The sequence below is a fragment of the Daktulosphaira vitifoliae genome, unplaced genomic scaffold, assembly GCF_025091365.1.
Source record: "Daktulosphaira vitifoliae isolate Bord-2020 unplaced genomic scaffold, ASM2509136v1 Scaffold_1, whole genome shotgun sequence".
Classification (NCBI taxonomy): Eukaryota; Metazoa; Arthropoda; class Insecta; order Hemiptera; family Phylloxeridae; genus Daktulosphaira; species Daktulosphaira vitifoliae.
In genome coordinates this window covers 23,947,186-24,091,364 of record NW_026099572.1, presented here as the reverse complement: position 1 = coordinate 24,091,364, position 144,179 = coordinate 23,947,186, and the positions used below count along the sequence as shown (strand labels likewise).

The window sequence follows — 144,179 nt, the reverse complement described above, 5'->3', positions numbered from 1 at the left end:
GTTAAGAGTTATTGAGCTTTACAAAAATAAGTTCAAAAAAAAGGTCCTGCTGTTTATCTATATATTTCATAAATAATATTGTAAGATATTGTAGAAAATAATTAGAAGATATTTTACAATACCAAAAATATCATATATTCGTTACTGGAACTTAACTAACCAACATAAACACCGTGTTTAAATAAAATAAAATCTCTATTAAGGAGTTCATACAAGTAAATTTTTGATAAAATTCATAGTAGATCTAAATTTAAAATCAAAATAATTACTATAGGCAGAAATAAAGCAAATTTTTTTAAAGAGCTAATATTTTTCTACATGAATGTAGCGTGAAGAAGGATTTGTTCTATATCCTCCTCGTGTGTATTCCTTGCTAATTTAATATGATTAATAAAAATGTTTTATATTATATTAATATCATATTGAATTTATAAAATTACAAAGAAATAAATAACTTCATTTAGTTATTTTTTAATAAATTCAATTGACATTATTATACCTAGGTGGGGAGACGTTTGCGGTTGAGAAATGATTAGTGATAAAAATAACAACACCCACGTCACACCTCCAGCCAATACTATGAAATGTTAATAATTTCCAAAATACTAGTCTAAAAGCTGTTATAGACCAGCGCATTATCTTAATTAAATATTTATATTTATTAAATACATTAAATAATTATGTACATTGACTTTTGAAAGAATAAAATTGAAATCCTTACAAGTAGGGTTTCGGACTTGATAAAGTTTATTTAAGTCATCCCGAGTACATCAATGATAAATAGATAAAGGAGATGGTCACCAGTTACACAAGTGATAACATTCAGAACAAACCAAAATATTAATATATTTTTGTCTGATTCCGGTATCATTTAATGATACAGCATCAGTGAAAAAACATCCTGAACTACTATTAATATTACCAAAATAATAAAAAATGCATTTGTCATTAATAGTAATTTTTCATATTATGTATAATTGTATACATCGTAAATGTATAGAGCGATCGGTTTAAAGTTAACCGACCAGCAATATTTAATTAATATATTTTTTTTATGAATAAATCTTGCATTTTAAAGTTATGAAGTTTTTCTATCAAAATTATAAATAATATTGATCTGACACATTGTTTAAATAAACAGATTCATTTTTCATTTGTTTAAAGTAAATTTATATTATTTTCTGGTTTGACGTCAGAAATTAAATTGATTTTTTTTTTATTTTTAAAATCCTTTGTGGCTATAAAAATGAAAGGGTTTCTTAACCATGATTACTCTGTGATGGGTAGTAATTCCTTCACCGGAAATAAGGAAAGCAAGATTGATTTACATGTCATTTCTTTCTACCTGAAACAAAAAAAAAAACAATTACTAAAACCTTAAGATTTATGTATTTCTATAAAATTGAAAAATGTCTCGATTTTCAATAATTTGTTATATTTTATTTATATCATTTTAATCAACACATCTGACAAAGTGAAATTTGGCCTATATACTGTCACTGTATGTGTACTCACACATCAACATTTTTTGCCGGGTTGTAATTTAAGAGTATTTGTTGGTGCCCGACGGATGATGTGTATCTAACGAAAAATCCCTTTTTCATCCCTTCGCTGTTTCAACAAAACCAAACGTAGATCTAATAACGCACCACGATGGAGAAAATAATTAGAGAGCCGAAATAATATCGTAAAGCTTTTTCTTCCATCTCGTCCTCTTTTTTCTACCTCACCCGCTGTTTCCCCTTCGCCTTGTTTTTATATACGTATATGGAATATATTTTCTCACTCGGTTTTACCCCTCCCCCTCCCCCGTGGAGCATTTCGTCCGGGTCGCTCGGGCGCGCGCGTTCTTTTATTATAATGAACGAACGTATAAAAGATGTTTTTCGATTAAAACGAGAATGAAGAGCCCTCTTTTTCTTCGCCTTCCACTTCACCATCCTTACCACACCCCAAGCACATGTCTACAACCCTTCGCAAATTGCTGCACCCTTAATGTATATTCCTTGTCCCTTTTCTGTGTTTTTCTGCGCTCGCCTTCCTTTTTCTCATCCTCCGCCTCTCGTTTTTCTTCTTGTCACATTACCACACCGCTCTCCTCAGCTCGGGTTCTTCATTTAATTTTATATCCCCTAAACTTTTCTACACGGGAAAGTTTTCTAAAAGGGTTTTTTCTTATACTTATTTCCACCAATACTCCTCGTCTCTATCTAAAATATCCCTTAGTCATTAACACGTTTAAATATACTAGTGGTACTATGATGCTTTTTACAACCGCACTCATGGGAAAATTACATCTAATGCTCAATTTTTTTTCTTTTTATGTTACATTTATTTTTGACAACACATTTTAAGACTAAAAAAAAAAAATTTGGCATTTATTTACTTTTACTGCAATGAGTATTATGAATATAAATTAGATATCAAAAAAGGTTTTAAGTAAAAGGGTGATATATGTAATTTGCAATCAGGTAAAGCATCCCATTTATTCATTAAAACTTTAGTTTTTATAATAAAAATAAAAATTAGATCAAATTTTAAGATTTTAACAAAATGATATTTTTAATTTCTATGGAGTCCATTAAATCGTACAAAGTGCGTAGTGTAACCATACAAAACTGGTTTTCGACAAGTCAAAATTTTATATAAAACATTCTAAATTTAATAAAGCAAACAATAATAGCCAGTTCCCATTTAAATTTTTATAGTAATTCCTAAAGACTCCCTTTAAGTATATATTTTTTTAAATAAACTTAAAATGGTATATAAACAATAGTATATTGAAATAAATTAAATTTTAATCTAAACATTTTTATGAAAAAACAATTTATTTAACGAAAATATTCGGAATAATGTACTTAATAAATCACACAGTATATAGTTGAAATTCATATTTTACTCCGTTGAAATTTCTTGATATATTTATTTGTATCTTGTACCAAGAGAAAGAACAAACATTATTTTTACAGAAGTTAAAATAATCATACTCTATTAAAAGATAAGATAGAGTTTACCTTCTGCTTAATTATATGAACTTAAACATTAAAATGGAATTTGTTTTAATGGTGTACGGTGTCTTATTTATGGCCAATGAGGTTATAAACAAGAAGACAAGTGTAATCCAAAGTTTTCAGTAGAATTAAGAAGAAAATTATTTGATGATTTAAAGTTGAGGCTAAAAAGTTTGCGCGTGAATGTTTAAAATCACGTCACTCTCTTACTAAGTTCACGATATTACACTTGTTATTGTATAATAGCCAACAAAATATCTCATGCTGTTTTAAAAATGGTCATCTATTTTAAATATTTATCTTTATATAAGAGTTAAATTTCTTAAAAAAAAAAAAAAAAAAATGGGAAATATTTTGTTTGTAAATCGGCAGTTTTTTTAGAACTTTTATTACTCTATCTAAAAATAAATTAGCTAAATCGGAAGTACATTGTGGTAAGTATTTTATTCATTAGAGAGAGAAAAATAGAAGAGAAAAAATTACTGTATAAATACAGTAAATTAACTAAGTGTAAGATAATATTCTAATGCATGTGAAAAAGTGTCTTGCAATCTTAATAAAATGTACTATTACTCTAAATAAATAATTATTTATAAAAAATCAACAAACATTTTAAAAACTATAAATGCTTATAAAAAAAAAATTATATTTTGTTAATTTTTAAATCATATTCTTAACAAAAACAATATGAAACAAATTTTGGCATAATTTAACATTTTAAACTAATGAATTCGAAAAGAGAAAACAGTTATTAAGTATCGTCGTTGTTAGATTCTTAATGGAAATTCATAAATCATTTAATTCATCCTTTCATTTCGTCTTTTCTAATTATCGATGATGTTAATATACTAAAAGATTTTTAACATTATTGAAAACAAATGATATTTAATTAAATTTTTCTTTTAATACTTTTGGATTTCCAATAGATTTAATTAATTGAAAATCTATATATATTACTATGTAATGAGATCAAGAATTTTCGGGAATATCTAAATCTATAAAAGAACATTTTTCAAAAGAAAAATAATGAATGTAAATCGTATTAAAATTATTTTTAGATAAGTAATATTGCTGTAATGGTGATTGTTATAATAAAATTTAATAGTTTGATATGCAGCCTTAATTTGTTCACATTATTATTAAAATAACGACTGTTTGTAGATTAATTGGCATAAGAAACACTTCTATTGAATTTATTTTTGCTAAAAACACAAAAATGATGTATGAATACTTCATGTCAAATAAATTTGAACATCTTTGGATATCTTCCACTGATGCCAATTAGCCTGCACTCAGCGGATATCATTAGATTTGAAATTCAGATTAAATAAACATTTTTGTCGTCCCTAATAATATCGCAACTATTATGATAACTTTTTTAGAAGCTTCATTTTCATATAGTTTTGTATGTATTGCACTGCATACTTACGAGTATCAAATAAAAATACCGTATTGATGGTATTGATTTGTCACAAATTTAGTTTGTTAAAAAAGTTTTTTATAATTTCGTTAGTATAGTTATGATAATGATAAAAAAGCGTTCCACGCAAATATTGCAACAAACAAAAAAAGCAATAAAACTTGAATTTGATTGGTCGCCCGAAAGCGTAACGAATGGCACCCAAACGTTCCACCCTCGGCAGAGGGTGGAAAAAAAAGTACCGCCGTCCTCCATTATCGTATCGGTAATAATTGATCGCTGGCCATATTCGATTTCCGGTAGTCACTGAATAGTCCTGCACGTTTTTTTAATTCGTTTTTACTTTCAAAAGCATTTAATGAATAGTTGTTGTATAAAAAACTGTGTACACTTTTACAACACCGAATAGTTGCTCATTATATGTATACACTGTTCAGGGGGAAACGCTAAGAGACGCGTGAGCCCCCAGAAACAATAGGCGACCCTCACTTGAATCACAGGTCATTAATGGAAAACAATACAACCTGAGCACACTCATGTTAATAAACAACGGACTCACCTGATTGTTTTCCATATATTTGCGTACAAGTGTAAATCCACTACTATATGACAATTTATTTTTTGATCGTTTCAAAAAAACTACTTAAAATTGAAAATTATTATTCCTGAAAATTAATTAAATTAATTCTAACTGTGTTCAATGATAATTCTATTGAAATTACTAAAATAAATTTGGATGCGTTGAAAATTAAAAATCTTTTTTCATTTGATACAACATCGATTAATTTAATGGATACTGTTGTTTATTTTAAATTGGTTTTATTATTAAATTCAAATGTTGGTCATTTTTTTTTTAACTAAATAAATTGTTTGATTTTAATTAAATACTAATGAGTTAAAATAATAATTTTATAATCGCCTAAAAGTAATTAACAACTCAGCAGTAAGAGTTCAATTATTAATTGAAATTAATAATCAGTTTTTCTATAGTAGCTAATTACTAAAACACTATTTATAATTCTGTAAGTATCATTGAATTTTAGTACCTAAGATATTTATAAATCTAAAAAAATTGTGAAAAAATGTTAAGTTAGCATCGATACAATGTAAAATTTAACCTATTATTTTTAAAATGTAATTATATCATTCTAATTTATACAATTATTTACTCAAAATAAATTATTTATTTTAGGTAGACTGAAAGAATTTAATTTTATATATTTCGGTTAGTTTAACTTGGTATTTTTAATTGAAACAAAATAGTAGTTTCAAAAATGTACTTTAGAAAATGCTTTCAAAAAATTAACCATTTTAATAACATGCATAGCAATATGTATTAGCCTTACTTTGTGCAGAGAATCCTCGAGTCTTGCAAGTGTTACGTTAACAATATCATATTCTACTGCAATCGTTGAGATGTCAGTTACACTAGCCCAAGCTGATTCTCAGGTCCCCACTTAGTAGCCGCGTCGTTACGCACAACATGAATTATTTCACCAACCGATGCAGTGGGACAAAACGANCAAATGTTGAGATCGTTGATTCTCAGGTCCCCACTTAGTAGCCGCGTCGTTACGCACAACATGAATTATTTCACCAACCGATGCAGTGGGACAAAACGATAATGATAGTGGCAAAGGTGGCATCGCCGTCAACAGAGAGGTAACGGCGGTACTCATCCCTGAATGAAACACGCCACTTGGTGTACCTACACACAACCGGTTTGCTGGGAAGACGATCGGACGCGCACCGGTCAAGCGCAAAGGGTTGCACAACAACGGTCGGCGACGGCCGCAGACAACCGGTTTCTCGGGCCGGTCCCATTGTCCACTCCTCGGGGTCGCGAAAACTGGTCTTACGAACAAACGCGGGGACAGCAACTGTTTATTGTAGTCCATTGCAGGACACGTATCGTCATTGCCGATGAATACCGGAAGCGCAATAGCCGACGTTATGACCCTTTGCTTTCTCACGGTATTCAAACGACTGTCCCTCTTCGAATTATTTTTAAATGCTTTTAACGTTTTTCAACACTACAATATGATAACCCAAACCATATGCAAAATTACAACTCCCCATAGAGTACCGGGACAACTATATTCTGATTTGGAGCTCGTCCAAAAGTTTTCTGAGCAACTGAAATTTTAATTTTATTACTCGCTAGTGACAACGCCGTTAACATGTTATTTTCATAACCAACCTTTTTTCCCTTTTGTTTATACTTTTTTTTTTTAATAATTTGAATAATTTTTCAACGAACTCGACATACTTTCAGGAGTTGCTCGAATAATGGATATTGTGCTATTTATGCTGTAAGTGCGAGTTAACTGGTTTTGTATGTACATAAGCCGTGAATGATGTTCAACGTACGATCTATACAAAATAAATATTATATAATTTATTCATCGCTAAGAAAAGCTCGAGGCGTCGGTTCCGCGTTTTGATGAACGCAATTCTTCTTTGCCATCCGACACACAGATGGTTATCCGTTATATTGTAAAAACCCCTGACGGCTTGATAGACAGTGAAATATGAGTCTCCGGGATTTTGTCTGCCGTTCTTTTTGTACGTGCCGCCGACACTTCTCTCGCGCCGTCCAACCCTACCGTCCCGACAGCTTCAAAAAGGAAAGGAAAACGCACGGGGCACCCCACAATCGTTTATTTTCTATCCAAAAATCCTTCTTCTTCTTCTTCTTCTTCTTCGAACTCAAACCGTCTTCGCCCATCACCCTGTCTTTACCGTGTCCATTATTTATCCCTCGTGCCATTCGTCTGCGAGCGCGTCGAGAACGGTGTACGACTAGTGATGTGGCGGCCCATTTGTTTGGCCGGGACGGGCGGAGGTTATGGCTGACGCGTTCGCACAATGCCGGAGCTTTTCTTATTACGCGGGTCTAAACAAACGGATGCTATTAATATTGTGTGTTTTTGAAACGTTTCGTTTAACCGAAAAACTGACGTTACAGAGGCGAATCTTTGTGCTTCCGTAGCCACAGTGATTGATGGACAACGCGCCACCAGTACAATCGTGTCGTCGCCGCCGCCGCCACACAGCAATGGTTTTGTTGAATGTCAAACAACCCACAAATGTGCCACGTCTACCACTTGCACGCTGTCGAATTCCCAATGGATTATCGATACTCTTTTAATTTTTTTTATCTAAGGCGTTTACTCGGTTGATAATTTTTCCCTTCGTGTCATTCGCGTGTTCCACAGAATCGAAAAAAATCAATCAAATTACGTTTTAATTGGTTTCCGCGTATTCAGTACATTTGGTCTTCACGCGACGTTTTCAACAACGTGTACATTGTATCGCGTGTTTTTTCGTTGGCATTAAATTTAATCAGACAACAAAAACATTCTTTTCTCAAATCTCTAGTTCACCTTCCATCGTTATAATATGATAATAATAAAGTACCACACTTTCAAATTTTATAGAGATTAAAACGAGCGTTACGGTTGCCATGTATACTTATGTGTGTGTTATTTCTCCGTACACAACATACGTGATGTACCTGAGAACATATGGAACACTTCCCATTAAATGACTTGATTACTTGTCACACTAAACAATGTTGTGACATTCATTAAGTGAAGTTTTTTTTCTAATTACGAACATAAAACAACCTTTAACGACTTATATATTGTTTATATTGTTGTTTATTAGGAAAATTCAAACGAATTATTGTTTAGGTAAATGAATGCATTTCCATACACTTCTGGTATTATGTTCATTTTCTATAAAAATACAACTAGTTACTCCACTAAAATTAATTTAACATTAAGTATTTGTTGATTTACACGACAACACGTCATTGTATTTATATGAAACATGATAGTTACTTTTAACATAACACAACGCAAAATTATATATTTCATCTTTGTATAAATAAATATAAATTCAGTTTTGAATAAAACAAAAGTCAATGTAAATTATATCTAGAAATTTCATTACAAAGGTTAGTGGTCTTTACACAGCTGTTTAATGGGTCGCCACTATGTTTGTCTGAACGTACGTTTTATAATGATAAAGTAGTTTGTTTTAGTAACCGAAACGATGGCAAAAAAAACTCGGCCAAGACGAATTGACCATATGCTCACCGAAGATGATACCATTAACAACACGGTTTTCACCTGGCATTTCACACTAATCAATATACATCTACATAATTACGGTGGATTTTTAGTGGACAAAAACATTATAATTTTTTATATAAAAAAAAAAGATTGTATACATAATATAAAAAAGTCATCTAGATCAACACAAGCGTCAACAATATCAAACTGGATCATCTAATTTAAATTACTTCACACGTGTGAATAGAACTAATATTATGTAAAACAAGATCACCATCATGAAGTTTTTTTCAGTCTGCGCTCAGCACCTGTTTGGTAGACTATTTTTTTAATAATTAAACAATTAAAGTGAAAAATAAAAAAAATCAAGAAAACTTTTTATGGTAAAATGTAGTTATATTTAACTGGTGTGATATTTTTGTATGGATAAAATACCGTTATGTAGATATTAGAGGGAAAAAAATGATTTGTTTTAAAATTCGACACAGTATTTCACAACAAGCAGAAATGTCATAAAAATCGAGGGAAGTATAATATCACGTTTAACATTAAATTGCTTACTTAATATAAAACAAATAAATAATAACTGTAGTACGAGTCGGTTTATTTGTTTTAAATTAGTTTTCTTATAGAATGTATCTGTGTAAGCAGGTAAGTATGGGGGAGGACAGACAGGGGAAAACCACTTTAATTTTCTTGAAACGCGCGCGTTACTATCGCTACTTTATGATAATATACTTATATAAAACACCACTGGTAGTTTTATGAAGGTTTCATTATATACTTTGGAAAGGGTTTGAAAAATTGTTGCACTCCTCTATTTGTTCAACGACCACCTTATCTGCATGTGGAAATTGCAAGTAATACCGGATGGTCGTCACAAACGTACCTCAATGCTATTTCACGAATGATAACCATAATTACTGTACTTCCTTGGACTTTACGTTGTTGAATAACGCACTAAGATATCATACATCTGACTTGTGGAGATCAAACGGTGACATTCTTTATGTCAGTGCAAGTGTTGACCCGTAGATAGTGATGTGACGAAGAACATTATCGAGAGAATCTTTTTCATAACGGGAATAAATTTTGAAAATATACTTTTGCAAAAAAATATAATTTCTTAAAGAACATTTAATCAATTTTGAAAACTGTCAGAAGTAATGAATATATAATGGAAATTTATGATGAAAAAATAATCGTTTTCTATAGTCGCATAATTAAAATACGAAAAATTCTTGAGAACCATTTAAGTCAAAGAAAGACTATGATGGTTTCTCACAATGCTTTTACAATTCTATGGCTTTTCAATATATTTGCATTTATTATTCAAAGACTAAAATTAGTAAATCTCCCCAAAAAAAGTCTTTACTGTAAATGCAATAGAAAAATTCTCAGTCAAAATCTTATTCGCATAATTATTCAAAAACGGGTTCAATTTGGCCGTCAAGTATAAATTTGGTTACTTTTAAATATTTTTCTTAAGCGTTTTTAAACTCAAAAACATCAAATTGGAGACCTTTCATTCAAAGTAGACTGTATATTACTTTGCTTAATGTTTGCGTAAAGTAAAATAAAAATTGAAAGTGACCATTTTTTTCTAGTTAAACATTTCAGGGCTATTTTACAGTGATGTAAAATTATAATGAAAACATGAACATTCCAGGAGAATATTCACGAAAAGATTATTATGGTTATTTTACATCACTACTCATAGACATATTTCAGACGTGTTGTAAATTATTGCTTTCTTAACATTCTAAAAGACAAATATAACAAATTTTGTTAAATTTGTTTATGAATAAAATTTCCTTAATATTTCAATCTATCCAATTACTCTTAAACTAATTATAGTTATACAATTTTTTATTCTTTATTTTTTTTTAATGAAATGTGTTATATGAACATATATTTAAAAAAATATATTTATATAATTCGTATATAAAATTATCGCTTAAAGAGAGCTCTCGGAAATATTTATTTTTATAAGCCATTTAATAGTGCATTTTAAAAAGTTTAAATTGCAAAAGAAAAAAAGAATTTTATTTTAAGCTTTTAGACATAAACTGTATACTTATAAAGTTTGACCATTGCATCATTCTCTATCAACCCTTTTTAAATGATTAAAAAACTATGCAAAGTATTTTATAATGAAGTTTTTACTGAAACTTTGGATGTGTCTATACATAAGAAATTAATAATAATATACAGTTAAAAGAATATCATTATTGATAAGTAACTATTTAAATAACTATTTTATAAACTTATTTAACTAATAATGTTTAATGAAATTAAACTTTATATAAAATTGTTTATTAAGGAATTATTAAAATACTCTAAAAATTGTTTTGTAAATCTTTCTTACATTTCGAAATGAATAGTTAAACCATAAGAAAAATATATTAGATATTACTTATTATAAGTAGTATTGTACATTTTTCAAAACATTTAAATTTTAATAAAATTTTTGAGAAATTTCTAAAATGTTGGACTTTTCTATTTTATTACATCCTTTGATAATAATCACTTAGTTAAATTTTAAATAACTTAGAGTTCTACTATATAACGTATTAAGAATAGTACCCTCGCCTTTTTAGGTTAAATAATGATTTTTTCATAAAAAAAATGTTAATATTTAAAATTGAATATATTTTATAGTCCATAGTAAATAATAAGATTATTGCAAGAAAAAACTGTAGATTCTAACTGTAGATTTTAAGGCACGTTTTGAAATTAATTGGGCTTCTATTAAATCAAGAATTATCTACAAATAAACCAAAGTAATAGACGAATTACTTGAAATTTTATTTTTATAGCATCCAAATTGAGTAGTTTTATTAATTACTCACAATTTTATTCGTAATGAAAAATCTATTAATTAATTTTGAGATTCGATAAATCCTTAACTATACAATAAACTAAATAGTTACCGTGGCTGTAATATCTATTTCATTAAAGTGTAAAATGAGAAGATATGACAAAATACGACATTCTTACTTAATAAGGTGATTCGCATAAATATAAACTTGAATAAAATATTGGGGATTGTACAAAATAATGGGGGTAATTCTTAACAAGGAAATATATTTTCATCGATGGATTGAAATCAATCTATTTAAAATATGTTGTTTTTAATCATATCCATAAAAGTACATTTAAGACAAATGAAAGATAATTGCATGTTTTATTAATTTGAATGCAAATATTCAGATTTATATGCATAAATGCATATTACTTGATAGTATTTAAAAATTTCATATAAATCTGGATTCTTATTGCGAATGAAAATAAATATTGTCATCCAAAAACTAATATCAAATTATCAACGTTTTACATTGATTTGATTAAATTTATAAAATGTTTTATACAGATTTACTATAATCAAAGAAATCTTTAACTTACAACACTAGTTATAGGTAACAATTTTCTTTAATGTATTCATTATTATCTAGTTTTTGTAGCAAAATAGTTTGTTTGAATGATAATTATTCTATACAACACATTGTAGTTATAAATAAATTACTACAAATCTATTATTGATGTGTCCCATTAAATGTGATAGTCAACAAATGTGTACATGATACACGATAAATAATCATAATTTGATACGAGTGGAGTCAATTATTCCGTTATCAGTAATTTTTGTACTCTTATTGAACTTTAAACTCATTTAACTGTTAAGTTAAGCTTTTTATGTGGCCGCCCGAACTCGGAGGAGTAATTAAGGCAGCTAATACTAATGTTGACGCCACGCCGACTATAATACACACGCTATTCACACAAATGATGTGTGTAAAGTCATATACGTACTGTGGAAAACGGCGTGCGGTGTATGTTAATTGAGGTCCGGAATCTCCAACTCCGACACTTTCCCCACCCCTACGGTTCATCCACTAACCAAACAAACTCAACGGTTCTCATATGATTTTGTGGTTTAGATATGGTTTTTTATAATGCTGAATAATTTACGAAGACTGATCATATTGAATTGTAATGTCTAATTAACATCTACTGGTCGCACTTGGACAGTTACAAGCAGTACAGACAATAATCTTGATTTAATTGAGCGCGTTAAATTTTATCGTATATTTGTAATTAATTATTACGATTATTGTCTTTTACTCGCTAATCATAAGAATTATGTACGACTTAATTTCACACTGCGAAGATTCGACAGAGTAAAAGTCGTATAAAAAGTTTTCGGTGTGGTGTATTCGGCTATATATTCCGCCATATTGAACTCGGTCTGGATAAGAAGAAAAGAGGCGAGGACGATAAAAAAGAGAGACGCACTGTATTTTAATCTCGTATAACTCATCTCCCTCCTTCTCTCGCGTGTGCCATAAAAAGCAGTCCAAGTAAACTGCACGGAAACAAAAGGCTTCGCCGTTGGCGGCAGCGGTGGCGGACCAGGAAGAAGTGTAGTGGCTGCACAGAGGACGGAGAAGATTTTACGACGTAGCCTTCTTAATTATATATGCGCGCAACGATTTTTCTTGACTCCCGGCCGCTTCTTTACCCTCATTCTTTTACTCGCCAGCAACTTTATATGTAAATTCATAGCCCCGACACTCGCCCCCGCGCCACTATCCATCGCATAAAAAGGTGGAGGTCGCATAACCTTCTCGATCCCATTTGAAGCTTTAGTTCCATTTAAGTTATAAGTGAGTGAACTCTTAGCTCACTTTTTCGCTCGCCATAACATATTCAACAAATAAAAAACAATATCTGCGAAACGATGGCATATAAAACTTTAATGTTATCGCTAATAATTTCTCCTAATAATAGTTCATAACTTTAAAACTACCTCATTCGTTCGTATAATTTTAATTACTCGTTTCATTTGCACGTTTACAATGTGTAGACAAAATTAAAATATTGCGCATCCACATATTTATCTTACTAAAGAATTCATATAAAAATTCTAAACTCATAACTAAAATTTACACGTGTACTAACACACTGACTGTGAAATCAGTTGTCGGACCGTATTTTTCTTATTAATTATTATTATTTACTATTTTATAAGTAATATTGACTGTTCCTTTTGAATTTAGCCATGTCTTACAAATTGTTTCTATTAGTGAGTATAGATGCTTATCATTAAAAATATATCACTTGAAAAAATTAGTAGCATATAAAAATATATATATTTACTTCTTAAATGTACTGATTAATATACTTATTATAGTAAAAACCTCGTGGGAATTTGTTGTTTGAAACTTATTTGTGTTATATTCTGACTGTTTAAAGTTATATTTTCATTGAATAAACTAATAATTTAAAATTCGATTTTGATATACTGTTTCAACACAATTTTTCTACATTAAAAATTGCACCCAATAATTCTAAAAAATAGCATAATTATCAGATCGAAATAAATTAATTAGAAATAATAAAATAAATTATTTTGAAGTACTTTTCAAAAGAAACAAATATGTTATATATATATATATTAACATATAATTAATTTGAATTCTGATTGAATATACGAATAATTTTTTTTTTTTTACTCGAGAATTATTTAAAACGAAACGTAAATAATCACGAACTTAGTAGAAATTTTTTCATTGAGATATTAGTTATATATTTGAATTCTGACACTAAATTTCCCTCGATAATATGAAAGAAATAAATACTTTATGTTTATTGTTAATTGCTTCCAAATAGTTTTTTAAGGACATCGAAGTGTTACTTTGGTAGACCCTAACATTTTTTTAACAATTATTTAATACCTTACGCGAGATAATGCCATACGTCTACGAATAATTTTCAAAATAATTATAACAAAATTATATAGAAGCTAAAAATGAGAAACGTTAGCTCACTATAATTACATTACATCTAGTTAATTACAATTTTATCCAGTTTCCATCAATATTAAAGTCTCTCTTAATTGATTTTCAGTTAACATTTAGATTATTTAAGTGCAGTTAAAAATCAAAGAGAGTCATTACTTCCAAAGCTTGAAACCGGTCAAACTTGGTGCGTGAATTATTTAATAGCATTATGAACGGTGTACATTAAATATTATAAAGATTCTAAAAATACAATAATTGTAATTATTACAACTGTATTATGACCCGTGTGCATAGATTTTTTATAAAACGTTGGTCAACTGAATTAGCTTTCAATTTTGTCTTGAAATGTGAACGACAAAAGTAATGTAATTTCTGAGAATTATTTCAGACGTAGCTGCGTCATGATGGACATTGTTTGAGTTCATTTCCGAGCTAAAAAAAGATAAAAGAAAAAGACGACGGTGGTGGTAACAGCTAAAAGGGACGGTAAAAGACGATGGTCGTCGTAGCCCGGCGGCAGTACACAAATATATTGATCGGAGGGCGGTCTCTTTTAGCTCTCTTTTTGACCATCTTTCGCCTTCTTTTTCCCTTACCACCCTCACCGGGCACCCCGTGCAAAGTTTTTGTGTGTGCGCATCATCTTGATAATAATTATATAAAATTTTCCTTTTCACGTCCGCCTTTTTCGCCCCTTCTGAAAAACTGAATAATTAGAGACTATTTCTACGGCACCGCCGCTCTCCCAAATCAAATACGTTAAATTATGCCTGAGCCCGTATAACTTTTTAGCTCCTTTAATAACGTCAATATTTTAAAACGCGTTCGTACAAGACTTGCATAAACGGAAAATATATCATACATACGCCTCCCCAAACAAAGCTGTATATTAATTGTGATTTAAAACGACATCGAAAATAATACGTTTTTCGCAGATTATAGCGAAGTGAAATTTATTATTATATTGTAAATAACATATAAAACGTCGTATGGTGCAGAAATAAAAATACTTCACAGCTCTTTACAGGATACAATATTTCTCGTGTGCCCAATAAAAGTTACACAATGTTATTTTAATATTTTAGAATTAATTTGAATGCTATGATTTTCTCGGTAGACAAATATTTTTAATGAAACCAACTCAGAAATTCCTAAAAAAAAAAAAAAGAACCTCTCGGTAATATTTTAATACTAATAACAGCTTATTTTTATCAATGAAGCTGTAAACTTATGTTATTCAAAAAACACTTTACGACTATTATTAATAAGGTATTAATAAGAATTCATATGTTAAAAAAATGTAAGTGAATTCTATTAAATTATTAAATTTCAAGATTTATTAAATATTCTACCACAATATAAGTTTGAACCTGTACCAAAAGTTGAAATTTAACGAAATTCTAACATTTCACATACAGCAAAATTTCAAAAATATCCACTTGTATCACGTAGTGATATAATAGTACATTATACATTAAAATATACAATTCTTTTATTGTTCAAAGCTTAAAAAAATTATGAGGACTCATATCGATAATTCTCAATAAATAAATCTTCCTCTTTTAATATTCTTTTGCCTATATATTTTTTAATTAGGTAACTTTTTTCCATTTTTTGAAACTATTTTACAAAATTTTACACTGATAATATTTCATTCATACAATTATTGAAATCTCTATCTAAATGCCGTTGTTATCAGAAGTGATTTACTATAAGCTTTCGCTTGGAAAATTATGAAAATGAAACGGCGTTTTCATTAGTTTCATTATTAAACGACTTGGCGTTTAATGCCTTAATTCACTCGAACCTAGAATTATTAAATAAAAATTAAGAATATAATTTCATTGGACAGTTTAAAAAACTAACATTTAACAGTATAATTTATCAAATAAAATTTTTCCTATAAATTTCAGAACGAAAAAAAATACACTCGACTGTGGCCGAACAAGTATTAAAAAAATGTTCGTATTGAAACACATCAACCGATCAAAAATAAAAGGGTATCGGACGATGGGCAACGTGTATTAATTTCTGGGGTCCGTTCTTTCATGATTGAACTCCCCTAACATATTCTATCGGCCGTTTCTATTGTATTGTTAAATATTTTTTAAGTAACGACATAGTCCGACTAACACGAACCAATATGTAAAATAATAACACTGTAATATATTATTCAAACAGTACCAAAGGGCAACTGACTAGATTGCGTTTGCTAAATCAAACGTAAATCCAAGAACTCGAGACGAAATAGGAATAAATTTCATAAGACAAATGATTTCAAATTATTCATTAGTTACTCATAAAGTTTAATTGTGTCTATAATTTTATTGATTTTTTTCAATGAAAAACAGAGCATATTCAAATAAATTAAGATATAATTAATCTAACCTAATATCAACAAATATTACCGTAATTCAAAATATATTTTACTGCTTCGTTGATTTTAATTTTCAAAAGTAATTTTATTTTGTTCACCAAAATATATCATTAATTAGTTTTTGATGATTAAATTATAACGAACCAAACGCTTAAAAATGTATTATCCTTTCTCGTTCATTTGTACATTTAAAAACACTGAAAACAAAACAAAAACGATAACACATGACACTTGACCACAATGCGCTGGAAAATAATATAACAAATAGTAATTGTTATTCGCAGTGAAAATAATAATCGAAAAACTGTCATACGCCGTTTGCGATCATTGGAATAATATAATTAATTGGACCGCACAAAATGACATGTCACAAAGACGCGCAAGTGATTATACCGAAAAACAAAATTTAGATAGCATTAAATTATTATTGTTTCAGTAATAATAATATTTTTAATATCTTAAAAAAATTATCGTTACTGCTGCGAAAAGGTAAAAAAATGACGGTTCAGTCAAACTATTCGCGTATACTCTTTGGTGTGTTAGGATAACAATGTTTTCCTCGAACTAAAAACAATATTACGCTATTATTATCATTATATTAATGTAGAGTGGTAATACGTGTTTAATTCCCAAAAGAACGAAAAATGAACGTGCCTTGACAGTTGTTTAAATAACATTTTATTCGGACACGGTGCAAATTGAACTCGTTCTAAAATTAAACGAAAATTCGCCGTGGAAAATAAAAATCTGGATGAACACTGAATTAATTTAATAAATTGATAATTTTCCGAACGCTCTGAGTAACAAAAACAAACATTGGGCAGATTAAAATCACACACGTTACACAGTTAGTATTTTATTTGTCGAACGTTGACTATAAAAATGTTTACTGGCAAAATATAAATATGCGACATCCGTGATGGTATTATATACTTATGGTTGCAATTATTTCAATAGGTCTGTAAAGTATAATTGGTTTTAGATGAATGTAAAAACTCAATACCATTTAATGTAAAATCACAGGTTTGTAGCCAATGGTCTTTACTACTGATGCTTTTTTGGGTCAATTAAATTAATATACATAGTGTGGTACAGATCTATCAAATAAATTCTCTTTTATTACAAAAAAAAAATGTAATTATAAATTTAAAAATGAAATTGATTTAATAAAAGAATTAAACTGTGATTAACTTATTTAATTTTTTCTTATTTTTAAATACACTTCATATATCCATCAATATCACTAATTATTTACATAGTAATAAAATGATTCATTACATTTCATAACTTTTGTTAAATAACCACGTTTTAGTTTGTTAAATTTATCGAACTTTTTGAATACTTTGCGACCGCATTTACCACGTAAGTGTTATTAGTAAATTGGCTGTAGTTTTTGTCATTCTTTAACCAATACTCATCCGACCACCACATTCGATTGCGACAAATTCACCCTATCAGTAAAATGGTCGTTCGGTGGTTGAGGGAGAACAAAACAATAATCATTGAATATACTTCGTATGGTATCAATTCAATCAATAATCACTCCATCACTAAAAAAGGGGTTGCGGCCATTTTTTATACTATTGTGACTATTTTTCTTGTTGGTTATGAAAAATGTTTACAAATCTGAATTTTTTTTTAGAAAAAATAAATATGTTAACTGGTTGCTTAACACTGACTCAATTGAAAAATAAAAATAAAACATATCTTAATTTAGTAAGTATCAAATGATACATATTGTCCTACTTCATGTGATAGAAATATTATGACAATTCTAAACTAGACAGTCATTGAGACATATTTTCAGCTATAATTTTCAAAATCTAACTAATATAGAAGTTTCGAAAAAAATATTTAAACGCAGTTCAAACAAATCTACGTATAAACTATTTAAACAAATATTGATGCATTAATAAATGGTTTAAAACCCTTAATTTAGTATCATAACTAGAAAATTCCTTATGCTATAGTTTTATAAACTATAAATATTTATGACTAAAGAATAAAAAATTTGAAAATTTCTTGCCCAAATTTGAAGAATTTTTCAGTTAAAAATCAACTTTATGCATATTTTTTCGCAAAAAAATAATGAATATTTATAAAATTTTTTTATTTAAATTGATTTATTTATTTTTTTTTATATATTTACTTATTTAATACTACAAGCAGCTAAAATACAATAGTTATAAACATAAAATATATTAACCCCTACACACAAGTCAGAAGTGCTGCTATCTAGTGATAAAAAATAGGCGTTAAAATAAAGAATAAATAGTCCTTACAAAACACTCTTAGCACTCCTAGTGGTTAAAATAATAGTCTTCAGTTTAGTTTATGCATACCATTAGTTTAATTTGAACTCCTAAGCAGCGCTAGCTATTATAGTTACATGTAAATACGATCAATCCAGTTAGTCTAAAAATTAGTCATAAAACAATAATTTTGTATTAAGTGATACTTCAAAGGTACTTTTATGTAAGGGACTGAAGCAACGTTTTTTATTTTTTATTTACATTTTGACAGTTTAAAAGATAACAATATTACTGCGATTTAAATTTTATATAATTAAAACATATGGATTTATAATATTTTCCTATTTGTTGTAATTAAACAACATAATTTTTTTATGTATTAAATTTTTATATATTTAAACGTTATTACTATATACAACTTTTTTACTTTATTAACAGTTATTAATAAGTAAGCATTTCCTTCGAATTGTTTTTTGTTTAATTTTTTTTTCGTTTGAAGTTATGTGTTAATTGCTATTATTAATATAATTTGTTAATGGCTTCACTTCTTATATACGTTTTACGATTCTAATCGCTTTTTGTTAGTTATAACGTTATGAAAATGGTTTTAAGACCTGATCTAATACATCTATAAATCTATCTGTATTTTAAAATTCATATAACCCGCATTTATTTAGACTCTTTTTTTTCAAATAATATTAAGTTTTATACAGCCAACCGAGGTAAAACCAATAACCACTATACATAAAAATAATATATTTTAATTTGATTAATAATTAATTTTTAATTTTATCTATAAAAAACTTAATTACAAAGCTAAGTTCTATCTAAAATTATACTGTTCTTTCTTTAAAGTGTATAGAGATCAATATAGCGCCTTATATTTCGCCTATATTGTTCTACTTATACATATATGTAAAATTGTGGCCTATTCTGTCCACAATAAAATTGTATAGCATATATAATAATAAATAATATTATAATATTATAATATAAACAAATAATACTAATAATATCATTAAAACATTTTATTACTCTTAAATACAGAATTTTATTTTACTTAGTAAAAATTAAAGTAGTTTTAGTTTGAGGCCATCTTTAAAATGTTTAAATTTTAGAAATGTTTCTGATTTTATTTAAAATTATATTTTAAATCAAAGATTAATAACTATAAACTATTAGCGTGAACATTGTCCCTTAAGTTGGATAGCAACGTATAAAATACTTTTAATTGATTATTATATTTTATTTACACAAATTCATAAGTTTATTTCTCATTTTTTTAATGTATTTAACTGTATAAAGTAACTTTGTAGTCGTCATTTCTTATATAAAAAATTATAGGGTTTAACAATTGATCTTCGAACACCAGATTTCAACTATTTAACTGAAATAATAAAATATATATTCTTTTGTTCTGATAATGATATTTTAGTTTTTAAATATATAAATAATAATATCTGATAATTTTTCGAACATTGTTAAAATATAAATCTGTTTAATATGAATTTTTTTTTTTCAAGTAGTTTTAATCGCAATCTTGAAAGTTATTGAATAAAAAATTGCTCTTAGAAAATTCTCGAAAGAGAAGATTGAGACTCTAAATTTTACTAAAAAATCATGTTAAAAGTTATATATACTTTGGTACAAAATTAATAAATTTAGTTGTAAATAAGTTATACTATGAGTTTTTTGTACGATTGTCCACTTAAATACTGAACTCCCAAATAGCATATATTTTGTGGATTAATGTGTATTATTTCACAATTTTACCTTATTTAAGATTAAGGTATTATCTGTGAATTTAAAATAAATGTCTTTATTACCTATTAAACATGAATAAATATTTTTATTGATTATGTTCTCTACCATAAATGTAAACAAATCTGTATTCTAACAGAATGATTTAGTTTATGAAATAAATGTTATCTCATATAAAAAATTAAAAACACTATATTTACAATTTTTGAAAATGTTTTGATGATCGAAGTTATGCGCTTTTTGATTAATGCTCATTGATAAACTAAAAATTATATTGATAATTTTATTTTTTGGTTTTTTTAGATAATTTTTTTCTTAATTAATTATGAAGTATTTTTTATGTATATTTAAATTTTTTTTTATCCCTTTACCTTATAAGGGTGTAAATTAGATTTTTTCAAAAGGCCACATACATAATTAATTAACTTATTTATTAAATAATAAGAACGACTGGTCGGTAACGAATTTCAATATTTCAGAAGTTATTAACATTTTTACACTTAGGTGATAGAATGAGTGAGTTTAAGAAATTTTTAACGATAAAAATAGTTAGACCCGCGCCTCACTTCCTGTCATCACGTTTAATTGTTAATATTTTTTAAAATACTGTTCCTAAAGTTATTATTGATCAGTTATTAACTTAATTAGATCATTATTTAATTAATATTCTATTTATTATATATATTGTTATTTTAAAAAATAAAGTTGACACTCTTATAAGATATAAAAATTTTGATGAACATAAAAATACTTCATGATTAATAGATTGAAAAAACATGTATCTGAAAGAGAACAAAAAAAATTATCATATATTATTTTTATTTTGTCAAAAAATCTGGTGGTTAATTATATTCTGATGACACTGTATATGTAACTATCAGTAGTGTATAATGACAGTTGTCAAAGCAGAAATCTACATGAATATGAAGAGAAGTAATGTTTTATTATAGCACAATCATAGCTTAAAATATTTGGAGAGGCTAGATTTTTTGTTTTTTTTTTCTTTCAGTTTAAAAATAATTCTGTAAAACAGTACAAATAATTTTTTTTAATTATCACAATCTTACTTTGCCTATGAAAGGACTTCACATAAAAATATTTTAAAGTCATTGTCATGTTAAGTGGTGCATGATAACAAAATTGTCATGTTTCTATATTTTTTCAAAATATATACTTTTAAACTTACTGTAAAATAATCTTAGGCGAACTTTTATCTAAAAATTTAATTTAGTGGAAGATAGGATAATATTTTACTGTGTTCATTTATATGCGTGAGATATTAATAATTACTGAAAAGAATAAAATTCCTATTCACATATATTTCTGTATTGCTAACTATTAGTATGTTCAGAATAATATTAGTTCAATATACAATTAAAGTATAGCTTAAAAACTATAAACTGCATGCAGCAAATGACGGCCTGTTTAAAGTAAAACTTAATGGAAATATTTGCACAAATCACAACTTAAGTTTACCGAATATTGGTGCTGGAGATTTTTTAGAATTATTAATTACACAGGACAACAAAAAATGAAACAATTTTTGTTAAGAACAGTATTTTGGCGAATTTTGACGATGATTCTGCATCTGGCTACAATTTTTTTCCTCATATATAATGTTTGTTATAATTTCAAGTAATTAATGTAGCGATAGATAACAATTAAACCATCATCATTATATAAACTGAAAAGTAGTTTTTTTTAACTTTCCTAATATAATTTTATCATAAAACATTTGTGCAATTTACATAAGGATGTTTAGTTTATTTTTTAAACTCGCACTATAATAATTTTTGTTTTTATTGACGCTTAATACAATGGTGAAATTATATTTGGCGTATGAAACTTAATTATTCAGTTCAACTAATTATAATGAAAAAATCATAAAAATTTCGCATATTACGATTCGAATGTACGAACGAGCTGTTTTTTTTTCCAAACCGATTGACTGTTTGAAAAAAAAACAGTTAAATTATGAAATAATTGAAATACGAAAAATTTAAATACACTATTGTCCTCAGCGTCAAAAAATACATGCGGTCGTTAAATTTGCTTTTACAAACTCACCAAAACAATTTACAAAAAAAAAGACATAAAAATAGAACTGCAATTTTTCCAAATTTTTTAGCAATACGTATATTTTTTCATTATAACTGCGAATTTGTCAGTTGTTTGCCAAAGTAAAAAACAATAAACTGGTATTTTTAAAATTCTCATAAAATTATCTATTTTATGATAATAATTTCATATTTATGAGATTATCCCAAAAATAGTTAAAGTAGAAATTTTAGTTATTTTTACTTAAAAATAACCACCTAACTTAAATTTAAAGGTATATAAAAACAGTGAAAGTAAATCGTTAAGGTCCAAATTTTTCACAACTCTTTTTTAACATTAGATAGTAAGTAAAAAATAAAATTATTTTTCACTTTTATATAATGATTTAAATGTTTAAATATCGTTGAATTACTAATTACTAGTAGTTATCTTAAAAATTAGACGTGATATTAAAAATCTGAAGCCAAATTCGGAATTAGCGTCAAAATTTCGTACTTTATTCACCATGTTTTTTTTTTTTGTAATATTGGATACTCATCTCATATAAAAAATTAACTTTAATTATAACACAAAATCTTGTTTTTTTTTTTATTGAATATAACTAAGAAAATTTGTTAATTTATGAACAAAAATACATATATTCAAAACAAATTTAAAAAAAACACACGCTTTCGTAGTTGTTTTAAATTTTTATTTGAAAAGGATTCATAATTCAAAAAAAACTCAAATAACCTTTTTTATAAAAGATATCAGGGTGATTAATATTACTTCTGTACAATTTCTGCGTAAAATTAAAATTTAAGACACTGGAAAAGTATAACTGAAAACTGTCATTTTTTTAAAAAATTAAATGAAACTGATTTTTCTTATTTTTACGAAAAAATAATAATTTTACAAAAAAATAATAAATTACCTTATTTTTTGTTCACATTGAGTTCTATAAAAATTGTTATTTGTGTTTTTGGCGAAACTTAAAAAATAAACAGCGTACACTTAAAAAAGGAAAATCCACCCCATTTTTGAAGAACTTCAACCCCTTTGAGGCACGTGAAGGGGTTGACTTATTGTACTCAAATTTTATCAGTTTCACTTTTTCAGTGAACCTAACGAAATTTTGAGCCCATGACTCTGAATTTATGAAGTTGAAAAATAAGGACCACCCTAATATACATATATATATATATATTTTTTTTTTTTTTTAAATAATGTGCAGTAAATAGTTCTAAAGTATGCATTTTAAAGTTCAGTAATAAGCATTTATGTCTTCTAAAAGTCTTTAATTTAAGCAATAGTAAAGATCAAGTAAATTTTTGAACAACAAGAAGAAATATGTTGTTATTTTTTATTATTAAAACCTAACTGTTCGTCGTTTAGTGTATGTAGTTAAGTATCCTCTCCAGATACGTAGGCCACGTATAGCCCTCCCTGGGTCGTTAAAAAGCAACGAAAAATGTATGTACATTTATCACAAATATGGTATAACTGATTATTTTAAAATGGAAGCGCATACGACCAAATATGTATATGAAAAATATACTATATTCACCCAGAGGCCGGATTCGATATCATGTGTGGGATCATAGGGTATGCTGGAAAAATAAAAAGTAAAATGGCTGCCGCCACCACCCACAAACGGCTCCCCCGTGGATGCCCACATAACATCGCAATCACCCTTTGGCAGCCTTTGTGTGAACAAATTTATCATATACATACATGTTTTATAGTACACGTCCAATTCAAACTTAGTGGGTAATATAAATTTATATTAATCATAATATACGAGCCTCGGGGTATATCGAAATGTCCTCATCGCTCATCCAGGAAAATAATATACGAACCCTGTAATTATATAGTTTTAACTTATCACCCGTGATTTCTACGCAGTTTTATTGGCATACTTACACATACATAGCGATTGTCACATAAATTCAGCTGGTACAAATACATATCCATAAATTATATACACATTAAACAATAAAATATGTAACACTGATACCTCGTAGTTGTATGCGCACCGATAAACATGATGCACTCGAAAACAAAAAGGAAATACATAAAAATAAATTATAGTGTGTTCGATATGAAACTCTAGAACGGCGTTATCTGTAAAACAAACAAATGTTCGAAATAAATTTCCATAATAACTAACTATAGGAAGTAATATTATGAAAACAAAGTCTAAATTTGATTTATCGTTCTGCTTAAATAAAGTCGGGACAAAAAAAACCGCAATCAAAACTAAATTAGCGCAATAAAAAATTATGGAATTTTTTCAAATACCCATTTTTATTTTATTTTCTATTATTATAGTTTTTTTTTTTAAGAAATTACTCAACGATAAAAAATATAAGTATCATAAAATTTTGATTTTAATAAAATATAGATCAGATTTAAACCTTATTCTATTTTTTTTCTAAAAAACGCATCATTTAGTATCAATATGTTTTCTTATGAGAAAAATAGTATGCATTTGCATAAATTCTGTGTAATTTATCTGATGAGATATGTTTAGAACATAAATCTTGGAAAGACATATTATTTCGTACGTGGGCTACGCTTGTTTTAAGAGATATGATTGAATTTTGTTTATAATACAAAACGTATTAGAAAATATACATCAAATCATCGTGGGTGTTCTTTAAGTATTATAATGAATAATTTTTTTTTTTTATAGAAGAAATTGTATTTTTTTTCTTATGAAATGCCGGCTATTGAAATTCGTTATGATTGTTTATCAACTAATGTCAACATTTCTCCATAGTTCGACAATTTTGAATTAAAACAGTTAAGAGGTTCTAGTATTTAAATAAACCACTTGAAATACACATTGATCGATATAATGACGAGAAAACTAATCAGACTAATTTAAATTTTAATTATTACAATTTAAAAATATCATGCTGAATAGCAAGACTAACATAAGATAAGCAAAGTGCAGGTGGTACCACAAATAACAACACATTATTCTGAAAAGACTAAATACGGAAGTTATATTGTCTGAGAGAATGTTAGTGCATTTTATTATATAACAACTTTTGGCGACATTATTTAGCAGTTAAGATGAGTATATTAATCATAGTAACCTTTAACATACAATAATAATATGATATTATGTCATTATAACGTTAGTCATGTGTTTTCAAATTGCGAATTATCTTGGTTTAGATAATGCTGTTATTATCACCTACATTTAATTACTAGAGACTCATGAACTTTAATTAATGTAACATGACTTCTTAGGCTAATTATAAAAGAAAAAACGTTAACCTATTTCAGTAAAAAAATTCTGTAAATAGTATGTGTTTTAAAATATTTTTGAAATAAAACGTTATTCTTTTTAAATATCAGGAGACGCTTTTCATGAAAATTGAAATGTAATGATTTTACAAATTAAAATTAAGCAAATTTACTTAAAATAACTATATTTAAATGTATCAACAAATTTATGTGTATACTCAAGACATTTATAATGAATTTCATATCATATCGTTATAAAAAAACAAACTTTCTTTCAAATACATCACTATTTTGTCGTTTGAAAATGAACAGGTTTTAAATCAAAATAGATGATTTTTCAGTTAAAAAATTATACAATCATATACGATTGTTAGTGCTATTATCATCACCATGAAGTGGCAGTCTGCTCCCGAACAGTTTTATAGTTATATACAGATATGTGTAACTTTTAATTATCTTTACAAGTTAATTTCCTATATAAATAGTATAACGACTTTAAGGCTTAAAAATGTGTATTTTTGTTAATGTAACTATCGAAATAAAATATTTTCAAAAAAATTGAGTTAGAACCTTTTCACTCTGCAATGATGATTTCCTGAAAAAATCGAAGTTTGATATTTTTTATCATATAATTTGATATAAAATGTCGTAATAAATTTCTATGACATGTTTTATTCCATTTAAAGGGTTTAAAAACGATTAAATAGATGAATATTTTCATCTCTATATTACTTTTTATGCAAAACATTACATTTAAATGTTTTAAAAAAGTTTTTATACATATCTTAATATTTTAACTTACTACCAGTTATTTTACACAAGAATAACAGATGTTTTATTTTCGTTACGTTTATTAATTATAATATTTTAATACAGTTGAAAGACAGAAAAAAATCTTATAATAAAAGTTTGTTTATCATTCTCGGTAAATTAAAATATTAGTTATTTTAGATTTTATCTTATATTAATTATATTTAACAATTATTATTATACTAATTATATAAAACTTTTGATTTATTTTGCCTGACAAATATTATAAATGTAATTTTTCTGAATACATTACAATTAATAGCATAATTTAAAAACTCAATGATTATATTATTCAGTTATTATTTTTCAATCCTAATAAATTATTAACAATGATAAGTGTATTATTATTTTAGTTTTACTGACGTATTTCTGGGAAATATAATCAGCTAATAAGGATAGTATTTCAAATCCATATAAAGAAATACATATTGATAAGGTTTTCATTTTGTTTACTCGTGGAAAGATCGTGTTAAAAAATCCTAATGGGAGGTCTCGGCCGTATAAAAAAATGTTAGTTGAGCGTTTTTTTTTATAGGCATGTATTAATGCAGTTGAAAAAAACTAAAAGTTGCATTTTTAAGATATTTTTTCTACATATTAAACTATTTTAAGGGTATTACTTTATTAAGTCGTTTAATAAATGAAAAAAAGTATATTATAAATGTATTTTTTACAATACAGTAACTATAATATAAGAAATTTACATCATATTGAAAGCTAAAAATGTATGTTTCAATAATAGAAACATAAATCGTAGGTAATTAAATAATTTAATTACCTACGATTTAATAATGGATAATTTATTTTTTATGACTTGGAAACGTAAAAAACCACCACATTGTGAGAAAAAGGGTGCATGGCGAAACTAAGGCATTTAACCTAGAGATAACTAGTACAAGTTAATTCATTGTGAACCAGTTTTAAAAAAAAAATTGTTGAGAATTCAAATCGTAGTGAGGGGGAATTATTTTCCAAGATTTCTTTTTTTTTTGAAAGAATGTCACATTTGAATGCTTATACATACCAGTTTCAATGGATTTTGGAAAAAATTGCACTAGCTGTGTGAACAAGGGTGACCGATCACTCCCCCACACAATGGAAAACCGGTTTATCTAAAGTGTAAGGTTCTCAACGCCGTTTGTCATGTTTAGTAGGGTGAACTTTAAAAAAATGTATACTTTTATTTTATTTGGGTCAATTTAAAAAAAATACCCTACCGTATGGGGAGCATCTTAAATATTTCCCAAGTTTCTCAGGGATTAATAAAAAAACTTTCAACAACCGGTTAGCTACCCCCACCAAGGACGTGCGCACCCTCGTAGCTTATTATAACTATTTCGCTATTAAAATGTGGATAATACAATCCGGTGATATGAAACGAAGCATTTGGTTCATCCCCTCCTTGCTGAAACTCATTGCCGTAAGAATAGCAGTGTTTAATAGAAACATTGTGGTAGCGTTTGTATTCAAATTGGTTTTGCTATAATAAGTACAGTGGAGAAACTTACATACGGCGTTCTCCTCTTTCTGCTTTTTTAGACCCAGTCTTTGTCTCACTCTCCTACTAAACCTCACCGACCCCCACTGTCTTAAAGACACACCAGGCAGCCGGCAATAACTGCATACATGCAAAACTCGCTTTACGGCCGTCCCGTCTATGCACAAACACTGCAGTGCGTCGTGTATGCATCGTCACCGATGCTGTCGTATCCGTCGCAAAAAGTCAAGTGACGGTTCGCGCGTTTCAAACTATCTTGTCTGCCGTGTATTTTTTGGTGTTGATATCTTTAAGTTTTAAATAAATTTAAAAGTGAATTTTCACGTCACATTTTTATCATAAATCGATTAATCAATGCAACTATACGGACCATGGACTTACACTATTTTCCCGCCATTGGTAATTTGACGTCAATTATTTCAAAAAAGGTAATGATTTAAATTAATTTTTTTGATATAAGCCCAAACTCAGACAAAGATTCAACTATCATTAAAGCGCCATTGTTCAACTACGACAGTTTTCTATCATTTATTAAATACAGTAAATTTTGAATGGAATTTATAAATTGAACCATTATTTTTGATTATAAAATATATCATTCATTATCTAAATTATAACTTGAAAATTTTATACTTTATTTGACATTAAATAGTTCATTAATATAAAATGTACAACTCAGAAATTTTTGAAAAGCTATATTTATATTTTGATGAACATTTTTTTTGTAATAAAACTAAAAATATATATCAATATTTTATACTTTAAACAAATTACACATCCATTTGAATTAATATTTTCCAAGTTCAATTCAATTGATTTAATCAGTTTTGATTGTTGCATAGGTTTCTTTTTTCCATAACATGCATTTGGAATCCTAAAAATGAATAAATTCAGTTTTAAATGTATACAATACCACTTCCAATCGTTAAAATAATAAAAAGGAGGGTGTTCGGCCATTTTGAACTGAACCAGAAGGTATCAGTAGTAGCATATAAATAATATCGAAATACATTTTCCCCTATTCATTAAATTTGGTGTGTATTTATTATGTTGGTAGGTCTCTGTGGATATTGATTAAAACTCAGAGGGAGGATTTTCACAGTCTCATAAAATGTTGTTATTATTTAAAAAACGAGCGCATTCTCTTAAACGCATACTGCTAGATAATATTTCTGTACTATGTTTTCATTCCTTTTTTTTTATTTGAAATTTATCCTTTCAATAATGTTGACATTCAATATCAAATAATAAATAAAGAAAAATTATTCTTTATCCATAATTAAATTTATCAATAATGGGAATTAATATTATATATATATTATATTTAGTAGAATATTGTAATATAAATAATTTTCCTAAAAGATATGATAGACAATACTTTGACATTGTTATACATCAATTCAATACTCTCGTGGCAAATTCTAGTATGCTAAGCTGATTAAAAAACAAGTCTAAAAAATATACTTAATGATATTTACTTATTTAATTTTTGTATATTTTATATTACCCATATATAAAATAATAAATAAATAATGATCACAATTTTAAAGCAATATCATAGACGCTGAAGCACCTCAAGCTCCAAAATTATGTGAAAATACCATTTTCATTATTTATGAATAATTTTGTTATCAGTAGAGGACATTAAGCATAAACAACAATCACTTTTCTGTTTAATGTTTGTAATGTCTTTGTGGTTATTTTAATTATATTTATTTATTTAAGAAATGTCATTTGGGGGTGTTGGGGTGAAGCTCCCACGAATTTATGGGCCTAACGTAATTTTGGCACTACCAGCGTTTTAGCTATAGTTGTGTCTATGAGTAATAGTAATTTTTAAAAAAGTGGTTTTGGTTAAAGTTTTAAAAAAGTTAAGTAATAAATTTTCCAAACTTTTTTATTTCGGGAACTATTGTAAATAATTATTAGTTTACTAAATGAAATAAAAATAATTATATTTAATACATTCATAAATAATGTATTTTAATATTTAACTATAGAGAACATAAAATATATTTCTAAAATAAAATATTTTATTAGAATACTAAACATTACTCTAACTTGAATTTCTAGATGAGCTATTGTTGTTTTAAATAATTTATGTCACACTATGATTGCAAAATTGTATTACATCAAACTTATGATATTTGAAAGTATAATTCAATGTAGTTTATTATTCTTCAATTAAATATTCAAAATACTCATAAAAACATTGATTTAAATTAAGTTAATAAAAAACCTTCTTCTTGAGATTTAAGTGTAATGAAAGTACACTAAAATACACTATAAATAACACACTCACAATAAGATACAAGATGATATTATTAAAAATTAAATTAATATCATACATCTGAAAACAATTTATTATAATGAAAAATAAAGCTTTCATAGTAATTACTATTTTAATCGCATTAGTTTACTTGTTATCATTTATCATTTAGTCACGAATAGCTATTTTAATTAGAAAAAGTAATTATTTTAGCGAACTACAATAGTTTGTAATTCATGGCTATTTATTCAAATAATTAATAAGTAAAATTTCTATTGAAAATGTGTTTTCATGTAAAACTAGTAAAAAGTAGCGAATATTCAGGTGTCAAAGTGTAATTTTTTTTTTTTTTTTTGAGTAAAAACCTGAAATTCCTGTAAAATATCATAAGGTAAAGACATCAACAATCATTAAAGTTAAAGTCATTTTCCACAGTTTTTAAGTTTGACATGTTGGAACAATTTTTAAGGTTTTGTTTAAGGTTCCTTAAAAAGTCATAGAATTAAATGAAAAATAAAAATTGTTTCAATTAAAATAAATAATTTTTGATGAATCTACTGCCAAAAACTGTTTAATACTTCAAGGACTGGAACTATTAATATACATAGAAATTTGTAAATAAAAAAAATATTTAAATTATTTTTTTCTCTAAATATGTACAAATTTTAATAATATTCAAAAAAAAAAAGTCCAAATTGGTTTTTTATATACTTTATGATTTTTTATTCCTGAAAAAAATCTCTATACATATTTTTTAAATGCTTCAAATCAAAATTGGAGCATTGATGTAATTGAAAATTCTATATATTTCAATTATATATATAAAAATAATGTTTGGTTTTATAAACATCTTTTACTTAATGTTAGTATAAATTCATTTTTATGTAAATCCAAATTATGGATAACTTTAAGAAACACGATAAAAACTTTAGTTAATATTTTTATTTCAAATTAAATTATTTTTCAGTAAAGTCATTTTCTATTTGTTGTTAATTTAAATGAGAAATTAAATTTTGTGCACTGAACTTATCACAGGGATATTTATTTGAACATTACAAGTAATATACTACCAAATATATATTATGCACTTTTTTCTCCATTCAACTTTTTATAAAGTTACATCGTTTTTGTTAACACATTAAACAATTTGCATAATAATTTTACATTTAATTTTAATATGTTTATTGTGTGTAATAATTGAACGTGGAATATAAATTATAAGACAACTGTTTTGCTATTTTTGCCAACTGCAAAATTTTAATATATGCCGCGGATCGTCTGGCGATGAGTACACCCTTCACCCCGTCCATCTTAGATACCGCCACCACGATTGTCTTCTTGGTCATCGGAGGCGAATGGTTTTATTTTAGAGTGTGGCTCGACGTCTGTTGTAAAAATAATAATAATAATAAAATGAAAATAAAAATACTAAAGAAGACGAACTGCTATTGAAGGTCGACTGTCTGCCGCATCTACATTTGTTCTTAACCTAACCCAACGCAGCATATTTATCTCAGGGAGAAAACGGTACCTTACTGTTCAATAAATTATACCACATGAAGGATTACGGTAGTAATTTTAGAATTAAAATAATGGACAGTTGCATAGTTGAAATACATTTTATCATCATAGATGTATTTTGTACATTTTACTTTAGTGATAAATGTCTACTACCTCAAACTGTTTTACTCACAACTCTAAGTAGATGTTTTATAAAGTTTTTACTAATTTTTTAAACATATATACTGTACAAATAAATATCAGAAGTAGAGTTTAGATTTCGTTTATCTTTTTACTGATATCTGATGACTTTGATGGGCAATGCAAAAGCACATGTTTCCAACAATTATTACCCATTTCGTCAAATCGTAAATTAGTTAATGTTTTCCCATGTTTTATATTAAATCAAATATTAGAAACGGATCAGTGGGTAAGGGTGTCCTCAATGTATCATGAATGTGTGATGATTCAGTCAATTGAGTGTAAAACTTCTATATTTTGTTATACTACGCAATATCAACAACTGCATTATTTGGTTTAAATATAATTATTGACGCAATTTGAACAAAATGGTAAAGTGGTCTAAATTATTATCTACCCATCTAAACAGAAACATGTATGAAATATTTTTTATTTTTTATTTTTATGTGATAGAATTTAGGAGTTAAACCACTTTAAGTGCCTATGAATTTACATTTATTATTTAATTGATATATATAAATAAGGAAAATATTTTTATAAAACTTAAGCGATTAAATACGAGTATTGTAATAATTCTGCTATTCCCAGGTAAAATTTTAAAGTATTTATATATTCAAAAAAAAATATTTAATTTTTTTTTCTAACATAAGATTTATTACATCGTTATTACAACAGAGTTTAGTATATAAAATTATGTGACTTAAAATTATAGATATAAAATTATTGTTTAGAATTACGGAAATCTATTTAATTATTAATTTACGACTTTAAATTAGAAATATTTGTGTTTTAAATTTAAATTGAAGTTGCTTTAATAACGAGTCTGTCAATGTACATAAAATTTAAATAATTACCTATTCACGTATGGGAATATAGAAAAGAGTTTATATTTTAATAAATTTTAATAAACGGAAACTTTTACTGGTGATCATATGATTTTGCCATGGAAGGGGATGCTTATGATTTAAATTATCATAAAAATTATCACAATCACAGAATTTTTTTACTTGTATTACTATATCAAGATGTTATTATGGACTATTCGATATTCATGATTAGTTCTCTTCATTTTAAGCCTATTCCAAACATTTTATAATAGTATCTCGTTGAAATTATCTACGTATAAATAATAAGATTTAAGATTTAATGTACCAAATATGTGGGATTGATAATTTTTTCAAATAAAATTTTTTTAAGGCTCAATTACCTTTAAATTAAATTAGCATATTTAAAATTTCTAAAATACACAATATATATATATATTTAAATTTTTTTTTACAAAATTATCAAAAATGATACATCAATGGGGATCTAACCCCCAAATCTTCTTATATTAGAGCACCATAGAGAGCATTGGTATAGTATACTTCAAAATGGTTGATAAATTGACAAATAGTAAAATTATAATTTTATTTTCAAAGTTTTTAAAATTGTAACATAAGTTATTGTTTTACAATTCTTCACGAACAAATTATTTAAATATACTATTTTACTATTTTTATGTTTCAATATTGAAACAGTTTTAATTAATTCTAATTAACATGTTTAATCGAGATTAAAATTAATAAAATAAATAATTTGGAATTTTTTTTCTACTAAAGTATGATACAAAAAAAATAAACTTTTGAAATTATTTAGGGTTTTGTTAAAAGCTATATAAGTTATAATAAAAAAAAAAAGTAGAAACAATATATATTTACATGTCGAAAAATGAAGTAGCAACGACACCATTTTGATTAGATGTTCATTAAAATAATTTGTATGATTCTGAATGATTTTACTTTTTTTTTTATTTGAATAATTATTTTTTATTAAACAAATATGTCTTTTGGAATGAAACGAGCTTTATTTACTCTACATTGATAACACATATTCCCTATCCTACTATTAGCAACAATATCATATATTGATAGTCCACCGGAAAAAACGTAACAATACATTTTTTCTCTTTTTTTACCTACCCTTCATTTTTAGCGTAAAGTTTTTTATAAGCTAACTTGTGTTGATTTCCGAGCAGGCAGCTATTTTATAATTCTGTAAAGCCATTTTGATCTCTCTCCCCCTCTTTTTCTGTAAACACACACATCCGTTAAAATCCAATACTTGCTGGTCGTGACGATTATATCTCGGTTACTACGCATAGTGATGCGAGTGAAAATGACATGGGGTGGCTCGTTCAGATTAGGGACGACTTTTTTAGTTTTGAACGCACCCCTTGTTATATTGTCCGTGTGTGTATGCACATAGGCTGTAGAGACTGCGCATACACCTTTGCTCCGCCTACACGGTACAAACATCCCCAGTGGTGGTTGTAGAGACGGCGGCGCAATTCTAATGACTTGTCGACATACTCCTATTAATAGATGAATAGGGAGGAAAATCAAGGAAAACTTTTTCCCATATAAATATTTTATAGAGAAAATAGAAAAGATTTATTTATAATATTCTATAACTATTTCAATGAAATAATGAAAAAATACAAGTTTAAAGTCAAACTTTTAGATTATTTTTAAAACATAAATAATTCAAATTATTTTAACAGAAAAATATTAACGTTGTGTGTATGTTTAATAATATTGTTCCCAATTTAATTTTCAGATTCATTTTACTAATAATACATTTTTAAATATACATCAATATAATATATTATATTGATTATTTACTAGTAGTGAGGTTATAATTAATGTATCACATATAATTTCTAAAATTCGCATAATAAATCAAATTTCTATTGATAAATAATTTGGTTAAAAAAAATTGTTATACAATTTTTATTTATTAAAAATTAACGCATAAAAAATGTTTAAACTAAATCGTTTAGACATATTACAATTTTAAAATTATTTGGTAAAATACAAACTTTAGTTGTATTTTAACTTAAATTATAAGTCGGTTGGATATACTAGTGCTTAATCACTTTTTAGTTGACGTTTATATTAAAATATAAAAATATGATTATATAATAATATATTAATATATTAAAAACGCACTTAATTAGTGTTTTATTGAAAAAATAAATATATAAGAGCCTAATATAAGGCTCTTAATTTAAGACTATAATTTATTGAAAATAATTGTGCTAATTTTTAATGAAAAAATTCATATTCAAAAGCTGATATGTGACAAAAATTGGTATTTGTGATTTTTTATACGACAAAAACTTACGAGTCAATTTTATAGGGAATGTTTGTGTTTTACACTAGTAGCTACAAGATATAAATATAAAAATATTTTATCCAATCAAAAAAAAAAAAAAACAAATAATTAAAAATTGAATAAGAACCTGTTAAATGTTCCGGGGTAATTATTATTGTGTAGAATAATTTTGGTATTGTAAAGGTAAAATGTCGTTTTTACAGCTGTGTACCAGACAACTATAGAAGTTTAACTTATTCGCTAGGAATTTGATAAAAATGCCTTCTTTAATTTTTCAAATTACCGATTCAAAAATTAATAATGAAATAGAAAACAGATTTTTTAAAAATCATAAAGTTTGAATTTTATAAATATTAATTCTTCTTAAAAAATTATATTCATATGAAAAATTTAGTAAAAATTTTTTTTATAAAAGTTCTGAAATTTTCGTTCATTAAAAATATAAAATGTTTATGTGTAGACCTTGATATAATTTTAGATAGTATAAAATTATAATTTCTTCATATGTAGAAAATATAATTATTATTAAGTTTACATGTCCATAAAATTATTCAGAATTATGATTTTATCGTCTCAAGGAATACATTTTTTTTAAAGTCAATGTCGTTTTAGTACAACGTAAAAAGAATGTTTCCATAAAAAAATTAAATTTTGTTTCTTTATCTATTATTTATTATAAATTCATTTTAAATAAAAATTTTAATATATTTATTGAACATTAAAATAATGATACTTAATTAAAGTTTAATTTTAATATATAAACAAAGTTGCAAATTAACTATCGATAGCACTACATCAAACGCATCCCTAGACGAAAATTAAGCACAACTAAAATTAATCGCAGTGCTTCCAATAATCTCATTTGAAGCAATATTGGCCTTTGGGTAAAATAAACAGGTACAAAATACAAACATAAAATAACAATGATAATAACCATAGTAAATATTTCCAATCTAAATGATATCCATTGTGTATGACATAAAAAATAAAATAATTTAAAATGTATTGAAACTTCAATCAAAGTTATAAATATAGTTTTTAAACTATTTAAATTTTACTGTTTTATTATTAATTAAATGGATTTCTTTTTTTGTTATTAAAGTAAACAAAAAAAATCATTATATATCCCAGTTACTAATTGCCATCAATTTATTTATTACATAGCAATAGTGTTCTCATATATTATAACACATGTATATCATTTCATAATATATATAATATCAACTATGTATATCTATTATAGCTGAATTATTTTGCAAATCATAATTTTAACAACATAGTTGTCCAGAAATTGTATAATATAGATATCAACATTCTAAGTAATAATAAATATTATTCTTTCTAATTCTCAATAAATAACTGTTAAACAACTTAAAACTATAATGAAACTATAAAATTAAATACTAAGTAAGATTTTTTAATTTGTTAATAATCTTATCAAAAGAAATATCCCCCTATGAAAAAATAGAGGAATAATTAATTCATCCTCAATTTAAAAAATAGGACATACAAATGTCAATATTAAAGAAAATAGCAACATTTTAGGTAATTATTTTTAAAATTAAAAAAAAATGTAACGAAAATCGTATTTTATAAACGTAAAGTAATTTTTATTTTGAAATATGTTGAAAAACTCAGTAAATTTTATCATTTGTATTATATTAGTCATTATATCAATTTTAAATTAGACTTTACTATTTTTTATGATATCTTAAGAAACTATAATACCACCAATTTTTTAATTACTGTTTAGCTTTCGAATTTTTGTGGGTTTATATTTTTGTTATTAGTATTATTTTTAAATCGATCAGTCAAAAGAAAAAAAAACACATGTAACATTTTGTATGCAAATATTTTTTCTATGTTAGTTATTAAACGAAATACTCCTGAAATTTCAATCCTTTAAATATAAATAATCATTTTATATAAAAAATATTAAAAATAAATCTTGAACATAATTCCATAATTACTCGACAAAAAGAAAAAGTGTTTTAATTAAAAGTAAATATTTTCATTTAATTATACTTGGTTATTATCTATTTAAAATCAGTATACACATTGTTCATTTACAGCAATAATATTGTAGTGGTATCGTGTACTAAAAACAACATGTATAGGCAAAATGAAAAGTTGTTCGTGGGAGTTATTCAGAAACGGCTTACAATGAATATTTTTCAACAACTATTGTTTCATATAATATAAACAAAATATTTTTTATATATGTGTCTTCTTATAAACACGATTACAAAATATGTGCCACACACATAGGACCAAATACAATATTAAAACAAATTTTGAATTTACAAATTATTTCAAAATGTTCATTAATCTTAGACTTTCAAAAAAAAAATAATAAAAAATATTGCATATAATATACATGATACATTACAATCAAGATATTAATTGTGTTAGTAGATATTATAATAGTAGACTAAATCACATTGTTTATTCAATATTTTTTATAATTAATATTTATATATTTTCTAATTTGCATGCATTATTATCAATATTAATTGATGATAATTATAAATACATGCCAAAATTATCTGAAAGCTGTACGTAAGTCATATTATTATTATTTTTCAGAAAGGCTTGAAGATCATGACTTAAATTCTCAATTACTTTTCTTTTCCTATCTTAAACTAACAATATCAAATTATACCCAATCATTAAATATTTACAACTATAAAGCATATTTTAGATTTTGTACTTATTATTATGTATTATAATAATAAATAATACAAAACTTTAAATTGCTATTTTAACTTTATAGATTTAGTGATAACTTATATTAAAACTGTAATTTTTTTTTTTTAGGTTAGTACTACTATTCATTCTTGTTACGATTAATATAACATATCATATGTTATTAGGAAGTTAAGTGAGTGATTTATTTATTTCTAAAATTTAATTTAAAGATTTATTTATATAAAAATAGGATTTAGGATAATTTTTTTTAATATTTATATTATGAATGTTTTCATTGACTAAATGAAATGCGATATTCTGAAAAAAGTTTACATAAACTCACCAAAAAATTGAACTCTTTTTCTTTGCTTTCTCACTTTTTTATTATATATTTTGAGATATTAAATGTTTAAGTTAAAATTAATGTTAAAAAATCCCTTGAATTCTGTTTAGTTAAACATTTTTCTATTGAAGCTAATTTATAGAAAACTAAAGCAGATGGAAATACATAGATATTAAATGCAAAATAAGGACCTTATAGTTCTTTTCAGTGACTAGTTGACTATATTTTTTTACTAAAATTAATAAAAACTAATAATGAACAAGAGAGCAAGAATACTAATGAGTACGGTACTGTGTGTATATTTGAAATAATGTAAGCATTAGTGTTACTTAAATAAATAAAATGACTGTCTTACTAAATTTTTGAAAAAGCTATAATTGATTATGTCACATAAATTTTACAAATAAATGTAATGTATTTAAAAATTTTAATCCACAATTGTTATTATAAATTAATTATAAATATTTTATGCATTCAAATAATTATTAGTCATAGCTTTAATGTAAAGCTATGACTAATAATAATGTATTTACGTGATACTATTTTCGATCAGCAACTTTCCTATTTCGATATGAATATAATAGTTGTTTAACTAATAGCGAAATGTAAATCAAGTAAATATATAGAATTCATTAGCATATATAACTTTTCTATGTTAATCTATGTACAAAATGACAAAATAGGCAATTTAAATTGCCTATTTTGTAATAGTAGCAATTACTACTATTTTGTTATGCCTATTGGATTTAGAATTGTAGGCTTAGTAAGCTTATCATCTACTATAGGAATTTTAAATCATTTAATTACTAATGAACATCATACTATATCAATTTGGCATAGAAACATAGCTCTTGCTAACGTCTAACAAGCCATTAGTAATATTATGTTACGTTTTTTTGAATTAAAAATTTAATCTATTATTAAAATATAAATTGCTTATTTTTTTATTTAATAAAACCTTTTACTTAAACTATGGCTACTAATCAAGTTATTGAATGGTATTGTATTGTATACTCTTATATTAATTTTTAAATAATACTCTCGGTAGGCTTAGTTTTAATTGCCTCCATCTGAACTCTAACGAACAAAAAATTTTGATATTTTTTGAAAACTTTTATTACGTATATATATGCTAATACATTAAATTAATCAATTTATAAAGAACACGAGAAAAATAAAAATCAATAGTAATTGAAGATAATCAAAAGTGTAGGAACAAACTCTGCTCCATAAATTAAAATATAAACGCACAGTTTTGTCACATCTTTCCACGCAAAATATAAAAAATCACAAATTCTTATTTCTATTGTCTATTAGCTTAGCAAAAAGTGTTACAGAAGTTTATTCTTAATGAGTCAATGTTTGATAAATTAATTATTTATTTGCCTCCGTTAAATTTTATTTTTTGGATTATTATGACAATATTTAAAGAATATTTCTCATTAATATATTTATGTCAATAACTAAAATACTTTCATATAATACTTCAACTGAAAAACAAGTTTTATGTTTTTTGTCCTATTAATATAATATTGTTATTCGATTTGTATAGTTAACTTTTTAGTTAAATAATTTATTATAAGTGAATTCAAATATAACTTTATAAGTTTTTTTTGAATTTTATATATTTTATATACTTTTTAAAAATCAATATATAACAGAATAAAAAATAAATAAAACCATATTCTCAATCTTTAAAGAAATTTAATTTTAGGTAATTGATGTTATTAAAAAATTTATTATATTAATTTTTTTTTATTATATTACAGTACTAATAAATATTCATTTTACGTTTAATATTACATTAAAATGTTTTAAAATTACATATTTATGATGTTTAATATTTAATAATGACTTTTACGTTTAAAAATTTTTCAAAGGTTTTATACAATTAAAAATTCCTAACTCACTAAGGTTTCTCTATTGACTTCTAGATTACTAGCCTAAAGAATTAACAGCTTACAAAACTATTACTTAACTAAATAAATTTAAATATATCTTACATTAATTAAAAATTGTAAATTAAAAAAAAAAAGAAATTGATTCTATATTTTCTCAAATAAATGTATCAAATTTATCTAAACATATTTCGGTGCAGGGTTTCGATATTTATTTAATACTTGAAAATAAAGTGAAGATATAATAATTCAAAACTAGTAAATGAATTATTCAGTCTCACAGTCTTGGAGTTTTTATTGATTTACCGATTACACGAACGTATATCCAAGTATGCGTAAATGAAAAATAGTCTCTCTTTAAAAAAGAAAAAAAAATAATAAATATGTTTTCCAACTTAACAACTTCGTGTTATCATATCTAGTTGTATTTGACGGTACAATGTACGTGTTTTTCACGAGCATACAGCTAAACATATAAGTAGGCATAATGTTAACGTCAAAAAATATTTATGAGCGCGTACAAGTATATTGTAAAATAATACTTATGAACAAATAAAAGTTCTATATGTTTACGAATATGCTTTGAAAGGATAAGATAAACTGGTTTCATTTGCTCAGGCCGTTGAATGTTTAATATTCGTAATAAAGGGTGGGATGTGGGTAGACTATACTGGATGGGTGACCATGAAGTTGTTCTTGATAGCGGAATGCGTTTACACCAACGTCTGCTTTAAGTTGAAATCATTAATTGTAAAATTGTAATACAGATAAACGAATTATTATACAGAGATAATGATTGATACTCATATCCAGCAATAATTATCGTTATTTTTGACGTATTTTGCGAAATAATGTTTTAATTTGTAACTTCTTTAGTTAAGTACATATTATGTTATAAAGTACATGTTTGATGACATGACACCAGCAATAATTTCTATTAAAGTAGACACATTGATGAATAGACCGTAATAAACTTCAACAAAAATAATAGATGTACTCATTAAAACATAGAGAAAAAAAAATAAAAGCAAGTATTTCTATTTTTGCAAGAAGTATGAAACATCGTAACTCAAACTAGCTGCGATTAATATTATAATAGTTACCATTATAATTGATACTGACGTTTTTACAGACTTGTATTACTGTCTAACGTGCACATTTTGCGTATGAGATTGTATCGAGGTGTCATAGAACAACAGAAACACTGACCGTTGTCAACATTATAACTCTTATGTGTGACAGTGAAGAGATAAAAAGAATCTACACCGTCTGACTTATTTTAAAAATAAAATTGTTAGAAAACGAGCCAAATAAAAGTTAGAAAAATAAAGCTCTATAAAAAACTAAATATATAGCCACAATATCCGACCGTCAAGTTTTTATGCATGTTTAATAATACTTACACAGTTTATATTATGAAGAATTTTATTAATACATTGATAAATATAAAATATATATACAATTAAACTACAACACTTTACTAAAAGCAACCTTAGGAATTTTTGCTTAAAAACCAAAGAATTATTCTTTAGAATGGTAACAAAAAATGGATCAGTCAGTGCAATTAGTATAGGGATGTGCTCTCGTGTGGTACTTCATTTAAAAGAGTCTTTAATTAAGATTTTGAGCTAAAAAAATATATTTTTTTTATTATATAAAGAACAATATGAGTTCGACAAAATATTTAATTAAAGAACCCTACGGTTTTAGGGCCATTTCTGTAAAGTAAATTGTATTATAATTTATGATATCAAAACTTACATTTTTTTAAAATTATTTTAATAATTGTTTTACAATTTTGTATAATATATTACATTGAAATATTAAATATAGAAAAAAAAAAATTAATTATCATATTTTTATTAAAATATATGGAGTAAGTCTGCATAGTTAATATTTTACGAGATTTTTAAAAGTAATAAATTTTAAGTGTACTTTAAAACTAACACACAATAAGATATGTTGGGAAAGGTTATGGCGATAGTGACAAATGATGTATGGAACTCTTATCCTCTCTACAAATATAACCTACATCATAAGCATTATAAATAAATGCTCGACTAATTTTTTTACCATATTATGCCAACAAAATGTATACGGCAATATTTTAATTTATTATGAAACTCATATTTCTGAGTAATGATACATAAATCCACAATTAAAATTTAAATAAATAAATTTATCAAATTATGAGTGTTTTAATGTTTTATTAGATCATTTCAAAACATAAATATTGTTTTTTGGTGGTATAATCACCTCACAAAGTATAATTTGTTTTAGTTTTACATTAATGCTATTAAGTTTTCTCTAAATAGTCTTAAAAGTACTTAAAATATGTATTTTAAGAGATAAATATTGCTCTATAATAGATATCTCTTCTTAAGTATTTATTAACTCAGAAAATTCTGAAATATATATTTATATAAGCCAATAATTAAATAATTCAATTTTGTTTTTGAATGTCAAACTCTTCTCTGTCTTTATGCAACAAATTTTGACAATGAATTTTATATAATTATGTTTATATATTGTTGTATTGCTAAAATATTTACAGATTTTTCCATGTCTCCAGTTTTGGGCTGGCATTTCGAACTCTTTGCAAAGTTCATCTTCAGGCCTTTAACTATCGTTCTGAGGATGAACTCTGCAATGACTCCGAAACGCCAGCACAAAACTGGAGACATGGAAAAATCTGTAAATATTCTAAACAACATATGATGCATAGATTGCAATTAACTAATTCTAAAACATTATACATTGTATGTACAGTGTTTTAGAAATTAGTTAGTTAAGCGCACAAATTTCTCTCTAATGGTTTTGATCCAAATTAGCTAATACAATCGGTAATGGAATTTCCTATATAAATGCATTTACTATTTTCGATTACGTATTATAAAGTGTTGCCATGGTAGAATTATCTACTTATATCCGGACGTTGGTCAATATGGCCTAGATAATATATTCTACAAAATTACATTTACAGCTCTAGCTTAAAACAATTATACTTACATCATTTTCGTATTACTAAATTCATGTTTTTTTTTTAAACGAAGCAGTGAACTTTCGGTAAAATATATGCAAACTAAATAAATATAATTTTCATCACATCAAAATACTACTTTTCTGTGACTCTAACATTGTAAAAACATGAATGCAATTTGACTACCTAGATAATGAGAGACAATTTGAAATATCAGAATTTTAAAATATTAAATAAATTATGTCTACATTGATATCAACAAACTATCGAAAAAATGTTTATAAAATGTATCTTTTTTTAAGACAAGAACAACAAATACCCTAAAATGCTATTTTATAAATGATACTAAATGATATTTATTCATGATTTTACTCCTAAAAGTAAATATATTTTTTACATTTAAACTACAATGAAAAATTAACTTTAATATGACTAAAGGTATATCTAAATATTGAATCTGTAATATATTTTAATATATTTGTTTTATATAATAATAATTAATATTATTGTTACATATTTAATATATTATGAATTTTTTGAAGTTTTGAACAATTAAAAAATGTTTTCATTCATAATTTAAAATAATAAAAAATATACATGTAACGTATACTGAAAATACAAAAATTATTAAAAAATATTATGAAATGATTATTACATTATTGGAGGTTATAAGAGTTGTCACTTAGGTATGTTCAACTGTGTGTACCATAAATTTGAGGTATACACAAACCTTTCAATCTTAATATAAAAATTCAAGATTTAATTTAATATTTTATAAAAAATATCGAGTGGAGTAAAAAAACGTACTTAAATATTAAAGCGAAACAGAATTTTTGTTTAAATCATCGGAATATTCATAAATAAAACTTTTAATGACTTGAGTGAACTATGCTTGTTGATTTATATTGTCGAGAAAAATAAAGAAAAGCTATTTAAATGAAAAAAAGTTTTTCTTTATAATTTATCAATTTAATTCTCACAAAAATGATAACATTAAAAATAGGTTTCTATATAATAAACATTCTAAGATATAATTTTCCATTAGTTCGAAGTTTAAAAAAGTTTAAAGAACTGAGTAAGAAAGAAAAATATTTTAAAAGTGGAAACACTTTATTACGAGTTTGTGAAAAATAAAAACTTTGGAAAATAACTTTATAGAAGTTTTCAACTACAAAGTCACCAGTAAATATTAATGTTTAAACAGTTAGGTAATTTGTATATTTTATATAAGTATCTTCAAAAAAATCATTTTTATAACAAGGTGGGAAAAAATGTGCCTAATGATAAAAATGGCAGCACCCGTTCTTCACCTTCTATTTATATTTAAAAATTCTAATAACTTTTGAAAAATTGATCTAAAAGATGTTATCAACCAGTCATTTTGTAATTAGATCATTTTATATTTTATAAGCTAGTTATATATGAGTGGTGTTACTTAAACAAATAAAGTTTATACCTCTGTAAAACATGAAGGATGGATCGAAAAAATAATTGACATTGATAAATCAAAAAGCATGTGTAACTTAAAAATGTCAAAAAAAATATTTCCGAAATTATTTTTATTTTGTAAGTAATTTAGAAACTTATTAAAAACGGATCGTCTTGTATTTGTCTTCATTTAAAAATCAAGTTGAAAAAAATTTAAGAGGGGATAAAGGAGAAAATACAAAAAAATGTTTTTAAAACGTAGCATATTATTAGTTTCTAAAAATACAAAATAATATTATGTTGTTTATTTTTATAGATATTCCGTTGATAATAGTTGATCCCTGAATATGGTCGTGTTCCTTAAATCTATAGTTTAAAAAAAACCAGAGTTCGCTTTTTAAGCATAATCAGCGTATACGAACGATTTTTCGATTATTAAATAAAGTATAAATTATATTCATTTTTTTTCGTACCCCAATCTATCCCACTTTTACAAACACATCTGTCACTAGACTTTAGTAAAGCAAGCTTGGCGGCATCATCGTTCTAAATTAAAAATATAATTAAAAATCTTTTATTTAGACATGCTGTATTTATCTGACCTCGTTTTCTTTCTTTAACGTAGTATCCGTCCGAAAAATTAATGGATTTAATTATACCATATCTCATTAATGGCTGGCATCGGTTAGGCGTTGAAGAATAGGGGATTAAACGATCAGCTCTCTTATTGCTGTCTTTAAAAATAAGTAAAATGTCGTTTGCACAAAATTGTGGGGTTTAATTGGTTTTGTAGACTTACTAAACTGTATACTGATGTCGAAAAAAAAAGACTTTTGTTGAAATATTTTTATTTTAATTAATAATTACAATGAAATATTACAAATAATATGTACAAATATATATGGGAAATCTTTATTAATATTAATAGTGTATTAATTAAAATATTAATAATAGTAATTTATATAATCATGTTTTTTTCATTTTAATGCGAAACAATTGCGATAAACATAATATTAATGAAACATTATTTAATCATTTCTTAGTTAATGATAAATATTGGCATGCAAATAGATATTAGTACTTTCAGCAAAAAATTAAATATGCATAAATTAATATTTTTATAATTAAAATAGAAATATTTCATATTTTACAGCATAAACAAGTTATTAAACATCAATAATTTCCCTTTGTGTATTTAAATTAGTGCTTGTTTACATAACACATAAATGTATACATAATTCATTAAAAAAAAGAACTATCGATATTTTTATGAAGTGTTTATTTTCATTATATAATTAAAGATTATTAATACAACGTTATGTTTACTGTAAACTGTAATGATTAAAACGTAGAAAAAAGGCTTTTAAATTATTATTATAATGATTATATAACTACACCAGAGTATCTGCCCGAGAGGTTTCAATATAGGCAACACAACGCACTCTCTGTCAAAGGCAGCCTTTGCTTTAAATTTCCAATTGCTTTTTCAGTTTGAACCAGATAATAATAATATTATTATAAATGAAAAAACCAAGACCATTGGTAATGAATAAAAACAGATACATAACGAACAATAGTTTTTCTTAACGTCGTATCTTAGTAAACGCAAATTTTGTGAATAATTCGTCGGATTAATTTTATACTGGAGCCTGGGATTATTAACATTTCTATGAAACTAACTTTCAAAAAGATTTTATTTATAACGATTTTGTTTTTTCGCCTTATTATTTGGACCATTAAATAGCCGGCGACATCGGAAATACGTCTTATTTTCTTATCTGTATTTAACCGCGGACGGCTTCGGAAACATCAGAAAACTTTCTTCGGTGATATTATGATGAGATGGTAATTGAAAAAAGGTTTGTGACAAAGAAAGAAGAAAAATTAAATCGCGTAATTGAAAACGCTGCCGGGATGTTTGCCAGCAGAAATCGCGGTCACCCCGTTATTATTTTTTTTTCTCAAGAAATCGTGCCAGCTGCCGGTAAAAAAACCCTCGTCAAAAACGCATTACTGCACTTACGCCAGATTATGAAATAAGAATGCAGACAAAACAATTGTAGATTCATTATATATATTTTTACGGTGTAGTTTTCGTCAAGACGTTTGTTGATTTAATTCACAACTTACAACAGCCCAACGTTACTTAAGAATAAACGTGCAAATTAACGGAGGGTTGAAAGTGTTAGGTAAACCATATCTTAGAATATTCAATTACAATATTTTATATACTCTGCCAGTTATTATTTATTTGGATAGATTTAAAATAATATCCTTATAATGAAATTAATTTGAACATATTATATATTTTAGTTTTTTAATAATGACAAATATAAGTGGTTCGTTTATCATAATCCACTAAATTGCATACACAATACATATAATTTCGAAACATTTTTCTATATTTTAGTAACATATATTTCTTGATTCGTCAATTAATAGTTACTTTTTTGGTTCATGTCTTATAACAAATAATGGTTTTGACTTATTTTTTTTAAATGGCTACATACAAATTTAACTAGCTTACATAATAGCAAATGATCTAATAATGATTCAATAATAACTTTTGGACCAGTACTTTGGATGTTCATAATATCTTTTTTATTTAAGCGGAAGAAGTTTTTCAAATCAAATTTTTATTGATTAAAATAACAAAACCGGTACCTCACCTACAGCCATTTCTTTAAATTTTCAAAAATAATATTTCTGAAATTGTATAAATTTTGTTTGTAATTGAGCGAGTATGACAAACGGGTCATCCTATGTATTTAACTTACTTGAAAATAATACAATTATCTAACTACTTTGGAAATAGTATTTTAAATGGTTATGATAAACGGCTCACTGTGTGTAATACAAAAAGCGGAATAATGTAATTAAGCAGTGAATTAACACAACTATGTGACTTGTTAAAAAAATAAAATAGTATCTTAATAGACTTCTTATCTTAGGTTATCAAATAATTATTAAATATTTATACAATACCATCAGTGACTACAAAAGATATTTTTAAAAATGTTGACTTTCCAATAAAAAGCTTTTTAAAGGCTTGTAAAATACGATATAATATTGTTTTTCGTTGCGAAAAATTGAAAGAATTTTATTTAATTTACAAAACGTGAAATTTTGGTTGTATTTCCTTTGAAAATTATTAAAACATTTAAATGATGGAATGTGATATTTTTATGTGAATTGTAATAACTCTAAATAATCCCAATTCCGTTATTATATTACCCATCCGACTCAATAAGTCCTTATTTTATTAAACAAATTGGATAATTTACAAAGAGACCTTTTGAATTTTTATCCAAACCATTTTTTTTTTAAATTTCAAAATAAAATACTCTTATGATTGATTTTGAATTTTTCATTAATAATTATTTTACTAAACATCTTCAACCTAATTTATTAGTGTAATTACTATAATAAATTTTAAAAATTTCACATGATTAGCGTTCAACTTGTATTCGAATAAAAAATGTGTATATTTTTATTCTTAATTATAAATGTAAACCAGAAAGGTTGGAAATTATTTGATTGTTTTTTAATATTTTATCTTTTAAATTGTTTTTTTTCTAAACCATTTGATATTATTGAATATTTAAAAACATATTGAAAATTGTGTTACACCGTTTTCAAATAAGATTACAAATAGTAATATTTTTCCAGTTGAAAAGAGAAGACAAAATAAAAACATTACTGTTGAAATATATCGATCATAATTATTATTTTTTAATTACACCTATAATAATAGTGATATTAATTTGTTAGTTCGTATTATGTTTTGGATAAACGCACGCGGATTCGACTGATACGATTATGAATATTAAAAATCCGTAGTGATATTATTTCACGTGAAAAAACAACTTTTGCGTTCGCCGAACAAACAAAACTAAAAGTCATAAAACGAAACAATGGTAATTACATCTGTAAAAGTTCATTTGATATTATCAGACGTGATTATTTCGTCGGGTCTGCATCAGCTCTTGCGCAGTTATGCGTCGTAACTCATAGACTTTGGCGGCGGTTGCGGTTTTTTTGAAACGTAATGTGACGTTAAGAAATAAAAATAAATAACTCGGACGAGATACAACACACGCAGCGGATAATGGATACTTTGTGTTGGGTGTATGGCGCGCGGGCCAGACGTGTATATATCAGGCCGGATGCGCAATTAATCCTTCGGTATCCGATAATCTTCCTCTCCTTAAGGTCTTTTTTTATATTTTCCCTCGGTGCAAAACGTACGACACACGCCGCAATATATGAGTGTACATGCAACAGAATGAAAACACCATAAATACCCATACGTGCATATTGTACGCGGACAGGACGAATGGCATGCGCATAAATCACTGCCGCCGATCGGTTGTAGTAATAACTCTGAAATATATGTAATAAATCCAATAATAATAGTAAAAGGTATTTTTATCGATTTAAGTTAAAGACGCAGCGCGTAAAAAAAATGTCACGGTTACTCTTTAAACATTTTTATCCGACACCGTTTTCACTTCAACCGTTGAACCGCTTTTCCCGTGAGATCCAAAGAGAAGAGTTCGCGTACGGCTTTCTTCCTTTTCTTTTTTCGCCCGTTTCACACTCGATCGTTCGTAATGCTTTTCTTTGTCAATGGCTAGTTTTTTGTTGGTTTAACACTAAATTGACTACTAAAGGCACTACGACAACCCAAATAGTCATTACTCGATGACTGAATTCTATCTGGTGATCGTCCAGGTGTCGGCGGTTCCCTCTGCACGACCCCTCCTCGCAATCGAAAAATAAAAATGGTGTGAACAATGGCCATTGGCCCTTCTATCGGTTTCGGGTCAAAACGGACGCGGACGGTTTTTTTATTCGGGACCCCTTAGTAGCATTGTAATAGTTTCCAGACAAATGTGTACGCAAACGGCATACAACATTGTTTTACTTCACGGCAGACTGTTTTTACACGTGCCCCGGAGACGACAATAGCAGTGGCGAAAGGCCACCGAAAAAAGGTCAAATAACAACAGTTTCAATCAGTAAAAAGTGCAAACCAGAAATGTAAATGTTTTTCTTTAATCCAAAATATCATTTGTAAACGCTAAATTTAATAGTCTACTCTTATTTTATTTCAAATTAAAGGAATTAATTATTTTTTTATAATTTAAAACTCACAGTTGACCACAAACATTTTAAAATACAATATTACAAACCAAAATATTCCGAAAAAATAACTATCATCATTCTAAGAAATACCAGGTAAAAAATAGTGATGTTTTCTGATAATTTTTTTTTTTCATTTATAAACAAATAAAACGCATAATTGACATAACAGTAACAATACTATTCACAGCTAATTTTTTTTTTATTGCAAATATTAAATAAATTTATGTTTTTACGTATCGTTTTTCAATTTTTCTTTTGATTAATAAAACTAACAATTAACTTCAATTGTTTCTTCACGCACTTTTTAATTTTTTTTTTTTAACAATTCGTTTTACTTTATCTCAATGGTGGGGGGGGGGTAAATATTTTTATTAGGTGTGATAATATAAAATAAAAAATTATATCACCGAAAAAGTAAAAAATAAAGTTTAATTTATGTTGGAGTTTTGTGGTAAATAAACAATCTACAGTATTTTATGTCGTCATGTTAACACAGCCAAAGGAAAAGAGAAAAACAAACTTTTTTGTTCTCATCGTGTAATAAAAAGTTTTTTTTAAAGGTTACGATGTAAACTCGGTGAATTATTTCTTTATAAAAAAATAATAATAATAATAGTAAATAATAATAATAATGAAATAACAGACCAACAACAACGAGAGACTGAAAATTTATAGTGGTTGCATAGACGGCAAGTGAAGGAACACGAAGCGACTGGCGCGAAAAAAGACACTAGGAAGAAAAACGACCGGAAAAGTTCTGTAGTGGAAAGTTTTTATTTAAAACAAAGTTATAAACAAGAGAAAAAAGAAAAAAGATTAACTGAAATTTATTACAGTTTCTAAGAAAGGGTTGCCTTTTTCTTGCTCCTCGTGAAATACATTTTATTTGATTTTTTTCATCTTTCGTCTTTTACCTTCCCGTCAAGTTTGTACAAATTAGTGTCATCTTTTTGCCAAGTGTGAAACAAAATCAAAATTGACGCAGAAAAAAAAATTTTAATTTTAAAACAACAAATAATTATTAATAAGGCAAAAATATTGCACAACGTTTTATAATATAATTATTGTTTGATATTTTTTTTACATTTACGCTGTCTTAAAATTAGTTTTTAGTTTGAATTCACATTTTTTTTTTGTTGATATTTATTTTACAGCAATATATTATTGTTAGGATATCGTTTAATGTTTCTATGGTCGTCGTCGTCGTCTACTAAAATAATTGTTGTTTTTTAATCGCGGTACAAAAAAAAAGGATAAGAGGAATTACTTAATAAATAAGGTGCAGAGTTCCTATCCGCTGATCATCTCACTACACGTTTACATTCTTCTACCCTTTCTGTGGTAATTAACGAAATTAATCTTTTACACAATAATGTATGCGTGTTCTCCATAGCGAGCCCTATATTTAAATTAACAAAATTAATGCTGGAGAGTCCACAACTGGGCCGTTTTCAGGCTATACATCAATTTTATTATTTAAATAACCGAACGAAAACATAAAACAGACGACTTTTTGGAGGTTATAAATGGGCGCGGGCGGAAACCAAATGAATAATCGTTGCCGCAAAAGACAACCGCGACATTATCCAGGTGACCTCCGTCTCACCACACGGCAATCTCCCGGCCGCCGCACATGCCGCTCGCAAGTCACCCCCTTATGCTTATGGCACTTAAAAGCTACAACGAGCTGTAATAATTTATACCGCTAAGATGTTGTACACTGACCGTGCGGGTGCAAATGAATGTTAACAAAGGCAATCCACCCCCGCGTGTAAAATACCAACGTCGAGCGGGGGTGTTGGACGCACAAATACCGGAAATCCGGTTTTTATCCTTGACCGTTTTTTTCCCGCTGCAGTTATCGTGAGAACTTCTTGACGTTATTCGTGCGCCCGTCGTTTTTTACACCTTTTGATTACACATTTGATTTTATTGTTATGCTTTTGCTCGTGCGGTTCTTTTGCAACGCGCGTTGCTCGTGTATTTAAGATCATAATGCTCAGGTCGACTGGTGTCAGTGGTCAAAGGTCTTTTCAGCGTTGTCCCGTGTCGTGACCACTGCACTCCATTAATTGTACCTACCCAAAATGGGGGATGTAAGGAAATGCACTTGTCCGTTTAAACAACACATGCAGCCGACACGACACATTTCGGAGTAATTGCTATTTTTTGAATTTAAACAGGTTTTAGGACTCGTGTGTTAATTCGACATTTTGCAATTATATAAAATATTTTACTTATTCACATAAATATTTATGTTTACACACTTTCATTAAGAACCACAGCGGCCTCACCTGACAGATAGTTTCTTAATCATGAATACTCCGAGATGGTCGGTGAGACTGTCATCGAGGAAAAGGACGGTAACTCCAATTAGTGAACCTGTTTTAAAAATATTACACGATAAAAATATACGAATTTCAATACTAGGTAAATTTTAAAAGGTAATTTTTTGGTCGTGTATTTGTAAGTTTCAAAGAAAAAACAATTTTATTAAAACGTCGTTTCGGATTATATGTCAATTTAATTATTATAAACAATAAATCTCTCTTGACGATTATTCAATAGTTTAATTATAACCATAGTTTCAAGTTATTAGCCAAGTAATTATTATATCATTGGTAACTCAAATGAAATGCGTACAAATTCATAGAGTATACAATTTTTTTTTATATTCACGCTACGCGAAGTAAATAGTTTTAGTATAAAATGCAGTAACAGTGTAAACCGTTAGGTAAGTACGCTAACGACTTTAAAATTCTGAAATCGCGGACGTAACCCTTTCGTGCGATCACACAAGAGAAGTATCACGCGCTTCCGGATAATACGAAGTGAGACGACCATCAAAGGGCAGTTTTATAATATTATTTGTATTTCTTTATTTTTTTCGTTGCGTGTACTACGTTGTAATGACAATAATAATAAAAACGACCGATCGTAACGGCTGCGGCGGCACTTGCAACGTCCGCATACCGGTTTTCTGCTGCAGCTACGACGACGGTGGCCAAGAGGAGCGTGGGAAGTATGCGCGCCTTTTGTTTCGCCAGTGTACGTTCAAGATTTATGCTAATGTTCTTTTCCGCCCACGCAGTCCAAACCCTTTCTCTTTACTTGTTTTTCAAAGTTGCGCGGGCAATGAGTAAAAATTTGCGTTTAGGTGATATTATTTTTTTTTGCGCGTCTGCGACGTGTACGACTACCCGGGAGAGATGGTACGCCGCCGTTAGCATGGCCGACAGCTACAGTAATGGCTGTTGTCGGACGCCACATAGTGGCAGCGCCGACGGGGGTGGAAAAAAAATGATTTTTGTCGGGGTGTCACCCCAACTTTGGAAGCGAACGCGTGACCCCGCGCCACGCCGTCTTTTCCTTGCCCGCGTCCATAATCGATTAGTTCTACGCCACTATGTACCGGTCTATTCGCATATGCACACATTGCCGTCGGATTGACGTGGCCGCGTAAAGCTCTACCGCTCGGCACACCCAACGCGTAATGGGCTTTTGTCTAGGATAAATCCCATCGGAATTAAACTATGTTTACAGCGAAACATTACATTTTACCCCTATTAATGCCAACAATTGCGGTGTTAGTGTCTGTCTAAAACGGAAGTCAACCAGTCTGGCGTACTCTATCTGGTTATCTAGCCGTGTGCAGCATATTACAAAAACGGCTAAATCATTTCAGCATAAACTTCGCCTGCTGCCGCCGCTTTTTGGTTCTATTCCTATTGCACTTCTGTTACGCCCGTCCACTTCACGAGCCGCACGTTCATAGAACAATAGCGGCGAGTACAAGAATGTGGTTAATCAGTCCCAAACGTTTCTGAAACAGACGTCCGAATCGAGATGGGGTAAATCCTGTACAGCACCCTTAGTCAGTCATCAACCCTTTTCGTACGTGCTACGACGACGACGACGACGACGACTGCAACGGTGACTAGGACAGTGGGTCATCGGTTACGCGTGTGTTTGTGTATCACAATGCTGTACATGTATACAGTTCAAGGGTCACCGGTCCCGGGACCATTCATCCGGCGGGCACGGGTCACCCCTACTTACTACGGGCCCTTACTTTACAACGGTGATCATAACAATAAAGCGAGACTAAATCGATGAGTAACTTGGCCAGGTAAGGCGACCGCGTGAGCAATATTCACTGAAGGGGTTTCCCATTTAAACACACCACTTATGACTTGTTGTACCACAAACACGGCCGCCGTCAGTTGCTTTTGGCCAACAAAATAATTTTAAACATTTCAACAAAAGTTCAAAGAGCACCAATATTAAAAGATGTAATAATAATTTCATATAAAGTGCGGCTAGTCATCTTAGAGACGACATCAAAGTTCACAAATTACCTATCGTAACTGTCCACAATTGTTTTTTCTCGTCGGCGTTAGATTAAGAGATTACTTCTTTGCAAGCTGTCGGTACGACATTTGCCAGCGAGTGTAACTAGAAAGTTAAAACTTTTTGCGTTTCTTCAATCGTTCAAAGTGGGCAATTCTTTTTTACAAGACGCCTTGTACGAATGACATTTCTAAACATGTCAACGGAGGGAACAGTGTATTCTAACAATATACCTGCACATTACGTTCTCTTCGGCATAATATAATGTACGAGCAGATCCAGTTTAATGAAGTCGTATAGGCGATTACCATCACCGAGCCGATCGTCACGAATATAGATAGTTAAGGTTTTGCAATGTATAAAGTCACGAATTTACATTTTCTACAGCGTCCGCGTATAAAAAATGAAAAAATTAACGCATTACGATGAGTCAAGTTGTACAATTTAGCTTAGATTAGACTCCTTTCAGTTACCCACCGATAATGATAAATATTGCTTTGATTCAACGACCTGTAGCGTTCAGATGGGCGGCAACGTTTCCGTTGAAAAAATAAGATACAAATAAAAAGGTACCCATTTTTAAACATCGTTGTGTGTTCTCTAAGAGTTTTGTTTTCATTTATGCCAAGATTCGTGATGATTTTTTTTTTCAGCAATTTTATTTCTACGGTTTTTTTTTGCGCACGCACCCTTTTTTAATTTTTATTACCCGCACCCACGCTCTCTATATTCTACGTCTATACCACTACGCTTGACTGTGTATATATTTATATGCATACGCCAAAATTACACAGGCGCTCGATCGGGAACTACAATACAACTATACGTATGTGTACGAATTTAGCGCTGTGGGAATGGAATGGAAGGGCCGGGGGACAACCGATGGGAATGTATCTGCTGTGAGGGGGTGCTGAGGGATGAGGTGGCGTGGGTGGCAGTATAGTTTTGCAAAATGTTTTGCAACCTACGGCCGGGGGTGACAGTGCGGGGGAGTGAAATGCTGCGGGAAAGGAAAGGTGTGGGAGGGTGTTCTAGAACGAAGGGGTGATTTTGGACATCGCGGATGGGGGTGTAGGTTGGTGGAAGGGGCCGGTGTCGGCGGTGGTGGCGATTCGCTCTAGGTGTAATAGCCGACGAGTCATCATCACGGCCTATATGTCTCGACCGTTCGCCGATTTAAACTTCATTCGGGACGCGACTAGACCAGGTCGACCGATGTGGAGCTTTTAGTTTGTTGTGTTTTATTGTTATCGTATTCAAATCTAACGAAAAATTTATTTTTATTTATTTTTATTTTACACATAGAAAAAATATCGACTGATAGTCAAGCAAACGTCATGGTTTAATTTAATTTCACGCTATTTTTAGTAATGTTATTTTATCTTTTTGTTTAATATTTGGTATTTTGTTATATTTATCATCACAAAGTGTGACTGACAAAAATATCTAAAGCGGATCGCCCGGATATACACACACAGTTGAAAAGTTAGTAAATACATAAAATTTGTTTACAGTTTTGTTTTAATTTTTTCAATACATTACGGTAATCTTACCGACATAATTGAACACATTGAGTTGATTCAAAACGTATTATTAAAATTTGTAATGAATTACTACATTATACTGTAGTTGAACAAGTTTATTCCATTCAATTTTTTCCAAGTTACATTTTACGCCAAATAGTTCGTACGTTATGTATTCAATCAAAATTTATTAATGATAAATAACTAATTTTATGGAATTCGAAATTTATTTCCATTTTGATATTTAATAAATATATCAATAAAATTTTTACGCAATTTTTATTTAAAAAAACTATTATATTTTATATTAAATTGTTCATATTTTTATTAAATAATAAGAAAATAATAGAATAATAATAAATTACAATAACAAAATTAAAAATAGAGACTTTAAGCAAAATTTTCTATTAAGAAAAGTTAAGTATTTTAATATACATTAATTATATAATTGATAGTCCCAAATTTATGCAACATATTATTTTAATGATATAGTTTTTTAGTTAAAAAATTAGTATACAAATTTAAATTTAAGCTCAAACTTAAATTATAAACTTGTATTCCAAAAAGTTATGAAATTCGTGAATTGTAATTAAATTAAATTATGTTAAATATAATCTAATTTAATTATATTTTGATTCTTAAATTTTAAAATATAAAAAAATAATCATTATACAATAATGATATACAGAACTTAATGGATTCAAATAAAACTTATAAATGTTTTAAGATTAGTCGAATACGGAGTTATTCATCAAATTTGTCTGAATTATATTGGATTTAATTTTTCAGGTTCTTTTTGTTTTAAAATATTTAAGATATTCACAAAAGATGAAATTTATTAAATCATTATCTTATATATTAAATAATTAAAAATTAAATATTGTAAGTTTGAAACATAATTTTTTTTTATGTTAATTAATTAAAATTTGAATATAATATATTGTTTTGAAACTTTGCTTCATTATGTATATGATGATGTTATTATAACATCAGATGATAAAACATATCTTATACGTTTTGTTATATTACAATAATATACTTATTCGAATTAATTTTAAAACAATAAATTAAAGATCGATAGTGATAATCCTGTTATTCAATAAATAAATTTTGTATTTTTTGAACTTTTAGTTAGGTTTTTCATTTGATAAGAATAATAGAACGCTTTTATTTATACTGATCATTAATGCGATTATTAATATCAATTTAAACTTAATGATTGTTTTTAATTGTTTGTTCAAAAAATATTTTTAAAATATAATATATAGTTTGGTATTATCAAATCCTAAATATAAACTATACTTTGTAAACAACTAATCGGAAATGAATGAAATCCCTTCTATTTATTTACTGATTAAATAAATTTATAAATATTTAATCAATTTATAAATATATTCTAATAATATAAAAAAATTCAAATATTCAACTAATATTTAAAATACAATTAAATATTTCAATGTCAAATGGTAAAACGTCAAATTATAATTTCATTAACTGAAGTATATTTTACATTTTATTCACACGGCGATGAGAATCTACCAATATGTGGTGTAATAATACACTATCTGAAAATAAATTCTATAAAAACTATTTAAATTGTTAACATCACAAATATATTGGTAAAAATTAATAATAGTATAAATAAATTTGATATTTTTTTTATAAATATGAAAAATCCTTTTTTAGTTTTCATGTATTTAGCTTGTTTGTAATTACCTCGAAGTTTAGTGCTTTGTAATAAAATCGAATAGTTCAATGGTTTAGTTAACTTTTAAACACTTAAAGAAAATTTGTTTTGATTATGTTTACAAGATCACATGCAAAATTGATAAACCATTTGAAACATTAGGACCCAGTTAAAAAATGTACCGCCAAAGCGACACATCATTTTGATTATCTTTTCCTCTCTCCATTTTTTTTCTAAATGTTGATTGCCACCCCAACCAACTGAAGGCAGCAGTAGATACCCCTGGGATATAATGTTTAATCAATACTATAACGCAAATGGACGTGCTATATAAATAATATTTATATATAGTTTTTTTTTTTTTTACGATTTGCCAGAATTCCATTATGAATAAAACAAGCGTGCATCCGCTATAGGGAATTTCGGTGGCAGCAGGCCGAATCAAAACATGTAGATCGAAAAAGACTACCAACGTCACTACCGCTGCCGGACCACGCATAAGGGGAGGAACCATTTTTTAATTTTTTGTTTTATGGCGACACGTGATTAATGGGAACTTTTTCCATTCCGTCGTGCCATTGAATGTGTACGCAAACAAAAATTATACGCTCAGCGTCGAAATCCTTCTACAAAAATAATTGTTGTATAAAAACCATTGTATTTTGGGGCCACTGAAATGTGCTGGTTGAAAAATCATTACCTTTTTCACCGTTTTTTAGTTCATTAAAATTATTTAATCAATTTTTCCGTGTAGCCCGTATCGTGTTACCGTATGTGCATAATATATTTATACATATTAATCTATTGGTAGTTTGTACGGTCTAGTAGGTAATCACATTCGATAGTATATAGTCAACAGTTAATGTTAAAGCCAATCAATAAACACTTTCGGGTATTAATACTTTCGATTGCTAATAAAAATAAAAAATAAAAATCCAACCCTAATAGCTATTTCATTTACCAAAAATGACTATACGGTTCAAATATACGTGCACGGGTTTAATGTTAGTGAAATACGTGTCCGCGTTTGTATTTTTAATGATATCTCTCAGTATGATATTTGTACGCCAATTATTCAAATAAAAAATATTTCATAGAACCATATTTATAAATTATTTAATTTTAACAACAGAATTAATTGCCATGTAATTATTAACGTACTGGAAATTTGAAATATTTTAGTTTTTCTGTTACGATATTCGTAAAAGTTAATAAATACATGTTTTTCCACTGTAACGTTCCTGTTTTTTTGTTGAAATAGTAAAAAAGTATTTATTTTGATCATCAGAAATTTTACTGTATAAGTGAACTCGCCAACCCTTTGGCATTCCATGGTAATACTGTGTATCAAAACTTCACAGTTAAACAAGGGGAGAGGAAAATAATAACGGGAAGAAGTTTTTTCTCCTGTGATGCGCGTACACATCAAATTACCGTTTATTTCATTTAAACACAATAGCGAAATTGAGGGTTAATTTAATTTCGTTAAATTTTCGTAGTGGAGCTCATGTACAATTCAAAATTGGTGTATCGCGCATGTTCATTAGTGTTAAGTTTCAGTTTTTAGTCAACATTTTTATTTATTAAATACAATGGTCATTTACAGAATCGAGTACTAGTGGTTTTCGACCAATGACGTGGCTTATCATTCCACGAACAACTACTAACAAAATCAACTCCGTCGTGACTTTTCGCATCGGAGCCTTTGTTACTGTGTAAAAAAGTGTCTTTGGTACGAGTTTAGCGGAATGACTGGACCTGGACAGTATCAAAAAGAAAACTGATGGTCTTCTAGCAAATGGTTTAAAAATCGCAGCACTTCGTACAACATTTCGTTCCTTAACAGTTCTACTTAAATACTTACACCTAAATTAACATAAAATATACTAGACATCCAACAAGCATAAATTGATTAAAATTCTCGGGAAAAATATAACATCATATTCTATGAATTAATTTTAGGTAATAAAACAAAATTTAACACAACAAATTAATTTTCGACATTTAAAATTTGAATTCTAAATTAGGTAACTAAAATGAAAATACTATAAACTAAATAAAGTAAATAATATTTTATGATTAAATATTTCTTCTTAACGTTTTTGTAAAATTTATTATTTATATAATAAATAGAAAATCAATATTTTGTATCCCTTCGAGGTTCCTTACAATTGTGTGATAAAAAGCAAAATTATATTATTAATATTAAATTATTGTGATATTAATTTCTACAATATTTCTGGTGTTCTTAAAGTTGATATTAATTTAAATTAGCAATAAAGCCCTTTTTATGCCAAGTAGAACGATTTTGAACGAACTATTCGATCATTTCAATACGAGTAAGTTAAAGCTTAATCAATCAAACAATTGAAATAGTTTTTTTTTAACCTATATATTAATACGTATTTTAACACATTTAATTGATTCTTTAAACCATAATAAGATTATTATATAACACTGATGTATTAATTTGGTGATTACAATTTATACTTTGCAAATTGTTTGATAGTGCTAATTTAATTTAAGTGTATATAGCTCAACTACCACTAGTGGTAGAAAAATATCACATAATATTACAATAATAATTGTTTAGTTTACAGAAAACCATTTAACTCAACACATAGTTTAACTATGTAATAACTGTATAATGAGTGGAATATATATTATAATTGATACGTTAAAATAATGGATAATAAAAATAAAACTAGTACTATAAAAATCCCGATTTTTGACTAGATTCGAAAACCATTTGAATTTACTATTAATTTAAGATAAACAGGTCTTCCTGATAATTTACATAATAATTCTGTCACACAACCCTAATAGCATACCAAATATTTGACGGGTTAAACGGCAATTTGCAGAAGGTAGTAGTGCATTACAGTTGGTAATTTTGGTATACTGCGCACGTTTATTGTTCCGTAGCCATCAGCTCCAAATACTATTTACACACTTCTATAAAAAACGTATACAACCATAACTGTAGAAGTTAAAAATGTTCTCATGACTTCTCTTAGAAATATATTTGATTGTTTTTTTAAGTGTTCACGTGAAAAATAAAAAGAGACTTCAACGATGATTTAGGTGATTTTTTTTTATTCTTTACGGTACTCTTCTCGAAGTTTTAATTAAGTGGGATTTTGGCAATTTTTAAGCACTAGTCTTAAAAATACAAATAGATAATGAATGACGTTCTTAAAAAATTTTCTCCTGGTATATTCTCATTATTTTAACGTCATTCAGCTTAAAAAATATCCATAATGGATTCGAAGGGTATATTAGATTAATGCGATCAAGGGTCATATGGAGGCGTCAAAGGTGACAGATGGAACAAGGGCGGCGCCCCATAGCCGACCATCCCCCGCATTTATTCAACTCCGCCCTTTATGCGTCCACACAATAGACAAATAGAAACACATGACTATTTGTCTATGTAAGTTTGTGTGCGTGCATGTGAAAATAGCTGCACACATTCCTAACGAGGAAAAACGTAGCGCGCGTTCATTACAATGTACCATCTTCATTATCACTTGCATTGCAAATAGCACTGAAAATATAACGGGAGGCGTTTTTCAGTTGTGTACTCGGAATAGCTCCGACGCCGGACCTTAAATTGCAGAATCCACTCGATGGCTTTAACGGTTAATACCGTAGAGGGGTACCCCTGTGGCGGAAGTCACAGGGGTACATTGTCACGGGCAGTGGTTGGAATCCGTTTTGCTGGAAATTTAAATAAATTGCGATTGTCCTCGGAGAGCGAAATAAATAAAAATATACTTGCGCATATTATTATAATACATTTTCAGTATAATATTATGTATGCGTATGACGGGTTCGTGTAATCCCTTTTGAAAATATAATACCGTTAAACACATCGCGCAACCGTATAATGGTTTTAGGAATTCCGACATATAAATCAGCAAGAAAAACATCGGCACAGCGTTTGTATTTTGGGAGGGGAAATTGTGATATTTTGTTTGAAAGTGCCACTAGTTGTACCGGGGCGTAACTCGAAATAGAAAATAATACATGAATACATTGATATCGGGTAGATAAAACATTGACAGTGGACACAGCATTTGTTGTTTGTCTGTTGTGTCGTTCGGTTGCGAGTTCATCTCGGATAGACGTAAAAGTAAGTTTACAAATAAAAAAAAAAAAACACACTTATTGTTATTTGCAATTAAAATTCGGATTTTATTTTTGCACATGAGCTTCGTTGTAAATCAACCGACCGTTGTAATTTCTCCGGTTTAACGTTTCATTATAATTTTTTTTCATTGTCGTCTGTCAGTGCGCTCGTGACTTAAAAAAAGTTGCGCAACATTCATTGTATGTTTTTAATTTGAATAGAAGCAACTAGCGAGTATCCAGGAAATCATAAATATCACTGACGCTCGTACACACACCCAGCAGCTGCGACTTACACGGTGTGTGACACACAGACACCTAGTCTCTGACATTGTGCAATTTTTATTTTGCCTTTTCACTCCACTCTTCGTCTGCTCTCTCATTTTTCGAGTAGGCATACATTTTTCTGTTCTGTTGGAATATTTCACTTGTTTGTCGTCACAAACCGTTTATCAGATCCATACGATCACACCGTAGTCGCTGTGACGGTGTTAACAGCCCTGACGCTTGTGACTTGTGCCAAAGAACTTTTCAACGCGACTGCCAAAGACTAACAAAGTACCGCTGGCAATAATTTCAATTCATTTTCCCTGCGCCAACCGATTTATTACTATTATTGCTAGAAAGGCGTGGGAATGGAAACAATACGGTGACAACGAGCTCGAGTTACTTCGTGTAGTCGTCTCATCGCGCACAGCGGGCAGATTTGTACATAATATTACCAAGCGTTTTATTATTTTCATATGTTTTACACGAAATCGACGTAAAGCATACACGTGCTGTAATGTTCTTGTCGATAAATCCATGTGCACGTTGTTACTTGCATTTTAATCTGCCAGCTGTAAGCTGTAAAAAACAAATGACAATATATATATATATATATATCTGATTACCCAGTAAAATAAAAAAAAATTACTATCCCTGTCCTAACTATCCAAATCACGTAAACGAATGGCGCTTTTTATAGGATATCAATAGAAAGAAATCGACTCTCAGTAAAAAAAATGTTTTCTATTATTTATGCCTTGGACGACACGTAAGGAAAAGTTGCCGATCTAGTTGCATAACGTGAAAAAACTTAAAAATAACTAGCTGACAAAACTAGAGTCTGACGTCGCGTTCTACCCTTCGTTTTGCTTGTTCGCACTCTGCCCGTTGGCGATCAGAGCTAATCGTGTAAGCATGTGGACACGCCAATGCAACGGTGTGTCGTGACATTGCATAATGAAATGCACGAGCACTCTTCATACAGAAGTGGCCAGGGAAGGGAATCAAACACGGGCGCAGCTGGACTCGGTGATCGCGTGAGTCCGACGCTTGTTTGACACCTGCCTAGCAGCTTTTTAGGTCAATTTTTAATTTTCCCTTTATAAAAAATAAGGGGACCTTAGACTCTTACATAACGGTACGCGAAAGGGTACGCTGCCCCAAGGTCATCGTCGAACGAAACGAACAACAATACGAGGGCTTGGCCGTTTTTTTTTTTTAATTTCTCTCTGCGTCGCGGTACTTTGTTTAATTTATAATGTTATTATTTTGACAGAACAAAAGAACGGGTCATCGCCGCGGCTGCTGTCGTCGTCGTCGGCACAGATGCCCGCGAATTTATTCATAAATGCCGCGATCCAGCTGCCTTTGATAGCCGTTGTCCTGCGCGTGTCGAGGGGGGATCTTTCATACCGTTCTCCGATGACCCCCTCGTCGACCCGTAAAGGACACGTGCTAGCTCCCTTATGTTCTGTATATCAATACTGCAGCCCGACTATAATACAACGGTTGATTATGATTTTATAAATCCGCATTAGCAACCACCTGGCATTTGAGACGTGGCGTAATGAAGTTTTCAAAATCAAAAATTACTTCATTTTTATCATCTAATTACTTGAATTTTAATATTACATGGTACGTGTTTTAAGAAAACCAACGAGTCATTCAATTCCACATTCGTCATTTTTACAACTTATGACATAGGACTTTCTTCGATCAATTAAGTGATAATTACTTAAAGTTAAAATACTTAAAATTATTATTTTTGGTTCAAACTGTATTTTTCAAATATTTCCAATAAAGTTTAGAAATATTTTATAAGTGTTGTTTGAGATTGCTTAGAGTTTAGAGATTTTTAGATGAAATCTAAAAATACATCAATTTAAACAACTTACCCAGTGTATTATTTTAATATCTGTTATTAAAATTCCATTAATTATAAATTTCAATGAAAATTTGGTTCAATAAAAATTAAAAAGTAATCTATTTCAGTATTTATTTGTAGAAAATATTATTTCCACACGATTTTCAAATCTTATCTATGTTGCGTTTCGCCCTAATTGAAATGAAATGTAACTAATATATACACAAAAACAAATGTTCTACACGCATCATAAACCACGCTTTTAATTCTATAGTATGGAAAAAGATTTTTTAGACTATTGGAACATTAAATATAAATGAAACGTTCTCAGGTAATTTTTCCATTGTGATACCTTCGAATAAACTCTCGAATTTTAAATTAAAATAAAACATTACATTACTATGCTAACCACTAACTGACTATAATAATTAATACTTATCCATTTAAATGTTTTAATAAAGTAGGTAGAACCTGATCATTACAACCATCCGGTATAAACAACACTCTATAATCAACTAAATATTTTGTGAATTCAGTATAAATTTTTAATTGCTAATATACGTAATCTAAAAAAAAATGTCTAACATTCAATGTGAAAAGTTCAAAAGTACACTAAGACCACACATTTTTTACTTTTGAATATAAATAAATGAATAATGTAATATTCTTTACCACTTATAACTTCAGGAAAGAGACTTTGAACGCTGTAGTAAATTATGACCGTTCGTTTTTTATACTCGTTTCACTAATCATTTTTACTTGGTCCAGAAAAAACACGTTATTTGTTTAAATAACACACACAGTGTGGGTTAACAAAAATAAACATTTGTAAGGTCAAGAAAATGTATAAAAAAACAATTCTATTAAACCTAAACTAATATTGCATTCGCATGTGAAATAATTGAAGATAAGAATTATTATCGTTTGTAGTTCTATGGTTGTTATTTTTTGCCAGTAAGACATTTTTATATCGATTTTAATTTAATAAAGCTAATTAAATATTTAATTAGCTTTATTCATTTCAAAATCATATATGTACCGATTAAATAATATTAAAATAGTTTTAACGATGCAGTTTTCTCGTTAGTTAATAACATAAACAATATGTTAGAATGTTTTTTATACATTTTACTACTTACTTTTTTAAGAATTTTTGGGTGAGTTATTTTTAGATTTGAATTTATTCAAGTAATTAGTGAGAGATATTAACTAAATGTTTTATGTGAATTTTCGTGCTGGTAAATGATACTGTCTAGTTTTTTCGTTTCGTATAACTTTGTTGTTTAGTTGGATACAGTTTTTACTTTATAAAATGGTCGTTTTATTACCCTCACAACGATATCTCCCGGCTAATAAGCGTAACTATCTAACCCTTTCTGAATGAAAGGGTTAAAATAGCATTAGGGTATCCTCCAGACGGCGCCACAAATAGTCGATAATGTACAGAATAATTGAAACCAGACGATTTCTTACATACAGATAAAAATATTCACCTTCAAAAACATTGTACTTGCATTTATGCTACTCGAAATTTGTAATGTTGATCCGTCAGTTTTCGAAAATTGAATAATATTATAATTTGAAATTCATTCTGTTTAAAAAAATTTAATATCCAGCCTGATATTCGAGTTAATAGCATTTCAAATTTATCATGTACATATGTAAATTTAATGTAAAAAGTAATAAAAAAAAAATACGTGGTTGAAATGTAATATTTTGTATGAGCTCATGAGAGCGATTTCTACGAAAGACGATGTGAAACGGAACGATGGAAAAAAAATTGGGCGGTCGGCGAAAAGAAAAAAAGGGCGAAAAAATGAAGGGAATTAAGAAGAATGCGTAAAAAGAATGAGGTGAAGGCGGAGGGAAAAGGCCGAAAGCACCGAGGGTAGCTGCGGCGGTGGGGCCGAGAGTACGGTGGCGGTGTGTTGGACGCCGGCGCAGAAAAAGGGACGTAAGGAAAACGTCTGGCGCGCGCGGCGGTACGGTTTCCTAAGAGGGAAAACCCGACCCCTTTGCTTACGTGCACTAGAGAAGGACGGCAAGCTGCCGACCGCACACGCTACAGACGAGGACGGCGATATGACCGCGACTCCAAGACATCTTGGCCGCATATCTCCTCAGTCGCGCCGCGACGCCGACACAAGACGCCGCCACCGCCGCCGCAGCGAGTGCTTTCCGCCGCTGTGCGTACAACCAAAGCACAACGACGACGTTTTTCCGGCACGTCGTCGTCTTGAGACGTCGTTCAGTCTCAAGACTACTTCGGCATCGCGAACACCTAAGGTGCCCGACTTAGACATTACACCGGACTTGTACTTAATTTTATTCCATGTTATTATTATTAAACCGGACCGAATTTCAAAGTTCGTTTTTTATTTTAACGTTTTTTTTATTTTTATCAGTTAAAAAAACTTTGCTTTTTTTTTTACAGATTCAAGAAAATTTAGTCGCGTCCACCGCCGATTGTTTATTGCCACGTGCGTCGCAGTGTGTTAACGGATATTTTTGCCAAACGCGAATTTTACCAAGATATTAATTTTCAAACAATTTTCACAAAATACATTCAAGTTTAATTTTTCGCCAAATTTTCAATTACGCAGCCAAGACGATCTCTTCGGCTCCGCTTGATCTTCGCGCCTCGCCCGGCCACGAACTGCTGGGCGACGACACCATGTCGGCGGACATACAGCAACAGCAGCAGTCAGTGCTGTTGCAGCGGCCAGTTTTCAAAATGAACCCGGCCGCCGATTTTTGGCAGCAACAACGGCAACAATATCAGCAACAACAGCATCAGCAACAACAGCAGCAGCAGCAACAACAACAACAGCAAGTGGTGTCTTCGCCGTCACCTCAACCGACTCAACAACCAACGGCACAACAGCAATCCACAGCATCCCAAAACGGTATTCAAGTAAACCACGAAATTACTTCTGTCGATTCGGAACAACAAGTGTCGTCCGCCACTGTGGCGGCTATTGGCGCTCAAACTAACGTCACTGCCGATGAAGCGATTGCTATGGTGGCACAGCAAGTGCAACGACAGCAGCAACAACTTCAAGATCAGATAAATGTAGAAATGACCGACGAATCGGACGTTCAATCGTCCACAGCCGCTGCTACTGCGGCTGCAATGGCCGCAGCCGTCAGGTCGGCCGTGGATTCAACCGGTGCGGCCGCTTTGGGTGGACAGTCTGTTGGTGGTGACGCTCAATCCGTTGCTGCCGCAGCCGCAGCGGCTGCTGCAGCTTTGGGACAAAACAACCAACTTGTTCTGAGCGACCCAAAAATGATGACCGAAAAATTAGTCAGTGAATTACAGGTGAGTTTTTTTTTTTCATTTAATCTTATTAAAATTAATAATTTTTAATTTTTTTTAACTTGGTTTAATAAATGTTTCATGTTTTTTTTAAATATAATATGATAAATAATAAATTAATGTGATTTTTAAAATATTACTTCGTTAATAATAAAAATATGACGATAAATTAGTTATTTTATGTGCAGTATTAAATTTTTAAATTTATTAAATTAAACTAGGGCAATTTTTAACTCACAAAACTATAAATAATTAAATAAAATAAAACACTATATGAAGTTTGATTAACGGTTAGAAACAATTTTTAGTAAAACTGTGTTCATAAATTAATAAGTATAAAAATAAATAAAACTATTAAAAACACTCGAAATTGATGAGATAAATTTAAATAAAAGCTCTTAAATGAATTTTTATAGTTATAGCGTTTTTATTTCGTTTTATCACTTTTTATCGGTAAAATATCAAAGAGTAAAGTTATATTTAATTAAAATGTTATTTAATGTCAGCGTACGTGTTGAAATTCGCAACTATAATTGAAAAAAAATATATATTTTCATTTTTTTTTTATATATATACAAATTACGACTCTTGATATGAGTTAAAACAAATATAGTTTTATTTATAAATTAAATAACCGGAGGTAAAAAAATAAATACTAAAATAACAATAATAAAAATAATATACGGTCCCTACGGCGTTGGCCCAATATCAAATAAAATAGAATTATAGCATGCACGAAAAAAACTCAAAATAAATTAATTATTAATATTATAAAAAGAAAAAATGTGTATTTAATTAAACGTGATATATTTCTCGTTATTTTACTTTGAAAAATTCAACATCACACATTTTATTATTAGTATAAATTAATTTTGTACGATTTTTTTAGATATTTCATATTTTTTTTCCAAAAATTGCTGGCTAAAATGTTATTTAATTTTTTTAATGTCGTGTTACTAAAATAATTATAATCATTCACCGAGTACCCGTATCATAATATTTGACGTAAGCTTAGATAATTTCTAATTGAAAAATAACTGTGGGCTTGTGTTATAGTGCGAGTTGCGTGCAGATCATGATAGGATTTTAAAGAAATTAAAAGGTTGTGTAAAGCTTTTTTTTAATTTAATTTGAAACTTAACCATGCCGTTGATAGTTTAACGTAGAAAACATAATCATCTATAATGATTCAAGCAGTTTTAAAATGTAAAAAAAAAAATATTGTTCTTCGGAGTTTACTATCAACTTACGGAGATATTTTTGCTGGATAGAATCAAAAATCATAGTCACTGACCAATAATTTAGATAAATAAAAAGTAAACATAAGTAACCATATAATTAAAAATGAAAAAATAAATAAATTCATAAATTTAACACTTAAGTTAACGATAGACGACGGTCGTACTTGTTGTAATGAGAAATCGAACTGTACAACTGGGCAGTATGTCGGCCATGTCCTGCTCCACTGCCCGTTCAAAAACAACGGGTATTCGGAAGGGTAAATTTATTTTTTATTACAGTATGACCTAACCTTTTAGATAAAAAAAAAAACCCAGTCGACCGGTTTGAGCACGGGCTAAATACACAACCGGATGGTGGTAGTGGCGGGCAAAGGTGTTGCGCAAAGCGCGCCGACCCCCATTAACATATTACACTATTGTTTGGCCAACGAACTTAGAAACAAGCAATTGGGGCATTGTGCACTTATTTCGAAAGAAGGGTAGTTAACTAGTTAGACTGGCTAGTTTTTTTCTTTTTCGAGAGAGAACCCGGTTATTTTTTAGTTGTTATATTTCAACATGTTAAAAGGCTTTTATCGCAGCACACGATAACTTTTCGTAAAAAGTAGTAAATTTCCAATAGAATGATATTAGACAACACAATGACCGGCTTGTATAGTAGAAATGGGACTTTTGGTCATCCGAAAGAATTATTATAGTGCTAGTGGTCACGGCAATGAAAGGAGAAGTATTTGCGGGGGCTTAAGGACAAACGAGAAAAGGAACGGCCGAGGACATGCGCCGTACTCGAGTCGGCCTCGTAGTAGTCGTCGGCAGTTTGGTGGCGCACTCTTCGTTGCCGTAATTGTAGCTTTTTTACCGTCCGAAAACCAAGTCAGTGACCACGTGAAAACAACTCGGGTCGCATCCCCTTCGGTCAGTAATCCCTTAAAGTCTCTCCAAGTGGACCGTTGTCGTAAACTAGTTAGCCAAAAAAACATGTAGATCATTTCAACATCCGGTTTAAAATGATACAAAAAAAAAAAAAACGGATATTTATACAAATAATGATAACATAGTAAAGGCGGTTTACGAACTGCCAAATAAAAACAAAAATAAGAAACTGCCAAATGTGACAATATGAATTATTATAACACCTGAGTGTAATATATCTGCTTTAACAGTTTAAATAGATATTAAAAATTGTTTTAGTAATTGACTGAATATGACGAAATATGTAATGATTAATCAATGTGTTGTAATTTAATAATTGACCTAACAAATTTTGTGTATTTTTTTCTTAACGCTGCCTGTTTCGTCTTTGGATTTTTTGGACGTGCAGAACCGATCGATATCAGACCGCACTCTTGAGGAATGTTGGTCCACACTTCAGCGAGTCAGCTGGAACGTCTTTCGTTCAGTACGCACATTTACAATACTAACAATAATTGAGTTTTTTTTTATCACTTTTATTTTTACTATGTGTGTGTTGGAACTATTATTTTTTTCTATAGTGCTTTTATTATGATTTTGCTCATTTTTCTACCAAAACCCGCATGTTGTTATTCACGAAGAAAGAATCCAAAATAAATTATGCTTTTTATTGTTGTTTTTGAAAAGTTTGTTGAATGTTTTATTTTCAATTGATGTTTCTACATGCCACAGACGCTCGGCACATGTAAATAGCAATAAGTGAAACGTTAAAAGTATGCGGAAAACGAAAGGTAAAAGACTTCTAGAGTCTTTTGCTGGAAAAGTCACGCGACCGTTCTACCAACACGGACGTCTCCTGTCGATAGTATTGCGCGCGCGGCCTTTTCAAGGCGATCGGGAAAAATAAATAAAACAAACAACGCCGTTGTCATCGTTGAGGTAATAACGCGATTCATGTGAATGCTCATTTGTCGTGAATCGTGTGCGTTCCGTTCAGTTATTAAATCCATTTAAGATCGGTACACTAAAGAGATTTAATTAAGATGTCGCCGCGAATTCATTTCATACCGTCGAATAACTCATAAGATGCACCTTTTAAATACTTCCGAGTGTTTTCAATTTGAAACTTTTAATCGTAATTAACGCGGTTTTATGCGTTTTATTAAATGCAATAAAATTATACTACCCGAAAATAAATCCCAGTATTTTTTCGCCGCGCGGATACAATTACCTTTCATCTTCACCGTGAACTCGGACGGCTCTTATACCGACAATTATTCTTTAGGATTATTTTTGCAAAAATGTTCGAGCGCAAATAGCACAGGCAATAGGCGGAGCCTCGTCAATATCCCGTCGTGGTAGCGGCGGCTGTTATAAAGATACCAATCTCTTGGGCGCGCAATAAAACATTGCATTTTTTCAGCGTTCCCATAGATCGATGACCCGACACCGAGCTACACAATATATATTATAGGTATTAAACGTTTTTTTGCATTACGTCAATTAAAAACATTTTGTCGTAACAAAGGATTTATTTATATTACAAACGCTGACTGCATCTACAAGCCTCCGGTCGATTGTGTTTTTGTATGTAAATGTTCGATGGCGATATCTAAGCTCTCGTCTCGATGCACCCCTCCCCCCCCACATCCGTATGATTATTATTAACGAATACTCGTGTTATGCACTGACAACAGCCCATCTGCATGCCGTCATTCTCTGGCTAGACAATTTATATGATAAGTCACGGCGTTCGGAAATCGCCTGAACTAGAACACCTACTGCACTCTTACCCGTAGATACATAAACTCGTGAGAAACCCGACAGTCGTACCCATGTACCGTTTTATCTGCAGCTGCCGTAGTGTTTGATATTTTTTTTTTTACATTTATCCTATTGTTTTAAACGCAAAAGAAACTCCGACGGCGTTGTTATCACATTTGGGCGCAGGGAAAATCCGGTTTGGGTAGTATTTTTTTCATCGACGGGCCCATTCAAACGAAACACACTGTTTTGACCGCTAACGACGACGAAGTTGTAATTAATGATATTATTAAAGAGTATACTCAATGTGCATAGATGAAAAGGCGTAAAAAAAAATGTCTACAGTTCAAATAGTTATTATAATAGGTACTAACGTAATAATAAATAAAATGTTTCTCTTCTTTGTAAATATAAAATTATTTTTTTTAACTTTTAAAGAGTATTTTAAAATGTTTATTAATTATTTTTTTTACTATCTCACAATCGAAGGCCGTCCAAAAAACAATTTAAGAACTTATAACTGGATAATGGGCAATAAAAACATATCGTGCATTCTTTAACCGTTTGTTTCCCGTCACATAACCAAATCGAGTAAAAATATTTTACAAAACAATTTCCTAGACAGTTTTAGCTCGATGAAATTCGAATCACGTTTCGAGTGGGGTAGCCGGTGGCAATTCATGAACCGACCCAAAGTCTGAAGGTTTCTCGTTTAGCCTATCATTGCCGTGAAAAACAATGAAAAATGTATCAAATGCAAATAATTAAAAAAATGAAAAAAAAAACAATGGGTGAAAGTCGTCGGACCGCGAAGCAACGGCTATCGAAAATGTACAAAACCTAGCGATACTAATAGGACCGTGGCGGCCGTCTCCCTTCAGCACACTTTTCCTGCCCTTACCTTGCCAGACCCACTCCTCCGTCAAAATAAAAAACAATGGCCGCGGCAGTACGGACCCGGTAATTTTATACGAAAATACACATGTACACACGACTGTAATAACAATAATAGTAACAATAAAAGTAATAAGACGCGGTTGTGTACAAAACGAAAAACGTCGTCGAAGCTTCCGAAAGAAATAAATTCGAACGGAGCACGCAAGATATGCGGACTCATAAATAAAACGCCTTCTGCTCGAGTTGTTTTTTGCCGACGTTTTTTCTTGTACACACTATCCCTTGGCCGCCGGGTTATTTATAAATATTAACAAAAATAAAAAACGCCGTTTAATATTTTATTATCACTGCTATCTGATTCGTTCCCCTTTCGAACGCCGCAGATTATTAATAACGGCAAAACACGAACATCCGGCGAAAATTTCATAAATTTCCAAAGGAAAAAATTCACCGAGACTTTTCGCGGACGGCGCCTCGAGGTCTACTCTTCAGGGCAAACGGTCGGAAAAATTACTCGGAATACCGTTACGGCGGCGTTTCATTAGGTTTTCCGCAAACGAGACCGTCCGATAAATGTGTGCGGTAATAATATACGGTAATAATAATATATTTAGAAGTACCGAGCGTTGGGCGGCGAGGTCGTTAAACGTCTGGTGACGTACACCAGCGCGATAAAGAAATAACGCACACACTCTCGTAACGTTTAGCTAACACTCGCTGTGTACGGGAGTACGTGTACAAAACACATGTACACATAGAGTTCCTGACCTAAGTTAACGTAACGATGATGCCGCTCGGCGTCGGCCAGCAGTACGACTCTCGTCTCTGTCGAATCTGTCGGTTGTTATCAAACACATTCGCTCGTAAACGCCGTTCGCGTTTCGTCCGTCCCCGGGCGGCGTTTTTCATACATTTGTCGGGTTTAATCGCGGCGCCATCGACACGGCACGCCGAAATACATTTGCCGTTCGGACAGTTTCGCGCGCGACGACGCCCTGATGATTGTCACGCGTGCACCTGTTGGACGCAGCTAATACAGTTCGACAGGTATGGAGTTTAATTTATTTGATAATCGGACCACACGAAAAGGCCGACGGTATCAACAGCATTGTCGAACCGCACGTTCAAAGAGAAACGGCCGATTGCTTTCCGACGGCCTTTTTAATTGCACTTTTTGCGACACGGTGTCCGTGGCCCGGACACGGCGATCTCACCATTGTCTTTGTAATTATCAGCGAATAAATAACAACACGAACGCTTGGCCGTATACGTGGCACATAAATCCGCAGTGCCGTCGAGTATTTTTAGATGAAATTTTCTATATTTACGTTAGAACGTCGTCGCGGCAGTAACGTGCGCCCACTCGACCCGGTGCCCGCGTTTCCCCGTCCCGAGCATTGATACCGAATCTTCGTTTCCGACCTGCCTTAACGCGATAAACACTATCGCCTCGCCGTGTTTATAATAATAACAGTAATATGTTACGCCAAGTGTGTTGACCCCGTCGCACACAGCTGTGTACACATCGCAGTAAACCGAGTGCACAGAAAAACGTTTGTAGAGACCACGAGAGTCACGATCAATGTGACACGCAGACGCTTCCTACGCGCGTTTCGTCTATTCTTTTCCATTTTGCTCGGCTTTTTCGACACCGATCTGTCAGCGGCCAACACTGTTTTTTTACTGTTGTTTCTCCGTCATTCGTGTACACGGCCATCAAACGATGGACACTCAAACGGCGGGCGTTGATCGATAGTAGTCTGTTGGGTCGCATCATTAGTGTTCATTAATAGCGCAGGCGGCAATCGTCCGACGTATTTGTGCCCAAAAAGGGTTGTTTGTTTAATTTTTTCCGGTGTCGACTGACACCTGGCATCGGGGTGAGTACACCCTCTGCCGCCAATAACGATTTGTACCGCCGAGAAATGTAGGTTAAGACACCCCGTATACCTTATGCCGGCGTGGGTGTGTTATTGCAGGTGACCACCACCACAACGGTCGTTATCTTTCGGTCGTAAATTAAAATTAATATGAGTAATTCGAGTTTTCCACGGCGTTTCCAAACGTTCCGTTATCATTCACTGTAGCGACGAAAGAGCGCGTTTGCCGAAAAAATAAATTAAACAAACTTTTTAATCATAACGTCGAGTTCCGTAAAAATCATTCGTCTTCTAAAGTGTGCCCGTAATGGATTTATCCCTTTCCTCGTGTCTCCCGCAGTAAAACATAAAGCGATGAAATGAAAAAATTATCCAGTGGACGCTTTTGTAAAACGCAATCATTACTAAGTGGTTTAGACAAAAAAAAAAGGACTCTGACGATGTACTTATAGCGGTATATGTTACCCGTTAAATTTCACTTATAACACTTTTCATTTTTTCCGCTTAGTATATGCTTACACGATTGTTTAATCGTTTAATTAACCCTCGGCCCGGCTTCTGAAAAATAAACGTTTTAATTAACATTGCAGTGTAGATGACCAAAAAGTCGTGTACGCTACCGAGTAATTTAACCCCAAGTATAAATAATTATAATAATTTTTAAAACCCGTTGTCTTTTTTTTAATTAATCCCTTGTTTCAACACATCAAACCCCTGTAAAACAGGTGTGCCAACCCTCTGGTAACAGACTACTTTAGGACCGCTTTTTTGTGTACTTTTTTTTTTTTTTTATCGTCTCTCATCCATCCTTGGATCTTTAACCCTTTGTCGTGCGGTGACGTTAACTGCTATTCACAGGGTCTTGTATTAATCCCGCTGAACCGTGCTCGCAGTGTCTACACTGAGTCTGATCACACAGCATGCAGTGACGGCTACTTAACTTCTCGACGAACGATAGCTGCCGCCGTTATCGCATAATTAGTTTTTATTATTGTTCAATTATGTTATACGACGTTTCTCATGGGAAGTTTGCGTTATGGAACTTTATAGATATTCATGCAAAAGTCGGCGGCTATGCAAATGCAAGCCCGAGAGTTCGGCAGATCCGGCAGCATTGGTGGCAGTTCCTTAAGCGGCAGTGGACTTGAAGTGAGTAAACCGCATCAGTGCCAGCAATGTCTGAAATCGTTCAGTTCCAATCATCAGCTGGTCCAGCATATCCGTGTGCACACCGGCGAAAAGCCTTACAAGTGTTCCTATTGCGAGCGCCGGTTTAAGCAGCTTAGCCACGTTCAACAACACACCCGATTACACACAGGTAAGTGCTTTTACTTGAAATTTTTTTTTAATGGTAAAAAAAAAAAACAGTTTCGACTTAAATGGAATAATCGGTACCATGTTTGACACTGTCGTTGCTTTGGTCCGTAACAGGGATAATGTTGAAAAAGAACCAATGATAAAATCGTTGCCGGCAAAGAGATTAACACTTTCGGGAGTTTTATTTTATGTAAAATACTTTTTCAAAGACTTTTTTTCTATAGATGTTACCACGACTACAGCTTCAATTTACCAATTGGATCCATCTAATTAATGCCTTTTCAATCACCTCATCTTTTGTTACTCGACAAAACTTTACTGTCGACACAGAGTGAACTCATAAAAAATGAAATAGAATTGTAGAAAACGCGTACACGAAACAAAAGTAACTAAAAGCACGTCCGTTCTAAAATCTTATTATATTAAACTTCTTGAAGACGATTTTAGCAATAATTCATTTTGGGATTCGTTTTAAATTGTTTTCATAATAAAAATACCACTGCCTTACCATCGCAATTATAGTCGTCGTGTTATCAACATCGTTTTCGAGTTTAGATTAAACACTCAAGTGGCAAAATAATGTTACGCAGGTGTTTGATAACAACGCGTTGTAACGTTAACCTTTTGTGTCGATGAACCGCGATTCTCACCCGATGCACATTTAAACGCATCTGTACTCGACGTACTCATATGTGAACGACACAAAAAACAAATATTTGCTTTTCTCAAGATGCAAGTAAACGCATCAACAAGAGTTTATCTCTACATTATTTGTCAATATACGTAAGACAGTCGCATCTATTCATCTAGGCCACCAAAAACATATAATGAAACTTTATTCTTGCTGGATTTTTTTTCCGTGAGCTCGATATTAACTTTTAATGTTTCTGATTCCGAGAAAAATCAGGATTATTAAATGACACGCCAGAGAGGGAAAAAATAAAACGAACAAAAAAGATGTATAATTTTTCACGAATAAATCACGTTTCGAAAAATGGTCCGTCATTAACGGACCATTCATTCGTCCGTTAATTTTCTTCCCTTCAATATTCACAGACACCGCCCAGGAAGAGTGTTCTTTATTTATATTTTTTTTTTTTACAATGTTTTCATAAAACTGATAAAAAAAAAGAAAAGCTCGACGGCAGCATGAAAAAAGTATTTAAAACGTTTCTCGCGAATTTCGCACTCACCACTCATCCTCGGCGGCGGCGGAGGACCCTTGTCAATTCATTGGTCGTTTTATTGTTATTTACTTTTAACAGATATTAGCGATGAAAAAAGGGCGTTTCGCTCTTTCCCGGCAACGGAGAAAAAAATTTGTAAAAGTTCCCAATTATTCGCGATAAATCCAATACCATCAACAAGTAAAACCCGCGGAGACGACGCTGCTTGTTTTCACTCCATTTAATCAGTGACGTTTATTAAAAAATAAAGAATCTCACAATATCAGAGTGCATTTTTTTCGCGTATTTACACAGGATAGTAATATTTCAATTTTCCATTAAAGAACTCACCGTAGCCTCGTGCAAACAAATCTCTACTGTCATGATACTGACAAATTAAATGTACGCAATGTTAAATATTTGTCAAGATTTTTTGTTATCAATTTTCTCACGTGTTTATTTTATAATTGTAACCCATTAAAGTATTCGAATTTAATTTTTATTCATAGTCGAAATTTTATTTTGAGTTAAGTTTTATTCTTTCATTTACCGTATCCACTGTACGTTATCTCGTACGTTTAATTCTTAAATAAAAATTAATCAATGCTAATCCTATTCATACTCTTGGACGCAATGCAGTATAATCGTGACTATAACAGCTATTTCAAATCGTATTCGTATGAAAAATCATAATATTGTTATTATCATTTATCACCCCCTCTGGGTGGAGTTTGGCACACATGTACGTGGGCGTGTGCGTGAATTAGAATCAAATATGGCTGTTACATTGTCCTGCATAGTTGTTCGATGAGTGTACGATTGTACTTTAGGGTTATATAAACATGTAATAAATATTACACGTGTTATCAGTATTGATAAGACTGGTTTAAAAAATATACAAACCACCGTTTGAACGACCGCAATAGGTAAAGTTTGAGAATTTTAATAAACCAAGTGTCAACATAGTATGTGAAATGAAAAGAAAATGATTGACAAACAAACGGAAAATTCTATTTCGTAAAAATACTGTTTAAATAAATAATGAAATGAGCAAATTTAACGAAATGTCTGTAATTATAATACGACTACATTGGTACATACATATTTCGGTGAGCTCCGTTAAAAATCATCTGTAAAAACTTTTAGTAAACAAAAAATAATTGCCAAAAACCTCAACTTTTCATTAATAATAATTATTAAAAATGATTAAATTCGCTTCGGTTGTTCATTGAATTTGAATTAGGAATCCGAAATTGATTTCCGAACCAAACGATAATTTCCGGGCAATACTAAATTAAAGTGCAAAATGGATTGGAGCCGTAATTTTTTTTTTTAACTACTGTTAATATTTACGTTATATAATATAAAACTATTGCAACTGAGGGTGTACCTGAATTAGTAGGCAGCAAAAGAAAGTAGCAGTAACGTTCTAATGAATCAAAGATGTCAAATGCGACTCGCATAAATATAAAACTGAAGTTTTATTATAGGCTTTGTACTCGCGGCGAATAAAAGTTAATACATTAAAATAACTACCTTTAAATGATGTGTGTATGCGAGGAGTCGGCTTTTTTTTTTTTTACCATCGAACATTATATAATAAAGTTTATAATAATATAAAGAAATTTTATGGCGGACGGTCACGAACGACGTTTCGCGTGTGTTGTAGACGCGCCCCGGACGTTTTTTAATACTTACCGCCGCTTAATCATTACACGGATACAGTGTGGTGTATGTGTAAATCTATACCTGAAATATACGCCGTTGTAATAACATCGAGTATTGTTATTGGCCGCTTTTATTGTTGTAAATTCGTGGCACCAGTAGTTAGTAAAAAACAGACGTTGTCCGAGTGCCTCAAACAAAACGGCCGCGGCCTATAGTAGTGTTTTAGTTTCGTGTGTGTGTTCCGGTAAAAAAATCCCATGTTAGATATCCGATACGGGGCAGCGTAGAGTAATTTATTTGCACCGGAAGAGTGAAAACGCAAAAACGACACGCGCACCTAACCGATTGCAAAAATGTACACCGTGTTAAGCGCGCAAAAAGGATTGATATGCGGCAAATCGATTTCCGACTAAGGCTGGTGATGAATTCTACGTAAAACAGTTAACTGCCAACAGAGACAATTGTTAATATTTAATTTCATTACAAGTAATAAAGTTCTTTAAAAAAAAAGAAATTATGTACTAATCTTCAAACGTCGTAAATTATTTTTTAAAACAAAACCACCTATATAATAACTTATGTACTTATTGTCTATGGTTTCTCGTGGCGGCAAACGATTAACGCAGACTTGCACGTCGTTCCTTGTTTTATTAGTCTGTCAAATAACTGACGGCTAATCATTTCGGGGTTTAATGATCGGAATTTAATATTAATCGCCTTATATTTGGACAGTGTGTCGATTGAGTTTACGCATTGTATGCACTGCAAGTCCGTTTACGAATTTATTGATTTCTTTTACTGCCGGACCCTACGTCGAAATCATAGTGTGGTGCATTATTGAGAGTGGGGCTAGGAGCCTACGACATTGTGGGGTGCAGGCGTCGTTCCCTCTTTTTGTGCAGTCGTCCGGTATGATTCACTGGCAGTACAGGCAGCCGGCGGTGAAGGGATTAAAATTGCTAGCGATGGCCGCTCTAAAATGGGTTTGGTCTAGTCGTAGATAACGAATTTACTATTGGTCATTGCAGTACTACCAACTAGTAATTATAGTAATTTAATACCGTCGATTTTCTGTATTCATTATCAATAAAAACAAAAAATAATTACTATATGCTTTTTCCTGCGAAAATTGGAACGTTCCAAAAACTAAGTAAAAACAATGAACAGAGTAAAAGGATTTATGTTCAATTAAATCCAGGAAACCGAAAAAAACATTATCCAAGGTGTTGACACGGGGTAGCGAGAAAGAAAAATATATTACTAGTCGAATTGTACGTACACGTAATTTCCGCGGAAAGGGGTTCAAAAATGTTTCAGATTTTTTTTTTCTTCGTTAAGTTTAACTTTGTAGCCCTTGTTGTAGTGCACGCCCACCCAACATTGTCATTATCAAGTACACGGTGGTCATTAGCATATAAACGAAAAGAGTGAGAGAGATAAGAGACCACTACTCCTATAGCATGACCATTACGCTTCAGACATTAACAATGTTATATATCTGAAACTCGCGACATCATTATTAAGTGTCCGGAAAAAGGACTCGGCTTTTTTCGTGTACAAGTAATAATAATATTTCTCCTTTGAAAACGACAAGTATTTTGTAATCGGATTCCGGTCACGTTTTCCAAGAGGTGCGAAAACCACGCTGTTAAAAATTACCCTACTTAAGCTTGCTGCGGGACACCCGTCGCTGAAACCGCACAATAACTGATCGCCATACCCCTTCGAAAAATTATGATTGCTGTTAATTTGAAAATGTATAAAAATAAGTAGAAACAAAAACATGAACGTTTTCTCCCCTTGTTTTATTCAAATCTTAAACGAAGATTCCAATAAAAATATTCTCGTTTGCAAAATGTTTGATCATCATTCGCGTTTTTCGTAGCAACACTGAAATCAATCTCTTATTATTGTCTTCTACACTATCGAGTGTGTTCGATAAATCGTTATAAATAATAATCTCTGTCGATATTAACAAATCAAATATATACAATAATAATGCGGTTTTCGCTGTGCCAATGAAATATTCGTTCACGTATATTCCACGTGTATTTATATGCAAATCTATCTGTACGGCGTAGCGGACGGATTTTCAGTCGTAGGAGTTGGCGGGGTGCTGTCATGATTCCAAGTCACCCAATGCACATTGTGTCAATGATGCGTATGTCGAAATTCCAATGTCGCCGCCACTGCTCAAACGGGGTCACATTAAAATATCTTTTTTACGTGCAATTAAGCTACTTAGGTGATATATAATTGCACGAGAAGTGCAGAAGAACTGATATGGCATGTGCAGATGTTGTGGTACACATTTTAACAGTTGCAACTGAGTAACGATGATTTACAACGGAATTTATCAACATATTCACCGGGCGTTTGGTTAATGAAAAACAGAACAAAGTTCATTAAGTATGTAGATTCAACTAGACGCATACGCAAACCGAGTCAATAAATTATCGGTCACGTTCCCAACGGATTTAATCGACAATTTTTTCTTTTTTTTTTTTTACAAATCGGCACGAGATATATTTCTTTGCAACTCATACACACAACACATTTATACTTATCTCTCTTTTTCTCGTTATTGACACAAACATTACTACATACAGTAGACTTTAAATGACAGAGAAAACGCACACTGAACGCTAACGGGAATATAAGCCGATTATAAACGCAATGCATAACATTAATTATTACCATGCCGTGCGAGCATCGATATAGCGAACATAGTTTTTAATTTTACTTATTCTAAAAAAAAAAAAACAAATCGACAATAATAAACAGTACATAATATAGTCGGATACAATAGCATACAATCGCGAGAGAATAAAGTTTCTATTATTGCGCTTTTAAGAGAAAATGCAACAACTTTTTTTTTAAGAAGCCGCCGCAAACGTTTGAAAAAAAAAAAGGAATACATAAAAAATTAAAAACATGGTTTATGAAGTTTACATAAATTATATGGACCACCGCCGTTTAAAATGGGGTTGTTTGCCGCCGTCGCGTCGTTTAACGGTAGCGTCCACTGAGATTTAAACGGTTTAAACACCAGTTAAGAGAGAAAAAAAAGGTTACTGGCACTTTTTTTCAGTTGAAAAGTGAGAATGCAATGGGTTAAGTACACAGTATCACAGCCACAAATAAAAATAATAAAAGGTATTCGGACCTTTTTTTTTTTCGTGGCATTTTAACGCCTCGTCAAAGGGTTGTTTTCGAGGAAAAAAAAAGTGCGACTGAATTCAATTATTAATCGTTCTCGGTCGCCTTCGTTTCCTGTGAACGATTACCGGCGGATTCTTTTCGCTAGAGAAAACTTTTATCGGACGTAAATCACGATAAAAAAGTGATCCTAACGTCACTCACGCTTATGACAAGTCTTGTAACTGCTCGGGTTCGTAAGAAATATAAAAAAAAGAATAACCTGACGTCCGTGACACACAAATCGTACAAAAAATGTGTTCGCACATTGTCCGGTCCTATCGATATGACGATGTGCAAGATTTTTAAATAAACATTCCGTGTTGTTTGAAATCATTCTAGTAAATCCGAAGTGTATAATTTAATCCTTTTTTAATGTAATTTTTTGGATAACAAAGTACGGCAAAGGGCTGTAAATAATATTATTATAAAATAATAACAGTAATAATGCTGACAAAAAACTGAAAACCAATACAATACACACTCGTTTAATATAAATACGGGCACGCACAAAATGACACACCAACGAAAAATATGAATTTAATGCGATTTATGTGTTGGTCGAGTATAAATCTCGTTTTTTCATTCCTTTTCCTCTTTTCCTCCGACTATGGTCGTTCAGCACGAATGACATATTATTTATAATCATTTTTCGGAAAATCGCATCGGCAAAAACACTGACCGGTTATTATTGCTATTCAGATTTGTGTGTGACGCAATCGGGGGAGTGTTTTTTTTTACTTCATAATTTTCATAAAAGCACTCATTTCTCTCTGTTAATACGGTTTATTATTGAGTGTGTGACCAGAGTGTCATTTTCAACGTGATTAACTTCAGGGGTGGCTAGTAAATAATTAAACGAAAAAAAAAAAATGATTCCATCGCCTGAAATATAACTGGTGCGTTCACACGGTCGGATCGTCCTGGCCAGTAAAACTAGTAATGCAGCACCGGCAGAAGATACGATGTAAACGCAGCCACAATAGAAACTTAAAAAAATTAATCAAAATTTCAATATAACAAACGTACAAATAATAGAAGTGCTGTTAAAACAATGGCATCGGCAGGGATCGCTATAGCATAGTAAAAGGGTTAAGGGTAGTTTCGAATGAAAGGGCAAGTATATACTTTATTATAATAATCTATACGGGAATAAAGGACAAAAAAAAAAAACGCATCCGGGTGAAAATTACCATAACGCGTCGTCGTTGATAGACACTGCAACGGCGGAATAAAAAACAATACAAAAGAATATCTAATTGAATACGTTTTTACACATTTCTCAAGGTACACACGAGTGTGTTTTAGATATCGTTAGAGAAATGGAAGAAAAAAATGCCAGCTAGGTACAGCCTAAGTGTTAAAACAATAGGACGTGCCCTCTTCATGTTTCCTTCCGCAAAAGGCCTCTTGCATACATTATTATTATGATTATATTACTATACCATTATATTCGCGAGCACCCGATTTACATATGAAAAACTGCGGCGGCGGTAACCGGTTATGGTATTATTGTGTTTGTACACTCAAGTTGATAACTTGTACGCATTTAACTGGTCGTTTAAATTGTACTTTTTTATTCCTATTTTTAGTCGTGCCCAAAAACAGTCGCTCATTTCACCTGAAAAATTTTTCGTTCGACCTTTTGATGACCTAACGAATTATATCAATGTAAATACATTTTTCCCTATATATTTGTAATATCATTTCGGCGTTGAAATATTTCAATAATGTAAAACAAAGCGACTTCGGATTGACAATCCAACAAGTCCTCTAAGAGAAGGTGCTAAATAATTGTGGTTTTTTTTATTCCAGGAGAGCGGCCTTACAGATGCCATTTAGCTGAATGCGGTCGAGCTTTCATACAACTATCTAATCTGCAGCAACACCTCCGGAACCACGACGCCCAAGTAGAACGGGCCAAGAACAGGCCGTTCCACTGCACCATCTGCGGCAAGGGTTTCGCCACGGAGTCCAGTCTGCGCACCCACACGGCTAAGGTACGTTGAAACCGCTTAGTTGGCCTCTCGAGTGCGCTTACTCTACAATGCAGCTGCAGTGTAAACAAAGAACAGTATTGCCTGACACGTTTTAATCGAATTCTCTTGTACGCATTCCTTTACGCCGGCCAAATGGTAGTGACGCGCGTCGGGGAAGCCACTCACGTGCATATAGTAAATTGTAAGGTTATTATGAGGAGGCGGTGACTTTGACCCAGTTTACGGGGTTAAAGGGTTTTTGGGTGGTCGCAGAACGAATCGTCAAGGACGTCGCGGTTTTCTTCGTTTAAATTGTGTGCTGTGCACAAAATTTGTAACTTTGTGTTAGCGTGATGACGTCATACACATAATGACGACAATGTCTCAAGTTTTTTACACGATTTTTTTTCACAACTCATTGAAACTTTACTAATTTTGTTTTCATTCACCGTGTACGTTCGATATCATTACACGTATAAACGATTTTTTGACCGTTTGACGGCAACTAAAACGGTTTTAAAGTTAGCATTGGACTGGAGTTTTTTATCGTTGTGTGCTTCATAGATTATGAGTTTGCTACTAATTTTAATTGGAATAAAGCCGAGGAGAAGTGCGGAAAACGTTATAAACGTCTTGTAGAATTTTATTTAATTTCGTTGTGTTTTCTTTAAATATGCTAGCAGCCGTGTTGCGATTTTCTCGGATGTAATTAAAATCGGGAAAAATGGACTTTCTTTTAATTATTACCTCCCGTCCAGCTTTCTTACGTTATCCGTCCTATAGCACTGCGCTGGGGTACTAATAATACAATTTCTTATGTATTTCTTAATTTTTTTTTCTTCCCTCTTGTACACCGATACTGGTAATAACATGCCCTACTAGTACCGAGACGAGAGATTAAATTTGATTACGATCTTTATTATAATTTTAATTTTTGCACAAGCTCAGCGGACGGGTTAATTTAAAAATTTTAAGTAAAACTGCACGACACGGAAAAACTAACGTTGGACGCAGCTCGTTCTAAATAAGTCCTTTCGTTGTTTATACTTTGAGAGCAAATTGGCTCGTTTATTAGTTTACTCGGTTAAGCGAAATGTTAAAATTCTGAAAACCTTATTTCTTTTAATTTTTTCGGAATATGATCAACTGTGCCAACTTTTCATAAGTAATAACTATGATCTCAATTTCCACTTTTGTCGTTAGCTTGGACGGCAAAAATCGTATTACTAGTTAGAGATTAACGAAAAATAATAATAATTATTTACATTTTCGATGAATAAATCAAAATAACTATTTTTCACTTTTGGTCTGCACGAGTTTTTTTCCACGAACGTCTAGTAGCATTAAGAAATATTATTTATCGTTAATTTATGCGACGAGAAGCGCAAACCAATTTAGCCGTCGCTAAGAAAGGGTAATCTACATGCATTTTTTGTCATTTAAAATTTATGTTATTTTTTTGGCTCAAAAAAAAAAAATAAAAGGAATATTTAATTAGGAATAAGATGAAAATACGATTATTTATTTTTTTTTAGTAGTTTGTTATATATACATAACATTACAATACAAAATATTAAATTTAGAGAGAATAAAGTTTTGCGTGTTGTCTGAGGTTGAAAAAATAAACACGAAGAAAATTATTAGTGTTTTTAAAAGCAGATGAAATGTAAAACACTTACTAACAGATTACAAAAATAGAACTTTACTCAGAAATGAATTCTGTAAACACGCGATTTCCGACAGGTCGTTAAACTTGGCCATACCGTTTGGATTTTGACATTCAATTATTTTGATTTGCCACTCGATTCGCATTCAATATGATAATAATCGTGATGATGTTGTGAAGTTACTCTGCCATGAACTTGTATGTGTAGTGCGTTACATTGTACGGGATTTATTTTTTTCTGACCAAAGTTCATATTACTTTTTTTTGCATTACACTCAATAGGGCGAAAACCGAAGGGCGAATGTGAGTTATTCGACTTGAAAAGGGTTAGGGAAAAGTTCTATAGCAGTGTAAAAAAAAGAAAAGAAGAAGCTATACTCAGTATTCATTAAAAATGTAAAAAGGGTAATATAGTGTTTTCATCGTTGTGATATTATTGACCCCAGTTTTTATTTATAACGTTATAATATTATGATACTCCAATCCGAAACGATACGATTGCAATATACAAGTGCTCTTCTTAATATTAACATGTTTCTGACCCTTTCGGTTGTTAAAAAAAAATTACAAATATGTAAAAAACAAAACGAAAGCAGAATAATAATTTACCCTGTTTCTGATTGTTATCCCGAGTAGGCTAGTAAAAAATCTTGACGCTGATTTACACGTGTACTGAAGAGAGCAGGTGAACCAAACATTTACATACTGTCTCAGTGACGATTAATTTTCGGGAATAAATGATTAACGCTCGTTCATAAAACAATACCGAGTCAAACAACTGCCTTGATATTTATCGAAAACAAAAAGAAAGAAACAGTGATGACTGTTGACTTTCGTTTGCATACAGGTGGATGTTTTTTTTAATCGGCCCTTTTTTTCTTTTTTACCGACGTGTAGGCGTGTTATTTATTTTGCGTCCACGTTACAATTATTTTAATTTCTTGCCATCGGATGTATAACATGTACATGCATTTATAACTGTGTTGCAGCCTATGCAACTGCAACAGCGACGCGCAGGTGTTGCAACTGTTGCGCCGACGACATATGATTATAATATTATTATTATAATTATTATTATTATTATGTATTCAACGCCCGTGCACGTTACATTGTAATGTATGTGCGCGCACGAGTTTATTGAATGATAGGTAAGTGTCGGCAGTAATTATACGCTGCCATCGTATTACTTGCATTAGTTCAAGACGAAACAAGTACATCATAAAAACAGCGCGGAGTATAATTAATTTATAGGTATTCCAAATTAATAAAAGCCATACTCGTAAAACTGAGCGCACACTGAGATTTTTTTAGACAAGTGCATTATTAATGTACAGCTAGACGAGAAGGAGTTAAACGACAGTGCGGATAAAATGCTAAGTAGCTGAACGGTGCTTGTCGTTTGATATTTTTATCTGAAGTAAAAATCGAAATTTTAGAACAATAATACTGCTCTTTACAATACTTAACGATATGATATGTTGGACGCTCGTTATTTTCTCATCATTTGATGTACACATCCCGGCATTGTGCGATGTAGTAATGCGAATAAAATAAAGAAAAGCGGTCGATCCGTTCTTTTATAACGAATGACTAGTACCGTGTCTAAGAGGGGTTAGGTGACGAGCGGAGATCGAGGGCGGCTATGCGAAATCGTCCTAATAAGAGGCTATAAATTTACCGCTCCTGTAGGAGACCACCTTCCGTAAATGGAACAAAACGTCGTCCGATACATGAACACTACAGAGAATAACTCTAGAAAAAAGTTTTAACCGGATTTTTCTCCACGAACGTTTGAACTATTTTTGTGCATAATTAACCGCGCAGATTTTTCACAAGTCTAGTTAAAATTGTAAAAAAATGTGTTATTCATTGGAAATGCAATGCATATTATAAACATACAAGTCCACATATTTTTTTTTTTAGTATTATCTCTTTATTCGTTAAGTATGTTTATCTTCTCGCAATTAATTGATTCTTAGAGAACAACATCAATGTAAATTTGCTGATACTTTTAGTATTCATGAACTAACAAACAATAATATATTATATTATCAATCATATTTACTCATAATTAACACTTAATATCGAAGCGCGCTAATATTTTAATTATTAATTCTAGACGTCAGATCTCTTTTGTTTCACATGCATTTTTTTCTTAGAAACAATATTAGATTACATGATTTGTCATCCATACAATTATTTTTAGTTACTAATCTCATCTACTTATTTGTGACGCACAATAAATATAGCTTCTCTTTTGAATATATAAATAATTAAATAGTTTAATTGAAAAGGTGGTTCTATAAATAATTCTAATTTAAATTAACCTCTAATTATTTATCATATTCGCTATATTTTCAATTTAATAGAATAATAAAATTCACTACGCAATGTACGCCGAGCAAAGTTGTACGCATCAGCATATTCTATTTGTAAAAATATGTTATAAATAAAAACCGCCACGGAGTTATGTGTACAACTGAGAGTGTCTGTTATACACATTGTATCATTTCTAAACATATCTAAGAAACACTTTTAATTGCATCACTGTAAACCCATGTAGTTTGTTTATCCTGTTTTATTTTAATTTGATATATTTGTACAGAGTGTATAATTTTAATCGGTATTCTATATATTTATCACGACTATGTGAGTACGTACAACTGATTTTCATCGTTTCTAAACGAATAGATTGTATATTTCCATTGGTCGTAAGTAAAGTAAAAGTTTAGAGTAACTATGTCAATTGAAGCGTTAGCCGTTATAAATAAAATGATAGTATCACTGAATAAAGAAATAAAAAATGTAGCATAAATATACAAATCAAGTGGTGGAGAACCGCCTGGCAACAATAATAATTATTATTACGAACGTTTCTCGCGTCGAGTGCTATATAACCGATATAAATTATACTTTGTAAAATATTTAATAAAAAATGTAAATCTCCGCTTTTCTCGATCGCCGCAGACGGACTTTTAATATAAAAGTCACCGGGCCGCGAGCAGCATAACTACAGTACTCGTAGAACGGTCGTAAGTATGCTTTCGGTGCTCGCGTCGCTCGAAGGAGCTTTTAAAAATTAAAATTACGTTTGTTTTATTGCCACCCCGCCACCTCATCCGTCGCCAATCGTCCCATTGCGTTTATATTTTTCGCTCTCGGACACATCTCCCAAGGCGCCGATATTATATTATTATAAAATACAGCAGTCACGACTAGTGACGGTGGCAGATGAAATATTTTTCACCGTATCATTTTTATACAAACCCAAAGAATATAAAACAACAAAACGAAAATAAAAATTCTATTCGAACGCCATAAACTTCGGTCGGTAAATTTTGTACTCGTAAAATATGTGTAATTGCGTTTAGAATTTCATCTTAAACGTCCACAATTATGCAGAACTATAAAACTGTCAGGTACGGCAGAAGTCTAGTAATTATGGTAAATACTGTATATTATGTGTAACCGAGAACATCGAGGTATAAAATTAATCATAGAGCCCGTTTTAGTGTAAGGATGGCGTACAGATTAACAGATACCCTTTGTATCCCCGCTATCAACGCTTCTATTGCTGCGCCGTTACATACGTTGGTCTGATGACGTTTTTTTTATTTCTGATTTTCAGGAACATTTTTTTTATTTTCAGGAAGCTGAACTCCGCATGGATGTTCTTCAGCAACACGCCGCGATAATGGGTGGTGCTAGCACTACTTCTTGTCCGCTCTGCCATAAACTCTTCTTGGGCAGTGAATCCTTAGTTGAACATATGAAAGTTCACCACAATGAACCTGCCGCCGTTTCACAGACTGTCGTTCCCTGCGAATGGAAAATGCAAGAAAAGAAGTTTGGACACTTAGGTATTTACATATTAACACTTTGATTGATCGTAGCAATATAATTTCAACATTTTTTGATCAGCCGTTTATAAATTATACTTATAAGAACAATTGAAACTCATTCATTTTCACAAAAAATTTTAGGTTACTCTGATATTGGAACAGGACCATATATGGCTAAACGTCGTACAGCTAACCATCCCTGTCCCGTCTGCGGTAAACATTACGTCAATGAGGGAAGCTTACGTAAACATTTAGCTTGTCATCCGGAGACCGCTCAGTTCGCTCAACTCAGAATGTGGCCATGTTCTGTATGTCAAGCTGTGTTCACTCACGAATCAGGTAAATTCGGAAATCGAATAATAAATTAAACATAAAAATCTTGAGGAAATGGCTACTTAAAAATAGAGCATGTATTTATACATTTATAAATTTTGTTTAAGCCACTTTAAAAGGTCCCAAGTTTATGCAACTTTGTAATATAACTATATAGGTGTTCTGTAATTAAGGAAAACGCTTTCTATTGTCGGTAACAATAGATCTGTTTCCTTACTTTTTGAACACCTTGTATAATAGCGTGGTAGGGGATTAAATCCCCGAATATCCCCAAAACTATAATCTTGGAAACAACACATTACTATGTTATAAAGTCAATTAATAAAAAATTCGGAATAACTTAACGAAATTAATAAATGCGTATAATTTCGGGACCTGATTATAGGTTTCAATATATATTTAGTTTTTAATGATATATTTTTAATTTTAGGTCTTTTAACTCATATGGAACACATGCGCATGGATCCAAAACATCAGTTTGCCGCGCAATATGTTTTGAGTAGAGCTGCCGCAGAGCGCCGAGATCGTGAAAACTTCTTAGCCGCTGTAACGGCAACCAACAGTATGGGAGGACCAGCTTCACCACATTCCGTGCATTCGGATTCGTCATCGTCCAACAACGGCGATGTGGATGGACCTGTTGGAGGCGATTCTGGTTCAGTTAGTGGTACGGGTATGGGTGCCGGCGCTTTGGGTAGCCTATCTACATCCGGCAGTGGTGGCCGATTGTCTGCGTCCCCCGCTGATAATCAACTTTCCTTAGTATTACACCACAACAATAACAATAGCACTACGAACAACAATAATAATAACAATCCTACAGCAATTAAGTTAGCTGAATTAATGGCTGCCCGAACTGGCGGTATGAGTAAGTTTTTGTTTCTATTAATTCTAAATAACATTGTGTTCAATATTTGATAATAATTACTTTAATGTTAATTTTTTTAGTGGGCAACGGAGGACATCAATACATGANAATAATGTTAAATAACATTGTGTTCAATATTTGATAATAATTACTTTAATGTTAATTTTTTTAGTGGGCAACGGAGGACATCAATACATGAATCAACAGCATCAATACAATGCCAATGATTTACAGCGAGCAGCCGCATTGTTCATGAGCCAACAGCAAGCACATGCTGCGGCATCTCAAGTAGCACAGCAAAATCCTCCATCCCCCTTACAATCACCTCGATCAGTTCCTCCAACGCCTGCATCCGTTGTTCAAGCAGCGGCAGCTAACTTGGCTGCTGCTGCCATGCGCATTACCCAATCGAATGCTATCCATCAGAACCCATTGGTAACCACTTCTAGGTACGTAAATAACAAATATTTTTTATCTACTTAAATAATATCTAATAAAAAATTGTGATATAGTAGTGGATCTTCCACCAACTCTTCGGTGAATTCTATGCAGTCAGCTGTTCAAATGGCCATGAATGCTGCCGTTCGGGCTTCCATGTCATCAATGGTTGATGGATTAAGTGGACATCAACCTACTTCTCACCAATCGATGTTACATCACCAACAGTCAAACCATGATCAATCATCACCCACGTTACGCATGCAGGAAGCAATTTTGAGGTCACAGGCTGAGGCCGCTCTTCGATTGGCTGTTAGCCAAGCCGTTGCTGCGTCTTCCGGTCAACAACAACAACAACAGCAACAAGTTAACCAACAACAACAGCAACAACAACATCAGATTCAACAACAACAACAAGTTAACGATTTAAGCAGACAATCATCAACAAATGGCCAACAAAATACCACTAATCAGTCACAAAATGCTATTAACTACAATGTCATGGCTGCACAAGGGCAACTGATGAACGGTCAATACCATCAAGGCCAAGTATCTCCTGACCTTTCCGAAGCTCTTCGACTTCAAGAACAGAGATTAGAGCAGGCTCTTCGGTTACATGGTGATCCCAGGGCTTTAGGATTTGCTTTTAGCAACGCCCAACAAGGTCATTTAAATCCATGAGGATTCAGTTACTATTAAATTTTCAGGTACTAAAAATAACATAGAGTTTAAAAATGATTGTCAAAAACAATGAAATTGATATTTATATTATACACATTTTTTATTTTTTACAAAATGCTCTACCAATCTCAATAAGAGCTTTATTTGGTAAAATCTACTACAGCTTATGTTATGTGTAAATAATTTGTATATTTTATTACGATACATATTGTGAATATAAATCTAATACCAACATGTTAGGACACAAAACAAAATAAACCATGCATAATAATATTTTTTGAACAACTAGTATACATTTTTTTGTACAGTAAGTTATCTTATACTAATTAATTTTGTGTTATATTTTCACGAGATTTGTACAAAATAGTATGGTTTTATTTTATAAATCCTATTATATAGATATAATAATAATATTATAAAACATAAGAAGAACGCTTTGCGCAATACGTCTGACATTAATTGTTATAATTAAATTACTAATTGTCTTAACTAGCATTTCTTTTAGAATAAACTCTTTTATTTTAAATTTGAACCGATAATATCTACAAAGCATGTTTTTAATTAAATGTTCGTTATTTTTTTCTTGTTAAAGGGGTTTTGCAATTTATATTTATTTTGTTTAATTTATTTTTTTTAAATAATCAGTTTCAATTTCATTTGAAATTAACAATTAATTTTACATGCCACAAGTTTTAACTAAATTTTTCCACTGAAGATTTAATGACATAACTGATAAACAAAACTATACATTACTACAAAATGTAACAATATTACTTCATTTGTAAATAAACATAACAATCTTTCACTGATTCCCGATTGCTAACATGGATAGTCAACACGACAGAAAACATATTTTGTACATATAACTTCATATAATTCACAGTAATCAACCTTTCGTTAAAAAAAAATTATTTGTAAATACAACTAAATAAGCTCATAATTTTTTCTGTAATGATAAATATTAACAGACTTTTGTACATACATAATAATACATTTAACCTAAAGTAATTATTAGTCTGTTGTTGAAATCTATATAAAACAATAGTTTATTTCAATATCAAATTTATTTATTACTACACATAATGTTTTAATAATATATTTATCATTTCTAGTCTAAGGCTAGTTAATGCTAATAATATGTATGTGACTGTCGTGTTTTCTCCATTAGTTTGAATGATTCTATTATTTTTGATCATTTAATTGAGCATTTTGAAGTTTTTACAAGATAGCTGCAGTACAATAATATTATCTACCACTACATTGATAAAAAATGATTTTAACAATGTACAGACAGCAAAAAATACAATACCATTTTGACAAAAAAAAAATGAATGCTACAAAATATGCCCAACTATAACATAATTTTTAGACATCAAACGAAACGTGTCAAAATATCACCAATCATTTCAATTATCTCCATAAAACGTTATAAACTGAGGCTTATATGTGTATTAATAATTTATTGTAATAGTTTTTATTAACTCCTGATATATTGCAATAGCTTTTCACATAATTTGTAGTTTTATAATAGCCCAAACCAGAACAACATCTGAATTTCTGATCTATATACTTAGAAGTAAAACATTTTCTATAATTTTAAAATAATTTTAGTCTCCAAAAACAGCACATTGTAAAAAAATTACTTTAAGAAAATAATTTAGTGGCAAAGGAGACAGAATATTCTTTTTCATCATACGCAATGCATCCATAGTATCTGTCCTGTTTGTACTCCATCTGATCGTCTTCTGATTTTTTTTCCGGACAAGAGTACAATAACTTGGGTTTGTGCAATGGTTAACAACAGTAACTTTCAATTGAAAGACACATTCAAAAGTAACTATCTGTTGTTTCCTACAATTTCAATTTATATTTTTTATTCTTTTAACTTGTGTTTTTTATAACTTTTCTTATACAATATAATTGCAATAATCAATACAATAGTTGTTTAATTTAAGTTTAAAGTTATTCCATATTAGTCACTATATTATATAGTTCATTAGGATAGTGCCGTTTGATAATAATACACACTCAACAAAAATAATATGACATTTATCACAGATAATTAAACAGATTAAACTTTTATACACTAATATAGGTACCTATATTTTTAACCTGCAATATTTTTAAAATACATTTTTTTGTTTTATGTTATATGTTTTGTTTGTGACTTTTGTTAAGTGATCAACTAAAAAAATTTTGGTTGAAAGCATTCATATTATGTTTTTATACATTTTTGTATACTAAAATTATTGAAATATTAATTTTTATGTATTAAATCAAGTTACATACTTTATATCATTCATTAATATTTTTGTAAAAGTAGTTTTAAATAATATTTTTTTTACAGTAGTCATTATTACAACGCTATAAACATTATTTCAAACTTTAATATAATAATATATTTACACAATTATTCAGTTAAATAATATTTTACAGTGGCAATATTTAGACAGGATAGTGTTTTCATAAGCCTTAAAATAATTTTGCATCATGATGTATTAATCTTTATTAATTCAATAATAATAATTATATTTATATTTAGCTATACGGTTTTCAGTTTTTGCACACATATTCATGATATCATATTAATTTTACAGTTAATACATTTACAGTTAGCATTTCTATTGTTATACAAAATGAGCTCTGATTTTCGATATTAAACAACTATTTTTAATTTAATTCCTATTGTGTTTCTTTATTTTTTTGTGTTAAGTTTATGTTGTTAGCTTACGTACTATCTGTTCAGTTTTTTGTCGTGTGTTATGATTTTTATAATTAGCTTCCTGTATATTTTTAAATAACACTATACAATTGATAATTTTACTATTGCTATTACATTTGTCCAAACAAAATTCATTTAACATTTTTATGTTGCTCAAGGAAAAGAGTTGTTAGCAATGCAAACAAAAATTGTAACTAAAATTATAAAAGAAAATATGATATTATTATTATATATTATATTTAAACAAAAACTTGTAAAAATTTGGAAACGATGTCTAATTTTTATTTTTAGGCATGTTTTAATGTTAATAAATTATTTAATTGTGTTTCGGTTCCTCAATTATTAAAGTTATTAATATATTATATTTTGTGTAATCCTAAATTATTGTCCAGACGTTGAATCAATGCACTTTTGGTTCGACGTGATATTTGAAAATGCATTAATATAAATAATGTTTGTGTAGTAAAATCGTTTTATTAAAACGATTTATAATTATACATTGTATTAAAATTTAGTTAATATGAAATAAATGTTAAAGTCATTCAAAATGAAAATAAATTTAACCTGTTTTTCATTACCTTCTTCGAAAATTAAAAAAAAAACCACTTGTGAAAACTAAGTGAATTGTTATGTCGATGGTTTTAACAAACATTTATCGTCTTTATTGTGTTTCTTTATCTACTCAACATAAAAAATCTTTTTTATTTGATTATCCTCGGAAAATCAAAATAAACTATGTATATCTAATCTAATTTGTATAAAAACACAATCGATGCATGCATTAATACACATTAAGATAAAATTGAAGTAATTGTGACCTTCATAGTTTTATAAAATCATCATAAATCACATAAATCAGGTCAAGAAACTGAAGAGTCACTTAGATGAGAAAATAGTATTATATGCAATGTGCTATAATGCATGAGCGAGCTGTGTTATGTTGAATCTAATACGTTATTAATTCCTAAAGGCATTATACAGTGATTATTTTTTAATAAGAAGTTAATATTTTTATATTCTATAAAGCACTTTTTATTGTGTTTAAAATTGTATCCTATTAATTTTAGTGTAACGTAGGTTGTGAGGTTTATACTTTTCGATGTAATGCCAAAAAATGATCAGTTCTGTAAAAAATTAGGTGTCTGACAATGATGAAAAAAAGAAAACAAGTTTAGTGTTTATACTTTTTCACTTTTGAAATCTGTCACTTTTGAAAATCGGTGGATTAAGTCGTAAAGTTGATAGTAAAAACAGCTTTTTGTTATTTACAACCGTCTGCCTATTGTATTTATAAATATTAGACAATATTTATTATAGTTATCGTGAATTTATCTTTGTACATAAGACAGTGTAGATAATATATTACGATTGTTTCAAAGTTTTCTTCATATATTTTAAATATACTTAAAAATAAACGGTATTTTTTCTGAGATTACTAACAACACAGCAAAATTTCTTTTATAATAATTCAAGTCTCTTTAAATTGATAAATTTAAAAATATCTTGTCAAATTTTGTACAAAAAAAACATTTAAATTTTTATCTTTAAAATAAACTGATATTTGTTTACTAAGTTAACGTCATTTTTTTTGTGTTTCAATCATAAGCATTCTAAAAGAAATGAATATCAGGATTTGTTTTAATTCATCAATGTTATTTAACATATGTTTATTGGTTTCATTCTTATTGTAATCAAGTACTTAATTGCATATTATATTGTAACAAGTTTTACTTTTTAAGATACAAAACTCATGGATTATGTGTAAAACGCAACACGGAAATTAACCGAATGAGTGCTTAAACTTTCTATCAAACTAACAGTATATCATGAATAAAAATGTGCTTGAAATAACAGTACACTATGTGTTAAATTTACATTTAACTAATCTATATTTATGATAGAATAATAAAACTTTTTATATAAAAAATGATAAAATAATAATGAAAACATGCGTTAAAATATTTGAATAGTTATACGCAATGTATAGTTGGGTTATAGGTATTAAAGGTATTGATGTAGTATCAAAAAACCAGGAAACATATTTTTGGAAGAAATGTTACATAATATTACAAAATTTTTCTCCTATTTTACTTTGATTAACAATGACAATTTTTTCATACATCATACAATTTAATGCAGATATTGCTGCAACGTGTATGAGTTATAACAACTTTTTTTATTAGTCTCGGTTGTTTCATGTTATACCTAATTATACATGAAGCTACAAATGAGATAATACTGATTTTATATGTTATCATACAGGGAAAGGTCGTAGCCTAACATAATTTTATTTTATAGGTATTTACCTAAAATGATTTTTTTTCTTGAAGATGAAAAATTATAAAAAAATACAATAAGGAGGTTGACGTGTTTGATATGAGTTGACCATTATTTAAATCCAAAGTGCTTGGTATTATACTAATACCAAAAACATTTCTTTCATATTAATCTATTCAATAGAAAAGTATTGTATGTGGATACTGTTATGGGTCACCTTGTATATAGCCATTGTAGTTTAAAAACTAATATTGTTATACATTTGACCGTGTAAAATGGCACAAATACGGAATACTCATCAAAAACCAATAATATTTTCACGGTGCTTAGTTCATGGAAATTATAGAATCTCATAAACCACTCTATAAGATATACTGAAAATAGTGATCCGCATTAGTCTACGAATTTTCATATCGGTCAGTAGTGTATGGACAATTTTTTCGGTGATCTTTTCTTAAATAGTATCATACGACAATCACAAAACTATTTCAAACTTCCGCGTTTTAGTATTAATATCTTTTTCATTAGAAAAGACATAACAATATGTTTTAACGATTTTTTGATACATTTTATTTTCTCGTAAAAAATATGTGCTTGTGGCAAATCTTACGATTCGGCTGGCAGTCAAACGAATCGTCGAATGTTAAAAAATCCAATAAACTACCAAACCCAACACGACCATCTTCCATTTATGAGGATAACTCTTCCGATAGCGGCATATCATGTGGTGAGTTTAGTTTAGAAAACGTATGCAACAATCACTCATCACAATCACTTACAAAAATAAATGAAAAGTCTCATAACAATAGGTAAGTCATGTTTTTTAATCAATCGATAGTATTCGTACCATAGATTAACTCTATTTCAACTGATAATGTGACGCGTTTTCTATACTTTCTAGTGCTTCAACAAAAAGTTTTAAATATGAAACATAAATAAAAAATGATAATTTTTTTTGTTTTTAAAAACATAATTTAGATACATTTCTATTTTTAATAAAATTAATGATGATTTCTTTTTTTTTAATTAAATATTTATACTATCAATGATTATTTCCGTTTAATGCTAAATCTTAATAATAATAAAATCAAGTTAAGTTTTGCTCTTAGAATAAATTTTTCTAATCTCTGTTTTGTGTATTAAAAGTGTCAATTAGTGTATTCTAACAGTACATTTATCATTTATTATACTTTGTATAACTACTATCATCTAAATCAATCATTATGATAAAAACCACACTTTTTAGACGCATATTCTGTTGGTTGTTACTGTGCTACACAGACCGTAAAAGTCGAGTGAGCTGATCCGTCGACTGTTACGAAATCATTTCGAAATCTTGTGGTCGATACTTATCTGTGTGAGTTACTATAATGATAACAATACTGATGACTCTAGTGATGACTCTAACACCTACTACTATACAATTAGCTATAAATTTTAATTCATTAAAATACTTAAAAATAAACTAAATCTTCAGTCTCAACTAGACTAGCAATGCCGGAGGTGTTGTGTATGTACACTGATCAGATTTTGTTGATCAGTGCTAAACAGTTAGATAGAGAAATTTTACGGGCCTGTCGGGTAGGCGATTTAAATTTTTTATCATTTATTGCTGGTTACGATCCGGCAAGGTTTTTCGCAGAAGATTCGCGAGGTGCTATGGGAACACATTATGCTGCCCGAGCAGGACAATTGTCAGTTCTGAGGTACTGTTTTTTTCTTTTTCATTACAATGATATATATACGTATAGTCTATAATTAAGTAACAGTATTTCTTTATGTATTGATTATAATGTTTATTTTCTTTAAGGTTCCTAAAGATTCATGGAATCCGAAACCTTAACAAGAAGTCATGTGTTGGATTTACAGCTCTTCACGAAGCTATTATTAATGGACACATACCTTGCGTTGAATGGCTTACGAGATATTCGAATTGCAAGCCAACCGAAAAGGATATGGAAGGATGTAACTCACTTCATCTAGCTTCCAAGTAAGTTATTTTTTGTCTTACTTTTAAGTTAAAGTAGTATTTATTATGAACTAAAATAAAATAAAATAATAAGTTATCATTGTCATTAATTGTATGTATAAGGTTCATATAATAATTCTTCATATGTAATCGTCAGTTAGTTTAGGGGGAAAAAAGAGGAAAACTTACTTAAAAAACAAACAAAAAATGAGATTTATACACAGTGCTGTATAAAATAAAATATTTTTATTTAAAATATAGTTTAATAGAACAAAATTAATTTGATTGTAAACAATTTTAACAGAATACTTCTTAAATTATTTTTATTAATTAGATTTAAACATCACAATATATTAATTATTAATAAAATTATAATAAAATGTACTGACAAACAGATATGTTATGCGCTCTAGTGACGTTTATTGTCACTAAACAAGGTTAACTCTGTAATGTAAACCGGTGAATGTTGAAACTATCTAAATAGTTAATGAGTATACCGACAGATAGTATTATCTGTAAATATTTTTACCGTCTCTTTTTAGAAATAATTATAAATATACTAAAATTAATGCAATAATTCTTTATTTTTTTAACACGGTTAATATTTATTTATTGCCTGTCAATATAGCTTAAAAAGTTATATCATTACTAATAATCTAATTAAATTTTTTAATAAAAGTTAAATAGTGTATTTCTATAAAATTTTTAAAAAGAATTATTGAAATTTTCTAGATGCACACCAATTAAAAAATAATATAATTTAATGCTCAATAATAATAGCTATTGTAAGCCGAATGTAAAAATGATAAATATTTATAACAAATTAAAGTTACTCAAATTAGAATAAATAAAAAACAGTTTATGTCAAATATTTAGTCGTAATTTTAAACAAGGTTATGTATAATCTATTTATTATTATTTTTTGTTTTACTATAATTTTCAATTTCACAATAACTTATACGTTATTGAAGGATATTAAAATAAATACACATGTAAATTAGAATTTAGTAGAATAAGTGGATGATAATGAATTAGTAAAAGTCTTTACATTTATAACGCGAATATATCAGAACACAGTTATAAAATATATAATGTAACTGCGTATTTAGGTATTAAGAATAGTGAAATTGTTGATTAAGAAAAAAACATTTTACACGGAAAATTAACCACGAACATAAAAATAGTAATAGTAAATAATAAGGCCAAAATATTTTTCTTGTTAGCTAAAATCATTTACATAAAGCTAAAAAGAACAAAATTAATTAATATCTAATTGTGATATATCGGCTGATATTTTTAACTTCTTGCTAGATTATTATGCATAATAGAATTTTCAATCAACTATTATACAAATTGCATATTTCAAAAACCTAATTAATTTATGTTATGAGATATAAATATGTATCTTGAATATATTTAACTAAAATACAAAAAATATATAATCATACGCATTTAAATAAGTAAAGATAATGTTTATTCGCCATTAACAACTGTTGTAAAGTTTGCACAAACCACGAAACAATAAGTAATAAAATATGTTTTTTTATTTAAATATGTAGGAAATGTAACAAAGCTAATGATTAAGTTGACAAACAAAAATAACTTTTTTAATTATCAAAGCAGGAAATAGTTTATGAGCTATTCAATAAGTAACTACTCATTATTTATAGAAATATTTATAATTAATACAACTATTATAAAAGTAATCATAATGTGTTCTATCTGATTATATTTATTTACATGTTATTATATTATTTAAAATAACAAATGTATTTTTTTAAGTTCATAAAAATTTACATACTACTAAAGGAAAAAATTTGACAATTAGTTTTATTTTATTTCATGACAAGACCACATATATATTTATTGGATCACATCATAGAAAACGATCTAATAAAAAAAATGACTCATCAATAACATCTTTTAAGTCAATATTTTTACAGATATTAACATTTCAAAATAAGTACTGGAATTGAGCGCGAGTCTGATTATATATATTATTAGGTATTCTTCGCTATACTCCTCATGCCAAAAAAAAAAATAATAATACTTTCTAACTTAATGGTATCCGCGTGGTATATTTTAAAGTGATAATAACTTCCGAAGAACTGGTCCAAAAATTTTTATTATCCTATCATTATTTAATTAGATCATTTTTATTTTATAAGCTAATTAAAATTTTTTTGCTATTTAAAAATATTAACTTGACACTTTCAAAAGGTATGTAGATGAATTAAAAAAGTTACTAACAACTGATAAATCTAAAAATATATGAAACTAATAGTAATATTTGTAAGAAAATTATTATTTTTAAAAGAAATAGCTAAATTAGCATTAGAATAATTACCTTGTATATAAGTATCCTAGTAATGTTTTTTATAAAAAGAATATTTCCAAATAAGTTGATTTAAAATTTTTTTATTAATCCGCTATAAAATAAATTTTCACTTTTTTGTGGTATATGTGTTTTACATAACGTAAATCAATTTTCAGTGTTTTAATTTGTTTTAAAACTGGCTTTTCAACTATTATATCTTCGACCTTAGTCAATAATATTATTATATATTTATTCAAATTTGTATTTCAATACAAATTACTCCTAGACATTTTAAAATGAATCAGAAAGTATGTGTAATAAGTAAACACGAAAGTATATAATATTGGTTTATACAAAATAACAAATTACTTGACGCTACTTTCTAAGAGAAAAAATAATTTTAAATTATAGTATCATTTAGTTTACTATTAGTTTTAATTGATTTCAGAATATATATTTATATAAACAAGATGAATTATTATCTAGGCCTCACAAAATATCTTGGAAAATATTTGAGTTAATCATCGTTTTATTTTATTTAACAATAATGACTCATTTTTAAGCTGCTTTAAACGAATAAATAATATTCTACTACCCTCACTCACACCAATCACTCATAACAATTTTCGATTTTCAAATTTATTTTCATATCATCAATTTTATTTAATCGAAAAAAGAGTTTGTTTAACATTTTTTTCTATATAATTCCATTTACAACTATTTACATCTTATTAATTGTAGTAACACTTTTATACTAAATACTTAGGTTAATAAAAAGTATAGTGTTGAGGTTGTACTAAAAATAGTCAATATAAGAAAACCCGTGGTTGCGTGTGTTTTAGAAAAAAAGAGGAAATAACTATATAACAATTTATAACACGACCAAAAGAAATATCTTTAGCGTTTTATTCAGTAGAACAACAATAGGTCGATCGCACACAACGGTCGGCTCACTACTACTACTGCTACTAGATAAGTACGTATGGGTAACAGTCGTTTGACAATCACAAATTAATTTACAATAATAATAATATACGAATAATGAAATAATAATAATAGTATACAAGAAAAATATAGTAAATTAGATTCATTAATTACACTTATACAAAACAACTCTTCAAGTACAATTATAGGTATATCAGTTTGATAATCAAACTGACTCGTTCATTGGTCAGCTAAATAACTAATTGATATAATCATACAAATTAAGTGATAGCAAATTGATAACCATAAGGTAACCGTAAAATTTATTTTTTAAAAATTATGAATTAGTCCTATGACAAAAAGAAAAAAACATAAATATAAAATTTACCTTAAATTTTCTACAATATACGTAAATTATAAAAGAAATTTCAAAAAAATTTGATTATCATAAGAAATTTTAGAAAACCTACATAGTTCGGTCGAAATCACTTCATATATTGATGCTGAGGTTTGATTTCGTTCAATTGAGGTTATATCGGGTTTTACGTCCTTTCTAACAGAATAATAGCTTTACTGAAAGGATATCAAAGATAAACAGAGTAAAAATAATTTAAATTGTTTGCAATTAATTAAACATTTTTGTTATTCTACTTCTACCAGAAAAGAAATAGATTAACAAATTACCAATTTCATTGGTAATTGTAACCAATTTCCCTGATCGCATAAAAGGTAGAATATAAATTGAATTTTAAAACAATTTCCTAAAATATTGAAAAAGTATAAGTAAAAAAATACTATGTTGTTATCACTATTACTAATGAATAACATGAAGAATCTAGTTCTGCATCCTTGATTTCCCGAGAAAACTATGAATTTAACATGTGACACAATTATAGTTTTCAAGTTGAGCGTTTTTTATGATTTATATGCATTTTTATTTGCAAATAATTTTTCTTGTTTACATATTTTACGAAATAAACAAACGTCATTTGGTTACGATACTTTATTAGTCTCTTAGAATTTAATTAGTTATTCTCCAAAAAACATTGTATTCAAAATAATTTTAATTATTCCACATAACATTAATTCACTTAAATTGTTTGTTATATTTTTGTAATCGGTCTACGAAAAAAGAAAGATGTTTTGTGTCGGTTATTAATTTCATTACTTAATGACCTCAACCTTAACCGACAGAGTGAGAGGATTTTTTGCCGCCGAGAGAAATGCACTCTACCACGCTGTCTATGACACACACTTTTAGCGCCGCCTTCTCCTATGTTTTATTATTGTCTTAAACTCTGACACACTTGTCCGCTGACTTCGAATGCGTTCGGTTGTTGATATTTGTTAATTTTTTTTATTGCCTAGTATGTAACGTGCGAATCTGTGGGTTTTTTGTTAATTTGTTCAAAATTGTAAAAATTGAAAGAATTACCTTCTGTACTGTTTAGTGATTTTGTGCGTCACTCATCAATTTGTTATCACAAAGATCCATTGGTTAAAAACGAACACGATTTACAGAAAAGCTCTAATTTTTTAATTGTAAGTCTATTTTACATATATGTACATTATTTCTATATGAGAACTGTTTTTACTATTAAATAAAAACAACAAAATAATGTCTTTTAATATTATCAGAATCAAAATCGTTTTACAATCCATAAAAATAAAATATTTTTTAGCCGAATCATTGCATTTAAAAATCATATTTAATTTTACAAGTTTGGACTTTTCTTATTAAGATATGAATAATCGTCGGTTATTTTTATATGGTTTAATAATAATTTTAATAAAAATATCTTATATATTATGAGTGTAAGATTCTGATACGTTTACCTAGTAAATTTTATTCTTTAGGATCTTCGACCCAGAAAAATGTTAAAAATTCACCACTGGATTTTACCATAAAATTTTGTAGATATGATAATGTAATGAACTGATTTATTAAATTACTCATAATGTTATTATATATATATATATATAATGTTGATTGTTAAAATGGCATTAATTTGAATATCTTGTAAAATATCATATTTATTGTATAAGAATTAATAGTTTATTAAGGGATTCTTAACTTTAACGTTATTTCCAGTCAATAATTGACTAAATCGTTTTTTAAAAGTTTGATTTGTCTAGAAAGATAAGGACTGAAAAGGAATGTTATTATAAAAATTATTTTGAGAGTAATTATAGAGTCTTTTGATAATTAATATTAACTTAATTTGTCGATAACTCTCGTGATTGTTAATTTATTTAAACGTAAAATAAATAATATATTTTTATGCTTTTGAAAGTGTCCTTTAATTTGCTTTGAACTACACAGAAAACGAAAAAATCAATTATGATAACGCGTGAAAATAATAATAAATCAAAAACGTCGTATTAAGAACTTATCATTTCTCTTTATTTATTTTTATGGGTGACATTAAAGGTGTATAATTTCATATAGCAATAACATTTCATCTTTTACAATAATAATGATAACTTAGTATTTAATAGCAGTCATTAGCGGCAAAGTAGCGGTCACTGTGTCGTATGCCTTTTTGAAGGTTACATTCAATTATTCTATTACTATTTTTGTAAAGTATATGGGAAAGTTGACGGTGGCGGTAGAGTGGTTACAATGACCCCAAGGTAAAACGTATGGTGTGTGAGTGTGTATGACTGTAAACCAACCAGGACCGCTTTCTTCGCCGGTTGATGATTCGAGTTTCACTCATATTCGAAGGAGGTTTCAAATGCTTCCCCGCTCTAATGTCAATGAAAAAAAGCTAAACATCTATAAAATGTCAACAGCTTTCATTTCATAGAATAATACAATAAATCTCCGGTTATTTACCAAGTCACTGTTCGATTTATATCCAATTTTATAAAATAGATGATTTGAAATTGTATATTAATCGGTTATATTAGAAAACAGGAAACTTTTTACTATTATAGAAAAATAATTGTAAATATGATACGATCGTTACGGGAAGAGAAGAGTAAGGAATTCCGCGTTCTTATCAAGCATTGCAATTATTGCAGATGACTTCGTCAATGACTACACAGGATATTTAGATGAAACGGTATTACGGAACTACTAGTATTAGTAATTATGTTATGGGTTTTATGAGTTAGTGTACGAAATATCATACTACGTACACTGACATGGTAGAGAGCAACGTTAGGGTTACGCTGATACTTGCAGGAACCACGGTCGAATGACATGTTTTCATAGTGTGCAAAATAAACTGTTACCTTTATAAAAAAAATCATCGTTGTAATATGACATCCAGCGTTTACTCTTATTTAATACTTTTATAGTAAAAATGCAGATAGTTGTAACTAGAGATGGACAAAGATTATTTGAGAAATTTTTTTTTAAAAAATGATGTTATATTTGACGATTTAATTGATCAATTAATCTAGTAAAAGTCAATGATGAAGAACATTGGCTCACCGTCGTGTAAATTGTGCTGAAAACTACTGCAATGAAATTTTGTCATATAAATCTTTATTATTTTAAGTCATTATATTTTTGGGTACAGGGTTATAGTTGTGAATGACTTTTTTTTCTCATAAGTTTAAAATAACATAATAATTTTTCCAATTCTATTGAGTAATTAATTGTCACTTAAAATGAATTTGTTTATTTCTATTAACATAGATACCATTTATTTGATTTGCTTTCATATTAATATATTTATTTTTACCTCAATATTGTACACACAATAAATATAATTTGTAAAAAAGAGCAGCATGACCTGACAAAATCTGCAAGTTCTGAAAATAATTACCGTAAATCATTGTGGTATTTCCTATGTTAGTATTTGAAAACTAAACCAATTGGCCTATTGCGTTTCGGGTTGTTACACATGTTTTTTTATTAATCTCAAAAAATACTTGTAGTCCTATGTTTTTATTAAATACGATGTTACTTAGAACTAATTTTTACAATTTTAATTTGATACTTAAATTATAAAACATTTTTACCATAATTTTTCCCTATTTATTTTTAAACCTGTATGATTTCATTAATTAAAAATGAAAATTGAAGTTTAAAATTTCATAATTAACAATAATTATAAGTTACATATGTCTTTTACCCAACCTTTTAATTTAAGTAGCAAGTTATTATATTTTTGTCCATAAATAATACATTGCTATAATTTTTAATATATTAGTTTTTTTTTATATGTATAAAATACATACAATACATACAATTATACCTATATAATAAGAATTTATATGATAAAAATACGATATAAAATATACTAAAAAACATTATAAACTTATATTTATTTATTTTTTTGATGAATAAAATTATTTTGTCTCGAAAATCTGATTTTGTAACGAAATATTTTGTGAACACTAGTCATAAATTGTGACCACTAAAATAGTAAGCGCTTGACACTGTAATTTAGCGATGTAACGAAAGAATATTCTCAGTAATGAAAATAATCTTGAGAATATTGTTTTGCAAATTATAACAGGAGAATATATACTTAAAAAACAATTGAACTAAATAACTTCATTAAAAATATTTAATCAAACTAAAAAATTATTTGAAGGAATGATTATTTTTTATAGGATAATAATACATTTTTTCTTAGTTAATAGCCAAATAAGTTAAGAGTAAATACGATTAAAAAAATATTAAAAATTCTCCAAAAAACATTAGAAAAAAAAAAAAGTTTTTATAGCTTCTTAATGTCTTTGCATTTCTATGGCTTCTTAATATCTGAACTTTTATAGTTTCTTAATGTCTGTGCATTTCTGTGGCTTCTTAATGTCTGAACTTTTATGGTTTCTTAATATTTTTGTATTATTATGGCTTCTTAATATCTGCATTCTTGTGGCTTCTTAATGTCTGAACTTTTACGGCTTCTTAAAGTCTTTGCATTTCGATGGCTTCTTAATATCAGCATTTTTGTGGCTTCTTAATGTCTGAACTTTTATGGCTTAATCATCCTCCCAAAAAAAAAATCATTAATTGGTAATTGTATAATTAGTTGATATTATTCGTATTATACTATATCTCTAACTTCGTTTGTTTGAATTATCTGAAACTAANTAATTGGTAATTGTATAATTAGTTGATATTATTCGTATTATACTATATCTCTAACTTCGTTTGTTTGAATTATCTGAAACTAAATAAATAAATTTAGAGATGACCAATTCTTAACTTATTTGCTAATTCAGATACATTTTACAATAATGTAAAATGTAATCAAAATAAGTTTTAAAGAATATTTTCGTATTTTAAAAAAATTCTCAAGAGATAATTATTGTAATTTTATATTCCTGTGTCAATCATGTAAAAATACATCGTTATTAAAAACTTAAAAGATAATAGTATGGCTTCACTTCTTGAATAATAACAAATTTGAAAAATGAAGTCATTGTAAAAGGATAACCCCCTTAACTCCTATCCAAGTTAAACAGTAAGTCATAACGTGATATATTGCTATGATTGATGCAGTTATTAGAAGACTATATGTACTTCATTTCACTTTTTACGTGTACTCCTAACATATCTCTACTTTTTATCATGATAAAATTAAGAATTGAATCCTGAAAATTACAGTTATTAGATTTTATGTGTAAATATGTTATTAGGTATATCTTATATGTTATTAGGTATATCTTATATATTATTATCAAACATACAAACAAAATAAAATGCCGTAGATTCAATAACGGACAAAAGTTTATCACGCAATTCACAGCGCAATTATTACTCATCTTCATATTGCTCAATATTCCAATAGGTTAGGATTCAATATTATTTTATTTAAATCAAATGCATTTAAAATCAAACATCATTGAACAGTTTTATTTTTTTAATTATCTCAAATTTTGTTTTTTGATCTCCTTTATTACAAAAGCAAATAAGCTGCTCTCATAGAGAAAGTGGTCAGATGCACTTGACAATCGAACGTATAATTAGATCGAATCTAAGAGAACACAATATATCTTGTATAAACGTTCGGGCAATAAATTGTTTGTAACAAACAGCCTAATTGGTGAAATCATCTATTACGAATTGCCTATCAGATCTACGGCGACCACTTAAAAGAATAAACAAATTCAGTCCGTCAATGTCCATTATTTTTTTGTTTTATTTTTATGCGCTAATCGTGTTTTCATTTTCGTGATCTTCGTTGGAAAGTGCAATGGGTGTAACACGAATGACAAAGTGTAAACAAACATTTCATGATTTTACCTCACACATACAAAAACTGGTTTTTGATTGTTTGATTAACGCGTGAATCTTACCAACAGATATGTTATAATTATTGTGATTAAAATTTTCACGCAACTATCAGTAGTATAAATCCGTTGACGATTTTATCTTTACTCAACAGATTTTGCGCTAGTCTGTAATTTCACGCTCATTCTTAATACGTAATGTCAAAGATAGTTTTTTTTTTCGATGTTTCCTTTATTAACTATTGTCATGAACGCATCACTGACTTGCGAAATTGAAAATTGTTTATTTACATAATTTCTTTCACAGTAAAAACAATTGCAAATGTTATAATTGATTAAAGATCATAATGAAGTCACATAACTTTATTGAGTAGACTAAAGAAAATCAACCGGAAATGTCTATGAATGACTATGCATTCTTCCTCAGATGAAATATTTGAATTATTAGCCTGCTATTATCACCGTGTTTGTAGTGTATTTTTGCATATTAATTTTTGCCCCTTAAGTCGTTCGCAGGTTTTTTTTACATGTGCACTCTGGCATAAAAAATGTGGGTCATAGAAATCGAATCATTCGAGAAAATCAAGTGTAATAAAAACAAAACCGGATTGCACAGACGTTACATCTGAATGGCCAGATAAAGTAATAAACATAAACTGAAAATAAAAAGACTGAAAATATTAAATTACAGAGAAATACATTAGAATGTTAAACGCATTTTTATGAAACATCTTAAACTATTTCCTAAATAATTTGGTATAATAAACTGCAAGAACCTTGTTGTATAATTTTCATGTCTAGGATATTAAAATATTTGAACTAAAAACTATAGATGAAAGTTGACTTATTTACACTTAAAATTATAATTATTAAACACGTGCCAATTTTATAAATAAATATTCCTAGTTCAGAGATAAATATGAAACCAGTGTAGGGTTAAAAAATTATTACAAGCAGCTCCCTGAAGAGGAGATGTTTTTCTCCAAAATTTAGAATCTTAAATATTATTCTATTGTGTTATACATACAGAATAATGTTAATGTGACGTTAATGAGTGTATGGGTACGTTTAAAAAGTTAGACACGGTCCTGTAGTCTCACATAACGAGCAACCGATCTGGTCAACGCACTCACCAGTAAAATATACGTGGTAATTTATTGTACATAGACGTCTATTAGAAACAGGTACATCTGAGGATGGGCTCAAGACAGCTGAGTGTACAGATCCAGAAAATTTATACAAATTAAGTGAGTGGTTTTTGCATAATGTGATAGTTTAGAAAGTATTTAAAGTTTAAATATAAAAATAAAATGAAAATATGCAGTAAAAATATAACAATATAAAATTTATTGTTTTAGCTACTTGATAATTTCTCACATATTGTTATTAAAACATTAAAATAAATCGCCTTAATTAAAATCTTTAGTCAAGCTGAATTTTTTTAATTTTCCTAAAAAGACTTCTTAGGCATTGTTAATAGTACTATGATAGTATAATAATACTGAACATTTTTCACTTAAAATGCGAAGTTATAAAAAAAAAATAGGGGTTTGAATAGATAGTTTGAATTTTAATGCAATTAAATAATTACTACCAAAAGTCATGATCGTACTATGTTAATAAATTATAGAGTTTCCTAATTAAAATGTATTTAAGCCAATTACGGGTGGTATAATTTATTTACTAACTTTGTATATGTTAGGTCAACCACAAGTGATCCAGGCTTGATTTTTAGACCAAGCCCGGAGTATGTTTCTTGTGTGACCTATCGCGTTTCACTTTTTGTCGATTATAATTAGTTCAAGAAACAAAAATTAAAAAATAGCAATATTATGGTACCCGTATTTATCTCGTCTAAAATGTTACCCAATGTTAATTCGGAAATTATTTCAATGTACAACTCTGTACTTGAGAAGCATAAGAGTCCAAGTCCACTTTTGATGTTTCCCATATGAAATTTTGATATGATTTCGTTCATTTAATTTGTTTGATAGATATATACTGAAGTATTGAAAAATTAAATTTACAGTTTTAATTAATTATAAAGAATTATTTTCTCAAATTATACTATCGGCTACTGTATCCAACTAACCTCACAACTCGCTTATTTGCAGTCGACTGAACTTCGTCTGCATGACAAACTCACGCATCTCAATGTTTAATTTTACTTTTTTTTTCATGACCATAATTAATATATATTCGCTTTAACTATACATTTTTGATAGTCAATGTCCGATTTCATTTTATAGCCTAAAGCGTTGCAATCTTATAACAAAGTTCTTTGGATTCCTANCATAACCATAATTAATATATACTCGCTTTAAATATACATTTTTGATAGTCAATGTCCGATTTCATTTTATAGCCTAAAGCGTTGCAATCTTATAACAAAGTTCTTTGGATTCCTGTCTGTTCGGGAGATAAAGTATGTAGTTTTATACCTTCACTTTCGGATCAACTAACGAACTACAACACTATCGTATAAGTTTGAATTTAAAGAGTGTGGAAAGTGTGTTATTACTAGCAACAACGTGTATAAGTGCCAATATTGATTAGTGCACCGATTTATGCGATTTAAAAATTAATTTAAAACTTCATGTGCAATTATTCGAAATCACGTTTTTCTATTCTCTGCTTGTAATGCCATAATGAAAATCTCAACTTTTCTTTTTTATTAGCTCATTATGGACTGTTTTATAACGTCTAACCGTTGACAACTAACATAGTTCACATGCAAGCGCACTATGCAAACACTTCATTTATGGTCCTACAGTCGAGATTGAACGAAATATTATTGGTTTTTTAGATTAGTATTTTGACTATGTATCAATAAAAATTCCATTTATCAAATACCTATTCAATTTTATTTTTCACTAATTTAAAGGCGTACAGTTAATTGACAAAAATCAACCTGGAGCATAGTAATTACAATTATTGTGACAGATTAGAGTCATAGTTATTAAATTTACCACCGCCCCGGAACAGGATGAAGTAACGTGATGATGTTCACTATGCACCGTTATATAATATTACATGCGTAGAGAACTTACTTGAATGCATATAACTATGCGTCTACTTACTACATGTAATTAAATAACATTATTAATATTTTTAGTGACACACTACTTCTATTTTCTGGGTAAACTATTTTAAGTTGCACTCGATGTAATACGGATTTTTGTTTAAGTACACGTAGAATATGAAACACTTACCAAAGTAGTATGACTTTTTATTACCAATAAATCTAAAATAGTTTTTCATAACTGTATTTTTTTCAATGCATAACATTGTTATTACCACTATGTAAGAGTGTTACTATCGACGGTATTCTTTACATCCGATCACCTACTGTGGAAATATACAGAAAAATGAAAAATTAATCATTTTTGTTCAAGTGATCTATTAATAGGTATGGGGTTTTATCAAAGACACGCCGCAGAGTGTGTCAAAGCCTGAGGTATACAGATTGTAATTAAACACATTGGACTCTGCAAAAACTTTGATACATCCTTCGGTGGCTTAATTTTTAATTAAGCCATAACATTTTAAAATCAATTAACGTTGTATACATCTGTTGCGCTATTGTTTTGAGTGTTACACCGCCAAAAAATGCGTGGCCGTGGAATGTGCTACGAAAAATAATCATCATCAATACAGAAATCAGGGTCAACGTTTAAAAGTTATATAGTTTTTACATTTCAAAATGGAATTGAAACTGTACAAAAATAATTATAATAAACCTAAATAGTTCACAATTCTTTTCATTAGTATTTCATTTACCATATGATTTATATTATATGGTCAGCATAAATCACATGCATTAGGTTATTACTTGTTGTGTGATTTCCTTTGAACAGTGGACCCATGAAAGAGGCACCTATTTGGTGATCTATTGGAAGGGTTAAACGCCTGTTATTTTGACGTGCAACAAAAATATACAAAGTATGTAAATTAAACTGTGACGGTTGAGTACCATAATGAACGAGATGACTGGCCAGCATATACACGCACACGCGTATACCTCATGTCCTGGTGGTATTGTTTTGACTTCCGGTGACCCTGCGACCGGTTACGATGGTACAAACACATTGGTCACATTCGTTCGATCGTTGGGGTCGCGTACGCACATGAGTAATCCCACTTCGTCGTCGTTATTAGATCGGGTTCGAGGCAGTCTCTTGTCGATGGTGACTTGGACGGCCGGGCCTCGGTACCCAAATGATAATACCGGATCGGTTCGTTCGAGCAAGTTACGTCGAAAACGCAGAAAAAACAGTACGTCTAGTAATGCTACCGTTCGAGTACACAGGATCAGTTCGAAATATCCAGCTGTTAACATACGAACTCGAATGGACTCCTATGGAATCGTACCCGGTCTGAAATCCGTACAAAAGCCAGATCCTCCGGAAACTCCTAGTAAAACCAATACCGGTTGTTCATCGACTATGACTTCCGATACGGATTTTTATTACGTAGCTCAAAATAAAGAAGAAAATATACATACAACAGTAGTGGAAATACGAGGAGATGATGGTGATCAGATTGTCACTGAAAACCTTCAAGAAGAAGAGCTTGAGGATAGCCTGATGATAGTGACTCACAGTGAACAAAATGTTGAAACGATACGGAAAACTGGTCATCAACACGTTTTATCTGAGTCTTGTCGCGTAAAAATAGAAAACTTAAGGTGATTCATTTATCTTGCCACATTTAACATTTTCTGTCCAGTTAATTTATTAAAAATAAATTCAATTAATACAGAGAGTATATTTAACGTTACATATAAAAATTATTGTTATTTGCGTATAATTAAACGATACTCATACAAATGTCTGAATTAAATATTTTTTCACTAAAATTCACGTATTCGTTGGTTCTTAAAGAACAATAACAATTGGTTTTGGTATTAAAATAAAATTGTTCAGTATTGTTACACTATAAAGTAGAACTTTTAGTTCGATATATTTTCAAATTACGTAAGAAGTTCTAAAATTAAATAAACCTATTAAAGACAATTTAAACACTTTATAATGTGTACGATGTTTAATTATAGTCATTATAAATACATAACTCTTCTAAAAACTGGAATGAAGCTATACATATATAACGAAATAACAATAAAACATTCTGATAGGCTACCATTAAAAAGACTTTTGTATTAAGTATGTACAGCGTCATTAGAATTATCAATTTAACAATAGGCGTTAAAAGATTATGCAAAGGTAAACTAAACACATAAATTAATTGAAATATTTTTCTTTTAAATAAATTAGTATTTATTAAAATAAAAATGTTATATAAGTACTCGAATACATATATGTTTTTACGTAGAAAAAATTGTAATCACACCTAAATTATCATGTTTACAAAAAGTTTAACATTTACTATGAAAATTTGAATCATACATTTTTTAATAACCAATAAAGTCATCTCTTAGAGTGAAATATATCCTTTGCTTTTTCAATATATTTATACTGTATATAATTAATTTTATTTCAGATTCTGGTCTCTCGAATCACGAGGCTCGACAAAACAATTACACAAATATATAGTTAGAATTGTTAAACATTTACGGTTGTTTGACATAAAATCTCGATTAAAATGTTTTGTTTGATGCGCTCTGTTTAAAAATGATTACTGTCAACTACACGTTGAACAATTATTTTATTATTATAACCATAATAACCTTAAACTTCAGTGAACTCTATGTGATTATTATAGGACAGCTTAACATACTTTATTTCTTGCGCTACGCCTGTATTGTAACTAGATTATATGTGATGAGTTGGTTGTGTTGCCTATCATATTATGTTCAGGAGTTTTAACCTATATTTTCTATATGATGTGAAAATATTAGTTTTACTTTAAAAGCGACCACGTGGATAATAAAAATTCAAACTAAGTAGTTAGACATTCATTATTCAATTTTAATAACTTTTAAAAATATATTATTTTTATTACAATTATTGTTTTAATTTTGTAACCTTTAAATTAACAATTCTGTATAACTTGTATTTTAAAACTATACTAATACTATTTTTACTTTAATGTTCTTTACATACATCCAAATTTTTTTTTGAATATTTAAAAAGAAAAAAATATCCATTTGTTGAATTAGTAGGTTCTTTATAAATAAATTTAATTAAGTACATTTACAAATAAATGCATTTTTTACTGTAAGTATAGATATTTTTAATTAAATAAAATATTAAAATTAATTTACAATCTAATTTAAATAAAACAGTTGTAATTTCTTATAAAAGTTTTCATAAAGAGAATAATATATAGATAAACAAGATTAAATAATCATGCAATGTAACTATATGTCATACTTCGTTAATGGCACACTTTGACAACACCTTCATTGCAACACTAATTGATCTAAATCGAAGGTATTCTAATATAATTGTATAACTTATGGCTAGTTTCATAACACATGTATTAAGTGTTTGTAGCTGTAAATTAGTCACAAAATCAACGATAAAAACTATATCAGATATTTTTTAAGTACTCTTATAACGAAATGGGTATATTTTAAACGTATCGACAGTAGTTAAATGAAGACTGCTGCGTTAAAAGTACAAGTGCAATTTTTATCTAAAAGAAAAACGATAAAAATTAAAAGTAAAAGTTCCATCAAGACGAAGTTGGTAAATTTCGTTTAGCTGCAACGCTGTTTCGATGTTTTTATTGATTTGAAATATTTTATCTTTCAATATATTAATACGGAAAACCTCTAACATTTAACGGTTCACTAGTCACACTTAAGAATACCTAATTATTACATGACTTTAAGCTCTTGTTTAATCGATAATTAGATNTAAAAGTTCCATCAAGACGAAGTTGGTAAATTTTGTTTAGCTGCAACGCTGTTTCGATGTTTTTATTGATTTGAAATATTTTATCTTTCAATATATTAATACGGAAAACCTATAACATTTAACGGTTCACTAGTCACACTTAAGAATACCTAATTATTACATGACTTTAAGCTCTTGTTTAATCGATAATTAGATATTTCTGGTTTTCTTACTATTCATTAAGTAACAATATACTTGTACTTGAATTGTGCCGCAATAAGTCATTGCAGTGATAATACATTGTATTCATAGACTTTTTTTTTTTTTGTGAGCAGATATGGTCGAGTGAACGTGGTCAGGTGGCTGTTGTGGGAAGCGGACATGCCGGTGCTAGAGAGATCCAACAACGGAGCACTGGCGCTACACTATGCGTCTGCCAGAGGTTGTCTGGATTGTGTAAAATTACTATGCAAATCTACTGGTGAAATATGGTGAGTAAAGAAGTGCAATAAAATCTATAGTTTAACTTTAAACGCTAAGTTTTAGTACACCCTGAAATGTATGAATTAAAATAATTAATTATTATGTAACGCAATCGGAGAACACGTATATTAATAAGTCCACGAAATCATTAGAAAAAGGATGACAGCCTTATTTTTAAACACAGTTTAAAAAAAAACTTTAAATAGGAACTCAAATTATTTATTGTATATAACTAGAAATTAGATAATTATTTAATTTCTTTGTAAAATTAATAATTATGATGAACATTTTTATTGGCGTTGAAATTTCACTTAATTTTATTTGATAATGATAAATAATAAGCTACCATACTTCCTTCTTTGGATTAGAAATGTTGCATATAAGTTATTATGCAATTTTAAATTTCAGTAAAAATTCTAATAATTTCGGTTTCTATTAATTTGAGAAATTACATGTTGATAATATGTAATTGTATCCATTCGCCAATAAATCTTACGATAGGTTTTTTTTTTTTAATTAGTGTTCAGCTGTCTTTACAATTACTATTTTTACTATAAATAATTATGCAACTTGTTTTTTGGTTATAATTCTGTGTTTATTTATTTAGGTAAAAAATGACCCATATACTGAATAAGCCATTTAAAATAATTGAATGATTTAAAAATAAAATAAAAATGTTACTTTCTAGAAAAAATTAACTAGTTGCGTTTAGCTCATGATCTGTTTCATATATGAAGTATATAATGTTATTAAGGCAACGTTTTTGTGATATCTTGGAGTAGGTCACAGAGAACATAATTGAATTAATAAATTATACTGAAAACCAATTACCTGAAGAGTATTTTTACCAAAGAATACCTTGATGTCCATATTTATGGAAGTAAATGTAGCTCTTGAACACTTACTGTAAACCATTTAATAGATACAACATTCTTCTTTAATGTCCAATGGATCCACGCGTGATCACTTAAATGTACTGCGACCATATTTGAGAAACTTTAATTTAATTTTATAAAAACTTCTCAATAAAATGTATAAACATACGGGTAATTAATTTAGTTGTTTTTTTAGAGAATAATTGTATTGAGTTTCTATTTTAAATATTTTCATTTACCTAAATAATTAAGATTAATTACAGTAAAAGTGAAATCATAAGGTGAACAATTTAAATGATTAATATTTAGGCATTGATTAATTTTTAAATAGATGTGTATCATTCGGGAAGAAACGATTTTTTAATCGTACACGTTTAAATAATAAATTATTACACTTTGACAAATACAATCCAAGTTAAAAGTAAAAATATCAGTTAAAGAAAACATGGTATGTTTAAAAACATTGTGTATAAATTGTAAGTAGTGAATGATCAATCTCTTTAACTTAATTATTTTTATTCATGTTCAATAAATATGATACAATTTGTATTGTGTTATTCTGCAACACTCATAAATCATTCTCATTCCTTTTGCTCTATTACATATGTCGACAGTTATTCTAAAATCATGACACTTGATTATATATATTACTTTATTAATATTACTTCATGACCTTTGATTTTGTGGACTACATTAAACTAAGTTATTATGTAAGTGAAAGTGTCGTTCTTTATCAACAACATATATATACATTGTATATATATTTTTTTCATTGTATCAAAAAAAATGTTTAAATTCTTTTAAAAATAAGGAAGTAAATTTTATCTCAACGAATACAACAAATTTGTTAAATATATTTGTTTATTATTCATTCAAATTTTTAATAAATTTATTTAGGAATATTTTTGTGTGTAATTGAAATTTGAACAAGATCCCAAAAAATAAATTGTTTGCCCCGTAAAAGGAATCAACATAAACAATCTTCGTTAGCTTTAGTTTTATCATAAATAAAACATCACCTCTTATTAAATACTTTTGATATATTAAGTTACACATAACCTGGGAAATCTTGGGTTTTCAAAATGTATATATCAGAGGAACAAAGGCTATAAAAAAAATTATAATTATATTAATATAAAATAGGGGTCGAAATTATATTCGTTTATTATGCAATATGATGTTATATTATTATTTATTATAGTAGTTGGATGAGAAATTCATAATACGTTATTATTTGAAGTTTCACATGAAAAGTAAAATAGTAACATCAATTTGCATTGTTGTATTTCCGCTGAATACATTAAATATAAATAAAAAAATTATGAAAAAATCGTATTAGTGCCTCTGCTATAAAAAAAACTTGTTTATTGCAGTATACTTTACTAATGTGTTAATTTACTAATGTATTAATTTTAACTAATGTACTTTTGATTGTATTTTCGATTAAATTGTAAAATGTAAATGCATTTGTATTTAACACGCAATTTTTCAATAACTACGCGTTAAAGTCAATTTTTAACATTTTAATTAATTGACTTTATTTATAAACCGCTCCTGAATAACAGTAGGTGATGAATTGTGTGGCCGAGTGACAGTGTCTGATTCACATTCTTTTGGATTAGATACTCTGCCATGGACAACTCCTTTTGCTGAACGAGAGATCATTTCAGTAATTGGAGTACTTATCCCTCTCTCTGGCGACAGATTAACATCCTGTTCCAGGATATAAATGTTTAAAAACAATATAAAAGTTATACAATATAAAAACGTATCATTATTTATGACAACATTTTTGAAATAAAAACTACGCTTACCGGAAGTAACATTTGATGCTATGTAATCTTTACCTTTGTTTGTCTATTTATTTATCTGTCTAAAAGTAACATTGAATTTTTTACAATTGTGCAGTTAAATGTTTGTTATTTATTGAATAATTATTCGAAATTTCTTGCAATACACACGTGCCATGAATCCAGTCAGACCATTAGAAAGTGCGTCAAATAATGATAAAAATGTGTTTTGATACGCAGTTAATCTTTGTTTAGAATACACATAATATTCTTAGTTAGAACAACAGTCCCACGGTTTCCACCTTTATTTTCTTACCTAAAAAATACTCTTCAATTATAAACCATTTGATGCTACATATGCATCAACACATTTTTGTTTCACTTTTAATTTCTATATCGCTTAAGTATTATGTTTTGTGTCGAGAATTTTTCTACAGTCATAATCTTATTACATAGTTTTAGAACATTGTTACATTTTTATGGAATGGAAAAAACATATTCGTTGTGCAAACATACAACATATGTAACGATGCATACCCATTTGTAACAACTCTTTGGTAATTCTTGTACAGTTTTTATGTATGACATGACAATAATAATAATAATTATACGCTGAGCGTTAATTTTTCTATGCAGCTTAAAAAAGTAATATTCTAAGTTTTAAAATAGTTATTATCGAATTAGTATTTTACTTTCTCGATGAAAATACTTTTTCGATACTAAAAGTATAGCTTTGACTTAACGATTTTGAGCAGCTGACCTATTTATGTATATTTAATGTAATGATATTGCACATACCAAAAAAAAATCTTAAAATGATAAAATGCGTTGACAATCAGATCTTTATAATAATATTGCTTAAAATGTTTCCTTAGTGAATTGTATTGATTTATGCTAATATTAAACTGACTTGAGTAAACTTTAAGAACTATAATCAGTGATAAAAAATGTCAACAAATATATTGCCAAGTCAGAGTGACACTTTTTAAGTATTGGAAAGTAAATAAAAAATAAAAAATATGTACCAAATCGTATTGACGATTGCCAAATTTGAGCAGATTATTTCTACAGATTTTTTTTATACACTTGTATTGTGTCGAAAATGGTTCAACACCTAATCTCTAATTTGTCGTACACATTAGTATTACGTAAAATGATTCCAAGTGGAGGCATTTAATAACTGTAATTCTGTAATTTTAAAACAATAGTTCCATAATAAATTATTCGGTAATCCTAATAAAATTTTTCAATAACGTTTATTCTATTATCATGTTACGACAAAGACTTATGTAGATTGTGGCGATTACCAAATTAATTTGTTACACAATGTGTAGTAAATATAGTAATGTAGTAATGTGTAGTTGATTCGTCTTAACTAACAGCCAATTGATTTTTCAGTTATTAAAGTTTTCATCGTTTTTATTAATTCGTAAAAAATTGACTCTTATATAAATCGAGTCTTTATAGATATTTTATTTTTTTATGCGTCAATAAGTTTAATAAGTTGCAGTTTATAATATTTTATAGTGAAACCACTCGCGTTGGGTAATATTCAGAGATGCACGAGCACTAGGAATGTGTACCATATTTGCGGTTACAATTTTCCTTTGAATACTATAGTAATGAACGGCTGGGGGGAATATAGTAAACGATTATAGCGGTTATCATAAATACCTATGTGAAGTAATCTAACAAATACAATGACATAATATCAATAGCAGTATAGCACATATTGGAAAGATAGACTTTTATGGCTAACTCATAAAGAAGCTCATAAGTATAACAGCAACGGTAATTACACTAAAAACAGACATATATATAAATACGATTGCGTCGTGTCGACTTGGCAATGAGGTACGTGAGAGATTCCTTTCTTGAGTTAAAGTAAATAATAATTCCTTTTACCTCTGTGTTAATCGACCACGTAACTTCATAATCGAATGAAACTTTTAAAGGAAATTATGTTATCTTAATAGTCAATTAAGTAATATTGATTAATTGACTTATTCAAAGAAACGACAAAATATATATAAAATCAATTAATTAATTTTTAAGAGCTCAAGGCATTTTTATACACATTTCAGAAGAGAAAATATCATTATGTTTCAAACACTATCTACGAATTTTTACTGCTTTGTAGAAGTAGAATGATTTTACTTACAAGTTTATTAGATTGTAATAAACACTATGCAATATATTATCTGTGATTAACATATTACCTACACATTTTATTTATTAAAACCAGTTCCATCAAAGATTATTTATCAAAATAATTTTTCAGTTTTACTGCTTATTTTCTTTTTTAATATTGATTTTGTATAACGTTTTAGAAACTTTATTTCTATACTAAAAATTAGATAATAACATTTATACATAATTTTATCAAATAAATGTTAAAAAATATTATTAAAACAATTATTTCATAATTTAAACAACTTAAATAAAATTTATTTTTAATATTTACAAATTTTTTAACATAAAAAATTCATAAATTGATTTTATTCCTATTATTATTTAAGATTCTTAAAGATTGATTTGTGAGTTATACATTTTGAAATTCCATTAAATATTTGTGTAAATGTAAATTAAGAAATCAATAGGCTCTCGTTTTTACTTTCAAATATGGACTGCAATATCTGCTATCCAAAGAAATCACATACATTTTTAAATAATTGAACTTCTTTTCGTATTATTTAATCAATAAATATAATTATGTATTTTAATAAAAAAATATATTACCTTTAAATTTTTCTTGTTATTAAATTGTTTGTTATTATTTAGAAATAATAATTACTAAAATTTAATTTATTTTTCGTCACAATTTCTATTGTCTTAATTGTAAAACAGAGCAAATAATAATTATTTATAATTTAGACAATTATTGTCTTTTTAACATTTTTTTTTTTTTATTAAGATAATTCTTACTTGCTAAATAATCTAAAACTTCTTATTATAATATTAATACTGTTGATACTATAGACACTTTACTGTCTCAGCACTGAATCGTATCTTAACAAGTATATCAACATGGTAAAGGAGTTGATATCCCACGACTGCCTAAAAGACGAGGTTATTCACATTAATAATTGAGCACAAGAACTGAGCGTTTTTTCGACCAAACATTATACATAATAATTGTATAGAAACTACAAGTACACGTAGACTACAACGTCCATTCATAGCTTGAACTAGTCCACTTGCCGAGACTTGAATGGAAGTCTGGGTAGTCTTCTTCAGCCGAAGGAAGAACAACGGAACCCAATTGTTCTGTTCAAGTAAAGAAGATCAAAATATTAGTATGAAACTAATTAAAATTTTTGATTAATCGAAAAATAGTCTTCATTACTACTTTATTAATTTCAAAGAAAATCATGTAGTTATTTCTTTTCAATATATCATATTGTATACATACAAATGATACAGTATAAATGGCGAAGAAAAAATTTATTAAAGTAGACACAACTTTTGATACATTTTTGGTAAATTTATATTATGTTGTTATTTAACGGATTTAGATTACTTAATTAGATTTCTATAGAACTCAATACATGTTTTATTCCGGTAAAATTGATTTTAGGAAGTGAAAAAAGTTGTGGTGGTGGAGGCGTAAAAATGGAAACGTTTTGCTGTGATGGCCATGAACATGACGTGAAATTTGATAAAGATGAGTTTTTCGTGCACAATATTTTGTTTGGCGGCCACGGACCGGTCATACCGGTTCAGGAGAAAGTGCTGTATAATACAGTGGCTGCCTTCGGAGGCTTAAAAAAAATGAAATAAAAAACAATAAAATATTTCCGCCCCTTTTGTTTTATTTTACGACACAATTTTTTTTATGCAGAATTCATAGTGAATTTACGGGCGAAGTAACCAGCTCTCTCTTCACTGTCGTTTAAAGTATTCTTAGAACGAAGTTCTATGACTAGATAGTCATAGATTTTTTTAGACTTGCTATCGGCCAAAATAGAACTGTTTCCACCGAGGCGATCTAACTAGCTATAACTTGATAATTTTTCTAGGATTCAAGTTCGACGAACCTAAATCTTATTTCACCCACGTTGACTATCACAATTCTTAAAAATTTTAGATAGGTCTTTTTTAACAACACTACAAGCATTGTTCGTGTATAATGTGACCATGTACCTGTTTTATATTGTCACGAGATGTACTTATTACATATACATATATACAGCTGTATAAACGGACGGTTACCGAAAAAGAATCAAGAGGAGACGCCAACGGTATTCACTATGTCCATATAGTAGCGCTAGTGGCGTTGCATTAGTACTCGGAAAAGAACGGTTCTCCTGCCGTGGTGACGGTATCGTGTTCGGCTGTTTGATGCAGTGACAGTACCCTCATCAACGGAGAGAGTCGTTAAAGATCTCAGCGACGGTTGGTTTTATTTTCCAGCAAACATTGCACTTTAATTTCGTCGAGTTTCATAACAGTGCATTTTTAGTGCGATTAACCGTTTGTTGTTTATTTTACGATGTACGAGCTGCCATTGTCTTAGTGTAAATAGGATTAAGTTTTTAAAAAATGTTCGGTCTCGGTTGTAGTGTACAAAAGAAGCCGGCATACCGACAACAAATCCACGATGACTCTTTACACGTCGTCGTTCGTAGGACTCATCATAGCCATCATGGATCCCATAATCATTCTGGAGCAGCTGCCAGTAGAAAAAAACGCTCTCATCACAAGCATAGGTATGCACGAGTTGTAGAATTTTTTTTTATTTTTGAACAATTCAAGTGTTTTAATTTTTAATTGATCTAATCCAGACATTCAAATTATATTAATCGCTTATCCATGATAATATATAAGATATATTTAAATTGAGATTTGATTACCCATTGATGTGTTCCTGGGGTATTGATTTTTTATTGATATACACGAAAACATGTAAATAATATCACTACTCGATTTAGTTAGATCGCGATGGGATGTCATCGACCCTGAAGCGTTTTATTTAGTGTATAGAGCATCTATTTCATAGGCGGAGGCTATAGACGTGTATATATGTGGAACAAATTTGATTTGCGGGCACAATACTCCGCGAAGTCGGATCGAGTGTACCTTGTACACATAATACACCTAAGCAGATCTGGATTGATTGCGGAATGCTCTGGATGCACAATGCCCGCGCTTCACATGCGCCTAAGTTGATTGAACTCATCGTTTTCAATACCCGTAAAAATATCCACCACGTCCTAGTCTTTGAGACAATGTTATCTGTGCTATATAATAATGTAACTGACCTGTCTCTTTTAATTCTTCCAAAATATAACTCCATTGTATGCAGTAGCTAAGCATTTCGATATTTTACCAATGCAATTCACTCGGATTTTTTACAGGACATATGTATGTTATTAGGTATAGATGTTTATTGTGTGAATATCATATAACATTTTATTGGATTTAAATTATAAATAATTTTTATTATTTATCATAAATCAAATAAGAACACTGTGATAGTAATTAAACATATATATGCTTAATATTCCTTGGGTTATCGAGTTTTATGAAATTTTTTTTTTATTTTCGTAAATATTTTATATTTATAATTTCATATTTTTTGTTGAGCACTTGGATGAATGTATATAGCGATTAATAGGCAAAATTACATAGTATAAAATATGTTTTGAGACTGTCACGGTTGGTATAATAGAAGTGTCATCTGAAGTAATCATTAAAAAAAAAGAAGGATTTGCCATAATATTGTAATATTACTCAACAATTGGTAAGCTTTAAATAATTTCTCTAACGTATTTTTTTCTATTTCTCAGTGGAGTAACTAATATGTGGTCTTTTTCCTCGAATTTGATAAAATTGAGATTGGTGGTTTTGAGAATATTAATAACATGTATATGTATAATACATATACCACATATCATTCTATATATATATACGTTTATCATCCGATAATTAAATTTTTTTTAAACATTTATACTTATAACTATAAACAATTTAATATATCATCAATAAATCACAAAATTCAATTTTTGACATATAAAAAATATGATACATTTTTTTAAATTTGAATCGGTAAACCAAAATACACTATTTTGGGAATTGAAAATACCTAAATGTAAATATAATATGAATAATTTCTAGAAAATTGATTTAATAAAAGCTGAAATAAGTCCGAAGTATAAATATTCTAAAAGTAAAACACTATTTTATTTCTTTTAGTACAGTTATATTTTTTAGATATTAATTGAATTTTTTTTTATAATATAGAATAGTTTTATTTACAATTTTACCAAAATAACAAATTATCCTTGTTTTGCCATACATTTTTTTTATCATTCTCATTTTTACAGTAATTAAATCAGATTTCGAAATGGTCTTACCATTGCCTTGAATATTTATTTATTGTAAAATTATTATTTTCAGAAGTGATATTTCTTATAAATATTATGTATATGATAGAACCTTTTAGTTTTTAAACCATATATCATAATATTATTTTGTTAAAAAATATTTCTTTACGAATTTAAAATAATTTTATATTTGTTTAAAATTTGAATTTAAAAAAAAATCTATCAGCATTGTTATAAATCATGTTTTAACTTTTAAAACAATTTTTAGTTTAATAATTAATAAAAATATAAGTTTGAAATATGTTTATAATCTCAAATAATAAACCATTGTGAATAATTAGAGTTGGTAAAAAAAAAAAAATTTTATTTTACCAATAAGAGCCCGAGTTTATTTGAAGTTTTTCATACGTGTACTTGTAAGATCATTGTTTTCAGTTTAATAGTATCTACAAACTCATACGCCTGTCTTTTATTTTATTTTTTTTTAACTTAACAAAAGATGAAAAGAAACAACAATTCTCAAAAACACTATTGAAGAAAACAGCAGTTATATATTTTTCATAATTTGTGACTTCTGTATTAATTATTTAAAATACCCTTTTATTTTTTTTTATGTCAACCTCCTAAATATACAATAAAAATAATTCAATTTTAAATTTAACAAAGTAATGTACATTCTACTGTATTTTATTATTCAATGGATTTTATTTAAATTAGATGTCATCAAATGATGAGACGTTTTTATTCACATTTATGTTCTATACATATTATGATTTATAAATGTGCAACGTTTTTAAGTGATACACTTATATCCTGTTAAAAAATTTCCTACGGTATTTAAAAGTAAAACTCTCATATATTTTTATAATTAAATGAAAAAATTTGATGATATATAATGAGCCTTGATTTTGAAGTCAAACAAAACTAGAAACTACTAGACAAATATTCCAAATAATTTTATCAACTCAAACTGAATAAAAATTCAAAACCAAATATTTTTAACATTATAAATTTACTTATAATTTGCTAAAATATAACAAACTGTATTTTTACCCTAAAATTATGTTGAACATATTTAGTATGCAACACATAGATAAAAAATAAGATATCATAAAATTAAGGGTATAAACTATATAAAAATGTTATGATATAATAAAATAAGAAATATTTTAAAATATTACAATGTCATTTAGAACTTAATAAAATCATAAATGTACTATTAACTTTTTTTAGCATCATATCCATTAATTGACAGCTCAGTATTCAATTTTATAACAAGTTATTAATATATTACTTATCGTTTTGTTCTCTGACATAATTTTAAAGAATCTTTTATAATAAACATAATTAATCAACTTCTACTATTTTCAAGTTACTTGTGAATTATTCTGTTATTGAAAGGTCATGCATGACTGATCTCTCTGGCTGATTTGATACAACATGGTTTAAAATAACATCGAACGATGGCATTTCACGTTCTTTGTTAAAGCGATGGCTAATAGAAAACTAATAAGGACAAACTGAAACTCAACCATTCAGTAGTGAAATTCAAAATGTTATGTAATTCTGAAGACGATTCGCTAGTATTTTTTCCGCTTCCTCTGTCGATTATCTGTATATATTTTTGAAAAAAAAATTCATGTTTTGATGTTCATCGGTCGAATACATTTTTATGCGCATCATGGTTTTCCTTCACCTTTTCTGTGCACTCTTCTTATGTTTTTTATTCCTATGTAATAACATTACGCCATTTATCGTCAAGCCTGGAAAATCTCTGGGAGAAATTGTTTGAACAAACGGAATATACGTTAAGTAAATGAGACGATTTAAAACGAATTAAAACCCGTTAACAATTTACAATCGTCTCGCGTACAGTGTTAGCATGTATCGTTTAAACAATTTTTTTGATAAATTTTTTTATTGTCCACGCCTTAAAGTAACATTTAATTACAATAAAATTTTTTAATACTCACCCTCGATGATTTTGAAGATTTTTAATAGATATCGGCATTGGCTTAATAAAATCTTGTGAGTACTATTTTTATATGGATTATATACTTTATGTTTTATTAAAAATACTAACTCTCATTTTTTTGATAAATTATTATACTTTTGATTAAAATTTGATTTATTTTAATAAACCATAGTAAATATTAAATTTATTGTAAGAAAAAAAATGAACTATAAGAGTAGATTTTATGAAGAACATTCGAAAGTTAAATGGAAACCTATAATTTTTTTTTATTAAACGTGAAATGGTTTATATTAAATTTTGACTAGACAATAAACAACATTTTTGGACACCAATTATTTTTACTAACCAGTACCGTCTTTAGAGCGCGAACATTTAAATTTTATTGTGAAAATATATTTTCAATAATTAAAAAAATTTTCTTTTTTTCTTGTTATTTCAAAAGAAGTCATGTAAATTTTTTACAAAGTGTCAAATAATATTAACAGAGATGCTAAAATGCATAAGCCTGCCATAGCCATTAACTAACACTTTTTAATTAAGTATTATCTCAAATTTTAAATAAATATATAATGAAAATATAATATACCTATATAAAGTTGTTATGATAATAAAAAAAAAAACTTTTTAAAGATAATAATTTTTATTTTTTTAATTCTTGTTAAATTGTTTGGATATATAATGAATTAGAATTTAATATATGAAGTATTTCATTGATAAATAATAAATGCCTTGCTATCAATAGGTAGCTTTAAAATATAACTTAAGATCAGTAACTAAATGATTCTAAATCTTCTCTGACCATTACCTTGACCAAGATTTTCTACTTTGATAGATTTCTAACTGTTTAATAATCAATTAACTACCTTAGATCGTGGAAAACCGGTTGGCTGTTTCACTTATTCAACGTTTCATCGAAATGACATTAACGTTTGTAACGCAAATACTCTTTGATCAAATGTTACATCTTAAAACAGTACTATGATCTCCAATCCTTCTGTAATTAAATATAACAGCATAACAACTATGTGTCAATCTATACATTTTTGTCATAAGTTATATTTGAAAAATATCACCAAGACTATTGTGTATTTCATTATACTTTTTATTATTTGATAAGTGATAGCTTATTCTTGCGTATATACATTGAAAAAAACCTTACTCGAACAAGAACCGTAATAACCTTGTTCCGTCTGTATCGAAGTATACGATTTCATTATAAGATACTCTATTCTTTTGATTGAATTCTTAAAATATGTTTCGCTACATCGCAGGTATTTGTCGTCTCAAACAGCGCGGTTATAGTCTGGCGCACAAATATAATATCGGTGTTTGGACGTGCTTGCTAATTTCAATTTTTTTTTATTTATTTCATTTTTTATACAAATGTGTGTCATCTTCGTTCTTTGCATCTATTTTTTTGTTATTGGTATTTATTGGATTATGTGTTTTTTCACATACATCACGATGGTGCATTACCATAGTAGTACATAACTGTTTGCACGGTCGGCAGAAGCTATAGTCGCTGCAATTACCAGGTGAAGTGTAGCCCAGTGAGACGTTTCGGTTGTATGAAAAAAATAATTTGATAGCTATTTACCCGCTGTCCAACTGACCGATATCGAACGGAATCCTTGCAACGATTTATGTCTAAGAAAACATTCAGGAAATAATAATTTACATACCAATACGCTTAACTGGAATGTTGCTTCAATTTTCTCGCTATATAATGTTACTATTCAACTTTTAACTCAATTTTTATACAAATATTTCAGTTATTATACTTGAATGTTAGTTTAACTTTTTAAAGTAATCAAACTTAAAATTACTAAATTCTTAATTTTTTTATATATATTTTTTACTTTTTTTTTTTAAGGTAATTTAACGTCAATGATACTAGAGTTGCGTCGATTGCATTTATTTAATATTAAGATATTAATAACTTAGTCTTTCACTTTGATATTAATATGTCATATTATGAATTTTTATTAATAAATGGAAATTCTTAACCTAATTTATCAAACACCTGATTGTTTTTTAATATTTCCATAATGAAAAAATATTTCTATTTTTCAAAAATAATACGGTTTTTTTTTTTTAGAGTAATCTAATTTATTTTTTAAACATCGTGTAATTCAAAAGAAGCTAATAACGATGACTAACGTAATTTTTGGTAGCTATTCAACGATTTATTTACTATATAAATATTTCAATTATCACCATTAAAATCTATCTTCTCTTAGAAGAAGGCTATACATGGAACTATCACTTCAAAATTATTAATTATTTTCTTCATTTTATTCTTTTTTATTATATATTTTTAACCCTTTTATTTCAGTACCACACAGCTAATTTTTTTAAGTCTTTAAAGATCATTACAGTATAGTCTAAAAATCTAGTAATTCAAGTACAATAATATTTTTTAAACACAAATGTAAAAAATGAAAAAATCTTAACTTATAACAAAGACTTTTCAATTACTCTGAAAGTTATAATCTAGTTAATTGTTTTATACGCTATTGATAATAATAAAAAGGATAGTAAAGTAACAATTCCAAATTTTACCAGTTTTATAATTATATTGAAACAATGTAAATCATGTTTCAGTTAGAAGCATTATTTATATGGAGTAAAATCAAATCCTAGACATGAAATCTTTTAACCCGGACATAAAACAATAGTAATTATTTTGTTTTCTTTTGTTCTTATTAAATATATAATAACCATAGACTTAGCTGCTATAATATTATTACACCGTATAATCAATGTATGAGAACTAGACAATTGCACGAGTTCATGCAACTATTTGGTAGTTTGGTGAATATCTAAACGTAATAACTGTAAATTTAATTATACTTGAAGAACTTATTGAAGTTTTTTACCGTTCTATAGTAAAAACACATGCGCAGAGAAGTCGGTGATATGATATTATTGCAAGCCAAAATGTCATTGTCACGATCTGCACCCGTATTTGCCAGCAGCTGTGAAATTGTATAATAGTAATTCATTATTCTTTGTTATAAAATATTTCTATTTTCCGACAATACGTATTCGTACTCTAACTAGATCTGATTGTAGACTCAAGGTACACATATGATTTCGTTTCTTTTTAAAAGCCAAATTAAGATTTCGTATGTTGTTTTAATAATATTTTGATTTTTGAATGCACAGTTAATTTTATAAAAGTTTATAAAAAAGTGAAAATAATTGCAAAAAAAAAAAACATTGTCATAAAATAAAATGTTTTTTCTCAATAGGTCAACTGTGTTATTTTAGTTCGATTATTTGTTTAACATAAATTATTGTCATGCCGTATTTGTATTTTCGGCTGTTTGACCCACCTGAAGTTAATAAGCGTATAATACCACTTTAACATCGTTGACGAATTCCGGATCGATTAACCTGATTCTTCAACTTATTTTTGAAGCAGATTTGATTCTTTAATGTATAGGTCGATTGATTAACTATGTTTCGTACCTTTAAAAGTATAAAAAAAGTTGGCTAATTTGGAAGTTTTTATATGCTCTACCGGGCAATTAATTAAAAAAAATAATTTTGAAATAACGTTGTAAAAATGTTATTTAAAAAATAATTCTATTTGGATATTAAATTACTTAATTTTTAATCTTGTTCTAGTTCCCCTACTTATCCTTTAAATCTATATCAACTTAAGTTTTTTTAATTAAAACATGCAAATTTAACAAGTTTTATATTGGAAAATAAACTATAAAAAAATCTATTTAAAATGAAAATATATCCAAAAATATGGGTCAATAGTTGTTATTGACTAGTTATTTTATTAATTAGATGATAAATACATTTAAAAAATTTAAGTTGATATCTGCCAAAAGGTCGAGAGGAAGGGATAGTGTTAATTTTTTTCTTTAATTAGTAGTACAGTTTTATAAACTTTTGAAAAGAATAAATGATATATTATTTTGTATTTTTGTTAATATTGCGTGATGCATACTTAGTCAATCAATCTCTATACATTTTATTGATATTGAAAATATTTCAATTGCTATTATGTATAACGTCTTAAGTAATTCTCCATTTAGTAATTTTGTGTTAAAATTAAAAATTTGACTTTTTGATATTATGACTATATTATCATTTAATTAGATAATTAGCAAACATGTTATAATACATTGACCATCATATTTGTACAAAATATTTTTTAATAGGACAGCCTACTTACTAAAAATATGTCTGAAGACTATTTACAATCAATTTGTACTGTATCCGTGTTATTACAGCAATTACTCATTCTTTTCAAATCATTGTCCGAGTGCTTTCGCCCTTTCACAATTTTCACTATCTAAAGTCAGAGAACAACGTAAAATGTAATGTAAAAATGTATAAACATATCGACTTCAAAATCATTAGACCAATTCGTAGGGTGTATTATATAAATTATTTTACTATAATTTATTCTTTAAGTTGTTCTATATTTTTTGCTAATTAAATGTAAATCATAAACCATTTCTTAATCAAAATTTACGGAGCAGCAAAGAATCATATTTCCTTTCAAAGAAATCTGTGTTAAACATTATTAAACATTATTAACGATAAAAATTAAGAATCCAATTAGATCATATAACAATATTTATAAGTATAATGAAAAAAAAAGTATACACGTCTATCATAGAAAGCATTTTTAAAATAATTCTCATTAAACGAAATATTTGTTATGCAATAGTAGTACTTTATACTATCAGTTTTACTAATTACAATAAAGACATACATACATTTTTGATTGTAAAATTAAAATTTTTTATTTTGTTAAAAAGTAATTGAATATATAATTAAATCTTCTTCTTCTTCTTCCTCGTCTTAATCCCAACTACTTGGGGTCGGCCACCCTTATCCTAAACTTCCACTTGACACGATCTCCCACATGCTCTACGCTCACATCAGATGTCCTCATATCGCATTCAATAACATATTTTCATCTCTGTTTTGGTCTTCCTCTACCTCTTCTTCCTTCAACATTCATTTCTACAACTGTTATTACGGCTTCCGATTCTTCTCTTCTCATAACATGACTAAACCATCTAAGTCTATTTTCTCTCATCTTATCCACGATTGACACTACACCTATACTCCCTCTAATATGCTCATTTCTTATCTTATCTTCTCTAGTCACTCCACTCATCCATCTAAGCATTCTCATCTCTGCTACACTCATTCTCTGCTCTACTTTCTTATCAACCGCCTAACACTCTAAACCATACATCAAAGCTGGTCTCACTACAGTCTTGTAGAATTTGCCTTTCAGCCTCATTGGAATTCTTTTATCGCATAAGACACCAGACGCTTCTCTCCACTTCAATCACCCGCACTTAAACCTGTGTCTCAATTCTAGTCAAATATAATTGAAAATATAATAAAATCATTTTTAAAATATATTAAATTATATTAGATCAAAATTTTACTGTTTATTAGTTTATATAACAAGATTACATATCTTCTAAAAAATATAGAAAATTGGATGTTCATTATTGTAGCAGTGTAATATTTAAACACGTTTGAGCTTTAATATTTAAATAGTTTATACGTTTATTGGTTCATTAGTATATTGGAATATACTGGTTCCCTCATCTATATTGAAATTTCATCTTTCTCAGTGTAAAAATCCTGTAAAATTATTTTAAGGTAGAGTCGAACCATATAGCTGTGATGGAGACTAAAGAAATAATGATTATTATGTTGAAATATAATTGAAAAATTAATTGGAAAAATATTTATTATAATATAATAAAAAAATTGTATTTTTATTATATTATAATAAATATAAATGATTTAATTATAATAATATCACAAATTGTAATTTTATATGTAGCGCCAATTCTCAAATGGATAATGATGTTACTCCAGTGTACCTAGCAGCACAAGAGGGACACTTGGAAGTTCTTAAATTTCTTGTATTGGAAGCCGGTGGTTCATTATATGTCCGTGCAAAAGATGGAATGGCTCCCGTTCACGCTGCTGCACAAATGGGTTGTCTAAATTGTTTAAAATGGATGGTAAGTTTTATAAAATTACAAAAAACTATTTTTAACTATTTTATTTTTTTACATTACTTTTCTTTTGGGCGTATTAGGTTATCCCTTTAATTCATAATGAAATTATCTAACATTAGTAGTATTATTTAGTTTATTTACGAATTGTGTTATTATTCAGCAAATTTACTTACTAAAATAATTTTAGTAAGTAAATATAGTACAATTATTGTACTATTTAATTTATTTTTCATAAACACGTTTGTATATATTTAAAGTTGTCAAACACATCCATGGGACGTATTATTATCAAATAAATTTTACTTGAATAAAAATGAAATATCATGAGTCCTGTAAAAATAACTTTTGTTTTCGTGTCAAAAATTAATCGTAATTGTATTTGTAAAAACAGGTTAGAGATCAAGGGGTTGACCCTAACCTTAAAGATGGCGATGGTGCTACAGCACTACATTTTGCTGCCAGCAGAGGTCATGTAGACACGGTTAGATGGCTTTTGAGGCATGGTGCCAATCTTGTTGTAGACAAATATGGAAAAAGTCCTATTAACGATGCAGCCGAAAATCAGCAAATGGAAGTGAGTATTGTAAAATTTTACAGATTTTACAGTCTCAATATTTTTAATAATTGATGATGAGCATTGTTTCGTATAATACAGAGAAATTATTTTTATACTACGTTTAATCATCAAACTTAATAAATGTGTAGCCAAATGGCTACACATTTATTAAAAACAATTTATTTATTAATATCAAATAAACACTTAAAAAAAACATTTCAGAAGCGCATTCTCTTATTAGTCGGTATTTAACCCAATTATTGCGTTTTCAAATTATTCCGGTCTGCCAAACAGTACCATCACAATTCTATCGAAAGATAGTCGATCGCAGTGAAATCCTAGAAGCTATCGAAAATGTTTGCCCTTGAATTTCCGTTCCAATAACTAGACTGACCTTGATAATGATATTTTCAACAATTTATAAAATATGTAAATGAAAATGAGACTAGAAAGTCCTTTAATCTCAAAATATTTTAGCAATTTAAGCAGTATAAGGTACAAAAAAAATATTTTGACACAATAATTTTCCCAGGCGACGATTTTAAAAAATAATGCTATAAAAATATGTTTAAAACATCATTTCAAAAAAAAAAATGTTATTATGGTTATTTCACTAAAGCTTTTTTTCGTGTATTTTTATGCTTTTTGAAAAATAGAACTAGAATTCAAATTTTTGTATTTTTTTAAGTTAAAATAATTTGTTTGTACTTGATACATTCAAGTCAAATCAAATCTATGTCAAATTTATATAAATCCATAAACAAACTTCCTATGGATACTTATTATTTTTAACAATAAAGTATTTATAATATAACAATTTTGTATGTACAAAAACGTTGAGTAATTAAAGTACTTTTATTGATAAAAATGTTTTTTTAAGTGTTTAAACATATTAGTGCAACATGGTACAATGCCTGATTATCACGATGAAAAGAAAAGTGGCAAACTATTAGGATGTACTTGTCGTAAAGAAGAACCCAAACAACGAGTGAGTATAGTATTAAATATAAATAATTACAACATTGAGCATGTTAAAACCATGTATACAATGTAAAGCATGTATACAACGACTTGTATAATTTTTAATACAAATTTTTGTTAAAGCTTTCAAGAATTTATCGTAATAAAATTAAAAAAAATTATTTCTTTACTTGCGCTTCGAATTTTCTTTGTAAAAATTTATTCTAAATTGAATATTATCTTTCGTATTATGATAATAATTTTAATGTTCATAATACCTTACATCTATTTTTTAAAAATATATTTTTATACATTGAGTTATAGACTCGATGTTAATTTTCAGTTTAAATAAAAAATTATCTAATCCTTTTTCTCGTCATAATTTTTTTCAGTGTTCATTTGCCGACTGTATTAACTATAAAAAGAGCCAAGAACCATTTTACTTGCATCCGCCGTCTCAGAATCTACCACTGAACGGTTCCGGTCGCGGTAAGATTGCAGCCAAAGATGGACTTTACATAAACCCAATGCAGCATACGCAACTTAAAACTCCTTCAGTGGTTGAATCCACGACGACAGTTGTTCCACCACCACCGCCACCACCTCCAACTATGGAAAATACCATTAACTATAATCAACATCTCCCAAACAATAATAATATGAATAATATTATAAGTAATAAAAATCATGGTCCATTTTATTTACATAGTCCAAATGAAGTAACCGATGACCCGGTGAAGGAAATATTTGTCAAATCACCTACACTTGGAAAAACGTCTTCCAATGCATTTATTTTGAATTCTCCACCACCACCCCCACCACCGGCCATAGGCCTTAATACCATGACGGGTAAGAGATTTATTCATGAATTAGTTACACTGAAGCTATAAAATATCTATTTCTTCTTTCACGTTTTTTATCACAGCGTTTTTTTAAACATAATACGTTTTCATAATAAAAACTGTAATAATGGTTTTCATAAAAATATGTCAGCCGATTGTGACACATAATCAAAACACTTAAACCGTAATCAATTGGTAAGATTAACTTTATCATTTCTAAACCAATTACAATGACATAAGTGTCCTCGAGTTGGAATCTTTATATAAAAGTTTAGTACATTTCTAGACGTCCTTCGATTTATAAAAAAAAAAAAGTGTTGTTTTTTGAGTTAAAATTATTTGTTAGATGATATTCGAACATATTCTGTTACGCATCAATCATCTTTTTACTTGAATTTTTGGTCGAAAAGTTACATAAAATACAATTATTATTGTTATTATTATAAAATATCAATATGTCAATAGTTGAAGAGCAAGTAGCTTGTTCAACTGTAATTTGGCGTCGATTAGCTCGAATTCGATCATCTAAGTCGTCAGCCACTAAGGCAGCGTCCAAAATAGCTCGACGAGATATTTCAAAACTTTTCGGCGAAAACGGCTGGTATACCGAACTAAGTCCCAACATAATTAGGAAGTCTAGCTCGTCTAACACGGTTCGTTTTAGTCTAACTAACGATATCGGTTTTCCAGTTAAAGTTGAAGTACATAGCAGTAGCAGCTCTGGTGCTGGTTCAGATGAAAATTTGAGCTCATCATCATCAGACAGAGGTAGTGATCCGGGTACTGTAATGGGTGAAAACGACTACGAAGATATCTATGAAATTCAACAACGGCACAGAAATCATAAAAAAGAATCAAAAAGTCCTAGCAGAGATTCGGGCAGCCACAGTCGTTCAGGTTCCATGAGTTCTACGGGTAGTATCGGTGGAGGCCCAGTGTCATCAACCGTCGTAGTAATGCACACCCATGCGGCAGTAGCTGAAACAACTCACATGACGGTCTCTTGCCACGAAGCCACAGGAGCATTGACTCCAGGTATGTAAAAAAAAAAAAAATAATAAAAAATATTACGCATTTGAAAACTTAATATTTTTTCATTTTTTTTATTTGATTATTTCAAAGTTGAGATTTAATTAAAAGTAAGTAAATATATATATATATATTATTTACTCATGATATTCAGTACTAATAATTATGCCTTATATATACTATATGATTACCAAATTTTTTATTCAGACACATTTAGTTGTACATAGGGTTTTTATGTTTATTCTCGTTGTAAGTAGATAAAATATTAAAATTGCGTAAACTGAAATAAATATCAAAGAACATTTTAACTAAAAATATTTTGTCTTAGTGGCTTTATTATTATACTTCAACAGGAAATACTCTCTCTTGTGGTATTTTATTGCTTACAAGATTACTATTGTTTATCAGATATGATCAAGTGACTAAATAACCATATACTTGCGGTATTACCGAAAGTAAAACAATAGATAGTATACAAATGAAATTACTAAATAAAACTACTAAAGAATGAAAGCTAGCTTCAAATTTCCCTATAGTTTAAAATATGTGTAATTAATATATAATAATATGTATTGAATTGCTATCATAAATAATTTTGATTAGTTTATTTTTAAATTCTAAGTTACATATAAGTACATTTTTTACTATACATAAACATATATTTAACATCAATATTCATTCCATATTTTATAAAATTGAGTTACCTCCTTGCTCTTGTTATAAATTATTTGTTTTCTATAGAGATGCAGGGCACTTTGTTAGGTTATTATAATTAACGAAAATTAGGCGATAGAAAATAGAATAATGACCCTTTAATCCAATAAAAAAATATAACAAATCTGTTCTTTTGAAAAATTAGATTTTTGTGTCATTCAGTCATTTAACTCCGAGTACAGAAATATAATATTATTTTATAATTTTACATATAATTCAAATTAAATATTCCTTTAAATATATTAATTTAAAAAAAAATATTACAATAGAGTCTGGCGTGTCGAGCGGTTCACCTTCAGATGTGAGCCATTCGGCCGAAGATTCTGACCCCGAAGTCAGCGGCATAGACACAAGACATCACCATCATACACTTCCTTTGCATCCAGTTCACCACAATCTCCATCACCAAATACACAAAGACCGTATTCCGCTTAAAAGAGTGGTTTCAGAACCAGCAACAGGTTCATGTCCACCACCCCCACCTCCTCCAATGCCAACTACTAATTTGCGCCCTGTATATGTATATGTACCAAGTCGAAACGATTCGTTGTCTGGATTTGATGATCAGTCTAGTATGTATTTTTTCTAATTACTACAGTAAATAATTAATTAGTACTTAGAATAAATCATCAAAATAAAATCAAGTGAACAGAAAATTGAACTATGGATAATTTTCACCAAGACTTTCGCCTAAAATAGTGGTGAAGGTGCTATAATTAAAATGTAGATGCTTATAAACATTTAAACATATGTGTGTAAAAAGCGTTCAAATTTTCACGCGCTAGTAATCATACAAATTTTCATATTGTTTTTGATGTTTTTAGAAGGAGATAGCAGTGGGGCAAGTACTCCTGCATCATCAACCGAGCAGCAACAACACTTATCATTCATTCCACCAAAGTTTCCTCAATCAAACACCAACGAAGACGAAACAGGACTCATCAAACCATCGACTTACTTAAAAACTGTCGGTAGTTCTACTGGATCCGGTGACGAAGTAACAGTGGCCGGTACGCGATTACCAGCCACTCCTCTCCACAAAACCAAATCTGATTTAGCAAATAAACAGCTGCAACCTTTGGCTGCTATCAGCATACAAGACTTACATAGTGTGCAATTGAAGAAAACTCCAGGAGCAGCTAAGATCATGAACAGCAGTGATAGGCAGCAACAGTCAGCTGGTAAGAAAAATACCTATTGTAAATAATTGAAATGAATCACTTTCACTCCTGTATAACTTTACAATATATAATAATAATTATTGCTAATCGACCGTATATGTAGTGTAGACATCGTGAGTGTGTGTGGGTTGAGGTTTTCATGTCGCATATAATTAAGCTTGAACGTCTCTCAAATTCCACTGTTCTCACAGTCTTCATTTCAATTCTTTCTTATGAAACGACAGCCATTGGTTTTCAAATGTTCCCACACACTTTATTTGTTTTATATAATTTAGATCTTAAAAAAACTTCTAAAACAAAAATTATCGATTGTTTTCTTAATTTTCAATGCAGTTTAAAAATTTATTTATTAGACTTAATGATTCATTGAAATAGTGTCAAAGTCAAATCATATAATTTACTAAAGAATAATTACATTCTTTTTAGTAATTAATAATGCGAATACATATTACTCATTTGTTATTTATATATTTTTCAAAATAAAAGTAACAATAAAATATATAATTCAAATTTAAAATAACTCGAATTCTACATAGATTAGATATTAATTAAAACATTTTCATAATGAACAGTACACGATACTTGACTAACTATTCCTCTCACAATATCTTCAGAAATTCAAAATACTAAATAATTATTTCTTTTCAAAAGCTTATAAAAACACTACTAAATTAAGAAGAAAAAGTTAAATTTACTCTTTCCTCTTACGCCTTCAATAGATATCCACTTAAGTTTTTATATGACAACTTAACTGGTCAATATAACTTTTGAACCAGTATTTCTACATATATCTATTAGTTATTTATCTATCGTTTTAATAAATGCTGGAATTATGACGAGGGTTTAATTATTTTTAATATTAAGTGTTCATTGTCATACTACTCCTCCCATCTAAATATAAAAGTAGTTATAACTTCTAACATAATTGTTCAAAAGTCGTTTTTGATCAGTCATTTTCTTAATTAATTTATTTTCCATTATTTAAATTAGTTAAATTTATATGACTCAATTTAAATTGATAAATATTTAAAGGGTAAGAATAGGGATATAGCGAAATTTAAAAAAAAGAAGCATATAAAAATCTACATAGACTTGAAAAGAAAAATGTATCATTTTTTTATGGTATAGTTTGAGACATAATTAATCAATCACTCTGAATGAAAATTAAAAATTAATTGCATTTATTTTCTTCAGTTTTATAAACATTTTTATTTAAAAGCATTAAAATGATTATAGTATTCATTAAAAAAAGCTTGGTATATTAAAACGATTCACATGATATTATAATAAATAATTAGACGCGTGATAACTGTGTATTCAAACGATAATATGATTCTTAATTTAGTATATTTTTATACTTTCACTCGTGTTCCTAACAATGCGCGATTTTCAAGTATTCATGATCCATGTTGTGTTAAAATCCAATCATTAATTTTTGTAGGTGGAGTAATATCACCACTTCAAGCACAAAGGCAAGATCTGATTGCTGAATTGAAAATGTCGAGAGACATAAATGGCATAAAAAAGATGAAGGTGGAAAAAGTAAAAAAGGATGAGATGACTGAAAAACAAAAGATAGACGAAATAGCTAAACAATTATCACCTGACAATATAATTGAACAAGTAAGAGATTGTATCTTCATCTAGATGCTTTAGAAAATCATAAGATGTATAAAAACACATATTTTTATTGAATTTGAGAGTTTTCATTCTTTCTAATGTGTAATGATGATATTTTCGTGCACTAAATCTTAGATGGTATCATGTCCAGTATGCGCATTAACCGTGACTAGGCGTTTGTTATATTGATGAACGCAGCTAATCTTTCAAAAAATGTACTTTGTAGTGCATTAAATATTTGCTCAGCCAGTTCTAACCAAAATATTTTTAAGATTTCACCTTTTAAACTAATAGCTACAATTTGTTCAAAATATTTCATATTTTCTTAATTAACGTATTATTATTCATAAGTAGAACTACACGAGAATAGACCTATAATATTTTTAGTCACTTTTAGCTGTATAAATAAATTAAAATTATCATTTGTTTCCATGTTTAGAATGTTTATTGAAAAAAATATATATTATCCAGTGAAAAATTTCTATGTAAATTAAACTAGTTTATTTAAACTTAAATTGTTATGAGATTATTAATATTAAAATAAAACTAATTAAAAATAAATAAATATATAGAATTATATTTCTATATAAATTTCTCATGAAATAATAATTTTTTGTACAATTTTTTTATTTTGGATTTTATTAGTTACATATGTATTTCAATTTATCTGTTATTTAGCTGAAATTACTAAAAATTAAAAAATAATTGAGTGTAAGGCCTTTATGATCTGTTATCGTGATTTAATGTATTTGATTAGTTTTAGTGGTAAAATAAAACTATTAAAAAACCATCCCAGAGGGGGTCGCGGCACAGGGGGGATGTGGCACAGTTGGGTCCAGTATAGATTAAATCTGACAGTGATTAAAATTACTATCATTAAAAACGCTTCGATGCAAATGTGTAGATAGTATTTAATTTTAAAACAATTGATGGATTATTCCAAAAGCTACATGATCTCCTATTTCCTTATTCATATCCTAATTACAAGTTTGATGATTTATATGTGTAATATATGAATAAATAATTATCTATTGTTGAATGAAAGAGGGATATAAATATTATTTCTCATAAAAAAATTGTATTGATCCATACGCTTTTCAATAAATATAGCATTTTAAAGTTAAAAATGTAAAATATAAAATCGAGAATTTTAACACAAAAATAGCATATTTTTAATACGGTAATCATTTTCACCATGAAAACAAAATAAAGTCCGAAATATTCTTTATTCATAATAAAGTATACTACATAAGCTTTAATTTAAGGGATATATAAAAGTGTCAGTATTTCCGGAACACTTTAAAAAGTTAAGTTAAAAAAGTGAATATTTTGTGAAAAAGTTGTCATCTTTAATCCACCCTGTGAACAGTTAAAGGATCAAATTTATAAAAAAAAATATATCAAATGATTAGTAAAGACATCATGCATCTATAAAAAAAAATTATATTAATATAATCATTATTTAAAAATTTATGACAGTTTTAAGTAAAATAATTGAAAAAATTTCGAAAATTAGTGATTTTTAAATTTGTAATTTTTTCGGAGGTTTCCCCCATTTACTGGGAACGAGGGATTTTTTTTCAATTTTTGAGGGTAATGACTTTGACTAGATAAAATTTGTAATTTTTTGACGTATCGTTGAAAGAAATCGATTCGGTGAGAGCTGAGAAAAAGTAGTAACAGTCACACAAAAAAAAGAACACTTCATAAAAACGCATCAAAGCTAATAAAATTAAACATTTTTTATTTTATTTCCAAAGAGTTCATAATTAATTTACTAAACAATTTATCTATATAATCTTTTACTCAGAGCGGATATATTAATACAGTACTAAGATTAAAAAAAAACCCAGCACAGGGGGGTCGCGGCACAGTGGTGACGTGGCATAGTTGGATCAAGTAAATGATATCTGACAGTGATTAAAATCACTATCAAAAATAAACGCTTCGATGCAAATCTTTAGATAGTGTTTAATTTTAAAAAAATTGGTGTTTTATTCCAAAAGCTACTTGATCTGCTGGTTCCTTATTAATATCCTGATTAAGATAAAGTATGTCGAATGAAAAAGGGTTTATTAAAAAATATTATTTGTCATAAAAAAATTGTGTGGATCCATAAACTTTTCAATAAGTTATAGCATTATAAAGTTAAATATAATATAAATAATAAAATCGAAAAATTTAAGAACTGTTCAATTTTTTCTATGTTTTTTGCACTAAAGTTGTCGATTTTTAAAAAATCCCATGGAAATTTTAAATTAGATCTTGCTTTCCTATAAAATTGTCATTAGTTCTTAAAAAAGAGTCATATACTTTTGGAATATAGTGTAATTTTTGATTTAGTAATCATGATGTTATAAAAATGTTTTAGATCCCAGAAAAAGATGCGAATGGTAACTTGATACCTGCATGGAAGAGACAAATGATGGCAAAAAAAGCAGCAGAAAAGGCACGTAAAGACATGGAAGAAGAACTAATTAGGAAAGCAGAAGAAAAACGCTTACAAGCTCTACCTCCATGGAAAAGACAATTGATGCAAAATAAAAGTAAAAATGAGGAAAGGTAAATTTTACGATCAAAAATAATACTTCTGATTAAGGCTTGTATCACGTTATAACAAAATAATTTTTACTGATTGTATTTATTTAAATTGAAAATTATATTTTAGAAGAATTATTTTAACACAGTATTTAATACCTTACTATTAATATAATATATTTCCACAAACAAAATAGTATTACTAATGTTGCTAAGAAATTATGGGAATATCTAAAAAATGTTTTAGTTCATACTCAAATAACTAAAAAAAAATTATCTTAAATATTAATAAATATTTTAAGTGTTGTTTTTTTTTTAGTTCTTAATTGACATTCAATTGAGAGAATATTTTTAAATTAAAAAATTTATTTTTAACTTTATTTTTTTTTAAAGACCAACCGTTATTCAAGTGAAACCAAGCAATACTACAAAAGTGTCTGAAATGGCACAAATAACGGATGGTCAAAATAAGGAAAATGACAAACCACAAGAAACTGAAAAAATAGAAGATAAGTCTGCAATAACTGAACCATCTAAGCATGAAGATGAACCAGAAGAACAAGATAAGATTATTCCTTGGAGAGCTCAACTAAGAAAAACCAATAGCACACTTAATCTCCTTGAATAAAAATATTAAAATATGGCATGTTTACATGATCGATTTGACTATTATTTAAAATTATATATTTGTTTGATATTTATACATTCATATTGTACTATACAAATATTATTTAAACATTAGTAATAAAAGTTTCAGTGATATCTTTTACATATTTATAAAATTTATATATCATTACTAAAATATTAAGTTTGTTGTCTTCTCTGTTCTGTTTAATGTACAAGTTATATATATATATATATATATATATTAGGCACTTAATACTATTTTTTATACCACTTGACATTATGTTATACAATATATATTATTGAACAATGTTTTTTGATAATAAAAAAAAAGTTGTTTTAAATTGAACATAAAAATTAGTCTTTCCTTTTAATAAATCATATATCTTTTAAGTAATCAGTATTATGTTAATATTTAAAAATTCAATATTCAAAAATAACAAAACTAAATTGAAATATTGTTACAAAATGTTATCGAAATATGCAAAAAAATTATTATCACCATGGTTTTAAATTTCAAGATATAACTATTAATTAATAATGTAAAACTGTTTTGAAAATAAAAAAAATGCTAAATTAAATATTCGTATAATTCTACAATATTTAAAATATACCACCATTATGGACAAAATATTAACAATTTTTTTCTCATTATAAAGTGATTCCTTTATCTTGAAACATTTATCATTCGAAATTTAAAGATAATATCGATAATTTTTAAAGGGTTTTCTTTTAGTTCCATACTTTTTTTCATGAAATGTTTTTCACATTATCTCATAAAACCATTGTACTGATATCTTCAGAAAATGACACTATTTTAGTCAATACATATTACTTACTCAATTATTAGTGTAATCCTGTAATACACACACAAAAAAAAAAAGAAAAGAAATAAGAGAGTTAAAAGAGAATAAAATAATTATAAAAAAAAAAATGTTGTAATGCAACAAAAGAAAAAAAAAATTAAATGGGAATATGATGAATAAAAAATATAATGTAAAATATAATATAATAATATAGTATAAAATATGATGGAATAATATGTGGTTAAGTATGGCAGAATATGTAAGAGTGTAAATGATATAAATAAAAAAGGAGTTTTAGAAAGGTGAGCAAACGGTAGTTGAACACATAAAGGTAATGGTTAGATAAATAAAATAAACACAAACGTTTATGACAAAATAGTGGACTGATCTCGGGATTGAATAATATTGAATTAATGATGTTAAATATCCCTTAAAAAAATGTATAATCATCGATTATTAGTTATTTGTAAATTTTTGACAATCTTTCGTACCATTCGCGCCAGCAAAAGTGCCGCACACAATTTAGGTAGCATAAAGAAACTGTTTTTATGATCGTTGCCTTTGTTTTTTGCACAAATGACATAGACATCATGTTGACTGTGTTTATCGGTGCTGTGTAAATATAATGCAGTTCAGTATCCGCAAATAGAACTTCCCGAAAACCCATAGACTTTATACTGAATTATTTTGTGTTCATCGATGATTTTATACGGAATAACAGTATTATTAATAATGTTACGTTTTTTCAAATATGCATCCCATTAATTTTTTATATTTAATGGAACAGGTTTGTTCCACTTTAATTGTTTTGCCATAAATTAAGCATTGAAAGTTTAGTAAAATATAGCAAAATTAATACATTCTCAGCTTGCATCCAAGCTAAAATTTTTAAATGTATTAACCAAACCAAACCAAATGACGAATTTTGGAAAATAATTTAAATGAAATCATAATTTTGTTTTTAATTGCACTCATACCATCAAGTCAAAAATGAGAATATTTATTCACACATAATCTCTTCATTGAAACAACAAAACTAATTAAAAACGTAAAGAATTACAATGATTTTATTAAAAGGTGTCCCTTATATTAAAAAACGATAGCACAGTGGGGTCATAGCACAGTGTGGACGTGGCATAGTTGAGACATGAATAGATTATATTTGACAGTGATAAAAATCACTATCATAAAAAGGCTTCGAAGTAAATATTTAGATTTGTATTTAATTTTAAGAAATTGATAGATTATTCAAAAAATAAAATGAACTCCTGTTTTTTGTTCTACTTCGACTGCCATTTACACTTAGGAAATAGATCGTCGGTACATATTTTTTTTAATTTATAGTACATAACATAAAATGTAATTTGACATATGTTAAATAGACTCAGTATTTCCGGAACATTTTCAAAAGTTAAGTTGAAAAAGTTCAGTTTTGTGAAAAAATTACTATTTTCAATCCCCTCTTGTGGGCAGGTGAATGGTCAGATTTTCAAAAATATTATATCAAATAAAAAGTAATCACTTAAGGTTTTAATATAAAAAAAATTGATGTTTATTTGTTCATTTTTCAAAAAGTTATAGTAATTTTAAGAAAAAAAAATGTCAACATTTCCCGATTTTAAAAACGGAATTTTTTAGGGGATTAGCGCCTTTAAAGAGAATGAAAGAAATTTTTTCAATTTTCAAAAGCAATTTATTTAAATAAATACGGTTTGTGATCATAT

At 28.8% G+C, this 144,179-nt stretch overlaps 2 protein-coding genes and 1 long non-coding RNA gene across 9 annotated transcripts; 2 read left to right on the top strand and 1 right to left on the bottom strand.

Annotated features, from left to right (window-relative positions):
- Positions 1-28,987: 28,987 nt before the first annotated feature.
- LOC126896983 (uncharacterized) lies at positions 28,988-41,583 on the bottom strand. The gene is made up of 2 exons (XR_007701998.1): positions 41,466-41,583; positions 28,988-29,181 (listed from the first exon to the last, which is right to left on the bottom strand). It is a non-coding gene; the product is annotated as an uncharacterized LOC126896983 (long non-coding RNA).
- An 18,043-nt stretch (positions 41,584-59,626) lies between these two features.
- Positions 59,627-92,215, top strand: LOC126896982 (uncharacterized). Of its 2 annotated transcripts, none has more exons than XM_050670272.1 (10): positions 59,627-59,817; positions 66,175-67,062; positions 69,622-69,699; positions 74,804-75,071; positions 82,918-83,102; positions 88,376-88,607; positions 88,731-88,928; positions 89,353-89,790; positions 89,963-90,239; positions 90,306-92,215. In XM_050670272.1, the coding sequence occupies exons 2-10, from the start codon at positions 66,415-66,417 to the stop codon at positions 90,907-90,909; spliced, it is 2,928 nt and encodes a 975-aa protein (XP_050526229.1). In that variant the 5' UTR covers positions 59,627-59,817; positions 66,175-66,414; the 3' UTR covers positions 90,910-92,215. The 2 variants fall into 2 exon arrangements, with proteins under 2 accessions (XP_050526229.1, XP_050526228.1); XM_050670271.1 differs by lacking the exon at positions 59,627-59,817 and adding an exon at positions 65,374-66,106 and having other exon boundaries at positions 90,303-92,215.
- A 4,266-nt stretch (positions 92,216-96,481) lies between these two features.
- On the top strand, positions 96,482-141,794 carry LOC126904646 (espin). Of its 6 annotated transcripts, none has more exons than XM_050683851.1 (13): positions 96,482-96,717; positions 97,719-97,898; positions 114,452-114,607; positions 131,405-131,588; positions 131,977-132,159; positions 133,022-133,129; positions 133,494-133,950; positions 134,634-134,978; positions 135,956-136,258; positions 136,511-136,867; positions 138,309-138,490; positions 140,859-141,049; positions 141,419-141,794. In XM_050683851.1, the coding sequence occupies exons 1-13, from the start codon at positions 96,497-96,499 to the stop codon at positions 141,651-141,653; spliced, it is 3,102 nt and encodes a 1,033-aa protein (XP_050539808.1). In that variant the 5' UTR covers positions 96,482-96,496; the 3' UTR covers positions 141,654-141,794. The 6 variants fall into 6 exon arrangements, with proteins under 6 accessions (XP_050539808.1, XP_050539817.1, XP_050539843.1 ...); XM_050683860.1 differs by lacking the exon at positions 96,482-96,717 and adding an exon at positions 97,408-97,614; XM_050683886.1 differs by lacking the exons at positions 96,482-96,717; positions 97,719-97,898 and adding an exon at positions 102,417-102,660.
- The last annotated feature ends 2,385 nt before the right edge of the window (positions 141,795-144,179 follow it).

Coding starts and splice junctions, on each gene's coding strand:
- LOC126896982 (XM_050670271.1), top strand. CDS start 66,415: ATGTCGGCGGACATACAGCAACAGCAGCAGTCAGTGCTGTTGCAGCGG. Junction 67,063..69,621: donor AATTAGTCAGTGAATTACAG/GTGAGTTTTTTT, acceptor TTGGACGTGCAG/AACCGATCGATATCAGACCG. Junction 88,929..89,352: donor TGTGTTCACTCACGAATCAG/GTAAATTCGGAA, acceptor TTTTAATTTTAG/GTCTTTTAACTCATATGGAA.
- LOC126904646 (XM_050683842.1), top strand. CDS start 111,444: ATGAGTAATCCCACTTCGTCGTCGTTATTAGATCGGGTTCGAGGCAGT. Junction 133,130..133,493: donor AAGAAGAACCCAAACAACGA/GTGAGTATAGTA, acceptor AATTTTTTTCAG/TGTTCATTTGCCGACTGTAT. Junction 136,259..136,510: donor TGGATTTGATGATCAGTCTA/GTATGTATTTTT, acceptor TGATGTTTTTAG/AAGGAGATAGCAGTGGGGCA.